Raw genomic sequence first — 144,179 nt, 5'->3', positions numbered from 1 at the left:
ACCTCGGGCTTCGATTTTTGATATTTTAATTAGAAAAAAAGTTATTTAATGTTTTATGTGTTTTTTTGCACTTTTTAGTACTTTTTACCTCACAGACCCCGAACCAATCGCACCACACAAATAATTTTGTACTATAGTGTTGGAAATTTAATCTATACATATCTATACATATAATAAAATAAGATGTTTGTGTGTGTGTGTGTATGTGTGTGTGTGTGTGTGTGTGTGTGTGTGTGTGTGTGTGTGTGTGTGTGTGGCGCGCATCACGGGAAAACGGTAAGGCCTAGAAAGATGAAATTTGGTATACAGGTGTAGTTTTTGCTGAAGTTGTGCACCTCGGGCTTCGATTTTTGATATTTTAATTAGAAAAAAAGTTATTTAATGTTTTATGTGATTTTTAGCACTTTTTAGTACTTTTAACCTCACAGACCCCGAACCAATCGCGCCAGACAAATATTTTTGGTACTATAGTGTCGGAAATTTAATTTTAAATATGATGAACAAAAAATTTTTGAAGATAGAGCAATTTTTGTATTTTTTATGAATTTTTGAAAAAACCTTTAATTTGCATGTTTTTCTGGGTTTTATTTTTTTCTAATATCATCCTGCGAGAAGTATCAAAGCCTCATTTCTGAAATTTAAGTTGGTAATAGTAAAAACATTTCGCCCTCTTCAGAAGAAAAAAAGTTCTTAAAAATACGCAATAGTTTTTTTTTACAATTTTTTTAATGCTGAACACATCATGTCCTTTCACGCATCAGTCGAAAAAAGCGTTCTTCAATCTTTTATGCCTGTGACGTCACTACTTGGGTTTCGATTCGATATTTACGATGGAATCTTAATCGCAAGCAATGTTAATCTTCTTTTTTAACCGACTTCAAAAAGGAGGCGGTTATCAGTTCATACTGTATGTATGTTTTTTTTTTTTTTGTTTGTCCACTCATAGCGTCTCACCTAGTGAACCGATTTTGATGATTCTTTTTTTAATAGATAGGGGATGGCTCAACTTAGGTCCCATTACTTTGTTTGACCATATTTGTTCTGTAGAAAAAAAGTTATGGGCAAAAAACAGTAAATTTTATGCAATTAAAATGATATTGTAGCGAAGTTCGCACTTTTCATCCGTGGATAACGGTGGCTCAGTGGTAGAATTCTCGCCTCCCACACGAGCGACCCGGGATCAAATCCCGACTAGGACACAGTGAATTTTACTAAAATTTCGTTTCTACTGTTTCCCGTATTTTCTCGAATGTTTTATTAATTTCTGTATCTTTCCAAGTCTGGAAAGTTACAGCACTTTCTCAAGTTGTATATAAGGAGATGTAACGTTCATTCGTGGTTCTGAATAAAGATCTCGAGTTGAGACTATTCGCTTCATTTGACTTTCACATTGTCTTCGCTATCTTCATCTAATGCGACAATATGAAACACATTGTTATTAAAGTTTGGTGCCATATAACAGTAACATTAATAGTAATTGTAATGATAATTTTGAATAAAGGCTTTTCTAAAGCAATACAGTGATATAGAGCCGAACTTCTTCTTTTTACTAGGTAACTTCTTACTTTTACTGAAATATCTACATTTACACTAAAAAGAATGAAATAAAAAAAATTTGAAAAAAAAAAAATAGAACCGACTTCAAAATTGCTCTAAAAAGTGAAAAATAATTTTATTCTTTAAACACCATCGATAATACTTTTAAACATAATTTTTGAAGTTGGCGCAAAAACAAAAAGTAAAATCCATTGTAACCATGCTTCGTTCATATTTTTATCAAAAAATCATCCAAAGTTAGGAACGAAACATTTATATCGTTACTCAAATATGCTGTCATCAATGCGTAATGCATGTGGTAGTGAAGAAACTGGACCTGGTAAAATTTATACTTGTAGTTGAGTTATGGCTGTGAATGATTTTATCGATCGTTTTTGCGCCAACTTCAAAAATTATGTTTAAAAGTATTATCGATGGTGTTTAAAGAATAAAATTATTTTTCACTTTTTAGAGCAATTTTGAAGTCGGTTCTATTTTTTTTTTTCAAAATTTTTTTTTACTATATACAGTGGCTCCCAAAAGTCTTCGTACACCTACGACTTTCAACGAAATAGGCCCCAATCAATTGGTTAGAATTAATATTTCGGAATAGGTATTTAATTATAAGATCTATGATCAATTTTTAACAAAACTACATGAAAAGTTTTTAAAAAATATTGAAACTTAATTTTTTAAAAATCAAAAATCAAAAAGTGCCGGAAATTTTATCTCACAAAAGTCTTCGTACACTTTATAAAATGTCTGTATATTATTGAATAATCTAACTTTTGATTAAGTTATTAATTAGTAGAATATCATACAGTATTCATAACACCTTTTAAACGTCTGCGTCTCTTTTTTTTTTTTTTTTTTTTTTTTTGCGTAATTTCTGAGTAATTGTTCTACCACACTTTGAGTCTTCCTGTTTCTAGCTCTATTTTCGTTTTAAAGCCCTATTTTCGTAATCTAGCCTCCAGATATCTCTAAATACGTTACATTAAGTTAAAATCTGGAGATTTAGGGGGTATTTTCTAAACTTTAGGACAATTTTCGTGGCACTAGATGCAAATGTTGAAAACCGTGTGCTTCTTATCGTTGTCTTGATAAAAAACAAAGTTGTTTCTAATAACCAAATTTTTGGTTAAGAGTTTAAAATTGGTTTTTAAAACATTTAAAGGAACAGCATGATTCATTATTTCATCAAAAAATTACAAACTACCAAGTCCTGATGCTGATATTCACCCTCATACTAGAACACCTCCACCGTCCTGATTAACTGATCCAAATAAGTTCTTAAGATTAAGTGCCTAATTTTTTCTTCTACTTACAGTTATGCAACAATTTAACCAAAAATGTTAAATTAATTTTTATCTGTAAGTAAGACGTGATTCTAAAACGTTTTTAGCTTATTTATAATTGATTTTGCGACAAAAAGCGTAAGCTTTCTGTTTTTCGTACGATCAAGAAAATTTCTGCGGGAAGAGGTCCCATTGAATCCAGCTAATCAGAGAACTTGGCGAACAATTTTAGGTGAAAATTAAGTGTAATATGTTTCATTTAACTCTGCAGAAACGTTTACAGCACTCAAATGTGTATTTTTCATAATTTTTTTAACTTTAAATCTCCGATCACGTTTTGTTAACTTTGCCGGTTGACCTTTTCTTACCTTGTTTTCGGTCCGATTCCTTTCTTTAAAGCATTTTATCAAGCACTTTACTATACAAACAAATAAATTAACTAATTTAGAGACATTTCAAACCAATTTACCACTACTGTGGGAAAAAAAATTCAAATTTTGAATGGTGTTTGCGGTTTTTTACGAATACCAGCCATTTTACACTAATAAGCACAATATTAAGGAATAAATAAACAAAAAATTGAAGCCAAATGACTTAAAAGGATCAACACAATGCAAAAATATTAATAAAACGGCATATGATAATTTTAATCATGAATTTATTCGAAAATATTTGAGTGTACGATGACTTTTGTGGCGTGTTATTTCTCTGTATCTTCGTTTTCTGACTCATTTCAAAAAGAAGATGCGTCAATATTTTGAAAAAACCAATAGGTTGTATTTAGAATGATATAGGAATGATGTGAAAAAATATTGGACTTCATATTCGAATTCAGTTTTGCGTTATTTTGGTTTTACTAAAAAATTTCAAAGTGTACGAACACTTTTGGGAGCCACTGTAGCTTACTTCTACATTTTCTGACGTGATGACTACGTGTTTTTTCGGCAGCGCTTGCTTTTTTTCTTTCCTTTTTTTTGTTTTATTTAGGGATTGCATTTATTTCTTTTTCCATCCCCCCCCCCAAGCTGGACCTTTCGCTGTATCTATATTACGTTACATTTCATAGTTGTGCGCATTAATTCAATAAAAACAGCGAGATTTTTTTTTATCTTTGTCAAACGCTACTTTTTGCACACTACGGGGAATTTGAGCTTTTTTTTTTTTTGCTCTACTTAAATAAAAAAAGCGGTTTTTTGAGTGTTCTTTGTTTTTATTAGGAAATGGGTGAGGAGGTCAAAATAAATAGAGATGGATAAGAAAATGTAGAGATAGATTGTAAAGGTAGATAGCCGCCGAAGGCGGCAATCTTGGCGTAAAAATGTGAAAGGCACAAAAAAAAGATAGAGATGGATTGATTAATACTGCTGCCAAATTTATTTAAACAACCGCCGAAGGCGGCAAACTTGAAGTAAAAAGGTAAATGACAAGTTAGCCAAATAGCCGCCGTAGGTGGCTGCTTGCACATTGGATGTCAATGCCCCCCTCCCTCCCCCACATACACCATGACTTTGAAAAAACAATGCTTTCACATAAAAGTGGAAGTGCATTTTGTTATTTTTCGACCAAATTTGCATGAAGAGTACGTCGTTTGTGTCTCCCCTCCCCCTCCTTTAAAAATATTCCAAACGACGAAACTGGAGACAGATCTAGAAAATATTTTATTCAAATTATTAATGATATAGATAGATATAGATTGATTGACACCGCCACGAAATTTATTTAAGCAGCCGCCGAAGGCGGCACCCCTGGCGTAAAAAGGCGAATGGCGTAAAAAGGCGGACCAGCTGGTCGCCGCAGGTGGCTAGTGTTTAATAAAATTAAAAAGTTTGGCGTATTTATAGTTCCGTTCTTACTGTCAGTATTTAAAATTATTTTTTAAGCATATATATTTTTTCAACTCACCAAATGTAATACGGATAAGCCGGAGATTTGGATAAATGGGGACCCGATAGACGAATTTCTACTGCATATACATATACGTGGGCCAAACCACAGTAACAGTTTCCGTTGCGAGAAGGACATTTCAAAAATTTTATCTTGATATGGCCAGTGTAGAAAAAGACTGAATTTACCCTGCTGTTTAAGTCTCATGTTTCATGCCAAGCTCAACCATATAGCCAGTGTTTTATATAGAAAACAATTTCGAAAGGGAATATGGTTAAATTTCGGAGGGGGTAGTTCTAGTCTTTTTCCATGATCAAGAAAGGAAAAATCTCTGAGTTTTCGGAAGCGGATACATCTTCAAATCCTCCCTTCTGAGTACGATCCTACAAAAAAGACAAGAATCCTATTGTACATTGGCAATGTCGATGCTAATGCCCAATCCTACTAAATACATTAATTACTCGACGAACGAATAGTCGCACGCACGTATGCACATCCACATTCTCTCTCACACACGCGAACGCCAAAAAGTCTTCAAGTACATCGTCTGTTGAATAAGTAATGCAAGATGTGTAAAAATATTTTTGGCAAACTAAGATAGGTAATTGAACTATTGATTATGACAGCATTATTGAGTCCTAATGTCGCTGAATATTTTCCTGAGAAACTTAGTCCGAAAGAAGTTAGAAAATTGTCTTAGCCTGTGTCCAACTTTGAATTAACCCAGAAAGTGCTGCTTATGAAAAGTTTACTCTGGTTTTCCCTTTCTTCCTTTCGTTTCTTTTCTGCTTCATCTCCACTAGCATCAATCACCAGCCATAATATGAAAGATGCGAATTTCTACTCCATTTCCATTCCATTCAATTTGTAGAAACGAAAAACACAATGAGTAGGGTCCTATCGAAATTCGTGATTCTGAAAAAACATAATTTGAATTCAAGACGTCGAAACTCAATAGTGAATACCAGGAATTGGACGCTAGATGTGTTTTTTTTTTTTTTTGTTATCATTACTTTTTTTGCGAACATTTGATTTCAGTTTTAATTTAAATTTTACAATCATCCATTGTAAATTATCCTAGAATTGAATCTGGCAACCACATTAGATGTTTGGTTTTAGGAATTCTCAAGTGTTGTAAAAATAACGTAATTCTGTGAAAAAAATGAATAAGTACATACATAAACACACACACATATATGCGCAGCAAGAAATAATTTTCTAAAGGGGAGGATTCATAACAGTCCTTACGTGTATGTAATTTTGTACATTAGAATTGGTAATATGTGCTAAAGCTAAGAATCCTACAGCTGGTTGAACCCATGAGTTACAGTCGCGCCCGTTTATAGCAAAGTCAGGAATACCTAAAAGTCGTTATATCTGTAATTTCGTTATAGAACGATAAATTATATCGAGTAAAACATGATGGTTAAATGACGTTGCTTTATGGCCATGATTTCGCTGTATAAGGTTTCTCTATGACCGGTGTGACTGTATATATACATACTAGTGGTACCCGCACGGCTTTGCCCGTAATAGAAAAATTAAAAGGTCTTTTGGTCGCCTGTATATTTACAAATAATGTATGGTGAATTTTCTCACCAATTGACTTGTGCCCATGTTACGGTTCCACGTCACGATAATTTCGTAACGTGGAACCGTAATATCTTATGATAATTTTGTTCTTAAAATTGGAATAGAAAATGAACCACATCGAATTTTCGAAAAATCGCTTTGAGGTTCCCACCCCCATGCTACAAACTAACTTTGTGTAAAATTTCATGAAAATCGGCCGAACGGTCTAGGCACTATGCGCGTCACAGAGATCTTGACAGACAGAGAGAGATTCGGACAGAGAGACTTTCAGCTTTATTATTAGTAAAGAAAAGGTATATTTACACAATTTAGGTGCCTTGAATTTAAAATCCTGTAATGATTTCAAAACTCATAATTTTTATACACAAATGGCTACTTCTGTATGTATGTATGTATGTATGTCCGGGGAATCTTCATAACTACTGGATCAATTTTAACCATTTTTACACCATAGATAGCTACATTATCAGGGAGCGACTTAGGGTATAGTTTAGTCTTAAAAAACTTAGTTTAAAAATGTTATGATGGAAAACAGTAAATGACATGTAATTTCCCCATTAAATGACTAAATATAAACCCTTGTTACGAAAGTTCGTTGCCTTACACCATCAATATTAAAAGTAATCATAATGAAAATTTTGAATCAAGGTTTCTCTGGAGTAAACATGAGTTTAAAGTCGTTTAAACATTTGGAAACTCTACTTTTTGCACTTTTAGGGAAACATAGTAGAGAGCTTTTTTTTTTCTTTTTGTGTGTGTGTACTATTTAATTAAATAAAGCGCACGGTTTTTTTTAATAATCTTTATTTTTGTTAGTTCATATTTCGGGAACTCTTCAATTTTTTATATGCTTCCTTTCTAAATGAATACTCGTTCGTTCTTTATACTTATTGATATTTTACTTTTATGAGTAAGGAAGAAGCTCGATTTTTAATCACGTCAAAGCGGTGTGTTTTGAGTTCTTTCAGTTAAAACAGAAAACAAAAGGAAGTAGCGATTGTTTCTCACAATAATTACTGACCCAGGCAACGCCGTGTAGTTTTGCTAGTTTATTATAAGACTAAAAATTCGTTTATCTCGTACAATATTTCGCTGTTTGATTAATTGCGATCCAAAAAGAGTTTCTTTCTTAAATTTTAATTCTTTTAGTTTAATTCCTTTTAAGCAGCTCTTTTTAAAAGGTTTTCAGTTCTTTCTCACGTTCACATTATTTCGAATAACCTTTGATATTTCCTCTTTTTGCAGAAGCAAATTATTCTAAAAACAGAACGTTCTTCTTCCCTCGTTTTCTTTTTCCAGATCTTTTTTTTACGTTGCCCAACTAGACAAAAGGACACTATTCTGGTACATGTGATGTGATACAATGTTAAATCAAAAGTGGCGAAAGTTCCCAATGTAGTAAAAAATTAAATTTAGAAAGTGGTTGAGTTACGTTGTTTCCTTCAGTTAAAAAGTACTAATTTTAGTCACTGAAGTTGATAGAATGAGTAAAAAATTAAATAAATAAATAAATTTGAATTTTGACATCTGGAATTCAAATTACGTTTTTCGCAATCACGAGTGTGTGTGTGTGTGTGTGTGTGTGTGTGTGTGTGTGTGGGCGTGTGTGTTTGCGTGTGTTTGCAGGCATGAGTGTGTGTATAGTTCTGTGTGTAGGGGTGTGTGTGTGCGTGTGTGTGTAGTTATGTATGTATGCGTGCGCGTGTGATGTGTAGGATATGCAACCTGGAGACTTTTCGCTAGAGGAGCGGCATCGAGGGGGGGGGGGAATAAAATTATAGGACATCAAAACAGTCAAATGAGAACAATAAAGCAATGTGATTGCTCAAAAAATAAATAAATAACATGGAGAGAGAAAATACTTTTATTTTCCCAACAGTTATTTTTTAATTAATTTTTTCAAATGACCGACATTTCAAACAATGCGTGGTCATTATACAGTCCCAAATGATCAACTTAGCCGCGTATTCCACCGCCGCGCTGAATGCTTACGCTTGCTATCTACCGCGTTTCTACGTTATGATTATTCAGAAGCGAATTAAATATTACGCTCTACGCTTGCTATCAATCATATCGTTGCCACGAGAATAATGAAGTGAATTAAATATTGCGATCTGCGCTAGTGGCAACAGTAAATGGCAGTTCATCATTTGTGATGTCATGCGCAGAAGTGTAAAAAATAAAATTGATTCTGCGCACCGATTTAAATATTTTTTTAAACTAGTAACTTTGTTAAATTATTTAAAAAATGATCAAATCGTATGTTTTTAAGCATGCTCTTTCAGAAAAAAAAATACTTTTAAAATTTTGGAAACAACCCCATTATTTAAACTCAGACTTTAAAAACCAAAATAAATGCAGTTCAGGATATTTATACTCCAAGATGTGCAACCGATATGAACTGAGTTTATTTTTTAAAAAGAAAATTAGCAATTCTATGCAACTTTTTAAAGTGCAGTCGCCACACATAGAATAAACTAACTAAATTTTTAACGTCAGGTTCTAACTAAAATAATTACTTAATTTCGAAATCGCAATCTTACGCTCAAATAAGTATTTAAGACTTTCGCTTGATGATAAACTTACCCGCGAACTTGGATAGAATAATGAGAGGCAAATCTGCTTCCGCAAATATACCGGGCGTGTTTTCCAAGCTGCGTGACTAAATTACATCAGTTCCCAACGTTTGCCGAGCATTTTGCTCTAAAGCGCTAATTCCAAATGGTTGCCTTTCAAGATGTGAACAAAATTGTCTTTTTGACTGGACTGCAGCAGATGTTTTATTAATGTTTACCTCTGCTGTTTCGGCTCGCTTCTTTTGAATTAAAAAAGACAAATAGAATGACATTTTCGTTGAAAAGACTTCTACGCTCTTAAAAATTTATTAAATAAATCATGTGTATAGTTGATGTTAAAACAGCCCACATATTTAGTTCTCCTTGTAGCTTGCAGCGTTAAAAGAGTTGTCAAAGAACCGAAGTTTATGTTTTCTATTTTGCTTTATTAAAATTGTGTTCCCACTTTAAACTTCGAACAAATTAAATATCAGGAGTATGCACCAACTACAGAAAAAAAATCTCTCATATTTGTTATGTTTTAAATAAAGGCTGTTTTTATAAGAAAATAATTGTGTGTCCGAAAAGTACTTGACAGGTTTCAAAAACTCATAGAAAAGTAACAAATTGTCGTATGAATATGATTTGTAACAAAATACTTCAGGTTCAAGAATGTTTTATTACATCGTGAAAACGAGGGGGAAGCAAAAAAAGTGTAATAATAAGTAGTCGCTGTATATCGTCACAAGAAGAAAAGCAAACATCAAGTAGGGCAGTGTTAGAAGCAAAGGGATGTGACAAAATTAAAATTTTTGAAATAACCAGTACAAACGGTAAGGGGGTTCCACGTTAAATCGCCCAAATTAAATAGTCGGCCGTGTCGTCATGTCTCAGATTTTGTACATTTTTTTTAATGAAATTCGCTTACATTAATTTTATTTTTGAATGAAAATTTAAACTCTATGGAGAATGTTTTCAAAAATTAAATTTTTGATCACTTTTCGGAGTCTTCTTTTTGGTATGCATTTAGAAAAATCTCTCTAATTTCTTTATTTATCTACCAATTAAACTAAATAAGGTTTCAATTTCAAGCTAGTACTTTTGTCTTTTATTATGAACTGCAGAAAATACTCTGTGAAAAGTAGAGTAGTGCCACTCCGCATCTAAAATTAGTTTTTATGCTTATTCAATTGGAAGGTTTAATTAGTCATATCTCTGGAGTACCAATTAAAACTGCGTCATTTTTTTTCTTTTTTTTGTACTATGATTAAATCATTATCTAGCTATGCTCAAAAAATTACGAGAGTGTTTTCGTTATTTTGAAATTTAAAAAAAAGTTTGTTTTGCAGAAAATTTACGTCAAATACAAGTTTTCCATAACTTTAACGCCCTTTTGAGCAATAAAAAGCCTAAAAACTGTTCAGAACAATTAATACTGGGATGTCAAAGAATTAAAATTGATTTTTATCAATCGTCAACTTATTTTTATCAATTGAGGCTTCGTGTCAAATTAACACAGAAAGTAAGAAAAATTTCTCCTACCTTTACCATTATTGAAATTTATTTAAATCCTTAAGCTTTTTTAAAACAAACGTTATTTAAAACACAAAATTTCATCTCAAATTCATACATTACAGTTAAAAAGAACTATTTCAGCAATAGCCGTAGTTATTTCCAAAAATTAAAACATTAGAATTTTTAGAACTAAAAAAATTAATATTTTACGATTTTTATTTAATTTTATACTGTAGATGCACTGCAATTCATCAATAAAAAAGGAAAATGTAATAAACAGATTCAAATAAGAATTCAAAACAAGCTATATTTGTTCAGTTTGATATTTTATATTCAAGTTTTGTTAATATTAGAAAAAAATTACAACGGTTCTCATCTTTATAGATATGTAAAATTCGGACTTGTAACAATGTTATTTTTTTTAAACTTACATCAATATGAATTTGATAAGATTCTTTTGTTAACTGAACCAATACATTAAAATAAATATAATATAAGAAATAACAAATTGCATATCGGATGTCTTTTTATCCATAAGTTCAATTCTTTTGCATTGAAAAAGCGTTCCTCGTAACGCCAAAACACGTGTCTGGAGTAATCTGCAATTTGTGCTTTTAGACGTAGTTATTTCTTATTTTAATTTTTATCACTAAGTTATTTATTTAGCTAATACATAGTTTCAAATTTCAATAACAATGGTTTCGCTTTTACAATAATTGTAAAAACAGAGATTTTTAACAGTTTTTGACATTGGGCTTTTGACATGACAGCTTAAACTAAACCTAAAACTGTCATGCGTCAAAAACTTGCCAACCCTGACGGGTACCAAGCAGCCAGAATGCCGGGAATGCAAAAAAATGCTCTAGAACTTTTACATCGTTTGTCGTTTCTGTGACCCAGATGGCGATCATTTTTGTCGGCAAGCTTCTGCAAGTTCCCAATAAAAATGCAGTAATGCCTCATTATATCGATCATTCAGATATAAAGCGCTTTTTGTCAGTCTCAAAAAAAAAAAAAAAAAAAAAACAGTGGGGTAAAACTTTGTTTTATAGTTAAGATTACTTGACTAAAGTAAAAACATTGTATTTCTCGGAAAAACCTTTTCTTTTCAGCCAATAGATAACAAAGTAATGTATTTAATTCTTTGGAATTCACTACATTTCAAGAAAAATTAGTTTAATTCTTATTTTGACGAGGAAAAATTGGAAATATTTAAAACCTTTTTTTATATTAAAAAAAATGCTAAGATAATTTTCTTTTATTAAGAAACTAGTGGCACCTGTATGACTTTGCCCGTAGTAGAAAATTAAAAGGTCTTTTGGTTCGCCTGTATATTGACAATTAATGTATGATGAATTTCTCGTCAATTGGTTTTCCTTGGTTACGGTTCCACGTTATGATAACTTGGTAATTTACTCGTCCATCTTATGATAATTTTGCTCGGGAAAATGTTCTTAAAATTGGAATAGAAAAAGAACAAAATTGAATTATCGAAAAATCGCTTCGAGGTGCACACCCCCATGCTACAAAATAATTCTGTGCCAAATTTCATGAAAATTGGCCGAACTATCCCGCTATGTGCGTCACAGAGATCCTGACAGACAAAGACCCGGACAGAGATCCAGACAGAAAGACTTTCAGCTTTATTATTAGTAAAGATTTGAACTAGTGTAAAGATTTTTTCTTTCTTTTTTTTTGCAGGTCTACATATCGCTGTTGAATCGCTGTTTTTAAAAAACTCGGTTATATCGCCTTTTCAGATATACATATCTTGCTTTCTTCTCGCTAATTTTCGACAAGCGCGATATAACTTGGGGCCACTACAAATGAACTCTGTAAAAGATGTTTCTCCGTTCGTGTAGTGTTCGCGCAGAGAAAGCGACCTACCCTCACCGTGCGGCAGTTAAAGTGGTAATTATAAGTAAATACACATTGTATAACTCAAGGGCTCAGACAGGGTTGCTTCTGGGGAGAGGAGACAAAACCTACGGGTTCAAGACTTATTATCAACTGTAGAATGGTATTTTAGATACACATGTAAGGATTGGTGTGACTCAACTCTTCCTGCAGAAGATTAAGTCTGGCTACGTTATGTTTACAAAACGTCGTGATGACATGTCTCGATTATCCAGACAGATTACCCGCATTGCAGGTTGTCGATTTCGATTTCTTTTATGACAGTAATTTACGGAATATAGGAAATCTTGCGTTTTAGTAATGAGATGACTGCTGCGTTTTTGAACTCTTTAACGCATATTGAGTGAACAAATTGATGTTTTTTTGAGCAATTAGAACTGCTAAATGATTTTATTTCGTCATGAGTTAACGTTTCTTATTCTATTGTCTTTGCAATTGGTAGATAGCGACCATGTGGTCCATTGAGACGTGGCCAATGAAATTTATTCTCAGGAATTGTATGATGTCTGCGTTTTTTCGCATGTATAAATAGTGTTTATTTTTATTGATTCTTGTTTTCCTTCTTATTAATTTCATTTTGCTAATTTAAATGTTATTATTATTATTATTACTTTTATTTTTATTTATTTATTTTTTGCAGACAATAAATCTCATCTTATTGATACTCTCTCTTTTAATTTATTGTTTTTTTTTCTTTTCTTTTTTTTTTTTTTTTTTTTTGGCAATTTTTTCCTGGTTGGATATTTGTAGGTTTATTACTTTACAACGAATTCATACAGAATATGTTTTTTATTTTCATTTTGGCTTCCATTGTAATAAATAAGGATTTTACTTTTTTTTTTTTTGACATTGCAATTACAACGATATTTTATACAATTGCCCATGTTTCTTACTACGCACATAATAATTTGTCTTTTGATCATCTTTTTATTTGTCTTTTGATTGCTTCATGCATCATAGTATTACTTTCATAATATTATGATTAATTAGCAAATTTTATATGATTTTCGTATGAGACGCAGAGAGATAAAGAGAGATCAAAAAACCTTAATCTATGAAACACCATCAAAATTGAAGCAATACACCAACATCGAACATTTTAACTCGGTTAACATGATTAAACTTCCCACTTAAACTGCACTTCTAAGAATTGTTCTATAATGGCATGGTCCGGCACTGCGGACGCTTAATAAAGAATTATTTACCACCACGAGCATAAATCTGTGTTTTCCAAGTTGCGTGATCTGGTGCCATCTTTTAGGGCCGTTCTCCGTGAGTTGTTTGTTTGCACATAAATAATTCCACACCATTGTCTCTCTGGGAGCGCATTACAATAGCTCTGATGGGATGTTTACGTGAAAGCGCTTTATTTACATTTAGTACTAAATTTTTAAGTTTTAGTTAGAGAACCGAAGACTCCAAGGGATAATAAATCTTTGAAGAGTTTCAGTGAGTTAATTCTATCAGTGAGCGGCTTATTTGTTATTTGCTTAAATTAAAATCGTTTTAAGAGGTGCTTCCAAATGTTGCTGTTGCGGAAAATATCGGTTTGAGTGACAATTTTGTTTTGATCCACAAAAAAGGTGCTTATAAATAATTATTAATTAAAACGTTTTTAATTATTTTAAATAATTGTTGATTCAAATTTATTTAATTGTTTTAAATAATTGTTTATTAAAATTTATTTAATTTTATAAATATTTATTAATTCAAAATTATTTTAATATTATTAAACAATAAATAATTAAAATTTATTTAATTGTTATGAATAATTTTAAATTAAAACATATTTAGCTGTCATAAATAATTGTTAAGTAGAATTTACTTAATTGTTATAAATAATTGTTAAGTCAAATTTATTTAATTGCTATAACAAATTATTAGTTAAAATTAATTAAACTGGGTGTATCCACAAATAATATATATTTTTTAAATATTTCAAATTTAACTATCTTTCGTGCAATTAAGTATTATTCTTCTCCTTCTTTCTTTTTTTTAAGCCTCTACTCAAATCAAAGAGCCATTTTTTAAAAGCAGTACTTCCTTGGCTTAGATAGGGGTCACTTTACTTATGCTAGTTTTACAGAACGTGCCGCAGACATTATTATTAACTAGTGGTACCCGCACGGCTTTGCCCGTAATAGAAAAATTAAAAGGTCTTTTGGTTCGCCTGTATATTTACAAATAATGTGTGGTGAATTTTCTTGCCAATTGGCTTGTACCCATGTTACGGTTCCACGTTATGATAATTTCGTAACTCGCCAATTGGCTTGTGCCCATGTTATGATTCCACGTTATGATAATTTCGTAATTTACTCGTCCATCTTATGATAATTTTGTTCCTAAAATTGGAATAGAAAAAGAACCACATCGAATTTTCGAAAAATCGCTTCGAGGTGCACACCCCCATGCTACAAACTAACTTTGTGCCAAATTTCATGAAAATCGGCCGAACGGTCTAGGCGCTATGCACGTCACAGATATCCTTTGGACAGCTTTATTATTAGTAAAGATTAAAGAAGATCGTACTGATCACTGCATTCCCATCTACAAAAGAAACTAGCTGTTGAGGTTCTGCAAAGAGAAGCCTCTTTCACACGTGTTGATGTTGATGATGAACTTGATAACTTTTGCAAGTTTCAATTTCAAAACAAACTGTTTTACATTGATAACTGTTACAGTAACTTTCTATATTTTATTTATACATTAAATTATCGTTTATTGCTATATTATTATATGCTACTCTTTTATTGTACGTAATTACAGGGCATAGGACGGTCGTGAATTCGGAGCCAGACTCCGCCAAATACACATTGGGAACATGTGAAATATGTCCTCGGTAAGTTCGAAAGTTCTGTGGTTGGTCGCCTGCAAAATACCAGGGGCTTCTATAGAATGTTCCCTCCCTTTCAGAACTATGCCCTTAATATTTCAACTGATGATTGACGATGCAGCCATTTATACAATTGATGCAAATGTTGTACTCCTACCGTTATAGGGACTTACTTTCACTGAAACCGCACCTTTCTGACTTAATTCCTACTTGTTACACGAAAAGTTCTTTGATTTCCCGAGAGGCATTCGTAACTACAACAGCAACAACCATGTTATTTTTCTATCAAGCAATCCTTAAGTAAAATAAGAAATAACAACGTCAAAAAGCACAAATTGCAGATTACCGCAGACACGTGTTTCGGCGTTGCAAGGAACGCCTTTTTCAAAGCAAAAGAAATCAGATTATGGATGACAAAAGCTTAGCATCTGTAAGCTTAGCATGTCTTTTCATCTGTAAGCTCATTTATTTTGCATTGAAAATAGCGCTCCTTGTAACGCCGAAACACGTGTCTGCGGTAATCTGCAATTTGTGCTTTTTGACGCTGTTATTTCTTATTTTACTCTTTATGCACAAAGGTATTTATTTAATCCTTAAGTCTTTAATCAAAGGAGGGAAACTGATGACTATCTAAGAAACGAACTGATAAACAATAAAATGAATTAAAAAAGGCTTTAAGAAGCAAAATCAATTTTAAAACTCATTTTATAAAACCATATCTTTGATTCTAAATTATGTCCATCGTTAAAACTAAATCCATGTAGTTTAAAATTATTCATGAGTTTAATCATATTTAATAATTCATTTTGTGCTTTAAAGGTTTTTCCAAATTATGGTAACCACAATTTGCTTATCAGAAAATAATCCAAAGCAAGCAAAGCTTAATGCGTAGCTTTAAAAGGATGCATTTATGCTCGAGAGAGTCTTTTGGAGTCGTCCGTTTTTTAATATCAGGAGCTTTACTATTATAAAGCTCATTAATGATTTAACTACGTCACATTAGGGAATGCTTTAGTTGTAGCTTATTTTCTTCAAGGGGAAAAAAAAGCAACCTACGCTAAAACTGCGGAATAATTGCTTGGTTGGCAAACTATTAGTTATTCCATGCTAATTTCTGAAGGGCGTATTTCGGATAATCTGTTTGAAAAACAATCCTTAGGGCAATTATTTTTTGTCTGTATTGCTAGAAGTTTCGTACAACAGCAGTATGGACTTGATAAATTTTGCAAGTTTCAATTTCAAAACAATTAAACTGTTTTACATTAATTGTTCTTTTTTTGTTCATACACTACATTATAGTACGCTGCATTATATTAAATTATTGTTTATATTGCTATATTATTGTACTAGTGGTACCCGCACGGCTTTGCCCGTAATAGAAAAATTAAAAGGTATTTTGGTTCGCCTGTAAATTTACAAATAATAAATGGTGAATTTTCTCGCCAATTGGCTTGTACCCATGTTACGGTTTCACGTTATGATAATTTCGTATCTCGCCAATTGGCTTGTGTCCATGTTACGGTTCCACGTTATGATAATTGTCTCGTCCATCTTATGATAATTTTGTTCTTAACATTGGAATAAAAAAAGAACCACATCAAATTTTTGAAAAAAAAAAATGCTTCGAGGTGCACACCCCCATGCTACAAACTAACTTTGTGCCAAATTTCATGAAAATCGGCCGAACGGTCTAGGCGCTATGCGTGTCACAGAGATCCTGACAGGCAGACAGAGATCCTGACAGACAGAGAGACTTTCAGCTTTATTATTAGTAAAGATAAAGAAAAGATATTTTTACAGGGATGTAGGTAGGCTAAAGTTTCGGATGGTCGTGAATTCGGAGTCCGACTCCGCCAATTACACTCTAAATAGCTAAGCGAATTTTGTACAATGTTGGCCAAATTATTGAACTCATTATACAAAATCTATCTTACATGTAATAAAATAGGATGTTTTTACGTAGCCAGAGCCTGATTACTGAATAGGCCAACGAGGCTGCGGCATAGGCCCCCACTTTTTAGGGGTCCCCCAATAGCTGAAATCGTTTTAGACAATGACTAAAATTGCACGGTCTGACCACAGAGGCCCCCGGAAAAGTGTTTGGCCTACGACCCCCAATATTTTTATCGGTGCGTGGCGAGCTCCCCATTAAATGGTGAGGCCTAAAAACGTGAAATTCGGTATACAGATGTAGTTTTTGACTATGTTATGCTCCTCAGAGTCAGATTTTCGATAAATTAGGTAGAAAAAAGGTAAATATTTTTTTATGGAATTTTTTTGTCACTTTTTATCCAATTGAGTCAGAATTGATTGTTGTGCATATCTTCAAATAATGAAAACTCAATTTCACTGCCTTCTTATTGTTCTGAAACAGCGAAATTTTCCCCAATTCAGTCAAGTTACGAATAAATTTCCTTGCAAGTTATCCTGTATATCTAGTGGTGCGATAACGTTGAAACAGTCAAGGTTTTTCACTCATATAGAGATATATAGACACATATATAGATAGATGTTTCTTAACCAATAGACGTAAAAAAAATTTTCTTTTAAATAATGGAAAATATGTCTATCTGTCTTATAGAGATAGATAGACACAGATACATACACGGGCGTGTACAGGAATTTTGTTGCCTGTCACAAATGGCTTTTTTGGATCTCTCCATAACTTTCATCTTTAAAGATATGGAATTAGGCGGTATAATCTCCTTTATATGGATATAGGCGGTATAACCGTTTCTTTCTTCCTCAATTTTTAATTTAAATTTTACTGATTGCTTTAGAATTACTCTAAATATAAAGATATTAAGATCAACTGCAACTTTACAGTGTTTTAATCAAGAAAACATATATTTATTTTATTTCATACTTTTTAGCGCAAACCAAGCTAATAGAAATAGTCTTTAGAACTAAAAAACATTTTTCCTAATTTTCTGACATTTTTTTTATAAATTTATTTCACTTATTCACTAATTACTAATCTTAACATTTAAATATTCTTGCTGTTTATCATAGGGAAAATTTTACAATACACTTGTGTACATTTACTTAGCCTAGCTTTATTTGGGGGGGGGGGGGAGAAGAAAGAAAAAAGAAAGTAAATTTTAAAAAATTCGGTGTGCGAGACTTTTTCACAATTTTTTACCGATCCGCGGGTCAAAAGAGGTTGAAAAACCCTGTACTAAACGAAATTTTGATACTTTTTTTTTTTTTTTTTTTTTGTATTTCACTTTACAGTTCACTTACCAGCAAAAGAAAAACACAACCTAAAAGCATAAATCAGTTAAAATTTGACAAAAACGAACCCTGAAGTTTTCTATTTTCCAAAATAATCTTTTTCCAGAGAAAAAACCCTAAATAAAAATAAAAATCCCTTCAATCCTTCTTCACTCAATCCATCAATGCCAGCTTTTTCCCTTTCCACTTTCCATCCGAGATAGAGAGAGAGAATCCTTTTTTTTTCTCTCCCCCCCCCTCTGTAGAGCACTCTCAAAGCCAGGTAGGAGAAAAAAAAATCTCGTAGTGATCCAATAAAGGTTAACAAAGTGATTGCATTAGGGATGCAGAACGTCGCCAGGAAGGGAGAAACTCGCAGCAATTTCGGGCCGAGCGCCTTTTTACGGGAACAGGTAGATGGGGGTCGGGGACGATCCATATATCGACTGGGCGGAGGAGGTCATTCACCGCCCGCGCAGACGATCTAGGAGAGTCTCGTCTTCTCTGCATTGGGCAGGAAAAGTCTAAGTCACAACTTTCACTGTTCCTGGCAAGTAAAGTAGAATCTCGTTTATCCGGCTCCCGTTTATGCGGCTGTTTAGTAATCCTGATAAATTTGTAGAGTTTAAAAAGGTAGTATATATATTCACCAAATAATCGTTTCGGAAATTGAATTTTTCGAAAGCCAAGCATTTGCTTCTTCTTTTGATTAAACGTGCAACTCCTGCATCGCACAATAACTTATCCTCGTACATACAGGGTGTTTTGTTTTAACCTGCAAGACCTTTATTTTCGAAACCGTTAGTCATAGATGCATACTTCCAATTGCAAAAATGTTCAAAATCAGATGCAGAGTTAAGGTATTGAAAGTTTGAAGTGAAAATAAAAATTAGTCAAAAAATACAAAATTTAACTTTTTATACTGGCCCTAGGTCCCCTAAGTTGTATTTAGTGAATTATTTTCCATTGAAAATTATTACTGACACAAAAAACTTGACATTTGTGGGACCAAAATTCCAGGAGATATTCTAGTTTAAGGGACTATACAGAAGATGAAATAGAAACTTATAGATCTTCCAGAAGAATGACAGGTTGTCAAAGTAAAAAAAAAAAAAAACAATTTTTATTTTTCATAGCTATTAAAAAATAAATGCAAATGTTATGCCGTGATACGCAAACGCACTACAAAACCTCAAACAATTTGAAAAACCACACTCTATGCACACATATAATTTTAAACACTTGTTAACCGCTATCTTTCCCCCCAAAAGGTGTTAATGAACGCGAGTGTAAAGTGAGTCACAAAACGCTGCGTTTCATATCTCGGTGAATATTGGTCGTACTAATTTCAAACTTTATGTGTTGGAATTATTTTTCATTGGGGAATATTTCCCTAAATATAACTTAGGGGACCTGAGGCCCGCATAAAAAGTTACATTTTGCATTTTACATGTTTGTTTTTGCTTCAAACTTTCAATATCTTAACTCTGCATTTGATTTTGAACATTTTTGCAATTGAAAGTATGCATCTAGGACTAACGGTTGCGAAAATAGAGGTCTTTGCAGGTTAAAACGGAACACCCTATATAAAAGCCAATGATCAAGTAACGCGCATGTTTCAACAATGAAACTCGCTCCACGGCATGATAATTTGATAATATGTTTTGGTAATGTTTATTATGCAGGGAAAGGCTTTGTTGTGACAAGGTTGAACTCGTTCCGGTAACTTAACTGTTTTACTGGTAAGAGTGTCATTTTAGGAGAATAAAGAAACGAAAAAGTTCAGCTTATCGCTATCTACTTAGCTTCCAATTCGATACATCGTCAGACAGTATGTGCCACATAAGTTTTTTTTATTTTTATTTTTTTTATTTTTATGGGATGTCGCAGTGACTTCCCGTGAAGTCCCATTTTGAGGCACCCCTGATTTGGCACAAAAGATTTTCAACACCAAATGGAAAAAAGCCTGGAAAAAAGAATTGGGACTATTTCTTACTTACTGCTGTCCAAGGAGAGGTTCAAGGAGGTAGTGAAGGGAGGTCAACCCCTCAAAACTTTGATTTATTATTTTTGTCATTGGGTTTTACAGGGAGGCGCACTTGATTACGTTTTCAAAGCTTATTAGCTCAACAGTTAACATTTTAAAGTTAACCTGCATAAATTATTAATCGGCTAAATGAAATCAGAACGATGAGAAAATATTCAAAGTCGGATCATATTTGAAATCAAATCATCAAAAACTTAAGATTTCCGTTTTGGAGATGAAATGACAAGATTTTATTTTAACGAATACTTACTTCGGTTCAACGAACTTACTTATAAATTTTTGGACAATTTGTTTTATTTTTTGTAGGCATCTTAAAATCGAAACTGCACCACACAATTACCGAATAAATTGAAAACTTTACTGAGCACTTACATTTTTCGAGCAAAAATTCGGGGAACAGCCAGCAAAAGGTGATAAATGCTCACAAGTTCTCTCAGTGACTTTTTTTTTCAAAACAAATCTAATGGCGAAATGGCGTGCGATTATGATTGCTCACCGATAACTCTATCTAACGGGTGAATAAATGGCTCCGTGAACAGAGTAGCAGGCAAACAAAAATTACAGGCGATCGGGAAAAACCAAAAGCATTCATTTTCCTTTCTTTTCGAAGATTACCACCTGAGTATCATCCGGTGATTTCTTTTTTTCGTGCGCATAACCATTCCTTATGTGTACGGGAAATGCCGGGGTTCGAACACATCGTCTTCATCAATCGTTCTTCCATCAAGTTGTCGATTTCTCGGAACAAGTTCAGTTGTTTGTTATGTTTCGGGAACATTCTTCGATCCAAATGATGTCATCGGTGATTTTGTATCCCTTGATTTTTTTAAACTTCTTTACTAGTAATAAAACTCAAAGTCTGCTTCTGGATCTCTGGATGTCTGGATGGGGGGAACACCTTGAAAGGATTTTTTGAAAATTGATTTCGTTCTTTTTCTATGATTTTATTTTTACCACATTGGTGGATTCAATTCCTCTGCACCGAGCGAATTACCATAACAGGGACGATAAAATTAGCACAACATGGACGATCAAATTTACATAGCATATTGGTGAGAAATTCATCATCCATTATTTGTAAATATACAGGCGACTATATGACCTTTTAATTTTCTACTACTGGCAAAGCCGTGCGGGTACCGCGCTAGTAAACAAAATAAAATACCTTACGAGGCGAAAAGTAAAAAATATTTTGTAGTCATTCAGATTAGTTTTGATCCATATTTTTTCTAATTTTACTGTCAATAGGTCAGCGGTTCTCAACTGGGGCAATATCGTAAAAGCTGCACGCGAGTATTATAAAAATAATAATACCGAAAAAATCATTTATTTGCTGACAGAAAGCGAAGGGTGGCCGAAACATCCTTGATGCATTTTAAAAATTCACAGAAAAGAAAAGCAACAAATTGTCGTATGAATATGTGGTTTGCGCCATAGTAGGGTAGACCGGGGAACGTTTATGCAGTGACCTTTTTTCAAAACGGATTATAACTGGAGAGCCAACAACCGCAACGTATTGATGCTGCTCCCTAGCAAATATCCTCACCAGTTTTTGAGCATCAGTCGAGCTTCAATCTAGCATGCAGAAAGAAGAATCTGTTTTCTACCAAGTCGAGTAAATTTTGAGTTCAACGTTTTGAAGCTTATTATGAATAAATAATATTTAGTTAAGAAAGATTATGAAACATTAGCAGAATTTTATACTTTTATGAGAATTGTATTTGTATGAACTGAGACGTTACTAAATTTTTTTGCACGTTAGAAATAAATCCAAACACGGCGACGGGGCAAGTTTACGCGTTGACGTCTGAGCACCTTTACGCACGTTCTTACTGTGTCTTAACTCTAAACGTGCCCTGGCGCTTTTTTCACTCCGAACTGTCTCAAAACTTTTTAGTATTTTCAGGCTATTTAGTTTTGAAAATCACCATTTAATTTTTAATTGAATTACACATTCGTATCTCAAAACGTACAATCGTGTAGTGCTGCCTTCATGCCCGTTCAGCTTTTACTTTATACACTATTCAGTCTTTAATAAAATTGCTTTATGTTAACGATGGTAAGACATTATGTTCAAAACACTAACAGAGCTACGTTATAAGTGTCAAAATAGATATGCCCCGTGTCCGAGGCGCGTTTACGCAACCGACTTGGACTCAAAAATATTTTTTTTAACGGTTAAAATCACAAACTGAGCAACAACTGAATGTACCAATTTTGACTTCACAATAAACAAACGTCATGTAAGATGTTTAATCATTTCATTAAACAGGAAGCAATGCCTTTAGTTACCGAAATTCCATGTGTGCTCCGTATGTTGCTCCGTAGGGGGGGGGGGTAGAAAGCAATGGTTACCAGGTTAGAATTTAGGAAAATAGCCAAATATTTTCGGGAAATTAGCCAAAAGCAACAAAAGCTCTCCCTTCTACATTATATTGGAAAATTCAATTTCAACCATCCTAAAATAAAGACATTTCCTGTGCTTTATGTAAAAGATTGATCGATTCTACATTTAAATCTTTTAATATTTTTTAAGGAATATTGTTTAAATAATTCTTTAATATTTTTTAAAAATCTTCTTAACAATAAATTTTGCATTTCTTAATGTTATTCGCGTTATAAGTGATAAATATAGAGCAAAATGTACATCGTTTAGCTAATGTTTTTGTTGAATTTTTTCTAGCAAAAAAAAGTGATTAAAAGAGCCAAAATGGCTAATATTACCCAAACATGGCAACCGTGGTGGAAAGTTAACTCATGTCGTTCAAAGTCACGCTAAATAACTGTTATGTTAATAGTAAAACCATTTTTAATGGCAAATTGTGCTACAAAAGTTAGTATAATCCATTTTTAGCTGCAGGCGATTTTTTGGAAACCGTGATTGGTTGCGATTAAATGAACTAATACGTCTTCATTTAACGGATTATAGGTTATTTGATGTTATCAATTCACTTTTTTTCAGTGAAAAAAGTAAAATTTTATCACAAAACGGATTGCAAGCGGGGGTGATGTCATTAATTGATGCCCCTTTGACGAAACATAGCGATAAATCCGACGCTAAAAATGAGATTCCAAATTCAGAATCAATTTGGCAAATTTTTTATAGAACTCCATATTCCATCAACGTCATCCGTGTTAAACTTCTACCAACGTTCTCTGTAAAACTGTCTTTTCGGCATTGTTTCGCGCCACTGCAGAAGTCCCTCCAGAGGTTCTTCTCTTTTTACAAAAGCATTTTTTGCCAAGTTTAATGGATAAATAAATTCATTGACAGTGAAATTATAATTCTGGATAATATGTTTTCTGATGCTTTTTTTTCCCTTGTTTTGCGTATATTTTTGAGTGATTCTACAAAAATAGGCCGTTTTCTTATGGAGTAAAGAAAAAAAAATGAGTAATAATGATAATAATAATGTTAGAAATCTCAAATATTTTGTAGCAAGCTTTTGGAACAATTATTTAATAGGGGAAACTAGTTATTACCTTTTATATTTAAAAGGTATATAAAAAAAAGTATATATTTTAAATTTTTAAGTAAAAATATGGAAATGAGTTTTTGTGACAAACATGTTAAAGATCATCATTTGGTGAAAGTGTTCAGGAAGACCAAGTTACAAAATGCTAGATGTTCTTTGTCCCCACCCCCTTAAATCTGCGATTCTGTGTTATCCTCATATATATAATAGCCCATGATCTAGTAACGCTCCTGACATCATCAACAATGAAACTCGCGCCTTCATAATTTGATAATGTGTGTTGGTCATGTTTAACATGCAGGGAAAGGCTTTATTGTGATAAGGCTAAACTGGACCCGGTCACTTAACTGTTTTACTGGTAAGACTGTGTCATTTCAGGGGAATGAAGACGCTATCTACTGGAGTTTAGGGTTAATCCACTGGAGTTAGGACGAAAATTTCAACAATCAAAATTTCACCAAACAGACAATTGCTTGTTCAAATATAGAAGCGATTTTCACCCGTCATATCTTGACGGGCGATTAATTTTCTAGTTCAATTAGAATTAAATTGTGTGACAGATACATCATTCCATCATAAAACTATAAGTGCGCGAAATCGATAAATATGAAATGCTCGAAAATCGTTTTGAACCTTAACCTCTAGAATTTTGATTTTTGATCAAAATGCCATTCCGGTACGTAAGCAATAGCATTTATGCAAAAAAGCTTCATTTTGCCCAAATGTTTGACACGGATATTTTTAATTTATTTAGGAATTGAATATCTCAGCAGATAACAAGTTTTTAAAAATCAATAGAATCATTAATTGTTGAAACCATAATTCCTCCGCGAGAGAGATTAACTAGTGAAGTAATAATAATATTATTATTAGCTTCTGATTCTGATACCTTGTACCTATAACCTTTACTAATAATAAAGCAGAAAATCTGTGCCTCTAAATCTATGGATCTCTGTCTGTTACGCGCATAGCGCCTAAGCCGTTCGGTTGATTTTCATGAAATTTGGCACAAAATGAGTTCGTAGCACAAAGGGGAAGCACCTCGAAGCGATTTTTCGAAAATTCGATTTTGTTCTTTTTCTATTCCAATTTTAAGAACATTTTACTTAGCAAATTACCATAACGTGGACGAGCAAATTAGCATAACGTGGACGGGCAAATTACCATAACGTGAACGAGCAAATTACCATAACGTGGACGGGCAAATTACCATAACGTGAACGAGCAAATTATCATAACGTGGACGAGCAAATTACAATAACGTGAACGAGCAAATTACCATAACGTGGACGAGCAAATTACCATAACGTGAACGAGCAAATTACAATAACGTGGACGAGCAAATTACAATAACGTGGACGAGCAAATTTCCATAACGTGGACGGGCAAATTACCATAACATGAACGAGCAAATTATTGTAACAGGGGAGAGCAAATTAACCTAGCAAATTGGTGAGAAATTCATCATCCATTATTTGTAAACATACAGGCAAACCATATTGCCTTTTAATTTTCTACTACGGGCAAAGCTGTGCGTGTATTTAATATAAACTAGGAGGTTCTGCTTTCGGCTCGCTTCCCTCGCTAAGTAGTATTCGATGAGATGTGAAGAAGTCTTCGAGAAATTTACTTATCGGGAAGAAATTCCAAAGGTGTGAACTTTTATAATCTTAGATACTCCCTTGTTTTACGACGCCCTTATCCGTCCATTAGAGATATCTCTAAAATCTGAGCAAAAAACAGTCGATCGTATCTTATGGAATAGGATAGATTGGATCCACAATGGATGATTAAGTCTGATTTACGCAGATGTAAACATACATCTCGAATAAATTAATCGAACTCCTGTTTCTTTTTTATAGTTTTCTCAGAAATTCTATAGAGTTCCATCCCTTGTTCTAAAAAAATTAAAATTTATCTTACTGACACACAGTATTTTCAGTGTGGGTTAAAAAATACGCTTTTTAAAGTTTCAATAAACTGCACTAAACATCAAAAGATTCCTTGAAATCGAATTTTCATATATTTCCCGCTTATATAATAATGTTGTTAACTTCAAGCGCATAAAATTGTCTTACGCGGCAAATATGGACGTTCTTACACCACTTTTACAAAATATTGAATTCTACACTGTCTCAAACTGTTCCCTCACCCCGTTCGAATAAGAGAATGTCTCGTTTGTGTCTGACATATCGTCTGCTTTTGGTTTCTTTGTCGTCTGCGTGGATGAGATTTTATGCGAGATAGAGCTTTTTAGATAGTTCGATTTTTTTTTTTTCAGACAAAGGAACGAGAAGGTTGATACGACTGATATAAAATTAATTACATTCGCCTTACGCAAAAGATGTGAGAAGAATGTTCGCTTTTCATTTAACTAAAATCCATTTCCATAAATTTTCAATTTCATTAAAATGGGTAAAATATTCAATCATGTTTGTGTTATATAAATTTCTTGATTAAAAGTTATTTTAATAAAAGTTTTAAACTAATTTTCTGAAACCTGAGCCTTAATGTAAAATTCTCCCAAAAAAAAAAAGCTAAATTTTAATAAATAAGTAAAATCACTTATAAAAAAAAAGAAAAAATGATGATGGGAAATGAAAATGGATTTAAAAATGCTCTTGCCAGATGCCGGATAAGCAACTTTAATTTTTACCATCAATTAAGTTTTTTTTTTTTTTGTCATTACAAAAGACTCGATTAGTGTTTAGTACATTTACATTTTATGACTGGTCAAAAATCTGAAATTCAAAGAAAAACCTTATAAGAAGAGTTTTTTTTTTTTTTTTTAATTTCTTTTTTTCTCGGTCCTGTACTCCTATTTCATTTTTTTTACGTTAATTAGACGAAAACTTTGCCCGAAGTCTTTCTTTAAAATAATTTCCCAAATATATTTCGTTCTCTCTCTCTCCCTCGCACTTTTTCACATTGTGTTCCCATTTGAGCTTGTGTTAAATAAGGTGTTCAAAGTTTTGGGCAAAGCTTTAAATTTTCCTCAAAATTTTATAGTGGTATTCACAAAGCCCCGACTAACTATAAGTGAAGCCCTAGGCCCGAAATTATTTGAAGTCTCTATATTCGGAATGTGACTGATTTACAGGTTTGGTTGCCCATCGGAATGCAATTTTGGCGGCCCCTTTGTCTATCCCAGAACTACGTTAATTATTTATCATGTGCATTTATGAATCTCCTTCGGGGCCTCTCTTAATTGAGGCACGGTAAGTTCGTTACTGGCAGAAGGAGAAAAATAAAAAGTTTTTTTTTCCAATTAAAAAATCATTATTTTTTTAATATTATTTAAAAAATTCGTGTATTTTTCGTATAGTTATAATGTTATGCATAATTCTTTATGTAATGTAGCCCAAGCCTAGTAGTCCCTGGGTATTCAAGAGTTCTTTAGTTCTTAAAATATAGTGTAAATCACTGATTGTCAACCGGGCACCGGTTCGCAGGAAAATTAGACCGGTCCTAAGAGATTTTTTGCTCGACCATGTAAAAAAAAAAAAAAATCTTCTCAAAAGGGGGGGGGGAATGTTTTTTTTTTTTTTTTTTTTTTTTGCGTTACCTATTTGTCTTGAATTCTGTGGTTTATTTTCAATGATTTTCTCAAATTTTATTTATTTGTTACAATCAGGCCGGCTCCTGGGATAGGCGACCTAGTTGGCCGCCAACGGCGGCTGGTTTTAGGTGCGAATCAAATTTCGAAATTGAAACACATTTTTTAAAAGTATGAGTTTCAGCGTTATAAAAGTCTCTACTTTAATGCTAAAATAATAATAATAATAATTTAGAGTGTGTACCAGTGCTTGGATATGCAAAACATACTTCGAAATTTAGCAAGAATTCAATTTAATTTTAGAGGTAGCAAATTGTGTAACTTAAAAGTCTTTTAAAAATATTAATATTTGTTTCAGTGCCACAAGTTGCACTACTTTAATATTTAAAAAGATAATTTAAAGTGTGTCCCAGTGATTGGGTATGCAAAATCTGGTTTGGAATTTAACTAGAAACTCATTTTACTTTTAAGCACTTAAAAATTATTATTATTTTATTAATATATTAGTATTTTATCTATAGATATGTATATATTTTTTTCATTGTGAGAGGGGCGGTACTTGTCAATTATTGCCTAGGGCGGCAGAACTACTAGAGCCAGCCCTAGTTACAATAGTTGTTTATCTTTGCATTTAAATATTTTCGTGACAGTTCTTTTTCGCGACAAGGTTCATTTATTTATTTATTTTTAAAAGAAAAAAAAACCCTTAAACCCTTACCGGTCCGAAAACTTTTTCACAAGCATTTAACGGTCTGCAACCACGTTTTATTTATTTATTTATTTATTTTTTATTTATTTATTTATTTATTTATTTATTTTTTGGATTTGCAAAAAAAAAAAAAAAAAAGTTTCAGAAAGGGTTTATTTCCTTAGCTACATTTTAAACAGAAAGTTGACAATAGATTTGAAAGAAAAAAGTTTTAATTTTAGTATCTGCACTAGAGGAAAATTGAGAGGTCTTGTAAAGGGTTTCGTTACCAACGCCAACTCCTTTTATTTCTTCTCCGTCCAAATCGTTCAAGTTGCAGCTTCCACTAATTTATGATTTCAAACTAAACTGGAGACATAAAATAAAATATCGTTCGAATAACTTTCATTCAATGCATTTTTTTTTCTTAAGAATTTTGCGAAATTAAATGAATGCCAGCACTTTTTTTCTCTCTTGAAACAAGATTTTTGCTCTCAAAAGAAAATCTTTTTAACAAAATGAAAGCGTCATATGTCTTGCATTTAATTATCTAAAACGAAATTACTTTTACTACTCTTCTCTCTAAATTAAATTGCTTTACAAGAGCAAGCACACACGTGTCAAGAAAATTTTAGAAGAGAAAGAGCAGATGTGTAGCCTTTTGTAATCATAAATCAATAATTCCAGGGGTTTCTCTTGTGTGGCGCCATCTAGGCAATTATAAGTGCACCAAAATTACATTTTTGTTAAAGATTTGACAGATTTCTTTTTTCCTTCCTGAGATGCGAGAACCGAAATTCCAAGAATTCCAAAGGTACGGGTAAAAAAATGAAAGCAATTTGGCGTTTAAGGTGAAAATACTTTTATACCTTTTGTGACATTGATGAAGAGTTTTTCAGTTAGTTTTATAATGTAAATCTTTTTTTTTTTTTAATATTCACTCATAAGTTGGTTTAAAACCCATTTTGAAATTTGCAAGATATTTTTAGGTGACATTTGATAAAAAAAAAGTAGCTTCCTTTCTTATTCGCAACTCCAGAGGTCGAATACGCTACCTTGTGGTGATTAATAATACTAAAGAAAAAGGTAAAACATTCCATTCTACGTGTTTTCTTTGAGGTAAATTACAGGCTTCAGACAGTTTGTGGTGTAATGTAATCTCAGAAGAATAGAAAAGAAAGCTTCAGACAAACACAATGAAAAATTACTGTCATTCACTAAACGTCAAAGCAAGTTACAAGTTACAGCATTTGTGTTTTACCTTTTTCATCCGCCATTAGACAGTGGCTGCAGCGCCCCCTATAGTTTATTACAGTTGCGAATCGGTATTAAATTTCGATCGTCTAAAAAGACTTCAGAAAAAGAGATTTTTTTTAAAATCAGATTTAAAAGGAGATTTCAGACAAATTTTAACAAAGAATTGTAGAAAAAAAGACTCTGAATGAAAAAATATTTAATGTGTCAAATTTGTTAAAAATTAGATTCCGTTTTTCTTTTTTTTTTTTGATATTAAATTAAAATCTTCCAAAAAAAATTTTTTAATAAGAAAATTTCCAAAACCAAATTTAAAAAGGAAATTCTAATTTAATTTCTACGAAGATTTGTGGAGATTACAAAACAATCTGTTGGAATTAAATAAAATGGAATGGATAGTTTACATTTTGGTTTGGAGTTTTGGAATTTGTCTCGCTTGTTTATATATTTATTTATTGATGTTTTCCCCTTTTAGTATTAATCTGAAAACTTGAAAGGAAAATTAAATGTAAGGTCAAATTACTTTAAATGCATAAATTTCCAGAAAGAAAATATATACACGTGTTTTCGATGTAACAAGTAACCTTATCATTGCAGCCAAGAAAAAAAAAAGAAAGAAAGTGAGTTTATGGACGTTAGATACTTTACTTCATAAAAGCCAATGGCAAATGATAATTAATGTCCTAATTTCGCCAAAAACATTAACCAAAACACCAAAAGTCACTTGGCAACGATTGTTACTTTTTGAGAAAATTGGTTGACAGAGAAAAATGGCGTAAGTTTCATTCAAACTTTTACGAAAGATTTTTTTGCGGCTCGAACAAATACACAAGATAAATTATATGGGAATCGTTCGATAATTGGAAATCTGGCGATCTTTCTTCATTGGCGTCAATTTTTGGCTCCAGCGCCTGCGCGAGAGGTACTTTTCTTTGCAAATCAAAACAAAGAGATTGGAAACATCTATTCACATAGGGTTACTATAAATCAGCAGGGTTGCCAACATAAAATTATTTACGCTAAAACTGAGACGACCGCGCCAGATTCCCAATTACCGAAATATTCCCCAAATTAAAGTAAAAAATTCATAAATTCGTATATTATTTTAAAAAGAGCAAAAGCATAATGAATTTCAGTAGTAAAATGTTTAACGATTTATCAAATGCATGGGCTATATCAGGGGCATACTTACATGATAAGCTGTGAGGGAACCGGTGGTGGGAGCAAGACCTAGGAATACTTATAACACTTTGGAATTTATTGCCAGACTGAATCTGGATTCGGTGTCTTATTTCACACATACAGAATAGACGCAATTGCAGACAATCATTGGTTGGAGAACATTACAGAAAAGATGGTTGGTTGCGTATTCCCCTCCGACATTATTTTGAAATGAAACAATGAAAGCCCTAAAATGCGTTTGAGACTCTTCCACTCTTCCCAGAAAAAAATTGCTTTTGAAGTTTCAAATATGTAATTTTAAGCGACAAATGTTGAGACGCTGGGGGAAGAAATAAAGCCTTTTTTCTAAAATTTTTCGAAGTCATATAAGGCCTAAAAATGCATCTTTAGACTACGTTAGTTTACATTAGGAAAAGTGAGAGAGGGTTCAGGGCTCTCAAATTTTCGGATGCACGGTTCTAAAAAGCCTCTGTTAAACGATCTTTAGAGATTTTACAGGAAGGTGAAAAAAATTTGGTCGCTCTTTAAAACTACTTTCAAAAGCAATCTGTGATGGCAACGTTAGACAAGAGGACGTGGAGGTTCCTTTCCGTAAATGGTTTACAATCGAAGTCTTGGAATCAATTTCTTTGGTTATGTTTGGGGAGAAGGGGCGGGTAAAATGCTGCTTTTCAAAATTGAAATTCTAAAAGCGAAGTGTCAATTATGTTTGGTAACAAGGGAGAAGTGTGGTGTCGGGTACTCTCACCAGGAAATTTCCTAAAATGAGATGCCTAAAAACATTTCAAAATTTTCCAGGGGGAGGAGGCAAAGGGGAAATACTCAAAGCAGTTCTGACCCTCCTAAAGTGACGGGTCTGAATAAAATTGTAATTTTGGGTTGTCTTTAATCTTGTCAAGGAGGTTATCATCCTCTTTTGGTTTACCCAAGCAAGTGGCGCAACAATATTTTTTTTGCTCCCTCCTCTCTCTCTCTCTCTAAATTAAAAAAACAAAACAAAACAAAAAGAACATGTAGTAATCTATTTCTTTCTTTGACCAATACAAGTCATTATATATAAGAGCAGGGTTTTCCAAACTTTATAGACAACTGACCCCTTTCAAGAATCAATGTATTCAGTGCAGGCCCCTGTAATTAGATTGTATAGAAAGTATAGATACCAGCAGTTTACAGAAGAAAGGGTACGGTACAAAAATCAAATTGAACAGATAGAAATCAATAGGTAAAAAAGGGGTAAAAATTCAAACATGAACATCAGGTTAACAGGGAGAGTTAGGTAGTTTCTACCAGCACTATTTAAATTCTTGATAGCTCGAGTCGAATACAAGGATCAGCACTGCTCAACTTCAGTATTTAGTTTTGATGACTGCGCATAGGCTGAAAAACCGGACGAACGATTGGTATATCCTGTCTGTCCCATGGATGCAGTTTTAACTACTCTAGATCAAGGGCGCCCATATGGGGGCAAGTGGGGGCGGAAGCCCCTCTTCCTTAGAAATTAGAACTTTCTTGCTTTTGGCACTTTTTCTCTTTGCAAAAATGTAAAAAAAAATTTTCTCCGACCATTAAAGAATAAGTTATTAAAAATGTCAAATTTTAATCACTCTAATCTTTATTGAACTCAGTTTCTATGGGAAAAGATCCTGCTAAACCATGGGGAAAATATCTAACCCCCCCTTAACATTTTGCATGTGGGCGTCCATGCGTTAGATAATGCATACATTTTAGTAATACATCTATGGTCAGCCCGCGGTTACTATGGAACTGGCAATCGTCCAGTTAAGACGGTCTTTACCGTCCGTTACCGTCGCAACATAGGACACGGTGTTGCGACGGTAACCATCTATGTATATCTGATGTAGTGGGAAAGTGCCTCCGCAAAATTCTGTACCTCAGAGTCAGAAAGACGTAAGTCACATTACGGCAATTATCTAGGAGAGAAGAACTTTTTTCTGGCTCATGCAAAGGATGGGGCGCGCGGTCTTTTTAATTTGGTAAAAAATTGAAAATGATTTTTTTTTAAATTTTTATTTATTTATTTTTTTAAGAATTACGTTCCCATGGCCCAATGCGGAATAGGTTTCCTCCTACATACACTAATAGACCAAAAATTGCAATTTTTGGACGAACGTCAGTCGTGAGGTACAGAATTTAGAGGCTAATACACATCTGCAAAAGCTGGCATTCCTAAAAAGTAATTTCCGCCAGTAAACCGGATCTTAAAACTTTCCATCTATCGGTTGGTCAGACAGTGTATTTTGTTTTCAGACGAAGCAAAAGGAGGTGGGGTTCTAGACAGACCGACAGAAACTAAAAATCTTCGGATCGAGGTACAAATTTTATACGCTAGACAAATTATTTTTTTGAATTTGCATAAAAATAAAGTTTAACATGGTTGATGAAATAATATTGTTCTGAAAGACTGAACCGCCAAAAGATACTTTTTAGTTCCCCAAGGGACCTTACCAGTAGGGGGGGGGGGGACTGATAATTATCTTAGAAGGTAGATTTTAAGGTTCAGATTTTAAGATCTGACGATCTGACGTTATATTTATCAAAGATTCATTTTCACGACGACAGACTACACGGTTTTGTTGAAGCAAAAAACGGTTCGCACCCTTTTTTTTGATCTTGTGGTAAGCGTGTCGGATTTGTTTTACCTCTTTCAGCAGCCATTTGCCAGAGGATGTAGACAGCTTCTTGGGATACATTCGCGGAATTGTTTCGTAGTGCCTGTTTCCGAATGTACTGTGTGACCACCGATTAGATGGAAAGGCAAACTTCCGGTTTAGAGGCGGAAAAGGACGCATCTACTAGTTTTCAGGGATGCCAGCTTTTGCAGATATATGTTAGTCTCAATATTAAACACAGTCACATTCAAATGAGAGGAACACGTGCATCAAATTTTTACTCCTCCCCCTAATTCACATTGACTATTCTTAACTGGACGTTTGCTGTTGTTGTTGCTGTCGTGTGCCATCTAGGCCGGTAATTTGAGGTGCGTACACACATGCCATAAGTAACCGTTTATAGGGTAGGCAACCATTCACAGCATAACAACATATTCACACAAAGAAAGGACAAGGACACGCCCGGATTACCCAGTAGGCCATCCTACTCCCTGGCCTAGGGGCGCACGTCACGGAGAATTTCTTTAAATTTTAGCTTTGTCCATGGGCGGACTGGGTTCTCTTCATCACCTCCCCCCCCCCCCCAGCCTTGACTCCCAAGGGCGCTCAGGTTCGAGAGCTTAAAAAAAATGCACATATACAAGGGCGCTAAAAAAAAAAAAAAAAACACGGAACCTTAAAGATTCGGGGGTGAACGAAAAAGAAAGCACACATGCTCGAGAGGGGGGGGGGGACGAAGGCACACGGGTTCGAGGGCGAAAAAAAAAACGGAAGGCGCACAGGTTCGATGGCGCACCGGCCCGTGGTCCGATGAGCTAGTTCGCCCCTGGCTTTGCCAAAGTAAAAAGGTCAAAAAAGTAAGTGGGTGTATGAAATCGATGGCCCCTTAATTATTTCAAACACAAGGAAAGTTAATGGGATTTCGTTTTTTGGTATAAGAGGAAGTCACTATTTGGTCAAAGTATCGACAGTATAAACCTAATCCTGTGTATAGTATTCATCCTGTGATATAAGGTGGGAAAGAGGGGGTACGGGATGATGGTTTTCTCTCGAAAAATTTTCAAATTTGTAGTCTTAAAAATGCATTTTAGCTTCATATTTTTCAAACACTTGAAATTCCACTTTGGGTGTCACCCCCCAGACGGGTGAGACCCATGGTAGACCACTCCTCCGCCCCCCTCCTGTAGCGATGGCACTGTAATTACGTTTGTAGGACTTTAGTTTTGAATACTTTCTGTGGCGATTTCCGAATTACTTCCCGTTAAATCCTCTTATCTAGCCTAAAATTGCATTTCTAACGCTTCCATTTCGAAAATTTCTTTGGGGGAGCACCCCCGAAACGATCTAGGAAGATTGGACGCCGTCATAGGCGGATTTAGGACTGAGTTCCTGGGGGGGCAAGATTTTTTTTTTTTTTTTTTTAGCAACATTTTTATTGCCCCCCAATCCCATGTTTTTGTCTGTTTCCCGTGCTGCATAAGTTCATGCTTTACTTTTTTGTGTGTCGTTTTCATTAATGTGTGTTTTCATGCTGTCCTTTTTGAATTGACCTTAAGAGAGGGAGCTGGTATCAAGAGAGTGACGCAGGGCTCCCTTTTAAGTGGGAAATAGAACATCTCCAATTTTAGGGGGCAGGGGGTTTCTCCCCCGGAGGAAATTTTGTAAAATGGATATAAAATTCTGCATTATGAAGCCTTATAAAGGTTAACTGGATAGACATAGAAATTGATGACTAGATTATACAGTTGTACAGTATTGTTCAAACTTTGTAAGAAACAGCCATTTTAAGTTTGAAAGAAAAAGATAGATTTCTCATTGCAACAACCTTTTTTTAATTATAAGTAGTGCAGAAAACGAAAAGGAATAGAGAAAAGGAATAGAAGTAGTGTAACATTTTTTTTTCCTGACTAAACAGATTAACAATATGCAGTAGTAATTGGAGCCCATTTTGCTTAGGATTTTCAAAGACTTATCTAATTATTTTCAAGGACTCTAGAATAAATAAAATTATTTAATGCACTTCATTTGTACTTTCCAGTCTCTGATATTTTAGTACTTGATTGTAAATTTTTACAGTCCTGTTCCAACTTTGTGAGAAATAGTTATTTTAAATTTAAAAGAAAAAAGAAACCAAACATTTCTCATGACAACAACTTTTCTTCAGTTGCAAGTGGAGCAGAAAACGAATAGAAATAGAAGTAGTGAGTATTTTTTTTCCGTGCTAAACAGATAGACAATATGCAGAAGTAAGATAAAAGCAATCAATACAAAATAATTTCCAAAATACTGCATTCGGGATTGAATAAATAGCAAGATATGAAATATGTAAGTCACAAAAATTTATTTGAAATAATATGTTACCAACGTGAGGACCATGATTTTTACATTTTTAATACAGGATGTGGCAAGGAGCTGAATTTGACATATTTTGGCATTCCTCCCCCTCTACCATTTGTTAGAAATTTTAAAATTTAAGGTTTGTAGCCACACGTTTCCAAATATTCAAGGTTTTCAAGCACTTAAAAATGAAATGAGTTTTTTTAAGCAATTTCCATTTTTTAAGGAACGAATCATGAATTTTTTTGGGAGTTAGGGACCCACTACAAAGCAGGGGCCCTAAGCAATAGCTTGTTTATCTTATAGGCAAATTCGGTCCCATTTGTAATTCACTCTTACCTGCAAATTTTTGCTTGATTTTTTTTGTAATTTTTACGAAAATTCGTCAGTTCTTACGGTTAAAGGATTTTTACGATTTTACCAATCTTTGTTAGGCTTTTATAGACTTTTATAAAATTTCAGCAAAGTTTTCCAAAACTTTTGATGACTCAATTATTTAGATTTCCATAATGACAAGGACTGATTCACTTAGACTTAGATGATTATGACTTACCTTACTTTTTAAACAGTATTTATAAAGTAAGTAAAATTGTACTCTCCCTCTAAGTAAAAAGATTCATTTAATCAAAACACTCAGATAACTGAAATTTATTCAGTTTGCGATAGTATTTATTTTCTCTCTCTCTCTCTTTGAGGGAGAGGGGGGAGAAGGAAAAAAAAACTTATTTAGAATTTCTCAAAAGGCCAATTAATCTACTAAGAACATAAATATTATGCAGAAATATACTTTAAATGTGGACACAAATCACAATGAGTGGATCGTTCTGTTAGCGCGAATGGGGTGGGTTGGGGGGAGTTCCCCCCCCCCCCTTTGCTTTAGGTTCTAATTTGTTAAAATAATCGTCAATTATTATAAGTGTTGCAGCTTAATGTATAGCTCGGTTTAGCCTATATTTTCATTCATATACTTGCCCAAATGGTTTTCAGTCCAAAATAGTGAATTTAGACACATTTTCAGCACCCCAGTGACAGCTGTACTATTTGTATATTTAATGTTCGTTTTTTTTTCCTTTTCTTTTCTCCCATCAGAAAAGGACATTCGCTTTTCTCTTCATTTTCATTGAACTATTCAAAAAAGAAAAAGTCATGATTTTTTTGTTTTAAGATTTTGGAAGATGTGTTGATACTATATAAAGTCCTCCCATAACTGGGGGGCATTTCCCCCTATAACTCCACCCATGCCCTTCTGAACTATTCAAAAAAGAAAAAATAATATATTTTTTTAATTTTTGGAAAATGTGTTGTTACTACATAAAGTCCTCCCAAAACTGGGGGGGGGCATTGCCCCCCTCTGCCCCCCATAAATCCGCCCATGGGCGCCGTCAATTGGGGCCGGGAACATTGGGCCCAATGTGCTTGGAGCCCAATGTTCCCGGCGCCCAAATTTTCCGGCTCCCAATCTTCTCATTTCATCCCCGAAACACCCTCTTGGCATCGAAGGAAGACAAAGAAAGATTTCTCATAAAATAATCTCTCATAAAATGAAAGATCTCTCATTTTGTCAAACAATGGGAAGAGCGAAGTCTGGACATACCACTGGACGCTGCCAAGCATAAGAGAATGGATATTGGGGGGGGGGGGGGGAGCGATACGATTTTGATAGAGTGCTGAAACGTGAGGTGGGGTATAATCCGTAAAGTTTGGCCTAGCGCGTAAATAGATGTTAATCCGGCCCTGCAGGCAGTCAACTTACAAGGGTGGCCAATACCATATAATCCGTAATTAAACTGTACCCTTTTAGGTTGATTTGAACGACGCATAATTATAATTTAACGAACTTTTGGGACTCTAAAATTTTCCACACACACACACACACACACACAAAAGAAAAACTAAAACCCTCCGGATATTTTAACTGCAATTGTAGCTTGAAGTGACTTTTAACTGCAACTGTAGCTTGATATAGTTGTTTACTTTAAAAACGAAAATACACTTTCGCTTTAAAAACGTCGATATGATCCTATCGCTTTAAAATTACAAATGCTCTTTTTCAGTTCTTTGTTGTTCTCATTATTAATTAAATTTTAACTTATAAACTCTCTCATTTAACATGAACCGTCTGTGCTTTAGGATTCTAAGTGCCAATTCTTCGTTTTTGCAAAATCATATGAATGCTTCAAAGCATTTTCAACATTCTTTCAAAAACTTATTTCTTCGCCAAAATGCAGTTGTGAAATCTTTAGAAAAGTTGAAATTTGGTGCTGCATTAAAACTCAATTCGTTACTCAATTCGCGTAGAATGTGCACTAGTCCTGGAGACAACGGTGGACCGAAGAGAAGCAGAAAGCCTGCGCTATTAATGGTGTTTGAACCAATAATGCGTCCTGAAGTATTACTAAGTATTAAGAATTGGATTATGGCAAAGTTTATTATACAGCCTTATTTAGATCAAGATTTTACATTGAAGGATTTTACTAATGGTTCCAAACAGGTGAATGAAAATGGGAAGATTTCAATAATTGGGAAATTGGCAATCTTGATTTTTTGCTGTCAAATTTTGGCACCTGCGCGAGGAATGCTTTTCCTTTGTATACATAAACAAAGAGTGGCATCTATTTGCAGAGGCGTAGCTAGACCCAACTTTCGGGGGGGGGGGGGGTTACTTCTTTTATATATATATATGTGTGTGTGCGTACATTTTTTTAGTATTAAAAAAAATAAGAGGGAGGTGAATCTTACATACCTTGGAATGGAGTGCCCCAATTCCAATACTTGTGTTAAACAAAACGAAAGCAAAGATTTTTTTTAATGTTATGGAAAATTCAACTTTTTTTTCTTTTCCCTCCATTTAATTTAAAGTGAAATTTTCTAGCAACGGTCTTGTCAAAACCAGTCTATCCAAATCAAGGGGGAAAATCAAATATCAGATGAGCGTGTTCCGTTCATTTCAGTGTGACTGCTTAATTTAGAGGCTAACACACATCTACAAAAGCTGGCAACCCTGAAAACTAATAGATACTTCCATTTTCGCCTGTAAACTGGATGTTTGACTTTCAATCTCATCCGTGGTCAGACTATAAAGACTATTTTTACTAACTTGGTTTGCACTAAAAGTATGAAATAAAATAAAAAAAAGACTTCTTGAATTATAACCCGCAAAAAATGAAATTGCTTTTCATATCGTTATATTTATATGTTGCTTTTTATGTATTTACATTTATGCTAATTCTAAAGCAGCTAATAAAATTTGAATGAAAAAAGTTAGGGAAAAAATATAGGCGGTAGAAAGTTATTCGCTCAAATGCATACCATCTGTTCTCGTCTCAACTCTTTATTTTTAATTTTATTAGCTGCTTTAGAATTTACATAAATATCTGTTTGGGAGAGCAACAGCAATTTTCGTGTATAATAAACAGAAGTCTTTTTTATTTTCTACTTTTTAAACATTATTATTTTATTTCGTTTTTAAACAATTTTATTCATGTAATGCTATGCAGTTTTTCTTTTGAATTAAAATAAAATTACCTTCAGAAGGGTCCGATGGGACTAATGCTGCTTTGCAGACTGTACTTCGTTTTCTTCAGATAACGTTAACTTCTCTTTTTAGAGCAATCCTTTTCGTCATTTTAATTTTTTTCTTTGGGTTTAAAAAAGCTTGTTATCGGTTTTGCTCGCTTCATTATGCAACAACTTTCACTTAGAATGTACTATTTTAACCAGACTGTACGTTTCCAAAAGAATATGCAGTAAATACTGGCTGAAAAATCAATGTGATTGCAATGGATACTCTAGCAAAGGTCGTTTTGACTATGACCTATGACACACACGAGACCAAACCAACAAAAACCTCTATCGCTTCGAATTCCGGTTATGCTATCATTTTTGAATTCGAAGCCCAATGATTTTTAAAGCAGCAAACAAAAACATTTTCTTCAACTCAGAAACAGAGGAATTGTCTTTAAGGGTTGAGGAGGCATGGAAAAAAGGGAGAAATGCATTCCATGAATAGGCTTTCCAGGAAGATTAACCAAAGGACAGTCGTTTCGCGCACTTTCTTGGCAAAAGAGTAAAGGGGTGAAATTCACAGGTTTGACATGTAAAAAAATGAACATTTCAAGTTCATGGTTAAAGGTCATTCAAGTTAAAAGCCATTTTGTTCTGTTATCTGGATTAGTACTGTTCTTTGGTTGCTCTCTTTCTTAAAATTGTGATTCCTTAGAAAACCGAAATGATTGGAGTGAAAAGAAAGTATAAGTTTTTTTCAAATGATGAAAAAAGGAAAATCGTAGAATACTGGCCAAGTTAGATTTGCAACAATTGCTAACCTCAAGAGGATAAATAATGAATCAAAAAAAAAAAAAGAAAAATCAGGGACCAAAAAGCAATAAAAGACTTTCTTGAAAAAGATATGCTTAAAGTTTCTTTTACTGTCAAAATGATTCCTTAAACTCGCAATAAAGCTCTTAAAAATGTAATAATAGAATAAATACCTAACAAAACTAATAAAGAGGAATTTTAATCAAGAGCCCATATTGTCTTTAGTATCGATTTCAAATTTTCACCATCATATTTCAAACTTCTGTAAAAAGTTTCTTAAAGCCCCCGTATCTCAAAATCTCTTTATCCCGACCACTGGGCGGCTCATAAAATTAAACATATTTAACAATTTGCAGAATCTATGACAAAGAAAGGCTGCATATACGTGGATTTCATAAATCAATCTCATTTCTAAAGCAAAGTGTCAAATTTCACTCAATTATCGAAAAATTGTCGCAGCAGAGGGAGGCGTCTTTATGCTTGAGGGTCACACATGGAGCAGATTTTCAATGGCATTGGGGGGGGGGGGGGGGCGGGAGCAAAGTGAATTTTTGACCTTTGTTACTCAGAAAAAAGTCGTTTTGATTTTTTTCTTTTTCTTCTTTTTTTTCTTTCTTTTCTCTCTTCTTTTTCCCATTTTTTTGAGACTAACGTTTCGGGGGGGGGGGGGGGGTTGTCCCCCCACTTAGCTACGCCCCTGTCTATTTGCATACGGTTACTGTAAAGCAATAGGATTATCATATTAAAATTAATTGCACCCAATTTCCCAATTTTTGAAGTATCCCCAAATAAATCTCTGCCTCAGGGTAACAGTAGGATATCTTACTGCATTTATGTGGGGGTAGATTTCTTACTGTTGCTCTAAGGTGACGAAATATTGGAATTGAAGTCTTAAACTTTCATACTCTCTTATGTTACTGTGTTGGTATTTTAATTTAATTTTAATTAAGAGATCATCGATATTGTTCCATCAAACATCTGGAAGGCAGGTTAGGTGGGTTGTTCCCATACAACTGACTTTTTTTTATGAATTGAAGTTTAAAGTAATAACTGATTAAATCTCTTGATCTTTATTCTCTTAACGCCTACTGGTGCATGAAGGCCACTAGTGTGGTATTTCATCCTGACCAGTTTAATGCCGCTTCTCTGGCACTCCCCCAGCTTGGCCAACCAAAGGCATTTCTTTCTTGTATGGCCATCATTGATTAAATGACCTCTAAAAAAATGTGCAACTCGACCTCCAAAATCGGGATGGATGCGAGTAGCAGACTTATTTCTTCCAATTTAAAGCTCTATTTGATTTTTTATTACATTATAACTTGAAAAATATAAAACTCACTTATAAATCAGTTCTTTCTTTAAGAACAAATTTTTCAATTTTATCATTTTTTAATTGATCGTTAATTTTGAACATGAAAAGTGGAAGAGCAATGCCTCTACAATTTTAAAAGTGCGGGGTAGTTACCCCCTTACCCCCCCCCCCGCACAAGCCAACCAAGGGTAGATAATGTTTTATTTTCAAACTTTATTATTTTTCACTTTATTTATTACTTCCATGTTTGATCAAAGTTACATAGAAACTACTTATTTAGCGATACCATTATTTGAAGGACTTTTAAAGAACACTAGACTATTAAGTGTATCATAATAAAAAATAATCTGTTAAATAATTCAATTAAGCTGTTTAAAATAAAGTGATCTGCCAAATACAAGAAATAAGCTAGTAAATGAAATGGAAAATCCCATTAAAATGAAACACCAAGTCAACTTTACAGTTCTAATAACACATAAAATAATCGGCTAAATAAATACATAGAGTAATAAATAAACATTAAAATGAACAATTAGAAAAGAACTTGGTGACAATATAAATCTAATTTTTAAATTTTGCAAAGGTTAAAAATAAACAAGTTTGCAAGCCAACAATGGAAAAGAACCAGCATCAATAATAACAAATTAGGCTTGTGCTCTGCAAAAATCAACCTTTATCTACTGCAGTGTAGCCAACAGTCTATAATTATTGTCTATAGGATGGGGGTGAAGGAAATATGTTTTTAAACCTCTAAATTGTTCAATTCATCTATTGAAAGTTTTCACTGTCTTAAGTTTTCCTTTGATCAAAGAGACTGTGACTTCCCAAAAAGTTTATTTTGCAGCAATTTTTCTATATCAGTTCAGCAATTTTGGAGACAAAAGCATTGCAAAGGTGTCATTTCTTTTTTAAAAAAACTTTGTAACAATGTTTATTGTCTTTTCTCATTAGTGTCATACATGTGCTTTATTATCGGCAAATTTCAGAGTTTCATTCACTAAATTGAAAAGTTCTCCTCTCTAGAAAATGTAACTTAGAGACACCTCTGCTTAGGCCTTTATGTTAAAAGTTTTCGTGAAAATTTACTTAACATTCTCTTTAAAAATATTGATTGGGAATTTGCATTTTTTAGTGTTATGTTTTGCATGTACTTTTGCAATTTATACATTTCAATTATTTTTCATAGGCCTTAGCTGTAGTTTCTTCATTACTTTCAGAAGGTGATTTTCAGTCATTAAAAGGACTTGTTGCAGAAGAGGTATGCACAATAATAAAATATTTTTAAATATTTATTATTCTTTAATATTATTGTAGAATATTTTTATCAATCAGCAATCAGTGGCATAATAAGAAATTTTTCTTGGGGTATTAACATGAAACATATCTGACCTTACTTAGGTACACTTATGTATAAGGGGGAGTTTGAACAAGATGGCAAAACTTTACTGGAAGATAGAACGTATCTAAACATGCAAGGATCATGCAGAACACATAGTCACAAATGAAATTCTGACCTTATGACAGATTTACCATGTAGCAAATGGGAGGGTCCCCCACGACATAGAACCCTAGTGAAGATCCAAAAAGACCCATGAGAAACATTTGAGGTAGTTTTGGTCATATCTAAGGGCCCTGTAATACATTACAAAAGCTACTTCAAACCTGTTATTTATTTATTTTTTTAATTTTTAATTTACTACTGATTTTTATGCCTCACATGCACACAAAGTCAGAAGCTGACGGGTGGAAAAAATAGGTCACAAATTTGTTACACAGAAATAATTTTACACAATATTTTAGCTGTTAAGAAAAATTTAAAACAGCTGTTGAAATTTTCAGCCTGTTGCTGTAGTACATGCACGTCATCAAGGACGTATACAAGGAGAGGCGTTGGGCCGATCACCCTCCTTTGAGGGCAAAGACAGATCCAGAAAGTTTTCAAGAAGGCGGTGGTTGATTTTTTAACTAACCTCTTTCTGCATATGTGGTTTATACATGAGTTTCACAGGATTTTTTATTTAAGGCTACTAAAATTTAGCCAAGAAGGTTTCAGAAGGTACTCCTTTCCTTTTTTGTTGAAAGAGCTATTCTAAAAATGCATTTTAGAGCTTCAATTTCGATATGGCTGCAGGGAACCAGTTTGCCCCCCCCCCCTAACATCACTGAAGGTCATCTAAAATTCGGCTGTTTATGCCTGGAATAGGATGTGATTGACCTACAGCTCAGTCACTTCCTATGTGGGCTGTTGAGTGCTAATAAGCACGAAACTGCAGTCCTCGGATGGAATGACTGAGCTGGTGGTGTGTTTTATGTATACTTGTTCCTTTAGATGTCTCCTATTACCAGTGGCAGATACAGGGGGGAGGGGTCATGACCCTCCCCCAAACCACGGGGAAAATTTTGAATATTTGCTTGAAAAAATATTAAAAAATGGCAAAACTATGAGAAAAAGTAAGTATCTTTTTGAATTCAATTTTTTTGGGTATGACATGAAGTGGTGAATACAAAGGGGGGGGGGGGCGTCATGGGAGTCGTGAACAGACTCCCCCTCCCCCACCTTTTGTGACAACACTTTTTTAATCTGTTATAAGATTCATTGCATTTATATGAGTAGGGAAAATGACTGCTTGAAAAAGACAGAAAAGAAAACCTGACCGAAATCACAAGTAACAATAAATAATTTTTTTATTACCTTTTTTTGGGGTATTACATGTCACTTTTCTATTTATATGTAGGCAGTAAATTAGCTCTGCTTGAGACAGTCTCTTCTTTGCGGCAGCTGTCTTCAGGCGCCAGTTTAATGAAAAGAAGTATCTGCCGCCCGATCGCTTTTTATAAAAAAAGTTAGAAAAGCCAAAAGTTATTGTAATGTGTCAATATTTTTTACGTAAAGTCTCTGTAGATTATTGTTTTCTGTAGTGATTTTTAGATAGTTTCATTTTTGTTTGTGCCAAGTTTATTTTAAATGAGCTGTAAAGAGTTAGTTTAAATCAGTGTTTTAGACTTGGCGCAGGGCAAGAAATGTAAAATTTTATTATGGTGTTTGCCCGAAACCTCTCTTTATGAGGGTTTCCATAATTAGCCCATGGTATTAGACAGAAACTGCTGAAAATCGCCGCGTGGTTTACAGGTAGAAAAAGGACTACCTGTAACCAAATTAGTGAAGCATTCGGGTTACAAAACATTGTCTTTTTTAAAAAGTTTTAAAAAAAACTGTTGAACCCAAAACCAATGGAGAGATATCCGAAGTTCTTATATCAGACTCTGAGACTGCGACGTCTTCATTCGCCTCTGATTTTTCGACAATGGAAAAGAATCGATGAGTATTCAGCAATGTCCGAATTATATTCATAAAATATTTAATTTTAAAGAAAATTTTCGCCACATTTTTTACTATTATTTAGTGAAGTTCATTGTATTTTTCTGCATACAAGATGGATGAGTGCCCTGTGTCAGGTATTGTGCTAATGTTTAATCAATATCTAAATGTATCTTGTTTATAAAACATTTAATTTTTATTAGATTTTTGTAGTATTTATTTATTGCATTGTGTTGGCTGGTGGGAATACTGTTCTAAACGGGTACAATACAACTAAACAGGTATAATACAACTTAACTAGGTTATTTTAATGTATTGAATTGTTATTAGTTAAATTTAATTAATAATAATTTAAGTATATTTAATTCAAAACAGTTAAAATTAATTAAGTTTTTGTCATGATGCATCGCGTTTAATTTTGAAAAAATATTCAAAAACCCGAAAAGAAAACAATTCTAGGCTGTGGAAGTGGGAGCATCGCAGCCGCACATAACCTCAGATCAACGACTGCCTTGAATGCCAAAGAACAAAAATTTAAAAAGACTTACCCCCTGTAGAATGTATGTGGACGATAGGGATGACACAGTGAGTACTGTACATTCTTTATTTCATGCTAAACTTCGAAGCAGACAAGATGACAGGACTATTGTATGGTGATCACCAGAAAAAAACATAATTCACTTAATAAAAAAAACACATCCGCGGGAGACATACTTAAAGAGTTCAAAAAAAGAGTGGAGCTGGAGCATTGCAAAGTTCGCTATAATTCGGAAAACGGGGAGTTCATTCGGATGGGTCGCCAAACATTCAAATTAAAATGGGCGCAGGACGGGCAGTTCACTTTGAAGATGGTGGGGTGTATTCAAGGATGCATCGGGTACCGACAATGTCAGTTGCAGGCCATGCTCGTTGAAAAAAAAAATGGCGCGTCGGTCGGAAATCTTATGGAGGAGGCGTAGAAGTCATCATCTACTTAAAATTTGATTTGGGTCAATGCGGCTCCGGATCATTGCTCGCAGCTATGTTGATAATCAAAATATGGTCATAATTGAAGGCACGATTCCGGCACATTCTGCGTGCCGCCATCGGAAGCGATACAGGCGATACACTTCCTATGCAATCATCACTGGTCGCGACGAAGTTTCACTTTCTTGGTTAAATGATTTAGAAATAAAATAAAAGAATTTTCACCTCATTTTGAGGTCATCAAACATCTGGCGGAGAGCCACGGCCGTCCAAGGACGCCGCGCACAGATCTTTCATTTTCGCCATCTTTGGAGAGAAACCGGAGCTGCCGAAAACGCGACCGAACAGACCAGGAGCAGCAAGCAGAGTGAAATCAAGTGGATAAAATGAATCAGCGAATGAGCGATCAGATACGGGTACGCGGCGATGCGCGGGAACCAATGAGTGCGTTTGGCGCCCAAACAATGAAGGGAATGGGACGCTACACCATTTTAATTGCAGACAAGAAGATGAAAAAAAATCGGATCAACGACTGAAAAATTGTCAAAAAGCTAGAGGATGGGAAAAATGAATAAATCACATATTTGATATCATAAAGTGCGTGAAATTTAAAGGGGAACGAGGGAAAAACGTGGAATGCACAAAAAAACAAAAAAAAAAAAAAAAACTAAATGGGGGAAAAACGATTAAAATGACAGAAAACATGGGAAAAAATAAATGGGTAAAAAAATGTGATATGCATTATCACAGTTTTCAACCAACTAATGGCCGATTTTGTGCTTCTGTTGACACCTAAAGAAAACTAAGTTCAAGAAAATTGCCGTACGTAAGACTATATTCTTGAGCATGACCCCCTCCCCCCCCCCTAAAATGAAATCCCGTATCCGCTCCTTTCTATCACCAAGTAAAGTTTTGCCATCTTGTTCAGACTTACCCTGATTTGTTATCACTCATCAAATGAGATATGGTTCCCTTACATTGAAACCTTAACTTTGAAAACCTACAATTTGTTTCCTCACTGCTATATTAATAGAGCAAACATATTAATTAATACAGGAAACTACAAGAGGTTGACTTTGGATGTCCCTCATGTGGTACATGCAAATAAATTAAATTCTAAGCAAAAAAATATTTTAATAAAAAATAACTCTGTCAGTAGTGCATCTGTACTAAATATGAAGATTAAAAAATGTACTTACTCCTGTTGCATTAAAATATTAAGATCTAGATCAAAACGCTGATAAAATTATAGCGTCTGATTGTCTCGCACATGATAGTAGAATGGTCCTAAAAGTAGCGATCAATTCCATTTAAAAATAAAAATAATAAAAGCTGTGTAAGGATAAAATAAAAGATATAACAGAGCAAAAAGAGATGTGTACCTACTATTGTGGTTTTGAAAACTTATAATGTTTGGTATTCAGTATTTGAAAATTTATCTTAACAAATGAGTGTCTTAAATTTCCAATTGTTTTCCAGGCTTTAACGGAAATTAAAAGCAATTATTCTGTATTGAATGTTAAAGAGAGACAAGATTTGTTGGTCAAAATAGCAGATATCTTATTTGCCTTTCCATATCAAATTGGAATAATATTCGATGACGGTAAGTTCGATTTTATTTTCTTACTATAATGTTAATTGTATTTTCATTGATATTTAAATCATTTCAATAATGTTTTAGTTCATGAAAATAAAATACATTTGAATCATTGTGCCATATGTGGCCTGAAGGTTATATTGCAGCTTATTTTCTTACTTGCTTCAGTAAAATCTTGAGAGAGAAAAAGGAGTTAAGTGTCAAACAATTGGTAAATAATTTTTCTACAAAAAGGCCTAGGAGAGATATAATTAAGACTAAATCTCAGGACAGATCTTTTTAGTTATTAATATTTATTTATGATGCAAACCTTCTTCAGATTTCAGTAACCAAACAATCTGTGTTCCGTGTTTTAGTCGAGTCAGATTTTAAATCAACTTTACCTCAAAATGTTGAACTCCTTTAACCTGTGGGGACTCCAGGTCAGTGGACTCCGGAACTCCTCTGACAGCTCCTCCTCTGTTTTACAGCTCCAGTTGATCAGCGCAATCAGTAGCGAACACGCGCGCTACTCAACTCTGCTCAGGAGAGTTAACTCACGTGCGCTCCATCGAGGCGAGGTTGTTCCTGGAGAGCTTGTGACCAGGTGTTTCACCCGACAGCGAACTTTTCAAATGTTACCTTTTACTGTTTAAAAGTTTTAATGTTTTAGTAGCCTTTTGCTCAGTTTTTAATGTTCATGTAGATCTTTTATAAAAATAGTTTTAAAGGACAAGCAACACAGCGTCCTTAGTGGTGACCCGGTGAACTGTAAATACGCAACCATATCAATGTGGAGTTAGAGTTGGAGACTTTAGTTATGCCTGCTGTTGTTTCGAGCTACCTTAGCGACTGTTTTCAGTTTTCTGGTGCAAATGGATACTTTTAAGACTGACGCTAAATGTCGGATTTCTACTTCGCAACTGGAATGGAGGAGAGTTATCTATTTCTGTGACCGAGAGAGTCCCCCCCCCCACAATTTTTTGTCTTGTATTTTCGTTCTGTAATATGTCTGAAAACGAACAAGCAGCTCTTAACGGTTTGCAACAGCAAATTACGCAGTTGACATTGCAAGTTGGGAAATTGTCTAAAGAGAGGGGTCGCTCGCCTTACAGAAAGCGGATTAGCTCCCGCGATAGAAATGACAGCAGAAACGGGCAACATACTCGGGGCAATTCAGATTTTTGTTTCTACCACAATCGTTTTGGTCAAAAAGCAAACAAATGCAGGCAACCTTGTGCATTCGCCCAAAAAGAACTAGTGAATGCTACCACTCACGATGGGGCAGGTAGCAAGATGTGTTTGGTAAACACCACAAATCGACTCTGTGTTTATGATCAGGGTTCGAATACCAAGTTCCTAATAGATACTGGCAGTGATGTTTCGTGCATTCCCGTCAAGGGTAATCAGCAAAATTGTCCAAATGCTTTTGAATTGTTTGCTGCAAATCATTCAAAGATAAAAACATATGGTAGAAAACTGCTGCAATTAAGCTTGGGTCTCAGACGTGCATTCAAATGACACTTTATTATAGCTGATGTTTCTATGCCCATCATCGGAGCAGATTTTTTGACACATTTTAATTTATTGGTCGACCTAAAACGCAAACGATTAATTGACGGTATTACCAAATTGGGTTCCCGCGGTAGTCTTGACTTTAGCCAACAGACAGCAGTCAAAGTAATAGTAGAAAATTCTATTTATCATGCTATTTTAAGTAAATATCCAGATATAACTACGCCTAACCCAAAATTTAAATGTGTTAAACATTCCACAGAACATCACATAGAAACAGTCGGTCCACCCGTGCATAGTCGCCCTAGGCGATTGCACCCTAAGCTGTTAGATACAGTTAAAAAAGAATTCGAGTTCATGATTGAAAAAGGTATTTGTCGATCTTCGAAGAGCCCTTGGTCGTCTCCTTTGCATGTTGTCAACAAAACTTCAGGCGGAATACGTCCCGTTGGGGATTATCAAAGGCTAAATGCAAAAACTGTCCCAGACAGGTATCCTATTTCACATTTGCAGGATTTTTCTTCTTCATTGTATGGAAAGAAAATTTTCTCTAAACTTGACATTTTTCGTGCTTATCATGCAATTCCAGTTCATGAGGAGGACATCGAAAAAACGGCAATAACTACTCCGTTTGGCCTTTTTGAGTTCCCTTTCTTAAACTTCGGGCTTCGTAACGCTGCTCAGTCTTTCCAGCGCTTTATTAACGAGGTTTTGAGAGACTTGGATTTTTGTTTTGCATACCTTGATGACATCCTGGTATTTTCAAAAACAGAGGACGAGCACGTAGGACATCTGGATCAAATTTTTCAAAGACTTAATGATTACGGAATTCAGTTAAATACTTCAAAATGTGTCCTAGGGGTACCTGAGTTGTCATTTTTGGGTCATATAATTTCATGCAAAGGAATAAAACCTTTACCAGAGAAAGTGCAATTAGTTTTGGATTATAAGGAACCAAAAACTGTAAAGGAACTGCGCGCATTTTTGGGTCTAATAAATTTTTATCGTAGATTTATTCCCAAGGCAGATAAAAAGCAGGCTATTTTAAATGAATACCTTAAGAATACCCCCAAAAACGCAAATAAAGAAATACAGCTCTCTGACGAAGCCAGAATTACCTTCAATGAATGTAAACAACAGTTAGCTGAAGTAACCTTGTTGGCTCATCCATCAAATAATGCTGAACTTGTTTTATGTATGGATGCCTCAGATTTCGCGATAGGAGGTTCTCTTAACCAAGTAATCGATGGTGGTCTTCAGCCTCTTGGGTTCTTTTCTCGAAAACTTTCCGACACAGAAAACCGCTATAGTACATACGATCGGGAATTGTTGGCCATTTTTGCGGGGATAAAACATTTTCGGTACATGCTAGAGGGAAGACAATTTTGTGTATATACTGATCATAAGCCTCTTACTTTTGCATTTCGCCAAAAATCTGAAAAATCCTCACCTAGGCAAAATAGGCAACTAGATTACATTGCACAATTCACAACAGATATCCGTTTTGTTAAGGGGTCTGAAAATATTGCTGCTGATACTCTCTCTCGGTTATCAGTTTTAGATACTCCCTCTAATGTCGAGTCCTCTACTGAGCTTGAAAAGGCATGCATGTTTCCTGCCTCGAGTGTCAACCAGATAGATCTTCCTTCGTCGACGGACTTTGTTGCTATCGCAGCAGAACAGAAGTTGGATACAGAGCTACAGAAACTTCTTGTTTGTACGGCGCCAGAAAACAGCCTCAACCTACAGCCCATGCAGCTTGGCCAGGGCACAGCTCTATATTGTGATGTGCGAGATGCAAGTATCCGTCCATACGTCCCAGTGAAGTTCCGCAGAAAAGTTTTCCTGAACTTTCACCGCTTGTCACACCCAGGCATTAAAGCTTCGCGTAAACTACTGCAGAAGCGTTTCGTTTGGCCCGGGATGCACAAGGACATAGCGGAATGGACTCGTGCTTGTATTCAGTGCCAGAGGTCTAAGGTGCACCGACATACAGTTAGCCCGCTGAAAAGCTTCAATCTGCCTTCACAACGGTTTAGCCACGTCCACGTCGACCTCGTTGGACCACTCACTCCTTCGAATGGATATCGTTATTTGTTAACTTGTGTTGACCGCTATACCCGTTGGCCAGAAGCCGTCCCTCTGGTTGACATTTCTGCAGACACAGTAGCACGACAGTTTTACAGAACGTGGATCTGTCAGTTTGGAGTTCCAGATTTCGTCACTACTGACCAAGGTAGACAATTCGAGTCCGAGCTCTTTACGTCTCTTACAAAGTTCCTGGGAATCTACAAAATTCGGACATCACCCTACCATCCGTCTTCTAATGGACTGGTGGAAAGGTTCCACCGTTCCCTCAAGCAGTCGTTACGCTGTCACACTTCGACTCATTGGGATGAGGTTCTTCCTACAGTGCTTTTGGGGCTCCGAACAGCTTATAAAGCTGACCTTTCTGCAACCGCTGCCGAAATGGTGTACGGCTCATCCTTGCGTCTTCCAGGAGAGTTTTTCTAGCCCATGGACACCAGCATAGTCCTCGACCCTACCAAGTTTGTGCACAAGCTGAGAGACTGTATGTCATCCTTAAAGCCAGTGCCTACTAGTGCCCACTGCAAACGCAGTCCTTTTGTGCAGAAGGACTTGTTAACGTCGACTCATGTGTTCCTTCGCATTGACTCTCTACGAAAGTCTTTGGAGCCAACTTATTCCGGTCCTCATGAAGTGCTCGCTAGACAGGAAAAGACTTTTTGCATTAAAATCAACAACAAAGAGGCAGTTGTGAGTATAGATCGGCTAAAACCTGCTTTCCTTTGGGTTACGGATACTGGATCAACCCCATCACCTCCAGTACAACCTGAAAAATTGACTCCGGCATCCTTGGAACTACCTACTAGTGCTCCATCGAAAACCACAGAGGAGTTTTACACCACGCGATCAGGGCGTCGTGTTCGATTCCATAAGTATTCATAAAACGTTTCGTTGTCACTGGAGGGGGAGTACTGTGGGGACTCCAGGTCAGTGGACTCCGGAACTCCTCTGACAGCTCCTCCTCTGTTTTACAGCTCCAGTTGATCAGCGCAATCAGTAGCGGACACGAGCGCTACTCAACTCTGCTCAGGAGAGTTAACTCACGTGCGCTCCATCGAGGCGAGGTTGTTCCTGGAGAGCTTGCGACCAGGTGTTTCACCCGACAGCGAACTTTTCAAATGTTACCTTTTACTGTTTAAAAGTTTTAATGTTTTAGTAGCCTTTTGTTCAGTTTTTAATGTTCATGTAGATAAAAGGTAAAAATAGTTTTAAAGGACAAGCAACACAGCGTCCTTAAACCCATCTACTGAAACTATTGGAGAATATTTCTCTTTGCCTTTTTTCAAAAAAACTTTCTTAAAAAGATTGCCTCCTTCCTTTGATACAAAATTTAGGTAACAAAAAGTATGTGGATGTTGTTTATATTGATTTGCAAAAAGCTTTTGATAAGGTATTTGTAAAAGAGACGGTGACTCCCTTTAATGGTCACAAATTGACACACTTATGGCTAAGATACAGGGGTGCCCCCCTCAAGTTAAATGGTGCAAATCCCCCTTCCATTTTTTCTCTACTCTCTTTCCCTTATTTTACAGCTCTCTACACACAAACTAAATAAATAAATTTTAATAAAAAAATTTAAAAAAAAATTTAAAAATCCCCCCTCCCTCCCCCCCCCCCCAAAAAAAAACAACTTTTGATGGCACCATAATCCCACCTTTGTAAACATCCCTGCCAAGATAGTTGCACGAGGGAACAGAAAAAGGTTCAAATCTTGGCCAGGACATGGATCATACCGACTAGCATTTATTATTTCCTATGTTATAGTCCTATAAATAATTGTAAAGTGTTAAAAATTGTTTTTGCTAATAATTCATGAATTATTGCAATAATAGCATTTAAAAAAATAAAAAATGATGAGAGATGGTGTAAAACCTGGAAACAATTCAATATGGCCTTCCTCAAGTTAAATAAGCCATTACTTCACTTTAATTCACCATTTAAGGATTTTATAAGGACTCACTGAAGTCTAAAAACTCTACTAGGGTAAATGGCTAGTGATCGGCATGGTTAATGGGTTTTTTCATTGGGACTATTGTTGAACTGTGATGTTGCAGCTCTAATTTATACAAAAGACTAATTTTCATGGTGTTAAAACTTTAAAATTGCACGTTTATAGCTGAAATTCATTTTCAATTATGGTTTATATATATATATATATATATATATATTGGCAATTGGAATAGTCTGGTTATGGTCATACTCGCTTAGTTAAGAGCATACTTAGTAATGGTCAAGGCTATCTGCATTCAACTATTTTCAAGAAATACACAAAAAAGTATTTAACAGTGATAAAGCACCTGTTTTTCTAACAATATAATAAAATTTCAAGTTACTAATTCAACATTAATTTATTACTAGAAACAATTTAAAATCAATTATTTCGTATACGTGTACGGTACTTTTCCTTTTATAGGTATGTCACATGTGGTGCATTTTTAATCTTGGCAATTATTTTTCACTTTATTTATTGCTGCTATGTGTGATAAAATTTAACTACTTGTTTGGATGTAGCATATGTCATTTTGTCATTGTAAATTGCTTTGAATTAAATTAAAGTCCTCACAAGATTAAAAGCTGCATGAAATGTAAAATAATCTGCCCATTAAAAAGAAAAAAAAAGGCCTCATATGTGAGAGTAAAATTAAGTTACCATTAAATATGTAGGGAAAATTTTCATTCCTAAACCTATTGCCCCCTTCAAAGGGATGGATGGCCCTTGAATAGTTAGTGGCCTTTAAGAGAGGTTTCTCTGTGATTTAAAATTTACTTTTTGTTTGAAGTTTCTTTTGAAGAAAGAACGAGGTTGTCTTTGAATATAGCTCAGTTCTTTAAAATTATTGTCTGTTATATCAATGCATAACATTTAAAGGTTTTATGTTAAATCTTGTGTTTCTTACACAGAAAATTTTTAAATCAAATTACAGATAATCAAAAAAGATTTGCAGAAATAACTGTGGTGTATCATTGTTTGAGTGGTTTTGAAGAACTAAGACGGGAAGGAAAAGTTATTACAGAAGAGGCAAAAGAGGATTTAAAGATATGTAATTATAGGTAAGGAATGATATAATTTGTAACTGGTATAAAAGTATGTGTTTCATATTGATGAAGAATTTTACTTTAAAACATGATGATTGTCTTGTTTTTTTTAAATTTTATTCATTATTTTTTAAAATCTTGTTCATATGTATCCCAGGCTTGTTTGAAATGGCTCTGAATGTGCCCACCCCGTCCTATTGGGGCACATGTGGAAAAGGTTTTTAAAAATACCGTAAAGTAAAGAAATAATATTTTTAAAAATCTCAAAACAATCCATGACCCAAGTAAGACTTATTCAATCACAGGGATGTCTTTGCTCTGAGAAATTGATAATATTTTCCAAAAAATAAGGAAATGAAAAAAAAAATTGTTCACATGTGTCCCCCTCCCCCAATATATATTTCATTTAAATTTTTCTGTGGGGAAATCAAGGTAGTTTGATATCCATGATTTTCAATAATGCTTCAATGATTAATTTAACCTTTTATATAATGAAGGGACTTTTCATTCTCACATATTCTCATGGGTATTAAAAACCATGGGAGACTTAATTTCAGCTCTGTGCAGTTCTTTAAACTGTTAGATGGCAGCACAAGCCAATTTTTCCTCTTGGGAGCTTACCAAGACGATAAAAAAAGTCAAAACGGATTAAAACTTTAAATATTTTGTTATAGCTCTTTATCTTCAAAAAAAAAAAAAAAAAATAACAGATGAATGGAAAAGGATTCTCAACGGCTGCTCTACACAAAACTTACAATTCTTGGATGTTTCCCCACTTGAGTTTTAGATTAAAAAATCTATAGAAAGGATAAATTGTTGTAAGATATTTTTTACAGTTATCCTATAATTCTAAGGTCTAGAATTCATAATTTTGTCTTCGAATTATGGTAACAATGTTCAAATTTGTCTAATAAATATCTCTTTTTTTTCCTTTTCAAACTGGACACAATTTTGCTATTATAATCTTAAGTGATTTCTTGCAAAGGTTTACATACTTAATGAGAATATAAGAACGTTAATTTTCTTTAAAAAATTATTAATATTATCAGAAAACAGTATTAAATTTATTTACTAGTTTTTCAATCAGAGCAAAACATTTGTATAGTTAAAAAAAAAAAAAAACCCTCTGCATTTTTTTTTTTTTTTATTTGCCAGAAAATGGTCAAGAAACTCTGATTTATTGGAAATTACAATTCTAGTTTTATTATGCAAGTTTTATGAAAATTTGTTGAAAAACTAATTGATATTCAACAATAATTCAACTTTGTTGAAAATTTGATTTTATACATTGAAGTTTTTAATTGAATATTTCAGGTTTATAAGGGAGTATACTAAAGGAGTAGAAAGCGATTGGATAATCAACAAACTAGGACACTTTAAAATTTGCCATTTTGAAGATTAATAATTATTTGCATCAGATTTGAAGAAAGAATGTTTTAGCTTTTGTATGTTTCTTTTTGATTGAAACACTGTTATGACATATTTTCATGTAATTTCATTGTACTGTGTTTGTTACATGATAAAATGATGCTGCATGGTTCTTCCAATTGTCTGGTGTTATTTTTAGCAAATGTCAACAAAAAGGCTGTGACATAATTGTGTGTTGTTAGCTGTTATCCAAAGATGTGATTTAAACCTACTTCTGAAAATGCTAAGAAAATGTTCAACAATAAAGTGATAACATTTAATTCTAACAAATGTTCGGAGATGTTTATATACATAACATTTGATTAATCATAGCTTGTGGAAAGCATAAATATAAATATTTCAAAATTTGCACACAACTGAAACATTATTATATGATATGTTATGCTTTACAATATTTATTTTGAAAAAATGTACAAATTGATAACTACATATATATATTAAAAGAAATACAAACATTTTATTAGATTTGTTAATTACAATAATTAAACATGTTAAAGAAAAATATTCTTTAAGAGTAGAAACTTAAAATATATTTTTTTTAATTTCATTGTTTGTCTTCAATAGTCTAGCTCTACTCCTAGTTATTCAAGCATACCACAACATTTACAAATAGCTTGCTGACATAGTTGTTACATGAATTAAAGTTTTTAACTGGGAATAAATATGTATGTGTGTATATTTTTTTATAAAATAAAATTCTACAACCGAAAAAAATAACTCTAAGGATAAAAATTGTTCAATGGCAAATTTGCTTGAATTTGTTATTCTTAATAGGCACTTTACAACTTCACACAGCATAGCTAAGCAGTATAAACACTGCATTTTGTTAACTTATTTTAAATAGTGCAAAATTAATTTTTAAAATGATAAAATACATTTCATAAAACTATAGTTCAAAGCTTGCAATATAGCATAAAACAAAATAATAGTAATGAGAAAAAAAGCTCTCCCTATTTTATTGAATTGATGAAACTAGTAATCACAAAGTGAAGGGATAAAATATAGAAAATAGTATCAGTTACTTAGTTTGTAAATTTTAAAAATACAAAAGGTTCAATCCTTCAACCAAAAAAAAAAAAAAAAAACCCTCCCCCTAAAAAAGGGAAAATCTATATATCTAATGCAGCAGACTATAGAAAAAAGACCATGAAAAAAAAAAGCGGGAAAACACATTAAAAGCATATTAGTACGAAAAGCAAGAAAGCATTGTTTTTATACTACTTTTACAAAAATTTGTGACCCTCTTCCAATCAAAAACCATACTTCTAACAACTAATACAAAAAAGAAATAAAATTTATGCTTACATTTCTTTAAGAATAGGAAAAATATATATACAATTTAAATATTTGCATCATTTATATTACATTGTATTTCTGCCATTAAAAAAAAAGCAGTAAGTGAATTGCAACGATGAAATATTTAAAATTCTGAGCAAATTCTCAACAGCTCAATATGTACACAATTACTTATTTTACTTATTTAAAATCTTACTAAAGCTCAAGGATATCAAATACATAAATGAAAGACTCGAAGCACTAATCAACTTCAAACATTGGAGGTGATTACGTTTAGAAAACAGATAAAAGATCGAAGTCTCTTTTGTGTATAAGGCTAAACACAAAAATAGTTTGCATGGGCCAAAACATTTAAAAACACATAACACAAAGAAATGGCACAACTCCCTTTCAAACGGAAAGCATTTTTTCCTTTTTTTGCAAATACGACAAGTACATTTAGCTAATCTATCTCAGCTAATCTCAAAAAATAGTAAATCATTGTCAGGATAATCCAAGCAAATAAGTAAGGAAATATAATCACAACATTGACTTGCATAAAGCAAATAACTGATAAGGTATGCATGCACACTTAATGTTGCAGTAGTGTGAAAATAATTTTGTACATTTCATAAAAAATGAGTATAAGTAAAATAGTTGTTTTTTCGGTAGCAGAAACAGCGTGAGCCTGCGACATTCATTGCAGATTCTCCGGAAAAATCTGCAAACTATTTCATAGTTGAGTGAGGGAAAAATACTAAAGTTTTTAAAGAAAATGGGCATTTCAGGTAATGAAGATTTTGATTTGTACCAGATTTTCAGGGATATATTCTAGAAGTAACATGTACTTGTGTTAGCGTCTTACTTTTAAGCATTTATCAGAACTGATTTAGATTTCATAACTTTTCCAATGTGAGTTATCTTGCAGAGTAATTTTTCATTTGCGTCGCAAACTGCTGAAAAAATAATTCTGCCACCAGGGTTGTTTCAAAAGAAATTACTCTAACAAATTAGCATTTTTTCCTTTAAAATGCTACAAAGTTTGCACAGAATGCTGCTTAAACAACACATCAGTGTTATAAAGTATTAATATAGTTTATATTTTGAGATTACACTTTTTTTTTTGGTAACATAAAGAGAAATTAACAATTGATTAGTCATATCTTGGAAGCTGATTTAATCAAAGATAACTACTGTTTCCAAACACTTTTCAGAACTCATAATTTAAAATTTTGTCAAAGCACTGTCAATAAAATTAATGCTATAAAATAACAAAGATATATTTTTAAATATAGTTAAATAATAATTAAGAAATCACATCATAATATTCCTTAAATACTTTGTCATTACATGAAAAATCTTGAATGCAAATTTTCAATTGAAGAAAATAAATTACAATAAATGGGCAAAATCACAAAGTATTTTCTATAAATTAATCTAAAATATATTACATATGTATCAAGTATATACACGTTTTTGCAAGTCATTTATTTACAGCAGAAAATATTAACAAAACAGACATAATTATATACAGGCATTATAATTTATGTAAACAAAGTTTTTAAAATAATTGTATGTTTATACTACAATACTTGGCATGTAGGAACTCGCTTAATATAGTTTATATATTGCTGTTCAGATATTAATGATTATGTTTCAGCTTACACGCCTCGAATTTGTATAAACCAGAACGTAAAAAGAGAAAGCAATTAATATATCATATATTTATTTATTTATTATTAACAAGATGCATTCATTAGTAATGCATTTAGAAAAATTGCTATGCTTTATTTGTTAGATACTATCATATTTTGTACAAAATATGGACTTCAATATTGAAAAAGATGCAGGTTGGAATAGTCCTGGAATTTTTTAAAATCCTGCCCATTCAAAACAACTATCATCACACAATTTTTCATTTCAAGCACAAAATCCTCATGTTTTAATTACTTATCTAAAATGGTTTACTACGTTGGTAGAAAACATTCTTTTTGTACATCATGAAATTGTGATTATTTCCCAAATTAGTGATAACTATTAAATCCTTAAGCTTACCAAAATTTAAGTAAAAAAAAGAAAGTATGACTTTTTTAAATTTAAATTTAAATGCTGATGAAATAATAAGTCATGATAAATTTTACTATCTTTCAGGAGAAAAAAATTTTAAAAATATTCTTCAGGTTTTGAACTCTGAATGAAAAATCTAACAGCAGCTTAGTTAAAATATTTTTAAAAAGTTAGTTACAGAAAATATGACGTTCTTCATTTCACAATAATTCAAATACACCACATGATAGCTAACACTCTATTAAAATCATTAACGCTTTTCACCTGAAACAATAAAGTTGAATTCATAATGCAAACATATACAGGTTATACATAGTGGGAAATCTTTATGAAATGTACATAGATCCAATTCTGATTCAGAACACTTGGAATTATATAATAGGTCTTGTTGGTCACCAGTCAGATGAAAAAATGATGACAATGAACAGTGACTTTACTTGAAATAATTTGAAAAATAGAACTCCAACTATAAGAATTAGTCACCTAGAAAAGAAAAGAAAAATGCTATTTTAGACAGCATTTTCTTTATCGAAAAAAAAAATAAAATTTCTCCTATATATACCAGTTTTTAAATCTACAAATCAAATGTATAAAACCACATAGCAAAATATCACGTCAATAAGCAATGTTTTATGCACAAAGTTTTCCTTGGTACTAAATTATCATTGAAATATGTTTCTGCATTTTAATCATCATAGTAACTAATGCATCCATCACATGCTTCATGAACGTGAAAACATGCTGAAAGACATCTCACGATAGGTGAGAATATCTTAAATAATTCAAAATATTAATTTAGATGCTATTTTCCATTTTAAAGATCTAGCACAAAAGCTAAAGTTCATATAAGCTTCCATGCTGCACAGATGCTTAACAGGAACAAAGAATTAATTCTTTTTATCCATTAACACTTACATAAAAACGGTAGCATTGAAATTCATTAAAGAATCTAAGCATTTAACTTTGGCATTTAAACTTGCTGATTTCTACATAAAATTTTAACATTAACTACATACCATTTTGTTCATTCCATTTTCGTTCTTCTTGTATCCTCACAAAACAGTCATAGAGAAAAACATACTAAAAAGTTGAAAAAAAAAGAGAGAATTACTTAAGAATATTTGCAGAAAAATAAAAAAACGATAGGGTCTTAATGTAACATCCAAAGCAAATATTTCATTTTTATAAATTTCAAAAAGTAAATACATGTTATGATTGACAAATGCATGACAATAAAATTGCATTTTGATAAACAGGTTACTTTTGTCTAAAATATCTTTAAAAATAAAAAACCATCCCCATAAACAAGAATGAATAACAATAATTTTTTTTTCAAGTGAAAAATTAGGATCATATAAAAACTTTCTTAATTTGCAGAATGTATGGTGCAAAAGTAGTCAAACTAAAGTAACACTTTACAGAATTGAATGAGCTATTGAGTTTAGAAGAAATCAGTACCCAATAGAACCCTCACCCAGGACGGGACACTTCAGGTTGATGAAGATACATAAAGATGAGACAAGGATGTACTGTCACTGCAGAAATCGCCCTTACACATAACTAACCCCCGAACACCAGTTCAACTGTCCTGCTATCCTAGCGCAATTACAGCAAATAAGTGACGATTCCAGACTTATTCAAAGAAAATTGTCTTTGCATCATAAATGCTAGACCTTCAGTCCTATTTGATTTTTTTTTTTAAATCCATAACACGGAACCAACCAACCATTGAGGTTAGAAAACTTTAAAACAGCTAAATTAAATTTCATACATCCGTCATATTACTCAGAACTCAACACATATATTGTAAAATGTTAGCTATGTAACTACTTTTAAGTTGTTGAATTTTATTCAAATGTTTAATACTTTTTTGGAAGGAATACTATATAACTATCAAGGCGGTAATCAGACTTTTGGTTCGGGGAGGAACATACCAAACAAATTTGTTGAGAAAGCTTTACAATGAACAAAAAGCATAATTTAGAATAGTTTTGAAAATTTGCGGAAGGGGGGTTTGAACCCTATAAACGTCCCTTTTGTATGCGGCCCAGAAGACGATATACTGTAGATCACATGCATCAGAAGCACATGGTCATCTCAAACAAAGGGTTTAGCCTGTGATCGCATTTCTCGCGAAAAGCAAAAACGGCAATCTAAATTGAGAAAATTTAGACAAAATGTTTCAGCTAAAGCTTTTTATAGAATGTGATTCAATAAATAAATTAATAAATAAAGAAAAAAAAAGAACTTCCATAAAAATTGTGGTAAGCATTGCAAGGTTACAAGATCGAGTTTGCACAATTACTTAGAGGTAGAGCCAGATTTCTAGGCTTCTTAACACCTGTTGTAAGTAGAAGAAAGGTAAAAAGGAAGGGGGGGGGGGTGGAGGTTAAATTGTAAAAGGCTGTATCAGACTAGTGTGTTAACAATTCTTAAAGATATCATGGCTAAAATTAGCTTCTCATTGAAAACGGAGCTTGTTGGGGCATGCACAGAGGTCTGCAACATCATAAGCTCAATACCTTTTAACAAACTTTTACTTAAGTTGCTCTCTAAGAAAGTTGCTAAAAAGTTTTATTTATTTATTTTTAGTTTTCCTTTTCTTGCAAAAAACCTTTTGGACTCAGGCTAAATACTGCCCTAAGATTTCACACCAGCTACACAGAATATTTATTTTTCTGTTTCGAATTATAGGACAGCATTATCTGTTTGTCTATTTTATGTCAGAATCAAGTCCTGAACATGTATTATTTGAAAACTTACACAAAAGACTTTCATAAATAATGGAAACCTGGATACAAAATAGGATTAAAATACTAATGCGTAAAATTGCTTCTTGATTTTTTTTGCAAAAAACTTTTAGGGGAAAAAATTAAAAATAAAGCACCATATAAAAATAATTATGAATTTTTATTCAAACTGAGGCGCTTGTGAAATCTCTGTAAATTGCACAATTTTTTAAAAATGTCAATGTGATTTTTTAAAAATATTTCTTTTGCATACAGACTTCGAACAAAATCAAGCCATTACCAAAATAAAATAAGGAAAGGAGAAATAAAGGGGTGGTCAGAGTGGCATGAACAGATGAATACTTTTCGGCTTGAAAGGATTCAGACAGTTTATAAACTACAAGCACAGACTGAAAGAAAATTAATTTAGCTGAACGATTATGCTATCAGTGTGAAGTTAATCTTAGCTTCAATGAAATGATGCCAGTCTCTAGCTTGGTTACGGCTATACCAGACTGTTGAGCCCGAAACAATGGCAAGATTGCAGACTCTGGATGTCGTAACAAAGCTGTTGTTATATGCTTGTGTTCCTTGCCTTAGGGTTTGGGATTTTTACTTAGGTTAGTACGGTTAACTAAGTTTATCAGATTAAAAACTATTCTGAAACATACTTTCCATTGTGAAAGTGAGATTAAAGCTTCAAACGTTAAATAAATAAATAATAATAATAATAATAAAAACATGTAAAACATATAATACTTTTTAGATGGAATAAAATAGGGTTAATTAAGGAAGTACTTACATATGGAGTATATATCTTGACATTTCGAGCTTTTTTGTCAGGAGGTGCATATCGAAAACTAAAGGACATACCTTCATCCTCCAATTCCCATTCTTTCACAGTGTCCCAATTGAAATCAATTATTTGGGACTGAAAAAAATATTCAAATTTCAAAATTTCATTTAACATCATTTTGAAAAGTCTACATTACTACTAAACAATCACTGAATGAGCTGAAATATTTGATAAAGTAAATTCTGTTCCTGAAATCTGGTAAGTTGGACTTATTTTGGGATAAAGGAGTCCGAGCCGGTCATTTTTCCTCCATGTATAAATTTTTGCCAAAGCTACGAAGTCAGAGTCGAAGTCGTGGAGTCAAAGCCCGACTAATTTTCGGAAAAAGGAGTCCGAGTCAGGTGCCCCAAAACTCTTGAAGTCAGAGTCGGGAGTTGTTCGCCAAGAGTTATTTCCGACAAAAGTTGTTTGAAGTAAATCCGCCTTTAAGCTTGAAATCTATATTGACATCCAGTTTTTCTGTAGTTAAAGGATTTGAACTGTTCAAAATTGAATGGAAAATTGTTCAAATCAAAAAGATATTTTCTCTGCATGTTCTTCATCAAAAGCGTTTTCCAACAAAGTTTGTTTCAAACAAATTCGCCTCTATATAAGTTTAGAATTTATATTTGCCTTGAATTTTCCCGTAGGCACTAATGTTAAATTTTTTTGAACTGCTCAAAATTGAACAAAAAAATTGTTCAAATCAAAAAGTGAAATATCGGAATGATGTGTCCTTGCTGAGATCTTTCAAACAAAAAAGAAAAATTGTTCGAATCGGACTATTCACTCAAAATTTTGGGGACAGACAGACATTTGACCCCATCTCAATACCCTACTTTCCAATTTTTCGATATTTAATTACTTTTTAAATTTATTTTTGTCATTTTTTTTTGTTTCTCGCGATATTTTTAAGATGCATTAAGCCTTCTTTCATGCTTTTTCTTCTTTTTCTGACTTTTACTGGGAAAGTAGGCTAAAAACAAAACAAAAATAAATGATAAAATATGAGGGTATAGAACATAGGTATGAAAAAAAGAACAAATTTAATAAAATTAGTTTTTCTGACATAATAACAATTTTGTTTCTATTTCATTTAGTTTTTTTTTTCAGCCCATTCAATAATATTATTAAGTATCAGGGCCCACTACACATTATGTTTGGGATTTCAAACTTTCTTGCTAATTAATAAGATCAACCAAATTATCCTCTTTCTATTCATTACTTAATTTTTCAATATTTACCTGATAGGTTTTATTTTTTCTCAAACTTACTATGATAATGAAGAAATGACATTTATAAGTGCTGTGAGTACCATAATTCTATATTCACTCTAATAAATTTTAAAAAAATACATGAAATCAATACCTCTAAAGTTCCATCATCTTTGCATGCTTGTAATTTAAAATTTGTTAAGCCAACTGTAGCAACAACATGACCATCTTTCCTTGCATCGCAAGCACAATGAGGAAAAGAGATTTCTCCGTAGCCATCAAGCTGCCTTACCAATTTCAAATACTAATTAAAAGAAAAGATTTAAATAAAATTAACATTAAAATATTTTTCACACAATGACTTTACAAATATTAAAAATCTTTATGCACTCATCTGAACAGAAAATCATTACATCCTTTCAAAGTAGCTATCAATTTTGCTGAATGAAACCAACACAAACATAAGATATAAAAAGGGAATACTTTCATTGATGGAAAAGAAACACAGTGAAATCTTACACCGAACACCAATACAATTAAATATCCATTTCAGCCAAATGAATGTTCAGTTCCGATTTAATTTTCATTATGTCCCTTGAATCCTATTACAATGAAACAAATTGCAGTTTTTTCAAATTGGTTATAATGAGATTTCACTATGTTCCATGTTTACACAGATATTTTTTACTACTGATGAAACCACAATACTAGTTATACTACAACATAGATACCCAAGTATTGCTCAAATTAACCACAGATACCCAAGTATTGCTCAAATTAACCACAAAGCAAAAGGTAAAAAAATGCAAGCATTTTTATTAGTTAAAAACACAATGCTCTACTATTTCATAAAAAGATATCCATTTTTATAGCTATTGAAACAACAATGAAGTTGTCTTGATTCAAGCAATATTAACATGTATTTTATTAATGTTTTTCTCATTATAATTGATATCATGTATGTGCATCATATAAATATGAAACTATAGTATGTTTTGAGCATGAGCCAAATTAATTTTTAACTCAGATCTTTATACTACAAAAAATCTCTTAAAGGTATGAAACAAACAGACAATAAGTGCTACATGCATAAAAAAAAGTTATGATTCCTTCAAAAATAACAAGACAATCAAAATTTTCTGTTAAGAACATGCCTACTGTTTTCAAGCCCAACATTTATAATTTTTCAGAAGGGAAAAGGTATATTCAATGCATTTTATTGGGAAAAAAATATCAAAATACATGCAAAATGCATGTTTTTTAAAGTACGCCCAAATGACAAAACTGACTATTTTGTATAAATTTTGGAATTCAATTCATAAAAAAACTCACTTCTAATTTACGTGAAGAGTCTTGTAAAGCTTTCAACTCATATAACTTGTTCCCAGCTTTAACTTGGCCTTTGTTAACATCATCAATAGCCTGAAATATAACAAATCATAGTTTAGAAGTAATTCCATAAAAAATTATTAGTTGTGGACTTAAGTAAATATGAACTTTTGTGCAAGAGTGTACAGATTCTGGAATATTGCATACAAGGTTTTTCTCAGAAAATAACATTCCATTCATATATTTTATCTTTTTAATTTAGTTTTTGTCTGAATTTCCACTCCTTATGTTTGGCATCAATTTTTTTTTTTAAATTTCCAAATACATTAAAATTATAATACAGTACTATGCAAGCTGCTACAATACAAAATCAAATGTTTAAGTACAGGACATTTACAAACACAAAAAGTTGCTTTTGAGCAAAACATGAAATCCCTTTAAAAGCAAGTTTTCAATAAAAGAGATTTATTACGAAGAAGAATGATCAATACATTAATTATAAACTTTCTGTATCTGCACTCATATAATCATGAAGAAATATTTGCTTCACAAATAACTTGAGGGAGAGAGACAAGACAATCTATAATAAAAACATATCAATCAGATCTGATAAAAATATTCAAGTAGCAGAGCAAAGAGTTTTAGATTTTACAGCTGATCAGCACCCCCCCCCTATGGGAGGTCACTGTGGCCGCCCAAAAATGTTCTTATTTGATTCAGCCATTTTGGAGACACAATTGCAATATTTAAATGCCTGAACATCCCTTTTCATGTATGGATGCATACCTTTTTATCACTCGCTAAAACTTGGAAATCCATTGGTAAATTTAGAATTTTACCCCTCCAAAACTTTTAAGTTTCGACCATTCCTGCAGTTGATGATAGAAATTTAATACCACTATCTCCTCTTTCTTCTTTATAAAGTATCATTCAATAACAATACTTTAAATATTATTTGCAACTGGACAAGTTTTTAAAAGGTAAATCAATAGAAATTATATTATTTTAGGATGCAAAATATCTGTAAATTACAGTACATTTAGTTAACCAACAACCATAAATAGCATAACCATTTGTAACAAAAAAGATTTGTCACATTAATTTTTTGTTCCCTTTTCTCACATTCATTTGCTACAATTCCCCCCAATACAATATTTACAGGTGATTTATTAATTAGAGTTTTTTTATCTAACAGGTAAAAAGGATTCTTTGAGAAATGTATTAGGATTTTTTCAGAAAGTTTTTGCTTAACACTTATTATTGATGGGAATCTAAGTCATAAATTTTTGTGTTCAAGGTATCTTTTCACCATCTGTCTGATGGTTTGTTTGAAATAGCATTGGATTATTTTTTAAAGTTGAGGGAGCTCTTTTTGATTTGTAGTCTCAAAACCCCTGCAGTAGGAGTAGAGGATTTTCATTCAGTGTAATATTTAACTGGATATATCGAAGACAGAAATATACGGTTACGTAATTTGATTATTTGGTGTCTTCCAACACTAGAAATTTTACTGGACAATTTCGGTTTAGGGATTTAAGGGTGTTAGGATTGTAATGTCTGTCAAAGTTCTTTGTTGCAACTTGTTTAAAAAAAAAATCTACATCAGATCTACTGATTCTACTATTGGTTAAAATATCCAGACACACTTAACAGAGTTACATATCTTCTAATATTTTACCTGGTTACCTAATGGATTATCTGATTTTCCCTCATTCCACAGATTGCAGTCAAGAGTTTTAATAATTACTAGAGAAATATGCAATGTTCAACGTCTTTAAGGACATGCATATAAGTGCATAGCTTGGACTTCAAAAATACAGATAAGTGCATTTGTTTCTGTACTTGCTATGATTTTTATTTCATTTATAACTTAATTAACGAGCATTGATTAACCAAATTTAAATATTTAAAATCGAATTACTATAAAGGAAATGCAAAAAAATTTAAATTTAATAGTTTGTCTTATATTTTTGATAAATAATGTGTTATTTATAACAAAGCACTAGTCACAGATTATAGAGAAAATATTTTCCTTCATAGAATTTACACCAAGATGAACTGTTACCACTTGAGGCCGTCACACGCCTGCAAGTGGTTTCCTCTGCTTTCTGTTCTATTGACATCTACAGTTTGAAGGCAGTGGCGGCAATTCAATAAATTTCCCATAAAAAGTAGGGGGGAGGGGTTGCCCTCCCCCCCCCCTACTTTTTATGGGAAATTTATTTTATTTTCCAATTAAGGAACCAAAACTAGAAATTACAAAAAAAGCAGAAATGTCAAAATTATTTGTTTCACTTTGTACATCTGTTTACGAAACATTATTTAGCACAAGCAGTAGCTTTTAGTTTATGTATTCATTGTTTAGATATTAGTTGTTTTATTCAAACAAGCCATACTTTTTTCATGAAGTTATTATCAAGTGTTTGCGAAGTCTCAAAATACTTCGGAGTAAATAATGTAAGTCTAATTCATGTCTAAGTTTCTTCAAGGGAAATTATTGTGTACATAATTCATCAAAATCTTAAGAAAAACATGAGTTTAGTTAGTAGATTTCAATTTGCACTTATCTGCTCTCAAAAACAGTCCTCTCACAATTTTGTACTTTTTTTCTTTTTTTGCCTTGCCTCCCCTTATGGGCCCCAATTGTCGCCTCTGGATCACATTCATAAAAACAAATACTAGATTACAATGTCCAGCCCTGTTATATTACTTTCCTTGAAGCTCAAATGTGCAAAGTAAGCATAATTTGTAACTTATTTTCTCCATCTTAAACTTAGCGAATTTCAATTTTCACTTGTTAAAAGATAAAATGTAACAAACCTGCCAAAAGAAAAATGTTGCTGCCATATTGTCTTCGGAAAGTTCAATTTCCTTATTCAGTGTAAACAGCCATTTTCGTATCAATAAACATGTGGATGTTGCGGTGCTGTAATTTTGGATGTATAAATTATGAGGATACTCATTTAACTGTAATTTTCTCTCTGCAAAAGTGAAAAAAATTAAGTAAAAATACAATCGAAAATAATACTTTTTAAAAATCTTGTAGGCAGAAAAGTATGAAATTATACCAACCAAAGCCATATTCAACGATTTCAAAAAGGGCAAAATATTTTGAGACTTCTTTAGACATGTCTATTTTCTCAATTACAGCCTAAAATGAAAAACATAAGTAAGTGATTAAAAAAATACATCTATACGCAAAATAAAAACAGTAAAAAAGAGGGAAAATGAAGACAAAGGTCATTGACCAAGTGTGAACTAAAATTAGTGATGAAAACATCAACTTCATACATAAGTTTTTTTTATACACTTGTAATTATAGGGAGCTACAATTACAGCAGAAAGTAAACAAAATGGTGTATGTTACTCAGCAATAAAAAAAAAAAAAATCTTTGTCTTAAAATGAAATCAAGTAAAGCACAAGAACTACAAGTTATTGTATAAATACATTGCGGGGTTACAGCAGAGGTGAGTTTAAGGATGAAAACATATCCCACAAAAGGCCCTTTTTTTGGTCATTCATCCCTAAGTTCATTTTCTGCACTGAAAAAGGGTTCCTTGTGACCTTGAAACACATATATAAAATAACTTGGAAGTTTTGGCTTTATTAAAGCCATCAATTCAGCATCCCAGTTTTTAATGGAGACAAAATTTCTATTCAGCCTTATTTTTAAAAAAAAATTTTATTTTTGAGAATATTCTAATCTACATCATCAATAAAAAATTAAAAAAAAAACAGCTTAAAAAATTTCCCTAACTTGAGTTATCCATACCCAGTTGGAGACAAATGTCCTGTCAGTAAAGCTGATGTTACCTTCATACTGGAAGTGGAAAATTAATTTAGCACAACAGCAATAGTCTGCGAGCATGGTGTGGCTGAACTTGTAAAGTGAAGGTTACCCTTGTGAAGGTCACAAGGATGAAGCTGCAGTCTCTGGATGTCCTAACCAGACTGCCAGTATATGCCTGTGTTTCAAAAAGGTTTTTTTATTGTTTATTTAGAGCTCCAAGGTTTGACAATTGATAGAACAGTGGAAATATAAGAGTGCATGTGACTAATTCTAAGGTTCTTGCATTTCTGTTAATTTCAGCAAAGCATATCTAACAATGGTTTCAAGCAATTATTCTGATGTTGCTGGCAATAAAATTATATATATATATATATTATACTATTTGGTTTGAATATTTTATGGAAAACAACATGTACTCGAATTATGAATTGGTGATGATAAAAACTAAATAAACTGATGAAAAAAAGAAAGATTTGCCAAAAGTGAAATTTAAAAAAATTTCAAATAATTGAGATTGTAAGTTATGTTTTCATTATAAATATATTTTGTGTTTAATTTTGAAAAAAATCTCACTTTGAGATCATTTCTACATTTTATATCACCAATAAAAAACTTAAACAGCTAAAAAATTTTCTCTAATTGGAGTTATCTGAAACAAACTTATATTTCTCATTAAAACCAATGGTATATATATTTAAGGTTCAGTAAGATAAATAAGTTCTCAAAACCTTTGATCTCTCCATCAAACATTTTTCAGAAATCAAGTCTCGTGAAACTAAAATTTTCAAATAAAGAGTATAATGAAAGTGGGAAACGGTGTCAAAGTTTCTTAAGTGGCAATGGCAGTTCGTGCCCTAGTGGTTCACACGAAAAGATTCCAAGAGAACCTAACCCCTGAGGAACAGTAGTCTTCAAAAGGGATGGAGGCAGTTAAAAAAAAAAACAATTAGGGGAGAGGGGGGGGGAGGGGTCTGAAATGTAAAATGACTGAGTACCTGATAAACTTCTTCTGTGTTACTATTTTTGCGAACAGTAACAGTTACTGTTGAATGATCAGGCAGTAAAATTTTAAGGTCCACGGCTGGTGAATTTCCACCCTAAAAATAATAAGAAATTTTATTTACACTTAGAAATGCAGCATCAATGCTTTTTTTAATGCTAATGTACAATAATATTATAACAAAAAAAGTATCACCAAAATAAAATTCGTAAAAATTATGAATTAGAGGATACAGTTATGATGAAAGTTACTGCATTAATCAGCAAAGTGACATGTATACTATTGCGCAAAGTTTTTTTTTAAAGTAGAGCATGAGACTGCACAGTGCAAAACCTTCACAAACTTCCTTTCCAGCAAATTCTAAACAGCAAATATTAGGCCTCATAAAGCCCAACAACAAATGCTGACATAATATATTTTCTTTTCTAACATTGATTTTAATGTACTTTAAATAAAAATTTTCATTGAAACATGAACATCATTGTTTGTGGCAAACCCTGCAGCAGAAACACATCAATTCTTGAGAAAGTCTGCAGACTATTTCTTACTTGTGAGAGAAAAAAAAATCTAAAATTTTTAAAGAAAAAAATATTTACATTTTAACAAATGAAATTTTATATCACACTTTCTAGGGTATAATCCACAGGTAGCAAGTAATTAGGGTGCCGCTTAGCAGACATGTTGACGGCACAGAAAGTACCATTAAAATCCTTTAGCAGAGTGTCTTACATGGTATTTTTCTCTTTGGGGAAGGGGGGGGGGGGGAGTGTTACATTGCACCATTTAAGAGGGGTGCACCATTGCTCTTGAGAGGGGATGGACACCCTGAAGTACATGTATTAACATTTTATCTTTTAACATTTCTTGGTGCCAATTTAGATTTTATGATTAATCTAATGTTGGTCCATCCTGCAAGCTAATTTTTTGGTTTTCAATTTGCATCTCACACTGCTGAAAAGTTCTGCTACTGGGGTGGCACATATTTCAAAAGATATATTAATATTTATATAACTTTTGAAATATTTTGAGTTTTGAATATCTTTAATTATTTCCCATAAATTAGTTGAAAGTAAATAAAATATGATGTTCTTAAATTATGTTGAACTTTTCGGTATGTTTGAGTTTTTGGCTCGAAAATAGCTGCAATCTAAATGCTCAAATTAACTTACATTTATCACCGAATATCTGCATTTTAAGCTATTATTACTTATTATTATTTCGACAGTTCAAAAACTGTTAATAGTAGCAGGATAGACATAACCAGGGCTGCGGAGTCAGCGTCGGACTGATTTTGGGGTAAAGGATTTAGGAGTCGCAGGTTTAAAGTTTAAAGAGTTGAAGTTGGAGTCAGTCATTTGCCCTCTAAGTGTTCAACTCTGCTAGTGCTAGTGAAATTGGAGTCAGACCGGTTTTGGGATAAAGAAGTCCGAGTCGAAGGTTCTAAAATTTCTGGAGTCAGAGCCAGTCATTTTCCATCCAACTCTGCAGCCCTGGCCATAGCAACTTGGTTCACATACAGATATTTTTCTTTTTTTTTTTTTTAATCAAAATCCTTACAGGTAACAATCAAAAACCTTTCTTTAAAAACTGAACAATTTCATGACAGAAATTTTACTTCCTAAAAATTTTTAATTTAACAATACACATTTACACTTAATAATATGGATGAAAAGCTTACAGTTTCATCATCCATATCTGTCAGGAATTCTTGCATGATGTCATTTTCTGCTATAACTCGAACAGCACAAACTAAAAATTCAAAACAGAAAAATATTTAAACATTTACGAACACTATAGTAATTCATGTTTGTAATACATTGTTGCATGCTCTAATAAAAATATTTGTTACTTTATTTTTTTCTGTTCGGTTTTCTTATATTCCATTTTGCTACATTTTCCCAACACAACACTAACTCATAATTTATTGGTTAATGGTTTCATTGTAAAAAGTAAAAAGGATTTTATGAAAAAATTATCAGGATTTTTTTCAGAAAGTTATTACTTAAGGTTTGTTTGACTCAAATTTACAGACTTTCTGTTCAAGATTTTATTTTTGCTACTGGTCTGACAAAATTTGAAACAGCTTTCTTCCTTGTAAAATGGTTGATTAGAGATTGTGTGTTTGATTTGTCATCTTAGCATCTCTGCCATAAATAGGAGGAGGACTGTAGTTGAACTAATTTTGAACAAAAAATATATAAATATTAAAAATTTTGCTTTTTCATTGGATTTCTCATTTTTTATTCATTTTGGGAGGTAGGATTGTATTTTTATGTATTGATTTGACATGAAACTTCAATAACCCATAAATGGTGCTTCATTCTTCATCATTTCAATTTATTGTTGACAATGTTTTATGATTGCTTAAACGAGTGCAATTTATATAACATTAAAGTAAATACGAATGAAACCAATTAATAGATGGACACTTTTTGAAGGACAATGTTTCAATAAAAATAATTGTTTATTGTAAATTTAAATATGTTTAAAAATTGCTTTAAGTGTTAAATTCACCTTTTATGATTTTCTCTGCACAAATTTACATTTTTGTGTTCTCAACACTTTAAACCACTTTTTTGTTGCTTGTCAGGATAAAAACCAGTTTTTATGTCAAAATGCCAACCCTGACACAAACTACTGCGTTTCTTAAAGGCAAAAGTAATGGCTAGGTATAAACATTCAAAATGTTTACATACAACTGTTTTCATCCGGAGGATGATTGGAAGCCTAGTCAATCTCATTCCAATTTTTAAAACATTCTCTAAATACTGTTCCTATGAGAATAATGTAAAATAACCAGGGCTGTGAGCAGTCATTTAAAAAAAAAAAAAAAAAGCAGACTAACACAACCTAACATATTATGATTATACAAAGTAAAGCTCCAGGTAAGCCGTTGCCAGTCGCCAACTGGCGACCATTTCACTGAAAATGGCTACCACAAAATAAAGTCTTAGTTGTCAAAATTAGCGACCATGTGTTTATTTGTGAAAATTCATATTGTACATCGTGATACAATAACACGCTTCTTATCCTGACACGTTCAGCGCATAAGTTGACTCCATCTTGGCAACGTGATTTTTTGTGCAGAATACATACTTTTCAAAAAATGGCTGCCAAAAGTCGCTACTATTTTTTGTGATTCTAGTAGCCAGTGGCTACTATACAGAATTCCTAATCTAGAGCTTTAAAACGAATTGACCACCATAATACAAAATTTCAATTTTCGCACAAAATTGTAAGAGATAGGTATTTTGACTAGATAATTCAACAGACAATTTGGAGAAGGAAGTGATGCCTTGAGCCATTGTTATTAATGATGAAGAAAAAGAAAAAAACTCAGCTATAACTCCCTCCGACTTAGATGATAGACTTAAACATGCCACAGTGATCAAACACTTTTTATTTTGATATGTATTATTTAAATAGAATACAATCAAAAGGTTCAAAAATTCAAAAATGCTTAAAAATGTAAAAAATGAATTATAAGCTTTTAGCTGCAAGATATTCAAGTACTCAATCTTTATTTTTACGAAAATGACCCTTAACACATCTGCTAGTCTATTTAATTACGATTCACCATTTTTTCAAATAATATCAGGTTTTATTTCCTTTTCTTTCTTTCTTTTTTTTTGACAGTGAAATTTTGTATTATTACTTTAAAATCTTGTTTTAAAAATATTAATTTCAGCACAAAGAACACAATTAAAGAAAACACACACAGGGTTCATACTCTATTTGGATGAAAAAAATCCATGACTTTTCCAAGACTTTTTCATGACTTCATAAAAATTTTCATGACCTTGTTACATGAAGAGAATAGTACTATTTAATATCAAACTCGCCTTTTTTTTTTGGAAATGAGAATTAGCAAAACTGCTACCTGAATGCCACTACCTCATCGAAGCACTTACTTATGATTGAAAAAATATGTGTGAGTGTACACCTAAAAAATTAAACTATTCTTGTTTGTTTTCATCTTAGAAATTTAAGTAAAGCAAAAAGACGGTGAATGGAATGTAACGATGCTTGAATGTCTAATATTGTTTTTTTTTTAATTAACGGGCAGAATGATAATAAATGGGAAAAAGGTTGAATGAGTCATTACTAAGTTTCAATAAATTAGCTTCAAAAGTTGCCTTTTAGTGTTAAGAGTGTATTTAATTATCTACATAACTTGACAGTATTTTGGTGCTTTAAAGTATAAAGTCACATTCTTTAGTAAATTTATGTTTCTAAACCAGATATTTATATTTAAAAAAAAAAATTAGTAAAATAAATCTTCTGATTCTTGTACTTGTTTACTAATTTTCGCATTTTCAAATGCATATAAATTAAGAGATTCAGAATTTCCAGAACATAGTGTTTGATTCCCGACATTGAGCATAGCAGGGGGACACATGAATTAGTTTTACGGGTCGCTTGTTAGGCACTACTCTTTTTTAGAGTGTTCAGGTCCCCTATTTCTGTGTTCTGTCGCCTGAATTAAGATCTTAATTTTCTAAAACCTTCGACAAATTGAGATAAACAAGCAAAAATTTAATAATAAAGTTTTTACGAGTGATGGAAAGCAACTTGGATGCAATTGGCTTGTGTTTTTTGAGTGGGTGCGGCAAAATCAAGACCGTGCAAGGTCGTTAGTACAGAACATAAAATATATGAAGTGTTGAAAATAATGGAAAATTAAAAATGAGTGATGTCCAAGCAGTAAAATCTCATTGCGAAAAAAAAAAAAAATGTGTGGCTGCTATAGAAGTGGATGCAATGAGATTTAAAAAACTCAAGATTTATTTTTGGAATCGTTTAAATTTTCAGCTTTAATGTGCAATACTGTTGAATCACTCAAGATTTCTAATGCTATTTTATCTACTGTTACTGTCTTTTTGCCCAGGATATTTTCCCATGACTTTAAATAAATTTTCATGACTTTGAATGAAAATTTCAATTTTCCATGACTTTTCCAGGTCTGAAATTTGCTTATTCTTTTTCCATGATTTTCCAGGATTTCCATGACCCGTACGAACCCTGCACACAAAAACATAAATTCATTCTTTTAAATTGGTACTTAAATGATTATTAGAAATGAACTGATCAAAGACACTGAAAGAAAAACACAATAAAAGTCAATTCATCTAAAGTTAACACCAATCATATAAAGCAATAAATAAATACCTTTGTGCCGAGGAATAACGGGAAATATCCAACGTTGTTTAGCACAAATAAACAGATTTCAGAATACACGTGTTTCGAGGTTTCAAGGAACCCCTTTTTCAATTCAAAGGTGTGAGCTTCTAGATGTAAAGACACCCAGTAAAAGCCAAAACTGGGTGGCCCCAGTAAAAGCCCTTTTACTGGGTGTCTTTACATCTAGAAGCTCACACCTTTGAATTGAAAAAGGGGTTCCTTGAAACCTCGAAACACGTGTATTCTGAAATCTGTTTATTTGTGCTAAACAACCTTGGATATTTCCTGTTACCAATCATATAGTTAGGATCAGGGTAGTTAAGTATTGAAATTAAATGTCACATAAATGCAGGGGCGGCTCGTCACTATGGGCCGAGTGGGCTTGGCCCACCCAGACAAACTGTGCACAGTTAAATAAATTATTCAAAAATAACGCTTTGTATTTCAGTTAAACAAAAAACGAAGAATTGGGGGCATGAAACAGATTTTAAATCTCTAGCACTTTGCATATTGCTAATAAAATATTACAAGTTTTCCATGTGTTAGCGTTCGCGATTGCAAGCTTTGAGAATGATTCTTGGGCCATTTCAGCTGTTGCCCCCTGCCACACCTCCGCTCCTAACCAATCACAACGATTCAACCAGGCACCAAAACGGCAAGTCCGTGTCACCCCGACTTCTGCTGCATGGGCAGCAGCTTCCCTGCCCCTTGGAAAAGTATCTTCACTCAATACTCAATACCAGTTAGGGCAAAGAAGGAGGGAAATGTTTTACGCGCGCATCACTTGTACGAAAAAACAGCTCGGAGGGCAGAAAAAAGCGAGCCCATGGGAATAAAAAAAAAAGTTTCTCACGTGCTCCGACCCACTTTTGTCTTTAATCTTAAACGGCTGTTAATATCTGGAAAAAGGATTTACAATTTTATGGATTTATCGCAACTCATGCATATTTTTATTTACTTAATTTTCTGCTTGGAACTAATATGAGCAGAATTTTTGGAATTTTTGAATAGAGATTTCATTTTCGAGTAGCACACAGCACAGATTAATTGGTTTTGAGTGTGGTGCCAATTTCCCATGACTTTAAATAAATTTTCATGACTTTGAATGAAAATTTCAATTTTCCATGACTTTTCCAGGTTTGAAATTTGCTTATTCTTTTTCCATGACTTTCCAGGATTTCCATGACCCGTACGAACCCTGCACACAAAAACATAAATTCATTCTTTTAAATTGGTACTTAAATGATTATTAGAAATGAACTGATCAAAGACACTGAAAGAAAAACACAATAAAAGTCAATTCATCTAAAGTTAACACCAATCATATAAAGCAATAAATAAATACCTTTGTGCCGAGGAATAACGGGAAATATCCAACGTTGTTTAGCACAAATAAACAGATTTCAGAATACACGTGTTTCGAGGTTTCAAGGAACCCCTTTTTCAATTCAAAGGTGTGAGCTTCTAGATGTAAAGACACCCAGTAAAAGCCAAAACTGGGTGGCCCCAGTAAAAGCCCTTTTACTGGGTGTCTTTACATCTAGAAGCTCACACCTTTGAATTGAAAAAGGGGTTCCTTGAAACCTCGAAACACGTGTATTCTGAAATCTGTTTATTTGTGCTAAACAACCTTGGATATTTCCTGTTACCAATCATATAGTTAGGATCAGGGTAGTTAAGTATTGAAATTAAATGTCACATAAATGCAGGGGCGGCTCGTCACTATGGGCCGAGTGGGCTTGGCCCACCCAGACAAACTGTGCACAGTTAAATAAATTATTCAAAAATAACGCTTTGTATTTCAGTTAAACAAAAAACGAAGAATTGGGGGCATGAAACAGATTTTAAATCTCTAGCACTTTGCATATTGCTAATAAAATATTACAAGTTTTCCATGTGTTAGCGTTCGCGATTGCAAGCTTTGAGAATGATTCTTGGGCCATTTCAGCTGTTGCCCCCTGCCACACCTCCGCTCCTAACCAATCACAACGATTCAACCAGGCACCAAAACGGCAAGTCCGTGTCACCCCGACTTCTGCTGCATGGGCAGCAGCTTCCCTGCCCCTTGGAAAAGTATCTTCACTCAATACTCAATACCAGTTAGGGCAAAGAAGGAGGGAAATGTTTTACGCGCGCATCACTTGTACGAAAAAACAGCTCGGAGGGCAGAAAAAAGCGAGCCCATGGGAATAAAAAAAAAAGTTTCTCACGTGCTCCGACCCACTTTTGTCTTTAATCTTAAACGGCTGTTAATATCTGGAAAAAGGATTTACAATTTTATGGATTTATCGCAACTCATGCATATTTTTATTTACTTAATTTTCTGCTTAGAACTAATATGAGCAGAATTTTTGGAATTTTTGAATAGAGATTTCATTTTCGAGTAGCACACAGCACAGATTAATTGGTTTTGAGTGTGGTGCCAATTTCCCATGACTTTAAATAAATTTTCATGACTTTGAATGAAAATTTCAATTTTCCATGACTTTTCCAGGTTTGAAATTTGCTTATTCTTTTTCCATGACTTTCCAGGATTTCCATGACCCGTACGAACCCTGCACACAAAAACATAAATTCATTCTTTTAAATTGGTACTTAAATGATTATTAGAAATGAACTGATCAAAGACACTGAAAGAAAAACACAATAAAAGTCAATTCATCTAAAGTTAACACCAATCATATAAAGCAATAAATAAATACCTTTGTGCCGAGGAATAACGGGAAATATCCAACGTTGTTTAGCACAAATAAACAGATTTCAGAATACACGTGTTTCGAGGTTTCAAGGAACCCCTTTTTCAATTCAAAGGTGTGAGCTTCTAGATGTAAAGACACCCAGTAAAAGCCAAAACTGGGTGGCCCCAGTAAAAGCCCTTTTACTGGGTGTCTTTACATCTAGAAGCTCACACCTTTGAATTGAAAAAGGGGTTCCTTGAAACCTCGAAACACGTGTATTCTGAAATCTGTTTATTTGTGCTAAACAACCTTGGATATTTCCTGTTACCAATCATATAGTTAGGATCAGGGTAGTTAAGTATTGAAATTAAATGTCACATAAATGATACCTATTTAGGACATCTAAATAAAAGTACAGATTGTTTTCAAGTAAAATCATCCAAAGGCAAATGCCAACAATCATCAGATCACCTATACTCCCATGTCTTTTTTAACTACACAACTGGTGTCTGCTTTTAGAACAACTACAGGAATGTGACTTTACGCTTTACCTAATCTAAAGAAATATTAGCTCACCCTTCTCTAAGTATTGCTCAAGTCCACGTCGACGTGCATCAAGCTGCTGATCAGACAAGGTAAATGGCCATTTACCGGGCAGTTTTGGAAAACTAAAATCTGGAAATTCTTTCTTTAGGCTTACATGTAAGTTAGAGAATTCTCTGTACCTCCTGGAGCACAAATGCCTGCCAGCCATGTAAATGTTGAATACCTGTTGAATGTAATAACAACATGAATCACAATAGAAGTAACTAATCAATTCCCTCAAATCTGTTGCAATTATCTAAAATCCACATAATATTTTAGATGTAAACTGAAATTTAATATTCAATGTTGATTACGTATTTAAGATGGAATTGGCCCCTGCCCTAAAATAATCAATATACTCTAAAATAATTAATAAAAAAGTTCAAATAATTGTTTTGACATCAAAAGCTAAAATTTCTATTTTCATCATAATATGCAGCAGAACAAATAAGCTACTAAAATAAAGATTTTTTTTATGGTATTCTTTTTAAAATATGAACTGCAAAATGATTGTTATATTCCATCTATTGAATAATAAAATAGCTTTCATTCCATTTCTGAAAGAAATCTTGCTATTTCTATCTTTGGAATGAGAATATGATGAGAGAAAAAAAAAAGTGACCTTGCAATGAATTTTCAAAAAAAAAAAAAAAATGCAAAATATCATTTATTTAGTACTTTAAAAATTGACATATAATATCTTTTTGAAAAGCATGTAAAATATATAAAGAGAAGATAGTAATGTCAGTAAAAATCTAGAAAAAAAAAGCATCAACGTTCAATTTCATCATGCTCATCTTCGAAACAGTGCACAGAAATTGAATTTTTATATGTTTCACCTAAACTTGAAACATTAAAGGTCAGCATTTTCATGGGCATCTAGATCACAGTCTCGCAGACTTACTGTTAATTTGTAGTCACAAAACATTAAATGCGGAATTCCTTCGGAAGCTTCGGGAAGTGACAAAAGCGTTGTGAACAGTCCAACTTCTTTCATAACACATCTCCATTTAAGTGGATTCATGTTTTTTTTTAAAACCACTGTTGTATTTTTGAATAAACACAAAATGGATGACTGCTGCACTTGTGGGCGGAAGAGTTGCCAGGTTTAAAATTTTGAAGAAAGAGTTTTGGTTACTTCATTATTATAGCGGTTATATCCTAAGATGTCTAGAGAAATACCGTGTAATACCGTAATAAATGTTACTCCCACCTAAAAGATGTTTCAGTAACACTTCTGCAATCTGGGTGACCTTTTCTGGGTGGATGAAGCTAAAAACTATGGAGCTGTGAGAGCAGAGAAAGCAGTTGAAGGTTTTTCTTTGAAAGTTAAAGATTTACCCTTTCTGAATATAGCTGACGAGGAGCAAAAGAAGAGGATCCTTCTAGGGGACTCAAGGCTTCTTGTACTTTCAATAGATTGTAACATTTTTCTTTGTATAAAATTTTTTTGGGGGTAAAAAATACAGTGATGTTCCAGACATTTCTCTTTCACTTAAAATCAAGAGCAGATTGGAGCTGTTCTGGCTGGTTTTTATTGCAATAGAGCAAATTAATAAATTGGCTTCCCTATCCACTTGTACGACAGTCACTCCCCCTACTCGGAAGTATTCCATTATAATTTGAATTAATCTTGATTTTTTCTCAGAATTCCACAAAAAGTTAGTCCATATAGTCATTTCCACTACATTTTCTTCGAAAATTGGTAGTCTCAGACATTTTTGACATCACCCTTCTTTGTTGATTCCCAATGTTAGTTGGTAATGCATCAGCGTATCCATTATAAAACACTGCTTCACATAAAAAGAAGTTTTTCTGAAGACACCCGAAGTATTTGAAGCATATGTCTTTTTATTATATGTCCGACTCGTCCCATGCCAATGCGTGCATAAGAAATCCTTCATCTTTAATGGACAAAGAGATTGGTAGTGGGTGGCTTAACAAAAGGCTCTACTGATTCAATGATAGTTGCCATGCTTGAGTTTTTATCCTTTCTCAGAGAAACCCAACAAAAAAAGCGAGGGTAGTTGAGGGGCTAATTCATTTTTGAGGTATTTCATAAATTATAGTTTGATTTGAAAGCAGCAGCATCCTGGTCAAAAACTGGAAGACTTAAGAGAACACTCATTTCTTAATAATAGCCCCTTTTTTCTTCTGAAGTTTAACTTCCCCAAAAGAACTTCTTAAAATTGAAGGCAGTGATCTTTCACCGTTCACTTTTTTTCTATTGTCACATAAGTATATGAACACATAATTAAAAAAAAGTCATTCATGAGTAACTATTTGCTACCTAAAATGAAAAAAAAAAAAAACATTTTTAGATAACAATGATCTTTTTATTTAAAAAAAAGTTTTGAACGTTTTTCGACCAATATCTATCGTTACTGTGAGTTTTTTTTTTTAAATTCAAAATGTTAAAAATGTTAAAAAGTTATTTATTTTAGTAACTTATGTGTTCTGCTGCATGTTACATACAGCACAGAAATTTCAGTTTTTGGTATCAAAACAAACGTTAAAAATTTTTTATTGGTTATTTTAAGTAAGGAATCGAAACAATATTACTTCTAGATCCTACAGTTTTTTTTCAAACTGAAAATTTTTCATTTTTGACCAAGTTATAAGAAAAACAAGAAGTACTAGATCCGCCATTTTGGATAGAAGCTCACATGGGAACTTAGGGGACTTTTTAGGATTTGTTCTACACATGTTCAGGAACTAATCCTGAAAAATTCAGCGAATTATAAATTTGTGGTGCATTGAACCTATTTTTGGCCTAAATTTACTAGGCTATTATTCCTTTTTTTTGACCCATTTAACCATTAATTTCAATTGTATACAGCATTAAAGTATAAAAGAGCATACCACAAATTTTTCTCCTCCTTTTTCAATCCAATTGTAATCTGGAATCGAAATAGGAAGGGAACGCTTTTCACTATAATCAATATATGAATAACCTGATGAATCATCACTAGGTTCTAATCTTTCAGCTTCCTGTTTAAAAATAAAAAAATAAAAATTAACTCAAGAAATATCAATTATTCAAAAGACAAGAAACATCTACAGAATAATTCCAGGAAATCAATTACTAGTTTACAATCAGAAATAATAGCTAAGCTTTGCTGGAGACATCTCTTTGAGACATCTGCTTTGAGAGAACTTAAGCAGAAAAATTATTTAAGAAAAAGAATTAGTACAACCAGGGTTACCAACCTCAAACAAATCATTTGAGAAGCATCTATGGTGATTTTGAAGAGTATCTTGTAATTTTGAGGAGCAGTTCAATATTGTGTATAAAAATCATAAGAAACACTATAGATTATCATCAAAAACACTACCACAAAAATAATTACTTTTTTTTTGATTAGTTAAAACGGTTGCAAAAAGTAAATGATGCTTTGCGTATAAACAACTAGATCCACATGTATTATCACCACAACTTTATAAAAAAAAAGATATAACGAAAATGGAAAAGACTGAGTATTTTCAAGTTTGTTTTAAAGTTTTAAGACATACGCTCCTAACCTGTTCTGCCGCAAGTCATTAAAATTTTTGAATTATAGAGAGAAAAAAATAATAATGCATAAAAAAACACCATGAGGGGGTATAACTGATTATCTTTCTAGATGTAGATTTCGCAATCAAAAATTCTTTAGAATGATTTTAACTAATAGAAAGGCAATAATGAAACAGGTTGAGAAATATCTTTACATACTCAAAGTTTTAGGAGCAAACCTATCTGAAAAAAATGTCTGCCTTTGCATAAACACAATTAATGAGCTAAACAACCCTTTTGAGCAGAAATTGCAAAAAAAGAAAAGTGAAAAAGAAAAAGTCAGCACATTTATGTTTTGCTGCTACTTTCTATTAAATTCGCAAAATTGTGGTCTTTGAAAATCAAGAAATAAGCAAACAAAGTGGAGCCAGAGGGGGCACCAGCCCTTGCAAAATCTATGCAATAGGAGTTTGCAGGACATTTGTAAATAGCCCCTTTTTAAGTATGTGACCCAGGGCCATTGTAACTCTCACATAATGTGTTTGAAATTTGTGCTATGTAACAAAGTTGAACAATTTATTAATAGGCTATAAATAAAAAAAAAAAAAATCAAAACTTGAAAGAAAATGAAGAGGCATGATCAGTTACCTGAGCTGTTACTGATATTATAGTTAGTGTTAGCTTGTCACCACCAGACTTAATTAAATCAACTACTTGTTTATGGGTAGCTCCTTCAACATTGATGCCATTCCTATGATAAAATAAAAAATTAGCAACATGTTTTGCAGAGATAAATTGAGGCAGTGAGAAGCAAATGGATGTAAGTGGCAAAATTAAAAATTTGGAGATAACCACTCTAAATGGTAGGTGAATCTCTCCTCTGTCTTGGGGAAAAAGATAGTACTAGTAGTCCTGGTAGGTTCTGTTTATAGCATGATTCAGAAAAAACTTTCCCTGAAAGCCTTTCTAGGACCTTATTTTTCACATGTTTTACTTAAAAAATGGAACTGTCCACTTACATCCCTTTGCTTCTCACTGCCTCAATTGGTATGTAGATGCACTCAATTTTTCTTAACTTCAAAAATAATCATGTTAGCTTATTTCTGAAAAATAGTCATTACATTAAAAATGAGTGGACAATTAATCACAGCATTGCTACAAAAGATTATCTAATGAAAGATTTTTAAAAAAATGCTGCAACAAAAAAAAAACATACATAACATCATATTGATGTCAATACAATGCCATAACAATATCATCATTTTTTTTCAAACCTTTAAGACTCAAGTTTTAAATAATGAAATTTTTATTCTATTCCTTGGCTGTTTTGAAATAACAGACAGAGGAAATTATTCAAATCGTTGATTTGTAGATAGAAAAAAAAATAACAGGATAAAGATGATGTAATAAATAAAGATGACAAGTGATAAAATGGTTAACGCACATGACATAAAAGTTCAGTGCTCATCAAAGATTCAGTAATATAGATATTTAACAAACTAGTAAGCTAGAGTTTTTATTTCAAGCCACAGTTTTGATCAAAAGACTTTTAAAAAAAAAGTAACAGAATTAATTCAAAATCTACTCGGTAGTTTTCTTTCTTTCTTTTTTTTTAAATCAAAATGTCTTTTCGAGCAAACTGACAAATCATGAAGCAACAAATAAGTTTATTAATTTATTCTTAAAATAAAGATGCTGTCTCATGTGAAACATACTTACATGTTTATCATTTGAGACAAAATCTCGGGGCTACTGTTTATCTCCCCATTTCCTATCATTACATTTTCCCTAATAGGTCTAACTCATGTCAATATCATTTTTCAGTAATTCATCTGCGTTGCGATTATAAGGAAATGTTTTATACCTTCAAAGCATGAAAGAGAACACGTTTTATAGGGCCATGAAAAAATAATAACCATGCTCTATTAATTGGTAATTGCAAATAAATATACATATTGTAAATTTACCGAATGATAATATGCTAGCTTACACGCATATCACACATATGTACATAACAACTAATGAGAAGGATTGTTAGGCATCATTAAAAAACAATTTCAAAAATAAAAAAAAAGAAAATTAATGTCTATGTTGCAATATTATCTCCAAATTTGCCGAACCGTCAGCAAGATTTGCCGAATAAGGGGATTTCTGAATGTGAAACGTCATCATTTCTTCATAAGCTTGACGATTAAAATTTTGGAACACATTTTTGCATGTTTTTTAAGTCAAGCAAATTTTGCTTCTTTTATAGGGGGGAGGGGGCAGCTTTCAAATATGCCTAAGGGCAGCATAAAGTTAAATTCGGCTCTGAATATTGGTCTATGTTTTTTATTGGTGGGCAGAGGGGAGAGGTGACACGACAAATTATCCTCCTAGCGATCATCCGTTCTGGGAACTACACTATAAAATCACGTTATCTTCTATATTAGTTATTTTTTGTTTCCAATAGAAATGTATTTTTCGTTAATATTTTTTTTACCAAATGGAAAAATAGCTGAATGTTCAAAAGTAAAGACAATGTGGATAGCAAACTAAAATGTGGGTTTTCCTCTTTATGAATTCATTTTGGCGGGGAGGGGGTTGGGGCGCTGAAATCGGAAACAAATTGCCCTTTCCTGAGTCAAATCCTGGATTTGCACTTGGGCCAACTTAATGTCAAAGTAGTAATTTTGTTAATTATGCAAACAATGAGCTATTTTAATGATTAGTGGGAATCTAATATTAAGCTCTCTTAATTAAAGTACAGCTTAATTAGTATTTATCCTTTTAGTTCAAATGTGTGTTAGAAAATAGTATTTAGTAAATTTGAGAACACACTGGCAATTTATAGTTTTGGTAAAATGCCTAAGATTGAGGTATTTCCCTTCCATCATTTATTTTCACCTCAGAAATAATGACATTGATAAGGTCTGTCACAGAGGTGAGGAATTTTTCCATTAATAGAGGCCTAATGGATACATTTTTTAGGGGAATATTTTTTTTCTTCGTTGCTACAATCTGCACGTGTTAAGCATATGAAAACATGTTCACTTCTTTTTATACATTAATTTACATCCCTGAAATTCAAGTTCAAGGAGGTGAGAAGTCACAATAACCACTTAGTTTTTAAAACAAAATCTTCTTGTTTTTCGACAAAAATCTCACAACTTCTTTATGGCTGAAAATAACAAGGGTATTTTATCCTTGTATCATGGAAAATAAAATGTGATGTTACTACTGCCACATGTTAATGAGAAATGGCATTTTATGTTTAGGTAACGGAGATGAGAATTCATCGTGTGACATGATTCCTTATCTTACTAAAACGAACTAAAAGCCAATATTAAAAAAATAAATATACTTAAACAATTAGTATTTGAGACACTTGTGAAACACATAATAAATAAATAAGCCTATACTTATAATTAAACAAGTTATTAAACAACATAAATAGTCACACCAGGTATGTGACAGGCCACGGAGATGAGAAGTCGCATATTGTCAACCAAAAATATGTTAAAATGAAAATCATTATTAAAATATTGTTGGCAGGTTTAAATGGATAGATTTTTGAGGAAATTAAAAAGCATTGTTCCTTAAACTTTTTGCAGCAAAAGGCGTGTGACAGAAAAGTTACACTTTTTGAAGATTGGCTTCTAAACTGCAAAGTTTCTTGAAGTTAACCAAAAATCAATTTTTTTTCAGGTTATTCTTTGCACATTGTAATATTTTTTCTCCAGTCATAATTGTTTTGCAATAAATGCAAATTATGCAGCTCTTTCTTGGAAAACCATTTATATTATATTACATTAACAGCCCAGAGCATACCACATGAAGGGGGTGGCTGCATTTTGTGTTCCATCCTGCTCTTCCCATCCACCCAGTCAAGTTATTTATGTACTAGCGATAACTACATGACTTTAATCACGTTTCTACTTTTGAATACAGGTTTGAAGTTGGACTTTGACTCAGTTTTAGCATTGATGATCAAGAGTACAATGTTTTCCTTATAAATCCATGCAATTCCTCTTCTCTATATACCAATCTATCTACTCAATACAGATTCATAACCCTTTCAGCAGCCAGAGTGTGAAAGGGAAAGATTTGTTGAATTATTAATAAAGTTTCAACTACTTTGTCAATGTGATACAGGACAGTAACTTTGATCTTGCTGTCAAAAATCCATGACATTTCACAAGGGTTGGATTTGGAAGTGTGGAAGCCGCGGCCAATGAAGGAGTGGAGGCCCCTAATCAGGGTTTGAAAAGATCATCATATTTTCAAAAATATCCAATACTTTGATATATATCCGAATATTTTGATATATATGTAAATATCCGATATTTTCAAGCCGTGAAAGTTAGGAGAGTTTGTAAATATTTTATTGTGGAGGCCTTGGGGCAGCAGCCCCGCCTGCCCTCCCCTAAATCTGGCCCTGCATTTCATTCATTAGCATTTGTTAAAGTGAGCTAATAGAGTTACAGAGCTGTATATTTTTCAAGCTGAATTAATGAGCTGAAGATATTATTAAGTCACATCTTAAAAAAATAATTGTTTGTATTGTTCCATATTAAAAAAATATAAAAAAAATTAGGAAATTACTGTGAAACATGGACCTGCACTCGTTTAAAAGTTACATAATCAACAAGTCATTTGTCTGATGATCTTCCAAATATTGTCGATCTGCCGATTCAAAGAAATGGTTATTTTGAAAATTTTGAGAACTTGTTATTGGTCATGGTCAGTAGACGACAGTCAAAGTGCAAAAGAGTTGAATTTGTGAAGGGCATATGAGGGAAAAGATCAGGCAGATGCAAAAAATGGATTTATAAAAATAACTTTATACTTGCGATCATAATGCAAAGCTGTGTCATAAGTCCAACTTCAAACCCTGATCCAAACGTTGAAATTTGTTTAAAATTATACAGAAAGTGAAATGTAAATTATATTACAATATATAAGCCTTGAAATGACTATCTTTCTTGCTTCGGTGAATGGGAAGTGCAGTCACCACCTTCTGGTGGGTTCTCAGTTGCTTTGTCATAAAACCTATTTGCATTTCCAACAAAGAGCAGAATAGTGCACATTTATTGCGGGAAAAAATATTACTGGACTATAAAAGAAAAAATATTGGAATATACCAAAAAAAAGCTAAAAAATCGATTTTTGGTTAATCTTGCAAAAACGCATGGTTTAGTCAAGAACTAAAATTATACAGGAATGTAATTAATCATAAAGACATCTAAAAGAGTGAAAAGAAAATATTCAAATGGTATCAGAACAAGAATTTTGCATAGGGTCTCTTACAGGCTAAAAATAAATTCGTCAAAAACCTAAGTTACTCAGGTAGTTGAGGACAGAGTATTAATTTAAATAATGACTTTTCAAGAGTTTTAAAAATTGATTGAATTTGCAAGGTATGAACTTGAAATAAGCATTATTTCATATTAAAAAGATTTCTTTGCCAAATCACCTCAATAGTAATAAGGTAATAATAATAAGGTTTTTAAATAATTGTTTGCAAGCTTCTATAAAGTTTTCAGTTTTGGTGCAGAGCAGCTGGAAATGAGCGAAAAAAAAAAAAGCCACATAAGTACTTTTTTTTTGTAAATAATGGAAGGATAAAATTCATAATGATGTTGGCATACATTATTAGGTCAACAAAATGCTTACAAAACAATGATATCTGTTTGATATCATTGAACACAAAGCTAAAATCAATTGATGTAAGAGAATATTAATTAGAGAAAATGTCTTATCAATTTTACATTCACCGTTCAAATTGAATTTTCTTTCAGCTATCAGTTTTCATTTTCTGAATTAAAATTATCATAAAGAAAATGATTTGTGCTTTTAAATACAATCATAATAAAACTTTAAATGCGGCAAACGTAGCCACCAACTAAATTGACACATTAAGCTTTATGTAGAAATTTAATAATTTTAAAGAACAATTAAAGTCACAATGAAGAATCTACATGTCAAACAAAAGAAGAAAAACAATAAATACAGCATAGACATAAGTGAGGGATGCGTGACAGCATGTTTGCAAACTATTACGTCAAAACTTGAATTTCGTGAGATCTGCATTTAATAAACTTACACTTCTAAAATACGATCGCCTTTTCGTATACCAGCTTTTTCTGCAGCTCCTTCTTTCAAAACAGCACTAACATGTTGCAGTGGGGCGTACAATTCACCATTGATACTTTTTAAAGGGCCGCCTTCACTCACTTGGCCCCGGACATTAAACCCAAACCCAGTTTCGGTTTTATAGATTGTAACAACTCGCGGTCCCGACGTGAAATTATTTTCGTCGCAAATATTTACGCCATCAAGATCGTTTGACTCCGGATATGGCGAATAAGAGTACCGATCAGAATCGCTATCAGCCATATTTTAATTGACCACTATTTAGATAGCTATTTCCGCAAGTTCAGAGGAGGAGGAGTTGTTGATGGTCTAAATCGGACAGTTACAGATACAGAGACGAAATGCGCCACGACAAATGAGGCTTTCATGATTTGTTGATGACGTTCTTTATCGTTGTTCGAGATATAAATAAAACAAAAACACCATTGTAAAAGCTTGCGAAAATCATCATGCGAACAGAATGTGAGAGAGGAAGTAAAGAATAAAAGTGACTGAAGGCTGAGAATGTAAAATGTTAAGGTCAAGTCGTCTTCCGTTGTTAAGGCAACTAACCAAAAAACTGCATTTTCTGTAACTAATAAAGATAAAAAATGCTTGCTTTTAATAAAATACAAATCTTTCAAGTCCGTTTCATGTTTCTTTTAAGAAGTACACCTTAATTTACATGCAAATTAAACGTTTCGCCTGGGTCCTGAAATTATTAAAAGAAATGAAATGAAGTAGTGTCATGTTTTCCCACTGTTTGGATTCTTTCTGGAAAATACTGATTTTTGCTCCCCGCGTGAGGAATTGATTGTATTGGAAGATTTATTGCCGGGTTGCAAGTTGCTCTACTACTATACTATCCCAATTTTTAAGTTGATATTTACAGCTGCAATGGTAGATTACAGCAAGTGGAAAAACATCGAGGTTTGTCTCTATCTTTTATCCAATGTTGCTTTTAAACTTTTGCATTGCAAAATTTTGTCATGTGTCAAAAAAGGGAGCTAAACGTCTTAATCATAAAACAAATTTACTGTGCAAATGAATTTTTTTTAAAAATGATTCAAAAACTTAGCATTTCTTAAATTGATTAGAAATAAATGCATTTGACATAAAAATGTTCTGTTAACTTAAATTAATGCCTAATGCCAAAGAGTTTGAATGATGGGGGATATTTCGATAATTGGGAACCTGGCACGGTCGTTTCATTTTTGGCGTAAATAATTTTATTTTGGTAACCCTGCTGATTTATAGTAACCCTATGTGAATAGATGTTTCCGATCTCTTTGTTTAGATTTGCAAAGAAAAATACCGCTGGCGCTGGAGCCAAAAATTGATGCCAATGAAGAAAGATCGCCAGATTCCCAATTATCGAAATATCCCCTGCAAACTTAGATACGTCTTGACAATGTTGGCATGTGTTTACAGAGTTTGTGGAATAAAAAAGTATCTTGACGAGAAAGTGTTTATTTCAAGTTTTTTAAAATTTCATACAATTGCCCTGCATTCATGTGAAAGTTAGGAAGTCTTCCTAGCCAGCTTTGGGAGGTTCCATGTAATGATAATGACATGAGAAATGCAAGGGTGGATCCAAAACTTGTTCAAGGGGAGGGGGTTGCTTGATTTTTTTAACTTATCCCTGTCCCTTACTAAGTATTTGAATGTACACACAAAATTTAAACTCATTGGACGAGTAAAATAGCAAATAACAACATCAAAACGCACAAATTGCAAATTACCACGGACTCGTGTTTCAGGGTTACAGGAAACCCCATTTTCAATGAAAAATAAGTGAGTTTATGGAAAAATAGACATCTGATAAAAGCCTTTTCGTCAGATGTCTTACACTCTCTTATTATGCATTAAAAAATTTAACCTAGAACCTTGTAATCTTGAAACATACTTTTTAAGCACGAAGTTTAACTTTAACTTTGTCATTAGTATGTTTATGGATTTTTTTTTATTGGCAAATTCATATGAGTTGGTTATAAGGTCAGTTTTTCGCTTGCCCAATGGGTGATCTTTTTTTGAGGTCAGACTGTATTGCAACTTAATAACTTTTGCTGTAGAAAAAATCAAAGTAGTTGTGGAGAATTTTAAAATTTCGCTTCCTATTGATTTTTTGCATTTTATATTTATTGTGATTTTGTATGCTTTGTTGCAGATATCCGATGATGAGGATGACACTCATCCCAATATTGACACTCCCAGCTTGTTTCGCTGGAGGCACCAGGCAAGAGTGGAAAGAATGGCAGAATTTCAGACGGAGAAGGACGAGTGTGATAAAGAAGCCTCAGAGTAAGTTTTTTTTTTATTTTGAGCAATCACAGGAATTGTTTATTATTTTCATTTGACCTAAGTTGATGTCGCTCTGATGTTTCAAATTGTCATGATGACACGAATAAGTCTAGCTTGTTTTAATATTTACTAAGAGGGCAAAACATTTTTGTTGCAATGGTTCCAAATCTTTTGCGTTCATTCAAGGCTAAACTGGAAACTTAACGGAACTGATGTGATATACCCCCACCCTTGGCGACTTTTTCCTGTTGGTGCCAAGAAAGCGTCGCCAAGAAAACGATGTATGGCGACATGTGTCATACATCGTTCTTAGCGATGCTTTTTTAGCGCCAACAGGAAAAAATCAGATAAAAAACATGATCAAAGCACTTCAGAACACAATATATATAAAAACAATATAAAAGCACAACAAAAAACACCACGAATGTATGCTTCAAAAATACCAGAAACTAGAGAGTTTTTGTACACAAAGAACAATTACTAGAAAGTATTTAAAATGCTTAAATTGACAAATTACTATAACAGCTCACCAATGAAATATGTACTAATAGAAATAAAAGCTATTTTTCAACATGCATTTCATCGAACAATAACTTTTCTCATACTCTGCTAAAAAAAGAGCAAAGCGATTCAAATTGCGATGTTTAAAGCGGAAAACATCCCCAAAATCAATAACTATTTCAGCTAAAAAAGCGCTTAGTTACTCAAATTTCGATGTATGAAAAGTAGAAATGTCTCAACAGAACATCCTAAACATAAACAATACAAAAATACAATAATTTATTTGCTATCCAGATATGTTTAAAACCAGACATGCTTTCAAAATACCTATTATATTTTACATAAAATAACACCTTTATATTTGTATAAAATGCTAAAGTCAACAATTCAAGTCAACAAAATGCTAAAGTCAATTTTCAGAAATTCAGTACCTAAAGGAGGCACGTCAATAGAATATCCTAAATAATTCGTGGCATCGATAAGAATTAACTTTTAGAACAAAATAACCATACTATTTTTGTAAAATTAACTTACATGCAGTAAAAATAGAGTTAAAAACTACGAGAACCCATCAAGGATTTGTAAAAACAAAGAATTTCAGAAGTGAGAGTTGTTTTTGAATTCTAAAATAAAGAACTTACCTTTTTATGGTATAAATCCTCACACTCAGTCTAAAACAAAACATCATATGACAATGGTACGTTACAGATACACAACACGTTGGAGTCGACTTTTAATTAACATTCAAATTTGAAGAAACTGGCATTTTCTAATTTTTTTATTTCAAAACACAACTACTGAACTTAAACTAACACAAAATAAGCTTTCCTGTAAGGTATATTGCACGAAACAATACGTATCTCTCTTGCGTGAAACCGAGTAGACAGCCCAAGTAAACATGTTTGAACAGATCTAAGATTGCCTTTGGTTTGCCTAACACAGGTTAGTTTCGCCAGGGATGCCATGATTAAAAAATTATCGCCTCATTGGCGAGAAAAATATTTCAATTTTGTGCAAAAAATCGGATGTCGCCAAATGGGGGGGTATATCACATCTGTACCAACTTAACTCTGCAATCTCCAATGTCCATCAGCCTCTGTGAGCAGGGCGACTCCTGGGCAGTGGCATCTATGCCCTACGCGCACATGCCTGCACACACACACACACGCACTTACCTTCATGCATGCTTACACACATATCTATATACACACTAGGCCGGATTTGGAAGTGTGGAGGCCCCTAATCAGGGTTTGAAGAGATAATCATATTTTCGAAAATATCCGATACTTTGATATATATCCGAATATTTTGATATACATATATATATCTGATATTTTCAATCAGCACTTTAATAATAAATACATTCTGAAGTTATTGCTATTTATTTTTTTATATTATTATAATTTATAGGGAAGAAAAAACGTAAAATTTGCTGGCCCATAAAAGTTAGGATATTTTGTAAAAAATTTATTGTGTGGGGGGGGGGGGGGCTTTGTTGTGGAGGCCCCAGGGCAAAAGCCCCGCCAGCCCTCCCTTTAATTCATCCCTGTATACACAGATACACCTGCTTGTGCTCATACGTGATTGCATAAAACACAATTTGAAGATGTCAATAATTCAAACTTAATTTTGTTTTGAGCAATCACGAACTACCAATTATTGTTTTTTTTATTACCTTTACAAACAGGGTTTTTTTCTAAAAGAGGGACCTAATTTCAAAGCACAAACTATCAGATTTTCATCAGTATAGATAGAAGGACAGAAATGTTAATTCATGCAGTTGCTGACACGCAGCAAATTCATCTTAACTATTTATGCTTCATATTTTTCATGCCAAAGGTCAAAGGCGGCTGGTGCATAAAAAAAGTGGGGGGGGGGGGGGGTCAATAAAGGTGTGAAGAATTAGAGGGCGGAACCACTAAAAGATTTTTTCTGTAAAATTGGGCTAAAATTTCGAATTCTAACATTATACTGATTAAACAACTTCGAAAAAAATGTAGAATATGGTCTCTAAATTGTGAACAGATGCCTAGACTCTATTCTAGACTCTCTGACTGTACAGACTCTAGACTATCCCAATTCGAATTCAAAGTTCCATTCTTATGAAATATTGTAAGAAAAGTGCATTTCTATTTGAAATCGTTAACTTTTGTTTTAATGGAATAAATCAATCCCTCGAGTAGAAAATCCCTTTCCAATCAATCGATAACTTGAAAAGTGAGGTGGGAAGCCCCTTTACTTTTTGAAGTGAGGGGCAGTTGCCCCAATTCCCCCCCCCCCCACTGCATGAGCCGCTTATGCAAGGAGTTCCCAAACTAGTTGCCACAACAATATACGGGATGATTATAATTGAAGCTACTATTTCAAAACTCCTGAACTTTTTAACTAATGGTCAGAATGACTTGATACTTCACCAGAAATAATCATGTGCAGGGCCTGATTACTGGATAGGCCGTGGCCTAAGGCCCACGATATTTAGTGGCCTCCAAATGGCTGAAATTACTTTAGTCGATGGCTAAAATAGTTCCAGCCAATGTCTAAAGTTATCCAGATTGAATACAGAGGGCCCCATATCAGTATTTGGCCTTGGGCCCCTCTATGTCTTGATCGGGCCCTGATCATGTGGCACTCAGAAATTTTTCCTAAGCGGGGCTAGAAGTCTTTTAAGAAACTGATACATACGTGAAGTGAAAGGTAAAACTGAAATTTAAACAGCTTCCTGAACTCCTAGAATTATGTAGATTTGTACACGTAATTGATGCTGACAGAATTGTCTTGTGTTTCAGATAGAAAATGGCTAAATACTTGTGGTTTATAATTAAAACAAGGTTAAACTGTTCGTAAGTTATTTATTTATCTGTAATAGGAATGATCGGAAAATCTCGGATGTGCAAGAAAAAATTAAATATGCTGAAACTAGTGATGAATTCAACATGGATGAACTGAAAGCTGAGTTGAAGAAGCTTGAAGAACATTCAAAAGAATTAAAGCGAAAGAAGGAAGAAATCTTGAAGAAAGAAAAGGTATGATTGTACAAATGAACATTTTACTTGTCTCTAAGTGTTTACTGGTTTGTCATTCTTCACTTGAATGTTTCATTATCATGAAGTTGGAATTAAAATATAGTCTCATTGTTGTTTCATTTTTTTTATTGTTACTTCCTTTTACCAAAAAGGAAGTATTGTATTAGCGAAAAAATTTTCACTCAAAAATCGACCTTAATTTCCATTTTACTCACTCCTGAATGATAGTTGAGTTTGTTTTCCAACTCGACCACACGTGGATGAGTGCCTAAGAATGTATAGACACGCGAAATATCCATTTTGACGATTCCCGAGTTAATTATGAGTTTTCTTGCGACATCTGTATGTGCGTATGTATGTCGCATAACTCAAGAACGGTAAGTCCTAGAAAGTTGAAATTTGATAAGTAGACTCCTAGTGGGGTCTAGTTGTGCACCTCCCCTTTTGGTTGCATTCGGGTATTTCTAAAGGGGTCTTTTGCCCCTTTTTGGGGGGAAATCGTTAATTTTGATATAAACTCAAGTGGCGTTATAATTTAGCAGACACTTGGCGATATATTGCCAGTCTTTTGGTCGCCAACTTGGGGACGGCAATTTTTTTTTTTTTTTTTTTTTTTTGATAATTTGTTTCAATTTGGTCACTGTTGGTGATATTTAGAGAATAACCTATTGAACCACATTAAAATTGCCAGTAATGGGGAAATGACATTAAACTGGAGTAAAAAGAAGTCATGTGATGCACACATCAGCTCGTCTAAAATTTTGTTTAGTGATCCAGATCAGGGATTGACTCCCAGGTGTTTTTTTGCCTCATTAAAGATGCAGTATTTCGAATAAGTGCTCATTAGGCCTATTTTTGATTTTGATATTTAGGTTATTTTGCCGACTACTGTCTTGTATTTTCAAGATGTTGAAAACTAAGAGCATCATTTAAATGCTCCTTATAGATTATGAGGTTTTGGCTTTGAATTCTATTCCTATTAAATTACTAGTACAATTTTACATTGTAAGAGCCCATGTTCCACATATGGACAGGGCATCAAAATTCATGAAATGTTTTGGACATTCTGGGGCATGGATAATAAAAAAGAATGCATTAAGAGTTGTCTGTTAAGCTTTACCTGTTGAGGAAAAAAAAAGAAGCACCAATGCAATAATTGCATAAAAGCTGTTTAATATTTTGTTTTAATCAAAAATAAAATGTTTACTTTGAAAATGATGCTGTTTAATTACCATCAATTTAGTTCTTTAACTTATGAAAATATCAGAATTATTAGATCATAATTGCACCATTTACTAGTATAGTAGCAAGGGATTGATCTATATATTGCAATTAATAGTACAGTATGGAAAGCAGAGATATTGAGTTATAATCAGGGCTGTATTGTTGGTGGGAAAATGGTAGACGCCCATCTCTGTAATTTTAAAACTTTGGGCTCAGACTCCTTTACCATGCTCATCATTTTGATGTTTTCTAGGGGAGACAAAATGTGTGTATTTTCAATGCAGATTATACCGAAAACAACCAAAACCATCCCCTGAATGTCGGGCCTGTCCTTTAGTCCAATATCAGTCCAACCATCACTTTGCATCAGGGTTTGAAAATATCAAAAATATCCGATATTTTGATATATATCCAATATTTTGACATATATCCAATATTTTGATATATACCCGATATTTTGATATATGTATAGGATATTTTGATATATATATCCGATATTTTCAACTTGCACCAACTAAAGTCTTCAAAAGTGCATTCTCAAATCACTCATTTTCTTATATTATAATCGCAATATGTAGACTTAAAATTAAGGTTTCTTTCATTATTTATATCTAACATTTCATTTTACATTTCTACCAATTTTAATGGAGTTAACTTAACGTTAACTGTTTCACTCATTTTTCTTCTGTTAGCTACTTTTGCAGTTATATGATTTAGAAATAAAAAATATACATTGGTCGGTGCACAGTCATAAGACTTTTTCTCTGACAAATGTTTAATATTTAACTAGGCACTTTTAATATGAATTAAAACTGTTTCATTATTTATAATTTTGTGAATGTAAAATAAACTAGTATGTTGTGGCCATCACGAAACTTTCTTCTATATTTTTCTTTTTTTTTTTTTTCTGATCCCTCCCCATGCTTGACGAGGAAGCAATATTCCCAACAAAAACAAAATGACACATGCAAAAACTTGACGACTATCCCAATGTCTGAATTATTGCAAAAGCAAAGCAAAGAGCGAAAATTGAAAGTTATTTTAAAAGCCTTGCTTGAATGAATTACAAATATTTTATTTGTTAACAAACATAAGATGGCAACAGTTAAAAATTTTAAATCATTGAGATAATATTTCCTATCATTTCCATACAATTAAAATCACGAGAAATATGCAGACGACAATCTATTACGATTTATCTTTCTTATTGTTGCATTAATAAAAATATTTTTATTCGCAAAAAAAAAAAAAAAAAAAAAAAAATCAACACCTCTTGGAGCGATCGGCGTCAAAATAGAACCAAAGCCTGTTTACATATGGATTCACATATATTCCAAATTTCAACCAGAACGTAGCATTACTTCTTGAGATAGGGCACTCAAAATGGAAAAAAAGAACGGGTGATTGCGCTACCTCCTTTTTAGCTGTTGACACAAAAATAAAATCAGTTCTTATACCCACTAAGGGCTACTTGCCGATAAATTTTTCTTTCATTCCGTTCATTATTTCTTGAGATACAGCAGTCACAATTGACGACAAAAAACGTTCTATAGCTCAACCCCCGTTTGAGTTATTGACACCAAAATTGAATCAGCACCTGTTCCTGTTAATACCAACATATGGACCAAATTTTGTTTGATTCCGGCAGTAACTTCCTGAGGAATAGCAAGCACGCGTAACTCGAAAAACGTCCCATTGCTCCACCCCCCTTGGAGGAATTCGCGCCAAAAACTAATGGGCACAAGTTCACATAGGGGCACATATGTGTACTAAATTTCGTTCGATTTCATGCGGTAGTTTTTGTTGTAGAGCGGCCACAAAAAACTGGTCACACACAGACGTGACACACATACATACACACACACACACACACACACATACATACACACACACAGACAGACAGACATTTTCCAAAAATGGTCGAAATGGACTCAGCACACCTCAAAACGTTCGAATCCGTCAAAATTCGAAAATTTGCACGAATCCAATACTTTCTTCTATATATTAGATATAGAAGAAAGTAAAAAAGGAATATTATATTAGTTTGTTATATTAATGATGTAATAATACATCATAAAAATATAGTACATAACCTTTTGGATATTTTTAATAATAAATGAACAATATTGCTGTGATTAATATAATTTTTACATTGAAAATACCGTAGTTGAAAAAATAAATATTGAAAATATCGAAATATCGTGATATTTTCAGAATAAATATCTAATATATATCATGAAATATATTGTGATATGTATTGGCAAACCCTGCTTTGTATCCCTGGCAGAGCCCGTGAGCAGAAAGGGTAAATGTTGGACCACAACTTTGGAATCGTACTTCAACTCTTTTGCTCCAAAATCAGTTGGAATTCAAATCCAACTCTGTAACACTGGTTTTAATATTGAACTACAGTATTCTTAAATTTTTTTTATAGAAGTATTTAGGGGTAGGAGCATTTTAAAATTCACTTAATTTATAACTTTGTTAAAGAAGTATGTTGTCCGGCCTCTTTTTTCCTTTTATCTGTGTATTTATTAATTGGCTTATTTATTTTCAGTTAATGCCTTGGAATGTAGATACTATTAGTCATGATGGTTTTGCAAAAACAGTAAGTTAACTTGTGGTATTCTTATTGTAATATTTTAAAACTATAATTTGTTATCTAAACGTCACTTTGCGAATCTATATTTCGACTTTACTCTATCTCGTTTTCAAATACAGTTAACTTCTGATTTTCTGTGGAATAGGGTGGCACAGTAATTGCAGATAATCGGAATAATAAATAAGAAACAATACTCGTGTATATAATAGCAAAAAAGTATGAATAATACTCACACATACATTTAAATTATAGCTAAATATGATAACATTGAATGTAAAAAATATATGTAAAAGCTAAAAACAAACAATAACACAATCATAAATTTGAAAAATATTTCAGGACTGCAATATTAGTACATATCTTAAATTTTTGCAAAAAGTCTGTTAATTGGAAGTCATCACCGTTAAATAAAAACTAAAAAGACCCGTGGTTAATCCGACCGCCTATAATCGAGAGTTTACTGTATATTCAAATTCATTAACCTTTTCTTGTCTTATTTCTTTCCCTCATAAGAGTAATGAATTTTGTTTTAAAGTGTGGCAAGTTCTTCTAAAGGTCTATATTAGAGCTAGTTGAAAGGATTGGATTTATACAAAAATCACTATCTGCTTTCAAATGCTAAACACATGCTGGAGATATTGTATTTCTTTATAAGTTGATAACTGCATTTGAAAACTGTTCAACTAATATTTTATTTTCAAACAGTAAGCATTACTTTCGAAGAATGCTTAGACGGGGCAGGAGAGATACAATCCACTTATTTGAACATTTAACAAGTTGCACTATTTTTGTGGTTGCAATGGTATTGGTAGTGGGTAAGAACTGTATGTCTGTGTAGTTTGATGCACAATAATAACAATGTGATATTTGTCTTATTTTCACATATTTTGTGTAATACATAGAGTAATGCAAGTAATTGTGACCAGTGATGCTCTCATCAAGTTTTATGAGGATATACCCCAGTAATTCACACTATGCACAATATGTGTATGTGATCATATACATAGTATGACATAATGAAAATGAAGCTTGAGGGTATATGCTATATGTTTGAGAGTATACGGCGTGTATAGAGTATACCCTATGCAGGGTGGCGACAGATCAGGGAAATTCAGGGAGATCAGGGAAAAGTCAGGGAACTTTATCACTCAGGGAAATATCAGGGAATTTTGAAAAAATAACAAAAAATCAGGGAAAATTGATCAAATGAAGAAAAAAAAATATTTTTTTTCTTGCAAAATGAAGTACTTTGATTCCCTACGAATTTTCCGCAAATTATTTGTTACACCAAAGTAAAATTAATGAGGTGCAATTATACAGTGCCGCAGATTTGAGCATCTTTTTTCCGCAAGGTCAAAGTATTCAATCTTAGGATGAGCTTCCTAAGATTGCATCTGTGTCTGTAAAATTGCTTATTTTATCTTGCTTGAATTTTCCTTCCAAGCATTCCAAGCCACGTAAAATAAACAACCCTACAGGCAAAGAAGAAGCCATCGTTAATGATTTTGCACCCTTGCCTTTACTCCTTGTCTTAAAGTAATTAACATACTGTTACCGCAATTTCAAGAAAAAATCTTTGTTTTTTAAATTAATGCCGAAAAAATCTTAAAAGTTATCACTTGGCGTGTTTAATTTAATTGCTAAAATTGAATTTTGACTGAAAATCACTTTTTTTTTTTTTTGCCATGGTATTATTCGCTGTCACATCAGATTACGCAAAGGGTCTTTTTTTTCCAGACTTTAAACCTCTTTTATTTTAAAACCATATACATTTTGAAAATAATAATCGTTTTTTGAATTTCAATGTTGTTTGTTACTAAAAAGTAATATAAGGTTTTTTTCGACAACTAATGAAATCACTTGAAATTGAGTTGTGTACAGAAATAAATATTTTTATTATTTTTTAATAGTTAAAATACTGTATTCATTCATTAAAACCTAAGTTCTTGATTCGAGAATAGCTCAATATGACTTATTGTTGAAAGATTTCAATTTGTTTTACATAAATATGTTTATTCTGCCGTGTGCAAGTAAAGGGCAGTAACTGCACATTTTTCTATATTTATTTATTTATTTTCCATTTTTGTCATCTATTGTACGTTATCTTTATTGTACATGCTCACTTATTTGGTTTCTGCTGAAAAGGAGGCGCGAAAAAAAAGGCCAATTACAACAATCCACCACACATTATTTACGTTAGTAAAACTACATAACTTCTATACTTTAACTATCACTTGTTGTTCTTGCAGCAACAATTATACTGCTTGAAAATTCAGTTCAAGATTATTTCCATTTAAATGTTTTAGTTTTATCATGATTAGATATTTCTTTTATAGTGTTTTAATAATTTCTTAGAATTCTTATGTTAACTGGTTCCTGGAAGTAAAGTATTTGTTTTAGATTTCCTACAATATTTCTCTGTGAATAATGTAATGCACTATTTAAAAAAAAAAAAAAAAAAAGGAGCATCTTTTCGAAATATATTTTTATTTAACAGCCTAAACCGTTCTAAACACTGCATTTTATTTAATATGCAATGCTTTTCAGGTAGGGCAAAGAAAGGAAACCATTATCATTGATAACATAAATCAGGGAAATTTGGTGAACTTAATCAGGGAAATCAGGGAAAAGTCAAGGAACTTTTTTTTTTCCAGTTCCTTGACTTTCCTGCCTGTTCCAGTCCACCCTGCTATGGGAACACATTGATTGTGATTAAAGGGAGTTGTTTCATGTCTAGACAGTAAGGACTCATTACGTTAAAAAAACTCATTTATAAAGTCATAAATAAGTTTTCTACAATCTACTAGAAAAATATTAAATTCATGAATAATAAATCCTATTTCATAGAAATTCACTTATTGTGGTTGAGTCTGAAGAAGGTTTACCACTATAAATGAGGGTTGACAGAAAATGCTTTTGAATTAAAAATATATGCATATCATTTCAATGTTTTGTCAAATTTAGGGTTGTAATAATGTGGGAAAAAGTTCCATTTAATTATGTCTAAAATTTTAGTTTAACTTCGTTCAGCGTCAATACTTAATGTTTGAAATCTAATGTCCATAAGTTTTTGTTATGTTCTTCTTATACTATAATTATACTTCAAAAATTGTTTTTAGTAAAAGCATTTTTTGTAACTGGGCACAAGTATTTAGAAAGTACATTCTGTTTTTTGAAAAAAAAAAAAAAATTGTTTGACTCAAAAGAAAAGTTTTTATCTCTTTGATTAGCATTTCACATAAATAAAATTGTTTTATCATAGTGTGGTGACAGTATTATTTAAATATTTTTCTGTAATGTTTTGAATTTCCCAGAGTAATTCTCTTAATTCTTTAGCATTGCATTCTTTCAATTAGGTTTTAAATAAAGATGCTCCACCCAAAAAAGAAGAATTAACTGAAGAAGAGAAAGCAGAAAAGCAGGTATATGACTGGTTTTATTAGTTCCTTTTAATTAATATTTTGCACTTTATTGCTTTGTCAAGATTATCACAATATTTATAATGAAAAGAAACTCATTTATGAAAAACTCAATGTAACATTTGTACTTGCCTTAGTTCTGTACTCTTTATAGTATTCATTTTAGAGCCATATGTTGTGCCCTTTGTTGCTTTGTGTCTTATGAAATCACATTACCTCGAATCAAATTAATGGTTTTGCAATGTGTCAATATGTTTATACATTAGAACAATTAAGGGGAGTCACTACCCTAAATATTTTCAAAAATTGGATTTTTTAATTTTTATATGTTTTGAAACTCTATTTCAATACCTTTTTAATGATATAAACTTCTTGATCATGCTCATATTAGAATTAAGTTAAAATAAGCTTTAAAAAAATGTAAACCTATTTTGATGAGGTATAATTTTCCCCTTTAAATTGCAATATCTCGAAATGCTTATTTTGAAACTAAATGTTTCTTTTCCTCAGAAACTAAATTGTTAGGCTTTGAAATTTTTAACACTTATCTCTACACCTAATTGCATAAACTGGAGTAAATTTTTTCTCATATTCATTATCAAGCTGATTTTATGTTACAAAATGACATTTTTTGAAAAATATAGTGACTGTTGGAACTGAAAATAGAGAATTCGAATTGTAGAATATTCTCAATGTTTTGTGTTCATGTTTAATTACTAACGTTGTTTATTTAATGTTTGTGCAAATTAACCTTGTTCTATTTTTCTATTGCCTTTACTTTTGGTGTGTCAACAGTGTTGTCTAATGTATAAAACTGCCAGGGTTGTGGTAGTCAGGACTTATTGTTTTCATTTTTCTTCACGTGTGTGTAAACTAACCATGCTTTTAATTTGTTTTTAATAAATAGTTTTGTTGAAGTCTAGTGCTGTCTCTCGACTTTAAATTCAGTAAAATAATGATGAAGTAAGAATTCAGGACATAGAATCAAATATCCTGTACCTGCAACAACTTAAATATGTTTAGATTTAACCCAAGTTTAGTGGCATCTGCGAAGTGAAATTTTCTTGCTTCAGAATTGGACATTGTACTTGAGTCATGGATATGCTAAAAGCTCAACGGAAAGGTCAGAGACCGGCATTTTCTCAGCTTTCGAAGAAAATTACTGAGGAACTTTCTAATGAAGTTAGTGATGGTGATAATCTGCAGATTTTGTTGGGTCAGCTGAAAGATAAATTTGAAGGTTTGGACGCAGCTCAGCAGGCCGTTCTTCTAAAGTTAAGTGAAGAAGCGGAATATTTGAGCAAATTTGCAGCATCGGAAGCGTATCGGGATACTTTCATGGCCTTGAGAGTGCAAAATAGGCTATCTGCGATTACGAAGAGTTCAAAAGCTGCTGGGGAACTGGAGGAGAAGGGAATTTCTACACCCTGGATTGGTAAATTTCAGCTCCCACTTCTCGAATTAAAGAAGTTTTCGGAAGATCCTAAGGAATTCTTGTGTTTCTGGAGTCAAGTTTTCAAAGATACATGAAGACTCCGACATTGTTCCGGACGATAAGTTTCAGTACTTGTGCCAATGTGTTGTGCCAAATTCCCGTGCATTTCAGTTGCTAAGCAGTTTTCCCCCTTCTGCAGAAACTACCCAACGGCAGTTGAGCAGCTCAAAGAATGATTTGGGCGAGATGATTTACTTGTAGGAATCTATGTGAGAGACTTGTTAAGTCTGGTTATGAAAAATGCTTCTGGACTTTCGAATATAGATTTAGCTCCTCTGTACGATACTATAGAAGGCAAATTGCTTGCCTTAGAAAGTGTAGGCAGAACGGTCTGCAACAAGTTAAATATGTTTAGATTTAACAGTGACTTACTAACTAGAATTTAAAAAAAGAAAAAAAAACTAATCTTTATTTCTGTAAAATTTTACTTCAGTATAGAGAAAAGACTCAACTTAAGTTACAGAAATTTTTTATAATTGTATCTTTAATAGATTTTTAGAAAAAGGTACATGAACCTGTGCAAATTAACATTGACGGTATAGGGGGTACTGACACCCCTTAAGTATAAAAAGTTTTGAAGCACAAATTATGATTATCCTTCAGAAATATGCTACTGTATCCCAGGTGTGTCCATCCTCCTAAAAGCCATGGCATCCGTCTCAATTATTACAGAGATTCCCCTATAAAGCTTCTATAGAACCCTTGGCCCTATGATTCCTAACTGTGGACACTTTTGTCTATCTAAAGTATTTTCATTGTCTTGTTATTTAACTACCCTGTGTTTTCATTTGTGCCATGGTTTGCTAGTTACGTTTGCAAAGGCCATCGCATAGCATTGTGTGCCTGTTGTTATCACATTTTTTATTTCATATATTAAAAATTATTTTGCTGTAAGCAGTCCTGATCATTCAAAATTTATTTTGCAACAAAAAAGAAAAAAAGTAAAAAAAAGTGGACTGATAAAATTTGTGTTTAGTCAAGAAAACAAATATTTAAATAGATGAAATAGAACTAAAGTGTTTGTTATTAATCAGGCAATTTAATGTAGGATTGAGTTACATGCAAAACAAAATGATTGGCTTACAAGCAATCATAGTAATTGTGATTTATTTATAATTATAAAATAAATTAACTCCTTTTAGAGTGGTTAATTATTTTTTTATTCATCAAACAGCTATATTATTTATTTATTTTTTGTAATTGTTGGACTACAAGCGTTTTTGATTTGTTTTACCTTTATTTAATTAATTTAAATGTATTTGTAATAAAAAAAAATCCTATCAGAATAAAAAAAATAACATTAAGGTAAATTAATATTTTAATGTTGTTTAATTGTTTAATATTGACCTTTCAACTGTGATGTATATTTCTGAAAAATGGACCAAAATAGAAACTTTTTTCAACAGTTTAATTTTGTTCTTTCCTGTTCTTAAAAGTTAGAAAATGGTTTTTTATTAGAAAAATTAAGTTATGAATGCAATAACTACTTTATATTTATAATTTTTACACACACATAAAGAAGTAATGGATTACACACATCCTATTTAGTTAGAGCAAAATAAATTGCACAAATGCCCATGTTAAACCCTGAAATTTGCGGCATGCTGGTTGATGCAAGGTTATGCTTTTTTTGTTTTTTTCATTTAAAAGCTTTAACTCAAGGAAGAAAAGCTGAATTGCAGTGTTAAACTTACTTTACCAGAGAAACTATTGTTAGAATGCAAAATAAAGCAATTTCTCAAGATGCATTACACAATATTTTTTTTAGAGAAATGCACTTTATGGATTGATTGAGGATTTGTTGATCTGTATTTATTTACCTTATAAATTTCAAAGCAATTTTTCCGCATTCGAACTATTATTTCATGAGTGTTACTTATTTGTTTCTTAAAGTAAATATAGATAAAAATATTGATTCATTTTAAACTATTACATTTTATATTATTTCAGAGAATATTTGTCCAAGAGAATGAAAAGTTATTGAAGAAATTTGGAATGTTCCAGAAGTATGATGATAGTAAAAACTTCTTGAGGGAGCATCCTCATTTGGCATGTGAAGAGACGGCCAATTATTTAGTTATATGGTGTATCAATTTAGAAGTTGAGGAGGTACAAAACATTTCTTTTTATTTATGTTATTCATATTAACTGCTTGATTATTTAGAATATTTGGCTTTGTAATATTTGTTCCTAATACTTTTCAAAGTGTCACAAAGTTTTAAATTTCAAACAATCTAAAGTTTGGAAATTTAGTCTTTTTGACACTATCAAGTTTTATTTTAGTGTAACGTCAGCTGCAATTTTAATATTATAGCAATAATAAGTTCTTTAATACAGCAGTTATTTAAGTTCAACAACAATGAAGTTTTTATAATAAGGATACAGAATGAGAACAAGATAATTAATTTTGAACTTTTGCAAGTTTGATGTATATATTTTGTAATTACCTATTTCATGTACAACTTAATTAACAAAAGAGCATAAGTTATGAAATACAAACTGGCTTTCACTTCATTACATTATATAAAATGTGTCTGTACTATTAGTAATGACTTTTCTTAGATAATAAGTTATCAACTTATATTTCTTCTTGCATTGATTTTTTTACAAATTGATATTTTAATGCTCCCTTTTATGTTACAGAAACACGAGTTGATGGAGCATGTTGCTCACCAGTGTATTTGTATGCAGTTTATCCTTGAATTAGCTAAACATTTAAATGTAGATCCACGTTCATGTATCTCTTCTTTCTTTTCAAGGTAAGATATGATCTTCTAAGTTAATGTTCTTCTAATGATCTTCTAAGTTAATAATACTCACTTTTATTTGGGTTAGATGCAGCCCTCGAGACTAGTTCTTAAGGTCATCAAGTTTAGTTCAAAATTACAAAGTTTTGCATTTACCTCAAAAAAGAAAAAAATCCAATAGTTGAATTAAAAGTTTAATAGTTTTGACCATCCTCACTTTTGACACTTTAGTCACATAATTTTGAACAGATCAGACCTAGGAAATAAAAGTTGAATAAAAAAAAGCGCTAATGAAATAGTTGCATGTACTGTTTGTGAATGATGTTTTTATGTTAAAACAGGCATCTGTATTCAGTAGCTGGTAAAACTGGAATATTTTAACAGAAAAGAAATGAAATAATACCTTTCTGTTTGAAAAGGAATAGTTATAACTACCATTAATGAAGAATAAAAATTGCAAATTATTGCATGAACCTGTTTTGATGTTACAAAAAACCTTTTTTTCAATTCAGGAGACATGAGCTTGTGCATTAATAAACACCAAAGTTTTTTATCATCCGTACAATAATCTTCTGCACTGACAAAGGAATTCCATGTAATCACAAAGCACATGAATGCAATATGCAATTTTTGCGCTTTATTAATGTCACTTTTTGGCACGATTCCATGTATACTTCATTGAATGTAAATCAAAATATTCTGGTTTAACAAAATTTTAAATTCGAATTTATCTTGCTTATTTTTATTGTGCAATTTTTCATTTTACTTTGTGGGCTATTGTATGAAATATTTCCATCCATTTGTGAAATATGCTGCATAAATTATCTTAGGATACTTTATGTTCATAAGTTTCTTTATTCAACTTACCTAAATTTATATTATATTTCTCTCAAAACATTAAATTTTGACTAGATACATTCAATTCTGTTAATAAAAATGCACTTTGTAATGGCTGTTAAAGTCATTTAAAAGTAACTTTCTGTTTTATTCAAAATCATTCATTGAAGAGTTTTTAAATGAATGAATAAACAACAGTGCTCTTTGTAATACTATATGTACTGTACCTGCCACTAATAAAATCACTGTATTATAAAATCAGCCCCTTTTTAAAATCAAATGTGGAAGAACAGAATCATTGCAATACCAAAACATGTTAAAATCATCCTTTAATAAAATCACCATTGCCGTTTTATAAAATAAAAATTTTGGACATCATACGCAAAAAGTTGATAAAGAAGCTCCAAGAAGTGAAGGAATTGGCCTTAGAAGATGAGGAAATCTCAGCGCCAAATTTGCCTCTTCAATTGATGTGGGAAAAGCGCTTGATGATATACGATGCTCTTTAGAGCAAAGAAGAAAATATAATGTTGTATGTTACAAAACATTTGGTAAATTCTCAAACGATATTGAATCTTTACTCTCCAATTGTGTTAACCAAACTGCAATACGCCAATATTTTGAGACCCTTGTTTAAAAAAAAAAAATCTCATGTTTAGTTAAAATGACAACTGTATTTTGAAATACTTAAAACAAAAATAAATGACATAGTTCATTTTGTTTTTTAAAGTATTTAAACTTCAAAACATTTCATTCTTTTTTAAATGTTGGTATGCCGGTTTATAAAATCAGCTGCTTTATAAATCAAATGTCCTGAGAACGAATGTGATTTTAATAAGCAGCGGTCACTGTATGTGGATAGATAATGCAAAGATGACAACATGAAAAATAATTTTTGGCTGCAAGTAAGGGAGAGTTGGAATATTTGCAGCAGCTAAGCTTCCTTGAGTTTTTAATCATACCAGAGTCCTCTTCTCTCCCCCTCTTTTAAGTACAGGGTGTTTCATATTGAATAGGACGAAAAGAAAGCAGGAAGGTGAACGTTTCAATTACATTTATTAAATCAAATTTATAGTGAAACTGTAGGCACACAAGTTTCTATAGATGCTCAATGTGTACCCCTCAGGTGATGTGAAAAATCTATATAAATAAAACAGAGAATATATATGTGTGTGTGTGTTCCCTATACAAATCCACAGTTTAAGTCTGATCTCGACCAAATTTGTCAGTGAGGTACTTGGGCACCCGAGAAGGAATGTTGGGGGGTTTTCAATTGCTAAAAAAGAACTGAAGGGTTCAAATTTTAATTTTAGAACCTGAAAATAGCATTAAATGGCTCTTTCTACCCGAAATAATTATCTGATCAGTTAAATTTTAACGCCATTCGAAAGCCCGCAAAAAATTACCCATAGAGTTTATTTACTTTCTTTAAATTTCAAAAAAAAAAAGCTGTAAAATCACCGGGAAAAAATTAAAAAGTACTTTTAAGCCTAAAGGAACTCTATTTTCATTCCTGAAAACTATCGTTTGTGTGATCTCATTTTAAATTAGCGTTCAGAAGGTTGCCACTTTTTTCTTTCTTGGCTGTGACTAAATAAAATTTTGTTTTTATTTTGAGGTAAAAATTTCCCCTTTTGATTATTATTTGGCGATTTAGCTTTCTTTTTTTTTTTTTTCCAGGATTTTAGTTGTATTTATAAAATTTATGTAGGATTGCGTTTAATTTATTTGGGAATTTTTAATTTGCCATTTTCTTTCTTTAAGTGATTATTTTGAGGGGAAATTTTGCAGTATTTTTTTTTTTTCTCTAATTGAACCCTGATTGTTGAACATGCATCATTTGACATAACTTACCATGCGAAGTCGGGCAACCCAGCTAGTATCAAATAAATACATTGTCAAGGAGTATTGCACTTAAGTTATAAACTGCTTAAGGGCGTTGCTTCAATTTTTCTAGCACCTACAAGAGCAAATCACTTTGTCTTTATCAAAATCCCATAGGAAAAAAATCTCATAGGGGTTAGGTGAGGGGATCTCGATAGTCAACATAACAATGGCTTTTTGTTTAACCCATCAGAACGAATCTAGCCATGGGGTAGACTATCAAGCTGAAATTGTTTCACCCACTATTCGATGCTGTGACAATACAGTTTTTTAACCAAATTTTGTAAAAAAGATGATTTTGGACAACAAAAAACAATGTTTCATTGTATTCTAAAGAACACATATGTTCTCTCTTTTTCTCCTTTTTGGATATTCCATTTTGATTAACAATGATCCTAATGGCAAATTCGTAGCCAAGCGATTTTTGCTGTTGCTATATCGAACTTGACTCATTGTAGCTTCAAAATCACAATTTGTTTTGGATAAATAAATCTACTATTACTTGTTCTATGCCATTCATTTTGTTCTATTCAATATAAAATGCCAAGTATGCAATGATTTGAATGGAGGGAAATTTCAGGGTTTGGGAATGAGAGAGGCAGAACCCTTGATTTGAGACATGCTTTGCATATACTTTTTTGAAGTTAAAGTATAAGAATTAACACTTTTACTGATTGATTCCTCAAATTAAATGGGAGTGGGTTACTTTTGACCCAACCTTCTTGACTGGAAAAAGCAATCTGTCACTGAAAATAAGTGCAATGTTTTTTTTTTTTATGTTCAAGAATACAAATGGCTGATACTGAATATAAGGAAGCATTCAATTCAGAACTAGACGCTTTCAAGGGACGAGTGTGTGAAAGAGCAAAAATTAGAATTCAAAAAGCTATTGAAGAAGCTGAAGAGGTAATATTTAAATCTATCATTCGAAATTAAAAAGTGTAGGCAAAATATATTTGTTTTGTCAGAAAATGTTTTTGTACTTGATATGGTATTAATTATTGTGCTTTTTATGATGTTTAATTAAATGTCTCATGCTTTTCATATTTGAAGTACTTTCAGTTGTTATAAAAATGATTAAGAACTGCCACTCTGTTGAAAGCATTGGCAAAGAAATTGCTCCATCGTAGATTTTAGATTTAAAAAAATATATGCACATAGAAGTACTTTTTTACTTATATCAAGTGTTAAAATCTCCTAATTTTTCTCATAAAAAATATTTGTTCATGTTTTTTTAGATCTTAGTCCTAGTACTTCAATTTTTTTAAAAAGATTTTTTTCAAATTTTGTATTGTAAATTTCTTTCTCAACCTGAAGACAGTAGGGCAATTCTACACCAAAAGGCAATTGTATATGTCTTATTATGAAAGGCCCTTTGCAAATTTTTTCTCAGGAGAAAAATTACAATATCATCTATCATTTGTCATAAAATATTTATCATGAACAATGTGATTTGTATCACTTAAAGATAAAACAAAATGTGATACAATTTAGCAAACAAATTTGCATTTCAAAAATCAGGAGATACATCACTTTCACAATGAATGACACAATTCTCTGAATTTCAAACATTCCTGTGCCAAGCTTTAATTCTGCTGAAGTTCCTCCTAGGTATTGCAGCTTGGACAAATCAAAAGCTTTGCTGTGCAATTGTTATTAACTTGATCTTCACCAGTCTTATCAGCTTTTTTTTTTTTTTCTATATTTCCCCATCGAATCTTTTGAAACTTAATTTTTTTAGAAATCAAAAACAAAACTTAATAATAGTTCATGGGGACCACTTTTTCATTTTCATTTTATTTTTTAAACCGTCCAGTAATAGAATAAATTCATGTATAAACTATTAATAATATTGGAAGTCTTTCATTAATAAATTGATTTGCATACTTCATGTGAAATTTCTCTCCCCCATGCTAAGATATCGGCATTTTAAAAAAATTTGATTTATTCTGAAGATAATTTTTATTAACTATTAAGCAAAACCTCTAGTATTTTAATTGAGTTTTTATAATTTCCAAATTTGTAACTTAAAATTTATATTTTAACCCGTATTTTGCTGAAAACCACTTGCTAATTTCAAATTTCCACCCTTTTGGATTTGTAATGTAACCCTATTCATCCAAAACATGTTCTTTTTTGATAATTTTTTTTATGCTTTTGTTTCTATTCTTCTCTTTCAAAAAATAAATCATGAACAACTTGATTTTAACATGCAAATGCTGGAAGGTTAAATTAAAACCTTAATGAAGTTTTATAACAGCAAATAGCAAATTTATTTGTTATATTTTTGCTCGCCACCCCTCCCCCCTTTTTTTCTTCTGTAAACCTTCTTAATACTTCAAATTATTCATAAGTGTAAAAAACTTCTTATAGTTTTCAATAAAGTAAAAAATTTAAAAAAAAAATAGTTGAATTTTCATTGAGAAATAAAAGTAATAACGTTGAATGTTTTTAAAAACTTAATTTGTATTAATGTGTTGTAGAAGATTATGAATGATTTTATGTTTATTCTTTGTTTTTAAATGATAATAGGCTTGATTTTTCTACTCATTGCATTAGACTCATATTATAACTCAAAGCTTCTGAGGAAAATTTACAGCTGTGATAAAATTCTAGAAGAATAACTAATGCAGAATACCTATAACTAAATGCAGAATTACAATTATTTTAATTTATTTCATCAATTTATTTTTGTATATAGGAAGAAAGACTTAAGCGCCTTGGACCAGGGGGATTAGATCCTATTGAAGTTTTTGAAACACTTCCTGAGGTAACATAGTAGTTTTGTGTGTTTGCGTTTTTTCTGGTAACTTTTAATTTTGTCAAAACCTCTAAATGATGTAAACTAAGATAGTTAACTCTTCTGCTCGTACGCGTGTGCATGTCCTTTTTTTTTTCAATGTTTGTGTGTATTTACAATACATACCTCATCAATATTTGTGTGATGCAATGTATAGCATTAATATTCAGTTCGAATATAGGCTCCTTAGACTTTTGTTACATTAAACAATTTCCAAAAAATATTATTCTTAGAACTTCCTAAGTCACCAAAATACCACTTAAAAACTCTTAAAATCAAAACCTATTCAACTTTGAGGAGAAAAAGAAAATTGATTGCTTTGTAGCTGGAAAGGGGGGGGGGGGGAAGGATTCAGACATGTTTCTGATGGTGAAACATTAAGTTATTAAATATCTATTTCAAATTCAAACATAATTTAATGTTTTGTGGATGTGACTCCTCTTCTGATTCATGAGTTCTATTTTTGCTGAAGAATGGTTTTATCAATGCTAGTTTTAAATGTACATACTTAGAAGTAAAAGGAGTTGCTTCTGAGTGGTTAATACAAAACTCCTCCTTTTCAAAAAAACTTTTTCTCAGCTAGAGTCCAGGACACCCACTATTTTTTTTTTTTTTAAAGACATACTAATAGTATTATGCTGTAAAAGTTTTAGCTTCTCACTCAAATTTTAAGAGAGTGCTCAATGACCCCTTAATTTAACATTAGCTGTAGCAGAGAAAATGTCACAAAATTAAAAACCTAATTTCCCCAGCTGTTTTTTTTTTTTTTTGTAAATAATTATTTGGTTGCAATGTATATGCATATTACTCATGTATATTATAATATGTAGCATTGTTTTTTTAGATCAATGTATTTTGTTAACCCCCGTCCCATACTTTTGAAGTTTGGGGGAGGGGGTTGAAATAGGAAGCTAAAATTCTTCCAGTATATTACTATCCACAAGTCTAAAAATATTGAGGGGTATCCTGTTATCTAGGAGAAACTTTTTCTTACATGTATTTTTTGAACCACCCTACTCCTCCTACACATGCTCTGTGATGAAGTTGCATTACTAGATCAGATTGTTTCTTTTTTTTTTCTTCTGATTTCATTAGATGCCCCATTTTGTTGAGTCTGTATGAACCTTGAATTTTGTACCATCTAAGATGCTTATGGAAGATTCTCCAAAAACTTACCATTTAGTAATCACAAATTCTTTTTAAAAAAAAATGCTTCAAAATGTTTTCAAAGTATTTGTACTGAGTCTTAATGGAGATCGTAATAAGAGAAAAAGGAAGGAAACGCACTTTAACTATTTTACATTTTAGCTATGCTGTCCTCATATAGAAATGGCCAGTGATTTTTTACTTTCACAGAACCTGCTACTATAACCCCAAAATTCTATTTAAAATTAAAATTTTGTCCTTTTTAAAAAATTGATTATATCTGAATTAAATTTTACGTAACAGGAAAAATTAAGAAAAACTTTTTATATTAAACAGAAATGTTGTCTGGTAGCGACAGCAAAATTGCTGTCGCTATGTACCTCAATTTTAAAGTTCAAAATTTTGATACAAATATCAGGCAAATTTGATCGACAAAATACTCTAGAAATCAAACAAAAGGTGAGTATAAACAGTGTTGCTACACAGCGCATCCAAAATTCCGTCTTTTTATCTATAATAGTTGAATTCATTCCTAGACCATGAGAGTGACGTGAAAACATTCGCACACTGTAAAATGGTGTATCTTGGATATTTAAATGATTCAATAGATTAAAATAATGTTATTTTACACATTTAAGCATACATAATTTATTGCTACAAATTTAATGTTGATGTGAAATTAAAAAAATAATAAATTCATTTGAGAAAAAGATTTAGATAGGCCATCAATTTTCTATGGAGGGAAAATAATTGTTTTTTAATAAATGGAAAAACGTTAGAAAAATTATTTTTAACAATAAAAAAAAGCACCAAACGAACTTTGTGGGTCAAGCAGTTTTGTGTCATTTTCCAGGATTTTAGAGAATCCCCTTTATTTCATTTAGTCCACCAGTTTTTAGTGGAAAAAATGTAAGCATCTTGCCTGACATGTATTTATGGGAATGGGTATCCTTACAATGGGGTCGTTTCCAAAATTTCAAAAGTATTTTTTTCTAAAAGAGCATGCTTAAAAACATAGAATCTGACCATTTTTTAAACAATTTGTATAAGATTAATACTTTTTAAAAATTACTTAAATCAGTGAGCTTTCATTGTTTACAATTCTTGGTGATGACATCACAAATGATGAAATGCCATTCCGTGTTGCCACTCACAGAGCTAAATATTTAATTCGCATCTTTACTCACGTGTATTGGCCACAATATGATTGATAGCAAGCATAGAGTGCAATTATGTATTCGCTACTTGATTATCATAATGTGGAAACGTAGTAGAAAGATGCGCCAAACTGCATCATTTGTGACGTCATAAAGACCACGCCTTGTTTGAAAAATCAGACATTTTAAAAAACTGCTGGGAAAATGAAAGTATTTTCTGGGCCCATGTTATTTTTTTTGCTCATTCTATCCATTTCAATGACTAAAAGTAGTACTTATGACTGAAGGAAACCGTCCCGTTACGATATTATTGACTTGGCAGTTGTTCTTTCGGTAATACTTTTCGATTTCTTTCCTTTTCTTTTCTTTTTTTTTTTTTTTGAACCTAAGCATTTTTCCTTCAAGTAAAATTATTAAATCAAGAGGTTGATATCAATCATGTAATGGTCTTTTTGTACAAAATAAGTTGAGCTGTGCTTTGTGTGATTCTATCTGTACATTCTCTGAATATATGAAAACTGATGTTAATTTATGGTTTATTGATGCAAATGTATTGATCCCCTCCCCCTTTAATGCAGGAATTGAAGAAATGTTTTGAATCAAAAGACATTGAGCTTCTGCAAAAGACCATCGCATCGATGCCAGAAGAAGAGGCTAGACACCACTTGAATCGATGCATAGATTCGGGACTGTGGATTCCGGATGCTAAAAAGGCCGAACTGGAGGGACATCTACCTGAAGATCGGGGTGCAGCAAGGTCCTAGAAGTTACCTGATTCTCTAGAAATACAGCCAGCCACGCACTTTTTTTGTGCAAACATTCTTTGTTAGACAATTATGCAATTTTTTTAGGAACATGAGTTACCATTAAGCAACGAAATGTTTGTCCTGACTGTTTTCTGATCTTAATGTTTTACATGGTTTCTGAAACATGCTGGTCTTATTTAAGAAATTTGATTTCAAGATTTAAACTATATGGAAAAGTTTGTTTTATTTTTTATGTTGTGCGTTTTATGAATTAAAAAAAAGAAAACAAGATTTAAAAAAAAATGTTAGACTACTTTTTTTTTGCACATGTACTTTTTTCTCTGAACAGCAACTTGCCTTAAACTTGTACCTGTTGTAAATAAATTTAATGATTATAGTTTAATTTTGTTCTTTAGTTTTTGTTTGTGTATGTTTGTGAATTGTAGTCACAAGTTTAGTTCTCGAGCATACATTGAACTTTTACCATAGTTGTACTATCTCTCTCTCTCTCCCTTTTTTTTTTGTTTGAAAAAAACTTCTAAGTTGTTTTCTAAAAGTTTCAAGTATAAAAAGTTGTACAACTAAAATATCTTATTTCTGTGAAGAGCAAGAAATTTACCTTAGTTGCAAATGTCAGGTTCGTAAAAAATATATTAAATTGACTTGTTACATTCTCTACTGAGTGTTGACTTCTTTTTTTTTTTTTACTATTGACAGTCTTTTTTAAATTTAAATTATAAAAAAATGAAAATAATAAAATATGTTTTAATTAAATTGTGTTTATTTTAAAAATATATATTAAATTGATTTGTTACATTCTCTACTGAGTTTTGACTCCCCCCCCCCTTTTTTTTATACTATTGACAGTCTTATTTTAATTTAAATTATAAGAAAATGAAAATATCTTTTAATTAAATTGTGTTTATTCCTTTTAAAGTGTTACCTTTTTTATTTTCATCCAATACAAATCGAGTGCATTGCCTAGATAATATAGAATTTAATAATCATTCATTGAGTAATGTCAAATGCTTGAATCTAAATGTGCTACTTTTCTGCTTTATTGAATGTCGTCTGCAATAAAATTCTGTGTTCAATTCCCTGTTTTTTATTAAAAAAAATAGGCTGCTTGAATTATTTTGCTTGATATGCCGTTACAAGCAAATTTTTAGCTCAAACTTTCATACGGATTTTACCTGCCTTGTAGTCTGCAGGTTTGCTCATCTGTCAAACATTGTGATGCTTATCCATTTTTTATCTTCTCAGCCGCAAGACCACACTCACTCAATATTAAACTCCATAGACCATCCCAAGCATACTTTGGCTTGCTGCCAAGAGGGTTAAACACATCCAACTGATATAAGAAACCCATGAAAATAATATGGAGTCAAAACTTAGCAGTTTATTGTATATGTCTCTTACTACAATGAAAGTTAAAGGCATATACAGGTATAGCAACCAGAGACTGGTTTTAACCCGTGTTTTGGGCTCATCTGGAATAGTCATAACCTAGCAGAAGGCAGATGTCCTCTCATTGAAGCCGAGATTACCTTCACACTGATATCTAAAATTAATTTAGTCCACAAGCATGGTGTTGCTTAACTTGTAAAGTGAAGGTAAAAGCTTAGGTATTATTCTGTCTTAGCTTTTACATTCACTTTATGAGTTGAGCCACACCATGCTTACATTCTCACACTGATGGGCTAAATTAATTTTAGCAACCAGTGTAAAGGTAATCTCAGCTTCAATGAGAGGATATCTGCCTCCAGCTTAATGGTAGTGTTGTAGACTAGTGAGCTCAAAACAAGGGTGAAACTGCAATCTCTGGATGCCATAGCTGGGTTGTTGCCCCCTTAGTCCGGACTTGGGGCTAAGGCAGAACTACACCTTGCTACCAGAGAGTTGTTATTTTTAAGTTAACAAAACAAAAAAAAAAAAAAAATTGGTTTATCTGCATCAAGCGTGGAAAAATGAAAAAAAAGTGAGCTTGTATTTAAATTAAATCAGTGGGAATCTATTTAAACACTTTTTAGCTGTGAGTATCATAATATAACCAATTACTTGGCACTCCTACTCAAATATTGGTGATTATGTTCTGCACAACCAAAACTCAGTTACCTACTGAAAAATCACTAATTCTTTTGGTGAATTTGTAGGCAATTACTGTATGCCTTAATAGAATATTATATTTTTGATGTGTATTATTCATTTGTATTAATAGTGTAGCTCGAAACATTGTCAAGTTTTGACTTCATAGGAAAAAATGAACTTTTAATTCTGTATTTAATAGATGGGCATGAATTTATTCAAATTTCATCACAAATGATCAATGAACTGCTTTTATCTCTTCAATTCTTTTTGTTAAACTAAATGTGATATTTTTTTTTTTTTTTTTTTTGCATTATATTTCTATTGATATGCATGTGTTAGACTTAAATCGTTTTATCAATTGACAACTAAACACAACTTTTTGCATTATAAGTAAAACATGGATGTTATAAATTTAACCTACATAGCAAATGATTAATACAGGGTTAGCACCAAATTTTAAAAATGTATATCTTCGAAACCATTTTTCATATTACAATATTGCTTCGTAAAAGTACAGAAAAATATACCTTTTTTTTGGTTACTAATGTTTAATGTGTGAGCCTTTTGTCTTAGACCTTTGACTTAATAAAATGTCTTTGACCTAACCCCATAGAAGAAAATCTCATGACTTAAAAAAAGGAACTAGATTACTAATTACTTGTCATTTAACAATGGACTCACACCACACGTTGAACATTTGAGATTAAAAAAAACGAACTTGAAATAATTTTCTTGAATTTCATGTATCAATTATTTCACTGTGCATAATAATTATGACAGTATTTTTTTTTTAATTGGTGGTTCTTTTGTGCTAACTCCTGTATATTTATTGCCTTTTCTCTTCAAAGTTTCTTATCAAACTAAGTTTTTTTAGTTTTCAGGTATTATGTTTCCATTCATTTCCTCAATGTTCAACTCATGCATTAGATTTAAATTAAGTTATGAGTTAACATTTTTCTTTTTGTTAATTCTGCTATAAAGAAGTGAAATATTTCATTTTGTTTTGATGATGATATTGTTCATTAGCATTTCAAATGGTATGAATATTTACTAATTTCTAAAATACTTTGTTTTCTCTTGTTCAACGTTTTACAGCCATTCTCACACCTTGTAGTTTTTGAAAAATAACAATAAAAAACATTACTTTTTCATTAACGGTTATGCATTTTTTTAAAAATCTAATGTGAATTTCATGTTTACTCTTTGGGCTATTTGTCTGTCAAAACTATAACAGAGAAATTGAGGTAAAGTAAAAACGAGCAAATTTAACATTTTAAATGAAAAATTATCATATAAGCTTTGTGCTACAATATGATTAAGGTGAAAAAACAACGTAAATAAAGCACAAATATTAGAAATTTTTTTCTCTAATATTTGTGCTTTATTTACATTGTTTTCTCACCTTAATCAAATTTAACGTTTGTTTTGAAAATACAGTAGGTAAAGAAAGAACAATGTATTGTTTACAAAACATTATTTTTCATTTTCAGAAGTTTGTACCTTCCAAAATCAGTGGCAAATGTGCACTTCTTTTTTATTGAGCAAAGTGAAAAGTAAAATATTTATCTAATGAAATATTTTCTGTTTGATTATTTAAAATATTTTTGATCAAAGAAATAATTAAGAAATAATGAAACACTAAACAAGCTGGCTTTCAACCTGTGGATCGCAATCTCAAAAGTGTTGTCAAGCATTTTTTACGGGATGCAGGACATCCTTTCACAATTTCTTACTTTATTGTTTTAACATATAGAGATACTTCATTGAACATTTCTTTTTTTTTTTTTTATGACAGCATTCCTTTTTGGGCATGCTCTAGCTGGCAAATTTCGTGCTGGTTGACATAGTTTACACCTTAGAAAATCATCCTCATTGATTTGGCCCATGTAAACCGTTAGGTATCTTCTCTTATTTTTAATTTTTCAATTTACCAGCATCCGTTTTCTGTTTTATGTTACAGGCAGAAAATAAAACTGATTCAATTTAAAGAATTTATTAAGACATCCAAATAAAGAAACTCATGCAATGAGTTGGACAATGCTTGATTTTTTCAAGCTGAAATTGTTTAATAATGCGTTAAATTTTTTGTAAGATCGAAAATTATTTGCTGCAGTACAAATAGTTTTATAAACTGATAGAACAAAACGTAAATTGAAAAACATGAAATTGCAGCAATGAAAGTGTCTAAGTTTTTAACCAATGTGTGCAATAACAAATAAATACCTTTGTGCTGAAAATTAAAATAATCAGTTGTCCAACGTTTTTGAAGCACAAAAAACGCAAATTATTGCAAATTAATTTGCATTTTTCATGCTTCAAAAACGTTAGATAACTGATTATTTCAATATGTGCAAGTTGTACTTTTGAAATTTTCTGCCAATCTAATAGAAGAAATGCGCACAATGATTGTGGTGTAGTTATTTAAATTCACTGAGCCATATTACTCACAAACTGAGGTGTTATCTGCTCAAGGTGAATAGCTGCCCGAGAAGAACAAGCAATATGTTTTTTAATCTCCAATGACACTTCATTTTATGTACAAAAGCAGTTTTTTTTATGCACAGGTTAAAAACATCAAGAGGGATGAAACGCTTTTCATCTAAATTCTATGTCAAATTAGTTCACAAGTCAGATATTAAGCTCGAAACACGTTTGAAAGAGAAGCACACGAAATTGTCCATTGGCATCATTTGAAAAAGAGGAAAATTGACCCATTCTAGTGAAATACAGTGAAGCACCGTTTATATGTTTTTGAAGGGACTGTTTGAAAAAAGTGTACAAATGAAAAAACATATAATAGGTATAGGTTAATGTGTATTAGACTCTGCTGAGACCAATTTAAGAAACTTATAATTGATAAAAACGTATAAAAGAGAAACGTATAAACGGTGCTTCACTGTATTTTAAAGTTAGAACAATTTCAAAATGATTTTAAAAACTTGCGTACACAAAAAAACTTGAATTTAGTTCTATAAAGTTATACTTTAAAAATAATTTGAGAAATTCAAGTTAATAGTTTTGCCCTGCTCGATCATGCTTGTAACAGCCATTGCTGCCAGACAGTTATCACATTGATGAAAAGAATTTCTTCTTTTTTGTGTGATGCGCACAAATTACAAAACATTTATAAGCTTTACTTAATAAAAGAAGTTGTTTCAGCAGATACATTAGAAAATATTGGCCAGTAAAACTTGGATAGTACTACATTATCTCCCATTATCACAGGTTTTTTGCATTTAAAAAGATGTTCTTTGTAAACAGGAAAAGCATGTCTGCAAATTAGTGCAATTATGAATTTGTTGGTTTTACACGTACAATAGTTATGTACAGTCATGCTATGAAGCAGGGCCTGACTCTAACTTTTGAAAGCACTAGGCACAAACTGTATTTTGTGCTCCCCCCCCCCCTCCTCCTCCTTCTCTACTTTTCAATAATAAAGCAATAAAATATTTGGAATATGAGAAGGCGGTTTTTTTAGAAAATTCAATTTGGAATTACTTTGCTTTTTGTTTTAACTTAAGGCACCGATTTGGTGCCCTGCTCCTGTGCCCCATATGCCTACGCCTTAATCTCACTCTGCTATGAAGTGAAAGATTAGATATTGTCTTCAATATGCATAGTGCAACAGGTGATTCGTTTTATAACATACATCAAGCACATAGAGGGCACCCCAAACTAAATTTTTTTCCTTACTTTTTTTTTGTGAAAGGAGGGGGGGGGGGGGGGGGATTTTCAATTTGCCAAATTAACTTTGAATTTTACCGAATGATAAAATATCCCCATAGTATATCACAGTTTTAAATTACAATTTTGCAGTGCTATCTCTGAATTTTCAAAATTGTCAAAGTTTGCCAAATAAGGAAATCTTTGAGAGGTCACAGTGACTCCCATCGGGCTCATATTGAGTAGCATCATGTACTCAATCCAATCTACATATCTTAAGCACATATTGAGTAGAAGCTCGAGTAAGAATTAATTCGAATAAAGATTAGTAAAAATGCCGATTTCACACAATCTGTGACAGCCAAAACATACGTTAGCATTTCTACTGACAAAACCTGTTACAGTTTCACATCAAAGTGTAATCAGCAAATCACGGTCCTCTGGGGAAAGTAGTATTTAATGACGGATCAAATGACAAGTGATCAGTAAACAGGAAGGCGTGTTTGTGAGCAAAAGGACCAATGATTTCCTTTTAGAAACTTCAGCAGGAAAGTCTCAGTCCCTCGAATAGTTGGCTTCGTCGACTTCAAGTTCAAATTCTCCCGTTTTCTCGTCGTCAGTCGTCAAATTATCTTGAGATGATTGAATCGTGCTGTTAAATTGATTCCTCGTCATTAAGTAGGATAGCAAAAAACGTTCCTGAAACAAAGTTAACTTGCATGAAATTTACGATTAGATTAGGGGGCAATAATTCACAAGGTTGTTCAAATTAATTTAATTTTTCAATAATTCATCATTTCTGGCAAAAAGTCGGTTTAATTGCTTTCGAGGATCTTCATACGTTTGGTCTTAACTTCGAGAAAAATAGCAGACTAAACAGAAAGTAGTATCGTAGTTATTAATACACTGCTTGACAATAGGGAAGTTGCAACCTATTAAATGTTCATATTTTGGCTATTAGATATTGTTAATTGACCCTCAAAACTAAAAAATTCACCATCGCCGAATTTTAAAACACCTTGGTTGATTTTTAATGAATTTTTAAAAATCCACGCGCAAAAGTGCGCTCTTCTGAAACGTCACGAGCCTACGTCACAGGGCGCGAATGGGCAGCCTTCTGCCGAAGATCCCTTGTTTTCGCTAGGGACATTTTGAGCGCGCTGATATTTTTATTTTTTAGAAATTCAATAATCCTTTTGAACACACTATGGAGGCCGGATTCGTTAAAGCACAATCTGAATAATCTTTCTCAAGTAACATCAGTGATGATATTCGAATATTTCCGAGAGGATGAGAGGTTTAATGTTTCGGAAACGCGAGGAGTTAAATGCGAGGAGATAAGCCTTTTACGTTTCGTCTTCAAAGTCGAATGCACGTTCTTCGGTTTCTCCCATGACATGGGAACCGGTTCGCTAGAGTTTCTCCCCTATCGGAAGAGCGCACGACGTCAGTTCCTATGCCATTTGACGTCACAAGCGCTTGAACTTTAAAAATTAATTTAAAAAAAACTACTTATCGTATCGCAAAATTTTTTTCACCTATGATGTTCATACATGTTACTCTATCATATAAAAATAAAATTGAAAAATCGAAAACTTCCCTATTGCTAAGGAACAATTACGTTTTTTGGAATAGTTAAGAATAGATAATGATTTAAGAAACAGAACGAAATATATAGTTAGTGTATGATGTGCCTTTATTATAAGTACAAAATAACACAGATATTACTGCATCAATGAAGTAAAAACTTAAAAATAAAAAAATAATCCTACTTAGATGATTTTCATACAACCAAAAAAAAAAAAAAAAATGATCTAGGTCAGAATGATGGAGACATGAGTACCTTAATATGATGTATGATTACCAGGGATACTGATGCACAATTTACATCTGTTTTCCATACTCCAGATTAATTATTGAGGAGTGCTTGGGGGATGTTTTCCCACTCCTCTCTCAATGCGGATTTGAGTTCTTGTACTGTTCTGGGAGGGACGGTTCTTCGCGCAACACGTCTGCCAAGAGCCTCCCAGGCAAGTTCAATTGGATTTTAGTCGGGAAAGTAAGTAGGCCACTGCATACGGAGAATGTTTTCACTTTGCAGTGTGTCTGACACTTCAATGCTCCTGTGTGGCCGTGTATTGTTGTCCGTAAAGAGAAAATATGGAGCTACAGCCCCCCTAAAACGACGAACATGGTCCAGCATAACATCTCTGCAATACATTTGCGACGTATCGCTTTCTTATTCAAAAATTTGAAGCGGTGTTCTACCATTGTGCATGATGCCTGCCCACACCATGACGCCTGGACCGTACCGATCACGTTCGCAAACAAATTTTTGTGCATAGCGTGTTCCACGCTCTCTCCACAGCAGTTGGTGACCAGAATCACTTGTCACACTAAAACGGGATTCGTCAGAGAATATCACTCTAGACCAATTTTGATGATCTCACCAACATGTTCCTTTTACACCAGCGTAATCTCTCTCGACGATGGAGTGTTTGAACTGGGATGCAACGTACGGGCTTCCTTGCATACAAACCGACATTTTTTACTCGCCGTGAGATGGTTCTTGCAGAAATATGCGTGGCAGTAGCGGTTGTTAGATTTGCAGCTATCTGTCCAAGAGTGAAATTTCTGTTCCGTTTTGCCACGAGGGCTACATGGCGATCCTGTTAATGTATGGTGCTCCTACCATGACCCCCGGCATGCTTTTGCAAAACATTTCCACCTTCAGCGGCCGTCTTTAATCTTGAGCGTGTATACACTGTCTTTTATACAGATAACGAGTCTTGGTCTACCACGCCATCTGAACTTGCATTTATTTCCATTGGCCAGGTGGTTAAGGTACAAATTTGCATAAATCACTTGTTCCTTAGCAATTGTCAAGCAGTGTAGTTATAAATCCTCTACTCATAACGTGCCCCGTCCCCGTGTATTTCTTCGGGATGATCGCCTTCTGCCAACTTGGCGATATATCGCCAAGCGCTGTGGCACAACGTCACACAGCACAATCAAATGTATCAACCTATCCCCTGGAATAAAATTAGGTCAGAGCCTATGTTACACTCGGGGAGGGGGGGGGGGGAATGACAGTCAATGAACAAAGATCAGTGAAATGAACGGTGAATGAAGACTCGTTAATGTATTACTTAGTAATGTTTACTAGGAAATGTTAGTTTTCAAAATTCGCTGATGGCAAAACACGGGATTAGCTTTAGACAATTGGCCTATCTTTCTTTGGAAACGGTGACAAAAAAGAAGCATATTCAGTAAATTACCGCCCAATTAGCTAGGGCTAAAGCAGAAATACGTGAAATACACCGCCAGCTCAGTCATTTCCAGCCGAGGACTGCAGTTTCGTGCTTATTAGCACTCATCAGCCCGGCATAGGAAAGTGACTGAGCTGGAGATGGAAAACCTCTTAAGGAAGCCAAGAGTGCGAAACAAACTGGTAGCTAATATAGAATTAGCAGACCAGACGAGTGACCGAAGCAATGGTTCGGTTCAACTCGAAGATTGAACACGAGGCAAGGTATATTCAGTAAATTACTGCCCAATTAGCTAGGGCTAAAGCAGAAATACGTGAAATACACCGCCAGCTCAGTCATTTCCAGCCGAGGACTGCAGTTTCGTGCTTATTAGCACTCATCAGCCCGGCATAGGAAAGTGACTGAGCTGGAGATGGAAATCTTCTTAAGGAAGCCAAGAGTGCGAAACAAACTGGTAGCTAATATAGAATTAGCAGACCAGACAAGTGACCGAAGCAATGGTTCGGTTCAACTCGAAGATTGAACGGTCTGCTAATTCTATATTAGCTAATTTATTGTCTGGTCTGCTAATTCTATATTAGCTACCAGTTTGTTTCGCACTCTTGGCTTCCTTAAGAGGTTTTCCATATCCAGCTCAATCACTTTCCTATGCCGGGCTGATGAGTGCTAATAAGCACGAAACTGCAGTCCTCGGCTGGAAATGACTGAGCTGGCGGTGTATTTCACGTAAAAAAGAAGCATGCACGCATGCGGCTACAGGATATTCGTCATCGTTAGAATACACCGGCATTTTGTTACAAGAGAAATAATAACCATTATAATTTCTCAATGTAATTGTTATTATTTCATTAGCTATTTCATTTTGCTTATTACCCTCCTCCCACTATCAGGAAGTGTTTCAAGTTATATATAACAACTGAAATCTATGTCTGCACATCATTACGTTTTTAAAATCAGCGATAAGGTTTTGATTATACTAATGATGAGAACTGTGGTTTTGCCTTCTACTCTCATTACTAACATTTCTCCGCTACGTTTTGTCAATTTGCTCGAAAATTTCTTCAAATTCAATAGTATATTCTAAAGTAATTACAGTTATTTTGTTTGTGGTTCTAACTGTATAAAGCAATTCAATTTTAATTAAAGTATGTTGATTATAGAGCCTAAATTTATCACTTACCTTTTTGCGTGAGTTCTTAACCCACATGGGCACATCAGGAATACAGAAACAGATAGCAGACCTCAAGAATAAAATTGTGATCTGTTGGGAAGGAAAAAGGATATAACAGTACAGTTTAATCAAAAAATTTTGATGACCGCCCACTCTAAAAAAAAAAGGAAAGAAAAAGAAAAACAAGAAAGAAAAGAAAGCGCCCCCCCCCCTCAAAAAAAAAAAAAAAAAAGAATGCACATTTGGTAATCTTAAAACTCTTTTAAATCTTAGCGTTTCGAATCTTATTTTTAGAAAAATAATTTCGTCCCAGCTTCCAGGAACCACGTAGCTTTCGGTAACCGTAAAAATATTTGATTTGTCACAAATAACAAATTTCCCGCTGAATTCAGGAATATTATTTTAGCCGAATTTTCATCTAATACACAATTATTTGAAGAAAGAAAAGCCAGGTACTTTATTATTTTCGGCAATCGCCCATTCAATGTCATGACAATGGTACATTGTCAAGAAGCAATCAGTGAACTATCATTGCTCTTTACAACGACGATAAATAGCATAACCATAAAGAAATGGTGGCACCAGTCACCTCCAACAACTCAGCAACTTCGACACGAGGCTGAAAGGGAAGGCAGTTTTCTTCAGTTTCCTGCACCTATGGTAAGCTGTGAGTGACAGATCACAGGACTTTCGGCTGCACAGAATCTTCCAGAAATTCTCCTTTCAACTTCAGAGGGGGGAAAAAAACATTGAAAATTACCTCTTCCGAAAAGTGGTGACGTGTGCATCACATGACTTCCTTTTACACCAATTTAATATTATTTCCCCATTATTGGCAATTGTAATGCGATTCAATAGTTAACTCTCTAATTATCACCAACAATGGCTAAACTAAAACCGGATTTTAAAAAAAATCGCCAACTTTGTCCCCAAGTTGGCGAAAAAACTTGGCGACCAAAAGACTTACGATATATCGCCAAGTGTCCGCCAAAGTATAACACCACTTGAGTTTGCATCGAAATTAACAATGATCCCCCCCCCAAAAAGGTGCAAAAGACCCCCCTAGAAACACCCGAAAGCAATCAAAATAGGAGGTGCACAACTCGACTTCACTAGGAGTCTACGTACTAAATTTCAACTTTCTAGGACGTACCGTTCTTGAGTTATGCGACATATATACCCACATAAGTACATACGCACACACATGCGTACGTACAGACGTCATGAGAAAACTCGTTGTAATTGATCGTCGGGACTGTCAAAATGGATTTTTCGGGCGTCTGTACGTTTTTAGGAATATATCCGCGTGTGATCGAGTCGAAAAAAAAAAAAAAAAAGGTCGATTTTTGAGTGAAATTTTTTTCGCGAATACAAATACTTCCTTTTTTGTAAAAGGAAGTAACAATATAATGGGAGGGGAGAGCCTAGTGGAAAGGATTTCGGATGACTAGTTCAATGCCCAAGTCCATAAAAGACCCTCCGAGTACATATGTGGGTGCTCGTTAAATCTGTGCACCTGATAGTCTTGTGGATAATCGTTAAGCAGTTTACCATAGATACAGGAGTGTAAGGTAAATTTCCTTCCACTTCATCCTCATATCCAAATTGTGGAAGTTGAGATGACTGTTTACGCCCTCTCACGATCATTAAATCAGTTATCGTTTGTATGTGTTAGGGACAGCGATAAGGCATTTTCTTGTTGTCCCTTTATAAATGGCGATCCATTTTGTACCTTTGAAAAGCAAGAGCGCGTCCTTGCGTTTGGGGGGAAAAAAAGGCAATGTTAAAATTAAATGAAATGATAATAAATGTATGCATATTTACGTAAATTAAATCGAAAGTATATTACTTCGAACAAGACAATCATGGTGGCTTGACTGATACGCTCTTCTCCACGCCCTACCCTGGAGTTGAATGCTATAAGAAAAGCGTTGCTGATAATGCCGCAGAAATTGATGAAGTTGATGATATGCATCCACATACCTAGAAAAAAAGAGTAAACGTAAAGAAGGAATAGCATACAAATCTTTTTTGAACAATCACGATTGCTTATTGTTCTTACTTGACTGTTTTTGGCGTTCCTATGATTTTATTTTCCCGCCAGCACCCTCTGCACCATCACCGTCGACCGACTCCTCACGATGCTGCTCCTATAGCGAAAGCCGTCTCCAGGTTGCATCCCTATCCTACACACAAGCGCATACATACACAACTACACACACACACACATACACACATACACCTACACACAAACACATACACACACGCATACATACAGACACCTACACATACACACAAACATACACACAACTACCCACACATTCATGCCTGCACACAGACACAAACACATATGCTTACACACATATACACATCCCCCCCACACACTTATGCCAGCACACAGACACAAACACACAAGCCTACACACACATACAAATACCCCTACACACAAACACACATACCCCCCACACACAAACACACACGCCTACATACACACACTCGTGATTGCGAAAACCATAATTTGAATTCAAGATGTCAAAATTCAAATTATTTATTTTTTTTAAATTGAGGACGCTTACTCATTTATCTGAGTTAATTCCGTCCAGAGAATGGTATGAAACAATGCTGCCTAGCTGCCTATGTATTAAATTCTCCCGCAATGTTGTTCAAAGTAATAAGTAAATATCGTAAGCTTATAGTCTGGAGCTTGTAGAAAGATACGTGAGCTTGGGAGAGTTCATTTATGCATGGGTTGAGGCAGAAGTGCTGTTGATAACAAGGTAATTACGTTGTTGATAAAAACTTAAAATTTTATTTGTTGAGAAAAAAAACATTACTTTCCGGGCCCTATTTTTTTATGCTTTTAATGACTCAAAAGAGTGGGCATGCGTGCTTATGTGCGCGGCGCGTTAGAAGCAATATTTCTTAAATGAACAGCTGTTAAGATATTTTCCTACATATGAGGAGTATAGTAAACAAGAATGATTCTTTCAAACATGTGAATAAAGGTGTGATTTATTTGTTATTGTTAGCATCTAAGACTTGAAATTGAATTTAAACAAATTACTTATTGAAAGCTAAAAATCAGTGAAGTCGAAATTTGAAAACATTGCTATTAATCTCAATTAATCATTCGTTCCAGCATAATACACCAGCTACTGTTATAGATATTTTCCTTTCTCACCCAAAATGAGTCAACTAAGGTAAAACACCAGCAGTGCCCGTGCCCACTTCTTCAGTAGTGGCCAGTTCAAGGCTTAAAACGCACTAGTAGCCACAAGTATATTTTTCAACTGTAGGTCTGCAATATTTATTGCCCCTCTTGAAACTCAGTAAGCGTTTTATAGCTCAATGCTTTCTAAATCTTCCCAATTTCTAAAAATACCAGAGTTTCAATTTGTTCAGTTTTTATCCGTTTTTTACTCAAACCTCAAATTTTATCCAGCAGTGGCTACTCCAAAATTTGAAAATTTCATAAGTGGCCATCTAACATTCTCCCACCCGAAGTATTTACATTACTTACTTTAAATTAAAAAAATAACTATGAATAAAATTGATTCAATATGACAGTTTCATTAAGTACCAAAAGAAAATCACGTTATTATTGTTCTTTTCTTTCTTCAAAGCACTGAAGTAAACTTGAAGTGGCCATGTCCACTACTGAAGGTTGTTTTACCTACTGATACTTATAGTCCAGGATCTGAAGGGGGTTGAGCATGCATGGAAAGGCTGACGCAATATTATTTCTGATTATTGTTACAGGCACGATGGTGGTTATGAAACCACATGTCGTCGCCCCCCTGGGTGGTCGACAACCCCGGGGGAGGGGGGAAAGCAGTGGGGGAGCCGTTTTCTAAAACACTCATAACTCGCGAACTATTTGAGATAAAACACTGAAAAAAGTGGCAATCGACGCAACAAAATAAGGGCTTCATAAAAGCTAAATATAATTATGGACCTATCTTTGTTGGTTTCTGAGTAAAATTCCATTTTTCGCAAACAAGCAAAATTTTTGAATAAAATGCGCAAAACAAACTTTTTTTGACCAAAATAAATTCCAAATCAAAATTGTTTGATTTTTTTTTTCAAATAATGTCCAAAATATCATTATTCAGTTTGTTAAAATCATTTAAGTACTGTTAACGCATTGAAAAACAAAATGACAGTAGCAAGCTCGAACACGATTTGCATTATAGTTCAAGATCTGAAGGGGTATTTTGAGCATGCATGGAAGACCTGACGCAAAATTATTCTGATTAATGTCACAGGCACTATAGTGAATATGAAACCACATGTCTTCGTCCCCCTGCATGGTCGACAACTCCGGGGGAGGGGGAAAAGCAGTGGGGGGGGGGAGCTGTTTGCTAAAACACTCATAACTCTCGAGCTACTTGAAATAAAACACTGAAAAAAGTGGCAAAAGATGCAACAGAATAAGGGCTTGAAAAACCTAAATATGTTTATAGTTCCATCTTTGTTGATTTATAAGTGAAATTCCTTTTTTTAGCAGCCATGCAAAAATTTTGAATAAAATACGAAAAGCTTTTTTTCCAAAGATAAGTTCTTTTTTAAAATTATTTAACCGTTTAGGGAATCAATAAAACCTGAAATTTCATGATTCAGTTTGTTTAAAACTACTTAATTATTACCAACATGAGCGTTAAAAAGCGAAATAGAAAATGCAAGCACTTGCCTAAGTTAGCACATTGAATAAAACGACAGTATGCTAAGGAGAAAAAAATAGCCTTATTATCCTTATGACGAACTATTCATTCTTCAGTTTACAAACTTATTCTAATTGCAAAGTATTTAACTATGGCTTTAATTTTGTTATATACTGTTTTAAATTTGAGAGGAACTAGGGAACCAGGCTCAGAGTAGTTTCAATTCAAATATAATTTTAATTTATTTCTATTAATTTGTGTTTTCAATTTGCACAAAAGAATATTGCGGGTATTGTTTTGCGGATATTGCTTTTTATAATTTTCTCAACAAAGAACAATGATACAAGAAATAATATGTACTAAATAAATACAAAAAATGAGAAGCTTGAGTTTTTCTGAAAACGAATATACACATAAAATTATACACTAGAGCTCTAAAAATCTAATTGAATAAAATTAGAAAAATAATGCGTATTAAAAAATAATTGTAGAATATCAATATGCATACATAAAGCATTAATATATCAGAAATTCTGAAAGCTGGATCATACTCTTTTTTGTTGACTTGTAATTGTTCTATTGAATCGTTCTCTTCCGAGTATTTTGTAGTTTATGGGTTTTTGCTTTAGTCTTAAAAGCACAGTATTTACAGCAAGATGAATTATTAATAAAACAATTACAAGATTATTTACAGTTCTTGTCTGTGCAGGGTGGAATTAGACTCTCTAGTAACACTGGCTGCATCATAAGGTGTGAGGCTTTATTGTTTTATTTTTATTCAAGTGAAACCCAAACTTGGTTACATCTAAAGGCACTGCTAAGGTACAGGGGAATTGATTCAATAGTACAGTTGAGCAATACTTCTTAGCACATGTTGGAAAGAATTGCAGGAGCATGGTAAAGAGCTGATATTATATTTATTTCTGATGGAAATGACAAGAAATTATTGTAATGTACTTTCCGGAACTTCTGATTTTCAAGTTATGAAAACGACAGTGAGATGTACCGATCGTGTTTAAGGTCCACTCGTGTAGTTTGACTATTGGAGAGAAAATTTTAATATTTTTTTATTTGGAGACCTGCAAAATCTTTGCTACATTTGAAAGTAGTGTTTGGGACATTATGGACCAGAGTCATTCATTCCATCGATAACTTGAACTTTGTTCTTAAAATAGGGTGCTTCTTCTAGAGTTTTGCTGCAAGAAGTATCATTTTCAATTACATTCACGAAATCGGACCTCTCGCTTTGCTTCAGTGAACCATTCTGATGAACCTAACCTAGCATTGGGCTTATTGTATGGGAATGATTTTTAGATGTACTAACATCACTTTTGAGCTAACATTTCCCAGGTTAAATGTTTCTTTGGTTTTCTTTTGCAGTTTTGCAGTCGCTATTGAAAACATTGCCATTGCAGGACTTCTCTGAATAAGAGACTATTCACATTTTCTTTAACGTTCCACTGAAATTATGATGCTGCTTATGTGGCAATAGCCTCGCTCACTATGTTTCATAACTCAGGTGTAAAATCTGCAAAAAGGGTTATCCTGATAGTTTATCCTTTCCGTAATTACTTCGTACTTGAAAACTTGCATGTTTTAATTTTTTAAAAAGTGCCATTGTGACCCATACTAAGCAGCTATAATGCGTTAAAGGGTAAATAATTAAGTAATTACTTAACTGAGACATTGTTTTGATAATATTACGAAATAAAACCACCACAACAGGAGAGCCACAAAATTTTCTTTGGTTTATGTCGAGTCTTCAAGGTACATTCCGTAAACTTTTTTTTAAATTTTTTTGTGAATTACCTTAAATGCTGTTTGAGCTTGCTTTTATTTCACTTTTCAACGCTTTGATAATAATTAAGTAATTTTAAACAAACTGAATAATGAAATTCAGGTTTTATTGATTCCCTAAACGGTTAAAAAATTTTAAAAAAGAACTTATCTTTGGAAAAAAAACTTTTCGTGTTTTATTCAAAGTTTTTGCATGGTTGCTAAAAAAGGAATTTTAATTAAAAACCAACAAAGATAAGACCATAAACATATTTAGGTTTTTCAAGCCCTTGTTCTGTTGCATCGTGTGCCACTTTTTTCAGTGTTTTATTTCAAATAGTTCGCGAGTTATGAGTGTTTTAGCAAACAGCTCCCCCCACTGCTTTCGCCCCTCCCCCGGGGTTGTCGACCACCCAGGGAGGCGAAGACATGTGGTTTCATATTCACTATAGTGCCTGTGACATTAATCAGAAATAGTTTTGCGTCAGGTCTTCCATGCATGCTCAAAATACCCCTTCAGATCTTGAACAATAATGCAAATCGTGTTCGAGTTTGCTTCTGTCATTTTGTTTATCAACGCGTTAACAGTACTTAAATGATTTTACCAAACTGAATAATGATATTTGGACTTTATTTGAAAAAAAAATCAAACAATTTTGATTTGGAATTTATTTTGGTCAAAAAAGTTTGTTTTGTGCATTTTATTCAAAAATTTTGCTTGTTTGCGAAAAATGGAATTTTACTCAGAAACCAACAAAGATAGGTTCATAATCATATTTAGATTTTATAAAGCCCTTGTTCTGTTGCGTCGATTGCCACTTTTTTCAGTGTTTTATCTCAAATAGTTCCCGAGTTATGAGTGTTTTAGCAAACGGCTCCCCCCCTGCTTTCCCCCCTCCCCCGGGGTTGTCGACCACCCAGGGGGGCGACGACATGTGGTTTCATAATCACCATCGTGCCTGTAACAATAATCAGAAATAATATTGCGTCAGCCTTTCCATGCATGCTCAACCCCCTTCAGATCCCGGTCTATTACTGCTGTTTTACTTACTGCTGGTGTTTTACCTACTTGGAGCTACCAGCTGTTCTACGTGTTGAGTTTTGTTCGAAGTATAGCGCTTCGAATTTAATTCAATCTACTTGTTGATAGTGTATTTTGTAGAACTCATAGCCATTTTCTTGAAACGGTTCACAAACCCTGTACTTTCTTGTTGAATTTTCATTCGAACGAACTTCTGTGTTGTCATAGGAATTCCAGCATTTGGACTTCTGTGTTTTGAGTGTGGAATGAATAGGGTAAATGGCTAACCACATTTGGAATTTTTGTCGAAGCAAAACCTTTCTTTAACATCTGTAGTTCTTAGGAGATGAGTACTGAAACTTTTTGTAAATTTTACGTAAACGAATTTATTTTGATCTGGATAGGATCATTGATTATACATTTTTATTAGCCTACTTTCCCAGTAAAAATCAGAGAAAGAAGAGAAAAGCATGAAAGAATGCTTAATACATCTTAAAAATATCCCGAAAAACAAAAAAAAAAGTCAAAAATAAATAAAATAGTTAGATAAATATTGAAAAATTTAAAATTGGAAAGTAGGGTATTGAGATGGGGAAAAATGTCTGTCGGTCTGTCTGTCGGTCTGTCTGTCTGTCCCCCCCTAATAACTTTTGAATGAATAGTCCGATTCGAGCAAATTTTTTTTTGTTAGAAAGATCTCGGCGAGGACATCTCATTCCCATAATTCATTTTTTTATTTGAACAATTTTTCGTTCAATTTTGAACAGTTCAAAAAAACTTAACATTAGCGCCTACAGGGAAATTCAAATCAAAAATAAATCTTGAACTTAGAAGCGAAGTGGCTTCAAACAAACTTTGTAAGGAAAAACTTTTGATAAAAAACATGTATCGAAAATATCTTTTTGATTTGAACAAGTTTTCGTTCAATTTTGAACAGTTCAAATCTCTTTAACATTAGCGCCTAAGGGGAAACTGAAAGTCAATATAGATTCCGAACTTAAAGGCGGATTTACTTCAAACGAACTTTGTTGGAAATAGCTCTTGACGACCTACTCCCGACTCCGAGAATTTAGTGGCACCTGACACCGACTCTGACTCCTGTTCCCGACAATTAATCGGACTGCGACTCCCCGACTTCGACTCTGACTTCGTAGCTTTGGCAAACATTTATACACGGAGGACAAATGACTGACTCCGATTCTTGGATATTCGACTCCGACTCTTTTATCCCAAAATGAGATTGACTCCGACTCCGACTCGGCTGCTGTGGTTTTAACTGTGAAATAATTATTGTTGATATGATTTGTTTTTATTTTCACGCTAAAGTTTTAATTTAGGTATTTAGTTTTCGGTGAATAAACTCGAAAAATATGCGCAGACGATTTTTTTTTTTTTTGACAATGAAAATTATTTCTTTAAGTTGACATTTTATTGTTTTTTTTTTATTTTGGTAAGTGCATTAATTCGTTTAAAAAATTATTTTTGGCAACAGGGGAAAAAGAAACGATTTTTTTAATATGATGTATTTATTTTAATGAACTTATTATTATTATTTTTTCGTTTTGAAAGCTGTTAAAAAATTTTTTTAATGGAAAGAAGTGTATTAGCTGCTTTGTTTGAAAGGTGCTGCTATTTTATTTGTTCGTTTTTTTGAAGAAAAGTAAGGAATATTTTATTCCTAGAAATCAGCTTAAAATATTTAAAAAAATATGTTTGAAAAAATTTGCGATTTTAGCTATTTTTGAGAATATTGATCAGGTACTAGAAAGTAGTATGGGTATACGGGAAAGTAGGCTCGTCTAGTTCTAGACGGAACTTCTTGTTTATGTTAGTGGTTGAAATGTTCAAGTGGATGATTTTTCTTCTGGGAAAACAAGTTTATGATAGTAAACAAAATGCTAGTGTAGTTTTACAAGAAGTTTCTTTAAAATATCGTAAGTAAGAAAGAAAGCATAAGTTTTACAACTGTTTTTTTTTTTTTTATCGCCATGGGGGTGGGGGGCAAATATTTCTATATTACGGTTCCAATATTCGAATTCCCAGGCAAATATTCTATATGATGGTTCTAATATTAGAATTTTCCCTTCCCGAGGCGGGGGGGCGGGGGTGTAACGCTTTCTAAGTGATGGTTCTAATATTTAACATCCCTCTTCCCGGGCCCGGTCTTATTTTTCCAAAAACAGTCCAAACGCGCTAATAGAATGTCTTCTCTAACTTCAGTTTAAAAAGGAATTGTATTTCCAAAAACTTTTAAAGATAGAATTTTCCATTTTTCTGGAATGTTTTTGTAAATTTTTGTCCCACTATATGGAACAAAGGCTTACACTGTGAACTTTTGATCCATTTATCGGCAAAACCAATGTATTTAATGTAACTTAAGTCGACCTTGTCTGCTTTTAGCCCAAAAGAGCTGGAGATGCACAAATAAAAGTATTTTTAATAAAAAATATTTCAAAGATTTTTTTTTAATAGAAAATCACAATTGAGCAGAATATTCCTTCGAAAAACAATGGAATACCAACTAAGGAACATTTAGATTTTCATCATATTTGAGCTCATCCAGCCTTTTTTTGTAAGAATTATTTATTTATTCCGAGTGCGTATGATAGTTGAGTTACTACGGTTGTCTTAATCGGGCAGTAAATAGTAACACTTAGTACCATATAAATGTGTGTGTAATGTATATGCACACATTTTGTTTCTGTACTCACCTATGTCGTTATCTCTGTATGGAATGGGTCTTCTGTTCCATACGAGTAACCTCCAGGTATCTATTCTAAAGTCAATGATATTGAATAACAGAGCAAGAATTGGTGCCAATGGTAAAGCAGTTGCAAACATCTGAAAGATTGTTAATTCCAGTCAAAAATTGGGCATCGATGATATTTAAATTTCTTCCTTGGAATAATATTAATAATTATCATAATAATTATAATAATAATCATCATCATTTAAAAAAAGTCCTCTTTCTGTGAAGTAGTTTGAAGACAGTATTATGTTAACAAAGTTCTTAAAAGGTGTTGGTTTTATTCATTCAGCACGATGGAAGCACTTAACAGTGTGAAAAAAAAAATCCAGTAAAAATGCCTTAATGCTTAATATACAGATAGCATATGGTATCAAAAAAAAAAAAAAAAAAAAAAGAAAAAAAGTTGAAACAACAAAAACACATTGTTGACTCCAACTGAAGCTTTCTTTTTTACTATAGATAGCACAGCTTTGTTTTCTCTGTGGAAAACTCAACACTGTTTTGCAAAACCCTATTATTCTGAAAAAACCTGGTTGAGAAATACTGGTTTTAAGAATCGATACGCTATTAATAGTAAGGTCTGAGGCAGTGGCGGTGATTCGGGGGGGGGGGGGGGGGGCAACTGCCGTCTACCATTTTTTTATGGTTTATTTATTTATTTTATTTTCCAATTTTGAAACCAAAACTAGAAGTTATAAAAAAAGCAGAAACGTCAAAATTTTCCGAACATAATTATTTGTTTTACTTTGTATATCTGCTGGCGAAATATTATTTAGCACAAGCAGTAACTTTTAGCTTATGCGTTCATTGTTTAAATATTAGTAAATCAATTGTTTTACTTACACAAGCCAAACTTGTTTAATGAAATTATTACCAAGTGTTTGAGACATTACTAAATGCTTTGGGGTAAATAATGTAGGTCCAATTAGTAATTAAGTGTTTCTTCGGGGGAAGTTATTGTGTACAAAATTCATCAAAATCTTAAGAAACACGTGAGTTAAGTTGTTACATTTACATCGATTACTCATCTGCTCTCAAAAGAACCAGCCCTACTAAAATTTTGCACTTTTTTTTTCATTTTTTTGCTACACTTAAAGTTTAGTGGCTTTTAGTATAGTTTTTTTTTTTTTTTTTTTTTTTTTTTGCCCCCCTCCCACACACACTTTTTAGTCCCAATCGCCTCCTCTGACCTGATTGAAAAGCGAGATCAAATATAACCACACAATGTCCGAAATTTCTAGTTCAATTAAGCCACATTAAAAATGTGAGAGACATTGAAATTTCAAGAAATATTCACCATGAGGTATCCGTACTGTATTATTTTCTCTGTGAATTCTAAGAGAGTGAAATCTTCTGCAGAGGGCTTTGAGAATTCGTGCATCAAGTAACTCTGCTCCGAAACTTCTTCGTCTTTGGTTTTCCGCAACTTGTAGCAGTAAAAACACAATCGCTTGTAGCCCCTACATGGAATAGACAATTATGAACACCAGGTTACTCCCTAAAACAAGCTTGCATTACTCACTTTGTTTCGTAGAGTACAACCTCTACGAACTAACTGGGACCGAGGCAATCCTTATAAACGAAATATCCGGATAATCCGGGTAGTAAGTAAAACACATTCGTAAACAAGCGGACTTATCTTTTATTCCAGCACTAGCGGTACCCGCACGGCTTTGCCCGTAGTAGAAAATTAAAAGGTCATTTGGTTCGCCTGTATATTTACAAAGAATGGAGGATGAATTTCTCGCCAATTTGCTATGTTGATTTGCTCGCCCATGTTACGGTCTCACGTTATGATAACTTGGCAATTTACTCGTCCACGTTAGGATAATTTGCTCGGTAAAATGTTCTTAAAATTGGAATAGAAAAATAACAAAATCGAATTTTCGAAAAATCGCTTCGAGATGCTCACTCCCCCACGCTACGAACTAATTTTGTGCCAAATTTCTTGAAAATCAGCTGGACGGTCTTGGCGCTATGCGCGTTACAGAGATCCAGACAGAGAGACTTTCATCTTTATTAGTAGTAGAGAACAAGAAGTTCCGTCTAGAACTAGACGAGCCTACTTTCCCGTATACCCATACTACTTTCTAGTACCTGATCAATATTCTCAAAAATAGCTAAAATCGCAAATTTTTTCAAACATATTTTTTTTAATATTTCAAGCTGATTTCTAGGAATAAAATATTCCTTACTTTTCTTCAAAAAAACGAACAAATAAAATAGCAGCACCTTTTAAACAAAGCAGCTAATACACTTCTTTCCATTAAAAAAATTTTTTTAACAGCTTTCAAAACGAAAAAATAATAATAAGTTCATTAAAATAAATACATCATATAAAAAAAATCGTTTCTTTTTCCCCTGTTGCCGAAAATAATTTTTTAAACGAATTAATGCACTTACCAAAATAAAAAAAAACAATAAAATGTCAACTTAAAGAAATAATTTTCATTGTCAAAAAAAAAAAAAATCGTCTGCGCATATTTTTCGAGTTTATTCACCGAAAACTAAATACCTAAATTAAAACTTTAGCGTGAAAATAAAAACAAATCATATCAACAATAATTATTTCACAGTTAAAACCACAGCAGCGGAGTCGGAGTCGGAGTCAATCTCATTTTGGGATAAAAGAGTCGGAGTCAAATATCCAAGAATCGGAGTCAGTCATTTGTCCTCCGTGTATAAATGTTTGCCAAAGCTACGAAGTCAGAGTCGAAGTCGGGGAGTCGGAGTCCGATTAATTGTCGGGAACAGGAGTCAGAGTCAGTGTCAGGTCCCCCTAAATTCTCGGAGTCGGAGTCGGGAGTTGGTCGTCAAGAGCTATTTCCAACAAAGTTTGTTTGAAGTAAATCCGCCTTCAAGTACGGAATCTACATTGACTTTCAGTTTCCCCGTAGGCGCTAATGTTAAGGGATTTGAACTGTTCAAAATTGAACGGAAAATTGTTCAAATCAAAAAGATATCTTATATACAAGTTTTTTATCAAAAGCTTTTTCCTACAAAGTTTGTTTGAAGCAAATTCGCCTCACAGTTCGGAATTGCTTTGAATTTCCCCGTAGGCGCTAATGTTAAGTTTTTTTGAACTGTTCAAAATTGAACAAAAAATAGTTCAAATCAAAAAGTGAAATATGGGAATGAGGTGTCCTCGCCGAGATCTTTCGAACAAAAAAAAGTTTGTTCGAATCGGACTATTCATTCAAAAGTTATTAGGGGGGGACAGACAGACAGACCGACAGACAGACCGACAGACAGACAGACCGACAGACAGACAGACAGACCGACAGACATTTTCCCCCATCTCAATACCCTACTTTCCAATTTTTAATTTTTCAATATTCATTTAATTATTTTATTTATTTTTGACTTTTTTTTGTTTTTCACGATATTTTTAAGATGCATTAAGCCTTCTTTCATGCTTTTTTCTTCTTTTTCTGACTTTTACTGGGAAAGTAGGCTAAAAAACGATGCTTTGTAACGAAATTACGCATAATTGTTACTCTCAAACACATTATCATTTATTGCTCAGCTGCGGTGGGTCGGACTGATACTCCAAATACGCTATATTGTTTATTCGATCATTATAATTGATTACATACCTGCGTATGAGTCGATTTCGTGGACAAGTCGAACTAAACGGTTAGGAGGAAAAGGAAAATCGGGAAAAATCGAAAATCTGCGTATAAAAGTCGAGCTCCTACTTTCTGAAAAAATCAGGAACCTTTTGCCGCTCATTTTGAATATAAACGTTATATGAAGGAGGAAAATGAAATGCAATGAACATTTTTGTGTTAAAATACGTCCGATTCTTATTACTTTGTGCAAAAAGGGTTCACTTTTGCGATCGTGATTTTTGTAGAGGGTTCGATTTTGCTGTTACGATTTCTGTTTCTTGTTGGTTTTATTTTGAATTAAAATCAGTAAAATTCTGCATTGGAGCCATATTACATTATTTTCAAGAAATGAGCATCGATTTGCGACTATCGAAATCATTCGCGAACATGGCAACTACAGCACTTTTCACATAGTCGTCCGTTTAATGTAATTATTTAGTCTTTATGTCACAGTCACATATTGTAGTATAATAACAGAAAATGTAAGCATTTACTTCTTTAGCATCTGCTTAAAAGGGTTAGATTAAAATCCGGAAAATGTTCACGTTTTCAATTCCTTTAACATCCTTTTGAACAAAACTTCTCAACTTATACGCGAGTATATACGGTATTTAATCAAAACAAAGCGCTAATATTTGACACAGTAGTTCCGTTCTTGCAATCATAATTTTGAATTATTATTTAAGTGAAGATAATTTTTTGAGCCTGTACAAATTTGATCGGATAACCCGGATTGGAAGTACCGAGGAACGGGGACCGATAAACGAGATTCTACTGTATTTATACAACTTGTTCAAAAAAGTAGTTCTTCAGTAAAAGGTCATAGACGACTTTGGAGCATAGAGTTTTTCCTCTTTCATTCATTGGTGTGAATCTGGCAAGGAACGCACCATTCGGTTATTGCCGGAGATATTTCTAGCGCATCAACATGGGTATTTCGGAAATGCGCCCCAAAAACTTGGAAAAAGAGTGTTTATACGCTTTAGAGCTATTAGAATTCTAAAATTATTGCATTTCAATATTTTTTTACTTTAAATATAAAGCGTCAAACACATTATAAATACTAAAAATTGAAAGTTTAGTGCACATCTTTTCGCGTTCCCTGCCATGTTCCATTTCATCCTTACCAGGAAACCACACAACAGTGAAAAATGAACAAAATATAAATGAAACAAGTAGCAATCAAAATAGCATTGCAAAACATGTTTCTGGACGCATGAATTATTAGCCCTCGTGTCCCCATTATCGAAATATGAGGTCTTAAAATCAACCGAAATTTGAAGACAAGTCGCCAAATCTAGCGAGTTTCAGTGAGTAATGAAAAACATCTTTTCACGCAATGCTATGAGCGCAGAGGTTGAAATTGCGTGATCAATTTCTCGCCAAGACATTTAATTTAGCACTTTTCTTAAAATTTCGACAGATTTTAAGACTTTACTAACTGCGTCGCCTGGCTTTGCACGGTCTGCCTCGAAAATAAAAGTTATATCAAATGACACGTGTTCAACAATCAGGCTTGAACGAAAAAAAAAAATCAGTAAAATTTTGCCGCAGATTGATTAAAAATATCCAAAAAGGAAACATTTTAAATCTCCCGATTGTAAAAAAAACCCTCGGAACAAAAACCAGAATTTTATTTGTTTATTCGAGAAAAAAAATGACAACAAATCTTTCTTTTCAGTGATTTTTTTCACGCTACAAATTTTAATAAAAGCATTGTTACGGAAAGTTGAGTTGAAGCACTGAATAATAATTTAAACAGAGGAAAGCCTTCGAAAATTAGGGATTTTATTTAGAAATCCAAGTACCAAAATTACTAGTTTTTAATTTATGTCTCCGCTAATTATTATCGGAGGATTATGTTAAATAGCCAAGCATAAATACGAGAAAATTACGAATCTGTCGATACCTGGTTCGATGGTCAGTTCACTGGCGTTCGAGAGAAGTATCTCGGACATACACACATACATACATAGGTACATATGCTCAGTTTTTAATTGTATAAGACTAGAGGACCCGACAAACATTGTTCTGTTCAAACTTTGTAAATTGAAAAGTTGAAAATTTTCAATAAACTATGAAGTGTTTGAACCGTTTTGTTGAAAAAAATAAACAAAAAGAAAATCTTTTAAGCTGCTTGGTGTTAGAATGTGTATATTTATTACATTTTGATTTATCTAATACCCGCTGAGCCGTTGTTTTGTTAACTAATTCTTCTCGCGTACTTGAAAGATCTTCATAGATTGTATGGTTTGTTCCTTCAGCCATAGTCAAAGGATAAAAATCGTCCTCAGATATTAAGTGTAAAAAACTAACTACCCATCTAGAACAAACGGGAAATCCCGCTGCAACGTTCCCCATATGGGAAAAAATAAAACGATCGAAAGGAAATCGTTTAAAAAATGATAATGGTAAAAATAGTTCCTTGAATAAGCGAACCCCCCCCCCCCCCCCTTCCCGATGTAAAATAAACATTCTTCAACTAAAATGACTGAACACTCTTTAAAAACCAAAAACAATTATTTGCAATTTAAAATATTTCACCAAATAAACAAAAAATACAATCAATTACATTAACAGTAGCTTTAAGAAGTAAACAAATAATCACGCAACTCTATTGTTTATGGCCCAAGTCGTCATGCCACTACGTTCCTGTAATACAGCCAATCAGTGAACGAAGCGATTAGCGGTCCGATCTTTTGAACGAAAAACTTTTAAAACTTCATGTATTGCCTAATTTGTTCTTTCCACCAAAGATAAAAATCTTCCACTGCACTGGTCTTTTGTGTACAGAAGTGCTCTGCTGTAATTTATTTGGACGAAAATAAAATTTGTTTCTTCTTTAAATTCCACTATCTTTTCCTTTATTAATGTATTGATTAGTTTGATAATCCTTAACCCCTTAACGATCGAATAATTTTCAAGAGAACGGTCATAAAAGTGTCTATTTTTATTTAAGAAAATTATATAAAAATAAGTGTATGCGCAACATGTGCATTCAATTTTTCATTTTCAATATTTTTTAGGTTGAAATTTAAAAAAAAAATTTAAATTTTATGAAAAGTCAACAAGCAAGACCAAGCAAGCAGCGAAAATTTAAGAAATACGTCTTTTAAACATTAAAATAGAATTTTATTAATCTTTTGTGTAATATAAGTAAAGATAAGTAAATTTTTTCCGTTTGGTAAATTTAATAGCTTGAGATACAGAGACCAAAGTTACAATCTGGTAAGTAGTACTAAACTTCCTTCCTGCATCTCCGCCTTTAAAATCCGCAATTACGTTTAAAATTGACTGATGCTGCCATCTAGTGTATAAAAAGAGAAATAAAGTGTATTCCGGGCCAAAGAAATGAATTGATTTTAATCGTTTCGTCGCGTTAATATTCACCAAATATCCTAAATAAACAAACAAACCACTGACGTAGACCGGAAGTAGCGAGTCTTATTTCCGGTTAAGCGCCAATCTCCATTGCTAGAGATAGGTGTTCATAGCGAAAGCGATTTTGTTGTGCTTCTTTAAAAAGCAGAATAATGTCTTCTGCGTATTTCAATGCATTAAATAAGAAAGACAAACTTAGTTATTGTTAAAAATTATCTTTCAATGGCTGTGACCTTACCGATCCTTTAGTAGGTGGATGGCGAATCTATTGCTAACGATTGATGTTTACAGTGTTCAGGCAATTTTGTTTTCTTTCAGTTCTAGGTAGAATCATGTCTTTTGCGTATTTTAATGCATGAAATGAGTATAATATAGGCTTTGCTATTCTCAAAAATTGTCGATCAACGGATCTGATTTTCCTGATCCTTTAAATACAGAAATAAGAAAAGAAAAAAAAAAAAAAACGAGTCTTCGTTTGTCGATCATTACCGCGATTTCAATGATAAGCATTTATGAATACCTCCTAAACAGAAATAAAGTTGATACAAAGTCTGCTTTCAAGAATCACAAATCTACTGGATTGCAAGTACGTTGTGAATTGTAATTCCTATTCTTAAGTTGAAGCTATTTTTTCAAAGATGGAAGCTTTTCTGCACTGTGTTCACACAGAATGGCTAACAGTAAGGGTGCAGGTAAAAGTCGAACCTTTCTTCGAAATCATGCAAGTATTTACGTTTTACATGTGCACGTTAAAATTTAACTGTTCTTCGAAATCAGTCTACTATTTACGTTTTACATGTGCACGTTCATATTGAACTGTTTTTTGAAATCAATCTACTAATTTACGTTGTACATGTACACGTTAAAGTTGAATTGCTCTTCGAAATGAGACTTCTATTTATATTTTACATGTGCGCATTAAAATTGAACTGTTCTTCGAAATCAGTCTATTATTTGCTTTGTACATGTGCACGTTAAACTTAAACTTTTCTTTCAAAACAGTCTATTATTTACGTTGTACATATGCACGTAAAAATCAAACTGTTCTTCGAAATCAGTCTACTATTTACGTTGTACAAGTGCACGTTAAAATCGAACTGTTCTTCGAAATGAAACAACTATTTACTTTGTACATGTGCACTTTAAAATGAAACTGTTCTTCGAAATCATCCAATTATTCACGTAAAAATCAAACTGTGTATGTACACGCTAAAATTGAACTGTTTTTCGGAATCAGTCAACTCTTCAAAACAGACTGTACACGTAACACGCGCACCTGAAAACAGCTATTCTTCAAGATCATTCAAACATGCACGTAAAAAACAAACAGCACATATTCTTGTTATAATCGAACTGTTCTTCGAATTCAGTCAACTATGCACATAAAAAACAAACTGTGCATGCTCTAGTTAAAATCGAACTGTTCGTCGAAATCAGCTAACGATGCACTTAAAAAACAAGAAGGGCATGTTCTCGATAATATCGAACTGTTCTTCGAAATCAGTCGACTATTCACGTAAAAACCAAACTGTACACCTTCACCTAAAAACAACTGTTCTTCGAACTCAGTCAATCATGCATCTAAAAAACAAACTGCGCATTTGTACACTAGAGCCAAACTGTTTTTCGAAATCAGTTGAAGTGCAAGCAAAAAATTAATGCTTTTCAGAACTTTTAGAACATAATGCACATTTTTAACTTAAACGTGACACAGCACGCAAAAATCTCTTGATTTTAGAGGACTTACGTTTTTTCGGCCCTTTTTCTTCATGAATAGAATCTTGCGTTGATATTTGCGAAACGATCTGAGGTTCAAACGTTTGGTAAGCGTCTTTTAATACTGTGGAAGAAGCATGGCATTGACTTGTTTCTCAAATGGGTGATAGGGATGATTGACAGCCACTGATGACGTACAGTTCTCAAGCAATGCGATTGGTTACTGGATAAGTGCTCCTTAATAAAATGAAAGTAAATATTTAGTGTGAACTAGATGGCGCCATTAGTTTCTTTACTTTATTTGTCTCTCGTGATTTAATTGCTGGAAATTAGTATTATTTAATTGCTGTAAGATCATTATTAATTGCAATGTGGTCGTTTCCAAAATTTTAAAAGTATTTTTTTCTGAAAGAGCTTGCCTAAAAACATAGGATCTGACCGTTTTTTAAATAATTTGTTTAAGTTTAATATTTAAAAAAAATGCTTAAATCTGTGCGCTTTCATTATTTACATTTCTTGCCGATGACATCACAAATGATGAAATGCCATTCTGTGTTGCCATTCACAGAATGGCTACGATATGGTTGATAGCAAGCGTAGAGCGCAATTTTAATTTGCTTGTTGATTGTCATAACATGGAAACGTGGTAGAAAGATGAGCCAAATTGCATCATTTGTGACGTCATAAAGACCACGCCTTGTTTTCAAAATCAGACATTTAAAAAAAATTATTAAAAAATAACTGTTGGGAAAAAAAGTATTTTCTGGGTCCATGTTATTATTTTGTACTCATTCTATCAATTTCAGTGAATACAAGTAGTAGACTGAAGGAAACCACCCCATTGCAGCAGTAAAATTCCGCGTATTTTGACTTATACATTATTTTTTTTCATTTCTGTGTTTGTTAACTAATAAATTAAATAATTAAACATAATAAAAAGAAATCTCGGACACTACGAGTGTTTTTCATACCGTCCAATGTTTAAACATGACAGTCCGTTCTTATTTGTTCTTCTCTTTTCGTATATTAACTGACTTAAACAGTACTTTACTGCATTATACAAATTCTATAAAGGTTTATTTCTCAGTTAATGATATACCAGTAAAAAAGGGAAGGGCTTGTATTTCTACAGCCTACAGCAACTTTCGAAGAATATATATCAACAAATGTAGTTTTTTCTAAGAAATGTTTTTGCCCCTTACAATTTACATGATTATTGTTTCTTACACTTCTAATTCTTTAATTTAATCAAGAAGAAATTTATCACATCGTAAAGATGATATGATAAAAAAAGAAAAGAATCCTCCCCCACTTTTTTTTAGAAATTTTATGAGCATAATATTCAAGTGTTAAAATAGCAAACATTCTCCATTTGCTAAGTGCACACTTCATATGACCCCCCCCCCTTTTTTTTTGTAAAGTTCGATGCCATGTCATGATTTTATGCTTCAAATTAGATTTTAACTCTTTCTGATTATTTAATATTTTTAATTTATTCCTCTTTATCCAAAATTTCAATTTGATCTTACTGCCTGCACTTTGAACGGCATTGTCAAACCTAAGATCGAATTATTTGCAGTCAATTATAGTATAAAAGACAAAAGGAACGGAAAAGAATTGAAAAAATGAGATAAGTTCTTAACTAAAATAAACTTTTCTTTTCCTTCCAATTTTGTTGAAATTTTGCTGCTCTTAGGTTTGAAATTTAGTCGAGCAAATTTAGATGTGAGTTAATGTCACCAATTCGAAAGGTGTCCCTTGTCTAACATAAGTGGTTAAATTATAAAAAATACTTTTACTGTAAATTTAATATATTTGGATTCAACCTC

The 144,179-nt window shown here is 32.9% G+C and overlaps 4 protein-coding genes across 4 annotated transcripts in view; 2 read left to right on the top strand and 2 right to left on the bottom strand.

Annotated features, from left to right (window-relative positions):
* Window positions 1-37,484: 37,484 nt before the first annotated feature.
* On the top strand, window positions 37,485-55,183 carry LOC129216240 (m-AAA protease-interacting protein 1, mitochondrial-like). Its single transcript, XM_054850438.1, has 5 exons — window positions 37,485-38,005; window positions 42,330-42,401; window positions 46,908-47,031; window positions 53,532-53,658; window positions 54,958-55,183. Exons 1-5 carry the CDS (start codon window positions 37,625-37,627, stop codon window positions 55,043-55,045), a joined length of 792 nt encoding a protein of 263 aa, XP_054706413.1. The 5' UTR covers window positions 37,485-37,624; the 3' UTR covers window positions 55,046-55,183.
* A 143-nt stretch (window positions 55,184-55,326) lies between these two features.
* Window positions 55,327-87,655, bottom strand: LOC129216239 (sorting nexin-27-like). Its single transcript, XM_054850437.1, has 13 exons — window positions 87,334-87,655; window positions 81,897-81,999; window positions 80,618-80,746; window positions 77,747-77,939; window positions 70,990-71,060; window positions 69,307-69,408; window positions 67,593-67,671; window positions 67,341-67,501; window positions 64,524-64,613; window positions 63,346-63,495; window positions 61,945-62,073; window positions 59,430-59,493; window positions 55,327-58,896 (listed from the first exon to the last, which is right to left on the bottom strand). Exons 1-13 carry the CDS (start codon window positions 87,624-87,626, stop codon window positions 58,889-58,891), a joined length of 1,572 nt encoding a protein of 523 aa, XP_054706412.1. The 5' UTR covers window positions 87,627-87,655; the 3' UTR covers window positions 55,327-58,888.
* Window positions 87,656-87,940: 285 nt separating this feature from the next.
* On the top strand, window positions 87,941-113,738 carry LOC129216238 (hsp90 co-chaperone Cdc37-like). Its single transcript, XM_054850436.1, has 10 exons — window positions 87,941-88,292; window positions 89,530-89,663; window positions 93,031-93,187; window positions 96,969-97,019; window positions 100,370-100,435; window positions 103,878-104,036; window positions 104,571-104,686; window positions 108,181-108,301; window positions 110,097-110,165; window positions 113,077-113,738. The coding sequence occupies exons 1-10, from the start codon at window positions 88,260-88,262 to the stop codon at window positions 113,260-113,262; spliced, it is 1,092 nt and encodes a 363-aa protein (XP_054706411.1). The 5' UTR covers window positions 87,941-88,259; the 3' UTR covers window positions 113,263-113,738.
* Window positions 113,739-119,550: 5,812 nt separating this feature from the next.
* The window catches only part of LOC129216753 (anoctamin-7-like), a 58,077-nt gene continuing 33,448 nt past the window's right edge, over window positions 119,551-144,179 (bottom strand). Inside the window, exons 11-15 of the mRNA XM_054850970.1 lie at window positions 134,940-135,102; window positions 133,605-133,734; window positions 125,285-125,418; window positions 123,445-123,525; window positions 119,551-119,694 (exon numbers count right to left, since the gene is read on the bottom strand). Of these exons, the coding sequence (XP_054706945.1) occupies window positions 119,551-119,694; window positions 123,445-123,525; window positions 125,285-125,418; window positions 133,605-133,734; window positions 134,940-135,102 (652 nt within the window). The remainder of the gene's footprint in view (window positions 119,695-123,444; window positions 123,526-125,284; window positions 125,419-133,604; window positions 133,735-134,939; window positions 135,103-144,179) is intronic.

Source organism: Uloborus diversus, chromosome 2, assembly GCF_026930045.1.
Source record: "Uloborus diversus isolate 005 chromosome 2, Udiv.v.3.1, whole genome shotgun sequence".
NCBI classification, from domain to species: domain Eukaryota; kingdom Metazoa; phylum Arthropoda; class Arachnida; order Araneae; family Uloboridae; genus Uloborus; species Uloborus diversus.
Note: the sequence above shows the minus strand (reverse complement) of the source record. Positions and strands in the feature narration are given on the sequence as shown.

Coding starts and splice junctions, on each gene's coding strand:
- LOC129216240 (XM_054850438.1), top strand. CDS start 37,625: ATGAACCGTCTGTGCTTTAGGATTCTAAGTGCCAATTCTTCGTTTTTG. Junction 42,402..46,907: donor AAGGACTTGTTGCAGAAGAG/GTATGCACAATA, acceptor ATTGTTTTCCAG/GCTTTAACGGAAATTAAAAG. Junction 47,032..53,531: donor TGGAATAATATTCGATGACG/GTAAGTTCGATT, acceptor ATCAAATTACAG/ATAATCAAAAAAGATTTGCA.
- LOC129216239 (XM_054850437.1), bottom strand. CDS start 87,626: ATGGCTGATAGCGATTCTGATCGGTACTCTTATTCGCCATATCCGGAG. Junction 67,502..67,592: donor AATCGTTGAATATGGCTTTG/GTTGGTATAATT, acceptor TCACTTTTGCAG/AGAGAAAATTACAGTTAAAT. Junction 59,494..61,944: donor TCAAGATATATACTCCATAT/GTAAGTACTTCC, acceptor TCAACTTTTTAG/TATGTTTTTCTCTATGACTG.
- LOC129216238 (XM_054850436.1), top strand. CDS start 88,260: ATGGTAGATTACAGCAAGTGGAAAAACATCGAG. Junction 93,188..96,968: donor AAATCTTGAAGAAAGAAAAG/GTATGATTGTAC, acceptor ATTTATTTTCAG/TTAATGCCTTGGAATGTAGA. Junction 97,020..100,369: donor ATGATGGTTTTGCAAAAACA/GTAAGTTAACTT, acceptor TCTTTCAATTAG/GTTTTAAATAAAGATGCTCC.